The sequence below is a fragment of the Procambarus clarkii genome, chromosome 31 (genome assembly GCF_040958095.1).
Source record: "Procambarus clarkii isolate CNS0578487 chromosome 31, FALCON_Pclarkii_2.0, whole genome shotgun sequence".
Lineage (NCBI taxonomy): Eukaryota > Metazoa > Arthropoda > Malacostraca > Decapoda > Cambaridae > Procambarus > Procambarus clarkii.
The window spans coordinates 35,385,239-35,529,417 of NC_091180.1; the positions used below are offsets into that span (position 1 = coordinate 35,385,239).

The following is a 144,179-nucleotide window of genomic DNA, read 5'->3' on the forward strand; positions in this document are numbered from 1 at the left end:
GGTGTTATACTCAAATTCTGTCAGTTGAAATGTAACCAATCACAGGCAAGTAGGCCTCTGACGTCATGCCAGACAGAGGAGCATCAAGCCATGCTCCCAGCAGCCTCAGTTCTCCACACAGACTCAGAGTAGAAGGACCTCGGCTAGGCAGATATATACCTTGGTGTCTCGGTCAATAAATATATACAGAAGCGACTACTGTGTCTACCTTCTACCCGAACAAGGCAAACGAATAGACGTTTCGGTCCGTCCTGGACCATTCTCATGGTCCAGGACGGACCGAAACGTCGTCGTCCCTTCAACTTCTAGTATGTGGTCTGGTCAACATACTTCAGCCACGTTATTGTGACTCATCGCCTGCATATAAATACATGTTGCTGAATACATTTATGAACTGAAATATATTGCTTTCAACATTCCCCCACTGAAGGACTGCAAAATTTTGGTAATTATTATTATTTATCAAGTAAAATATTAAAAAATTATTGTCTTACTATAATATTGCACAAAACATAGCAATAATATAATTTTATTTCGTAAAAATTCAGTTAATTAACAAGAATGAGCTTTTGAATGAAGATAAGCCTCATTTTTAATACTAATTTTTGTTTAGTTGTTAACGTGAATGTAAACTATGGCAGATGTACAACAACCTGCTCCTACACGCTCGAGGGTGGCTGTCCACAACCAGGTTCTACACCTTGCCTGCCCAGCCTCTCTCTCACGTACTCTTGTGGCAGAAGACGGTGAGTACTGCGTACCTCTTGCATCCTGTCCTCTCGCATAGTACATCGCATTTCGACGTATAAATCCCCTAAGACCAAAAACTGATATGCTACAATTCATAGCGGCTCGCAAAATCGATGCGATGATCAGTTTTCTATTTGCGGGTCATTAGTTAGGTTTGGTTCGGGCAATTTAATACATCATTTTAGTGATGTTGTGAAGCCGGCAGCCATACGCCGTCAAAACCAAAATGTATTAGTTTTGGAATCAACCGCCTTCTAACTTCAATTATTCAAATCGTCTGCTGTACTTTTTGCAAAAGAGAAATTTTTAATATTTTCTGCCACATTTGTTTCGTTAGCTTGAATCTATGACCTCTTGTACTTGCGTGCGCGCATTTCGAAATAATAGACTAACAGTCGCTGGTGTTCTTACACTGTTTCTCTACCTCTAGAACGTGCCCTCCAGTATTGCCGTCTACTGCCGGGAAGCGGAATTCGAACAACTGATAGAGGCGCTGAGGGAGACGCCTCTATTGAACTGGCAACGACACCTGATGATCTACCATGTTCCCCACTACCTGGTTGAGCCGCTGAAGATGCTGGCCCAAGAGCTGGGGAGCTCCCTCGTCTATTAGGATCCAAATTACACATTTACTTACCGCCCTAACATGGATAATGAACTCCTCAGGTTGGTACTTACCTTACCATACAGTGAACTTTAAAGTGGCAATATCAACCGTGCAGGTATATATATATACACCAAGAAGTGTCCTCCATTTCTCGGTATACACACTGACAGTTTACTTTAGTTCTTGACTTTGTTCAGGGCTAAAGTATACTTGCTGGTTGGTCAGTAATCTAGTGTCAAGGCTTTAATAACCCTCGTGCAGTTGATAGGCCTTAAGTCTTAAGCCCTTCACCAAACTAAACTTCGCATAGAGTGGAAGCTCATGTAGAAACTCAGGAAAGTGTTTACCGGTTCAGTTGAGGGAGCTGTTCTAGGACTACGCAGGCTTCATTCTGTTAGATGTTAGAAACGTCTTGGTGTGTGTGGCAGGGATGGCAAAGACAGTTATTAACATATGTAAGGTGGGAGAGGAAAATAGCTTTAATAAAACGGAATATAAATAATATAAATAATTAAAAAAAATAGACAACATTTAACTGCAATGTCAACAATTCAACAGAATGAAGATACTGAATAAGTTGTAATTAATGAGAATGAAATTTCAAAAGCTGACAAAAATGAAGAAATAATTAAACAATGTTAAGCATAACATTATTATGAGAACACATTACACGCATTAACAACAATTATTAAGTCTGCCATGATATCAGTTGAATGCATGCATGATCATACAGTACACTTGGGTCCGCAGTGACATATCTAGGGTAGGGCATGTACGCAGGCCTCCATTGAGCACTTTCTATTTGTCACAAATACTATCCTCAAATAATGACATAAATGTTCTTCACATGCATATCTGTCTTTGAATGTATTATTATATATAGTTAAAGGATATATTTCCTACCGTTGACTATATTGCATACTTATGTACGTATTAAAATCCGATATTCATGTTCATAAATATTGTGAGGTTCGAGGTCAGAACTGAAGTTAAACGTATGATTAACCTGGACTGCTGGTACTTGCACTACCAGTCAAACACTTCACTATGCTGCGTCAAAGGGGCCCCAATTAAACACCAAAGCATATATTAACAGGCCGTCCAAAGACAGGAAGTAAGACCCGGCCTCCAGGAAAATAGTCCAAAAATTGTACCTGCAAGGGATGATGTCCTCTTGTGCCTGGGACACAGGTTATTTAAAATGGATGTTATCTTGAGGTTATCTTGAGATGATTTCGGGGCTTTAGTGTCCCCGCGGCCCGGTCCTCGACCAGACCTCCACCCCCAGGAAGCAGCCCGTGACAGCTGACTAACACCCAGGTACCTATTTTACTGCTAGGTAACAGGGGCATAGGGTGAAAGAAACTTTGGCCATTGTTTCTCGCCGGCGCCTGGGATCGAACCCAGGACCACAGGATCACAAATCCAGTGTGCTGTCCGCTCGGCCGACCGGCTCCCTACCGCAACGCAATGTAATTACTTTCACTTAATATAATCGTAATCTCACACAGAAAATGGCAGTGCCTGTTAACATTTACTCTACATTCCAAAAACTCATTTGGAAAGAGAACCTAGCCCTCAAAGACTAGCAAAGGCTCGCCCAAAAGACTTAAGGTGAAGCACAGTTCAAGAACATTTCCCTCCCTGTCGCATATAATCCTGTCCAGGAACGGTTAAAGCACAACACACCTATTAGTGTCCCTGGAGTTGAAACACTAATCCTATCCAAGATACTGTGCTCAATGTTACAACTTGGAAGGTATTACAATCAATGGAAAGGTAGAGTTAATGACCAGTACGAATGAGGAAGGACTTAACCTGAATGATAAAATGCTGGCACTCCAAGCAATAATCGTCCATATTATGAGTGACCTGTGAGGATTATAATAGGGGTGTTTGTTTAGTATTAGGAAAAATCAAAATCACACTATTTTACCCAAAAATTTGTGGAATAGGCTCCCACAGTAACACTATGTGGGCATTAGCCTAATTTTGTGTGTTGCTAGGCCCGGCCCCAGGAAGAAACTCCCAAATACGTATCTAAAGGTAGATTACGATCTCACCAAGCCCACAGGAAAGAAAGATAGCTTGGTAACAATCTATTTATTAAAAAAAAACTCTTACACTCATAACAAATGATCTAGCCTTCTGATTAGATCAGAAGATCTAATACTTTAAGATCTAATACTCTCGTTGGATAGAAGCAAGGATTTACACCAACAAAATACTAGGCAGGAATTAACACTGGTGGAACAGTTAATATTACACACTGAACACCGGTACATATCAGTACCATATCCTCTTCCAGGTCACTTTACTTGCTACAAAACTGAGTGAGCTGTAAGTTGCATTTATAACCTATTCAATAAAAATATATAAACACGGTGGCAGATGAACTTAAAGGAATGAACGTAACTGAGAGTAAATGACAAACTGGACAAGTGCTGTACAAAAATGTAAGAACTTTTGCACCTGTATATATATACTTAAAAAAAATAAAATAAAAAAAGACTATTCACAGACTACACACCAAATTTTTTTTTTTTTTTTTATTTTTATAAAAGAAATATACAAAGTATAGCACAAGATACAAGACATGAACAGAAGAACAAGAACATAACAAAACATAAGTAGAAACACAGGCATAAAGGAACATTGCAGTACAAGACCCTAGAAACTCCAGGGACATAAGACCGAATACAAAATTAAACATAATAATGGACATACAACAAACGGACGCATACGGTCATGGAAAGACACAACAACCATACACAATACACCAGACACGCATACATATACAAAATTAGATGTTTATAAAAGAAATACACATTACACAAACCAGACAATAGAAAACAAATCATACATACATACATACAGGACAAACATAGCAAAGTGCGAAAACACGGATGCAAACGAAACATACACAACAAAAACCAAGAAAGAAAACACACAAAATAAGGCACAATAAGAAAACCCCGAAACGGGCACTGGATGGTTACACACCCACACACACCAACAAACAGAATGGTACAAATAAATATCACGACATAAATAACAAAACACACACACCAAGCGCATAGCACAAAACAGACAAGAAAACAAGCCATGCAGTAGGCAAGAACAATACCCACACCACTGTTATGATCTCAGCCTGCAGGAGAAACGAGTCTCCCTCCTTGAGAGTTATTCGTCAAGCCTGACCTGATTAGAAGGTCTAGCAAGTATTGAGGTGATAACGCATATGTAAAATAGTTGGTTGGATATGTGTAACAGTTTAAGATTATGGGCAGTAAGTAAGGAAATAGATAAATGACTGGCTAGGAGATGTGGACATTTTGCTGGAGGCGTGAGGCTCGCTTCCGGAGGACCTTGACCTCACTTGAGTGCCAGACATCGCAGGGGGAAGCCGCGCTCCGTTTGAGCTCCCGCCAGAAGGGAACTTCTAGTGATATATCTCGAAGAGAAGAGAAGTGTGCGGACGTACCAGCTGTGGAATCGAGCTGGGAACGTTGTGGTCTCAAGTCCTGGTCGACGAGCAGATATTAAATCGCCCAGAAGCATTATTGTGGGCTGTGTGGAGCGCCCTGACCAGACGCCGTCAGAGGGAAAGCGCCCTCGACCAATTAATCTGTGGTAAGCACGATAAACGCCAGTTCATAGTGATTGCTTGTAGTTGGTCGTGTGCCCAGCGACAGTAGCGATGTTTATTTATAAGTTAGACATATTTTAATAAGGCAGAAAGCCTGAAATAAGAGAGTGGAGAGGGAGGAACACGGAGCGACGTCCGTCCCCTCTGAGCGCTGGCGGACGACTGAGGGAGCCTGGCTCCGGATGTAGGAAGACCCTCCCAGCGAGTGAGGACCGCCGCCAGGCGAGGTGGAGTATGGACCCGCCCAAAACGGGGGAGTCCACTCTCACTGTATGTAGAGGACAGATAGAGGTTTGAGGCAAGCATATTGTGTGGTTATTTTTGTTTATGTGTTAAAGGGGAACATTTTATTGGAACGTCGATGGGTTGCAGGTTTGTTCTTTTGGGGAAGAAGTTGCTGAGAACTTCGAAGCCAGCAGATGATGTAGCTGATGAGACTCCAAGGTAGTGGAGCAGAGGACCTCGAGCTGTGAGGAGAAGCAGCAGTGAAGAGGAGTGTCACGTGCTTCTGTAGAGGTGGTGTAGCAGCCAAGAGAGCTGTGGAAGAACCTAGCAGAAGGGTGAAGCACCGTAGTTACTCAAGGAAACTTCATGATAGCAGCCTGGAGGAGCTGCAGAGGATCCTGGTAGTGAAGCCCGGAAGAACCTAAGGATATTAGGGTTGTGAACTTCCAGAGGTGGAAGGGGAAGTTCTGGTGGATTACTTATAGGGAGTTGATAGTGTTTGGTTGTCAGTAGCGTGCAAGACGCAGTGAGAGGTGAGTGACTGTTGGCATTCTTATGTCAAGGAGTTTTTATACTGAAGTTTAGAGTTGCAGTCGTAGGCTTGATTACCTACAGATGTATGTGCATGAGGACTGACAGTGATCGATTAATCATTGTTGTGTATCAATGAACATTTATACTGATATATGTTATTGCATTCAAATGCTGGTTTTCTATATATATATTATCTTGCTGATAGTGCAACAGTGTATGTAGGCTTGACCAACTTGAGGAGGTTAATAGTATCAGGTGGTGAACCAGGAGATAGGATACCACTTGATAAGCTGATAATAGAGTTCTGATGGTATTGGAGTGCAACCTGATTGTGATATTATAGAGTATAGGATTCATTATTATTATGTGTGTATGTATCGTGTATGTGCTTTGTTCAGTAAATGTGTCACAATTTGCTGGTGTTTGCCCTTGTCCTAGTGAGGCTTCCCAGGAAGTAGTGAAGAAGGAGAGAGAAAGAGAAAGAACCAAGAACCACTGCTGTGGACAGGGTAAGAGGTAATTCTAGTAAGTCATAGGGGATTGAGGAGATCATATCTCATAAGGAGAGAGTGGGGAGTCACAGCGGCTCGAGTGGGTGTGTGCACGTGACAACGAGGCTAAGTGTTGGAGCCGCATCCCCTAAACGTGTGACGTTGAGCCCCTCTCCAAGAGCCAGAAGCGCCAAGGGTGATCTCCTAGTATAAGCACTCTGCCGAGTTGTGGGTTGGGTTGTCCATAGAGAAGGATCGACGACGACAACACCAACCAACCCACAGTCTATAATAAATTGGGGGCCTGTCCGGGAGAGGGAACTGACACACCCACACCCTGTCCAAGAGTGGATTTGTACACCCCTGCTGAGATAAACTGTGTGACCGCAGGTGTATACTCTCTCTCTTGGGAAGACTCACAGGACAAAGATGGATAAGGTGCAAGCATTTGTGGAGTCAGGCAAGCCTGAGGACTTGGAAGGTTGCGCGAGGGATCAATTGAAACAGATAGCAGAAAAATGTGGCATCAGGTTGAAAGCATCTAAAGTAGCTGGGATGAAGGATGAGATCCTTAGACAGTTGAGAGCCAGAAGTGAAGCGGCAGAGCAAGGAGCCCAGAAAGAAGCTGAAAGTGGAAAGGAGGATGATGGGCAGGATGAAGTGAGATCCCAGGGATCGAGTAGGAGCAGCAAGAGTAGCCGCAGTAGTAGGAGTAGCCGAAATAGGAGCTTGGAGAGATTCCAGTTAGAGCTCCAGATCCAACAACAGCGTGAGGAGAGACAGTTCCAGCTGGAAAAGATGAAATTAGAACTCCAGATGAAAAATGAAGCCGAGAAGGAAAAAGAGAAAACCAGGCTGGAAGTAGAAAAAGAGAAAACCAGACTGGAAGTAGAAAAAGAGAAAACCAGAGTAAGAGAACTGGAGTTGGAACAGGAGAAAGAAAAAGAGAAAGCAAGACTAGAGGTCGAAAAAGAAAAAGCCCAGGTCGAAAAAGAAAAAGCCCAGGTCGAAAAAGAAAAAGAGAGAACAAAACAAATGCAGATAGAAGCGAATAGAACCTTGGCTGAGCAGAGGATTGAACATGGGTTGCCAGAGAGCACCACCCAGGTATCACACTCACAAGATGTTAGGGTTAGGGAGAAGGACATTCCCTTGTTTGTGCCCGAAGAGGCAGAGAGCTTCTTCGAGCATTTTGAAAAAGTAGCCAGCATCAAGGAGTGGCCACAGGAGGAATGGGCCCAGCTGGTCCAGTTAAGATTGACCGGTGCAGCCAGGGAGGCATACACCCAATTGTCACTGGAAGAGTGCCAGGATTATGGTACAGTAAAGAGCAGCATATTGCGCTCGTTTCAGTTAACCCCAGAAGCTTATAGGAAGCGCTTCAGAGAAATGATCAAAGTTGGAGCGTGTACGTTTGCTGAGACAGCAAGAGATCTGGAAAGACGATTCCAGAAGTGGATTGAGGCTGCTGGAGTTGGATCTTACGCTGACCTGAAGCAACTGATGGTCATGGAGAAGTTCTTGGAGATGATGCATCCCGAAACAAAGTTCAAGATCCAAGAAGCAGGGATAAAGGAGGTGAAAGATGCCGCAGATAGGGCGGATATGATTACTGAAGCATACAAGAGCTTAAGGGAGAACAGAGTGAGAAGCGAGGCGAGACGCAGCAATTGCAGATCCAATGGAGTCTGGGGAGGAAGAAATTACGAGAGGCCCAGAAGAGTCTGGGGTGAGAAAAATTTTGATAAATGGGCAGATAAAAGTAAGTACCCTAAAACTCAGAAGAGTAGGTCGCGCACTTCGTCTGAAAGTGAAGATGGAGGAGCTAAACAAGAAACTAATCGTTATCCTGGAAATCAAGAGTCCAGTAGAACCCCACAGAGTGCAAGTAGTGTACCTGGCCCGAGGAATTCTCATGTGAGTGGGCAGAGTCAGAGCTACTCTGGTACATATAGAAAAGACTTTACCCAGATGAGATGTTACAATTGTAACGGGTTGGGTCACGTGATGCGAGATTGTCGGCAGGGCAAGAGAGTTGTGACCCTGGCCATGTGTGACCCCCGAGGTAAATATACTAATGTGTTCGAAGACAAACCACAGAGAGCGAACTTAGTGAACGAGAGGTATAGGCCGTTCATGAGCAAAGGTTGGATCAGTGTAGGAGGCCAACCTGAGGTAGAAGTTGGTATCTTAAGAGATACCGGAGCTAATCAGAGCTTGATTGTGAGAAGCCTGATTGGGAATGATCGACGATTAGCTGGCAGGAGTAAGATGAGGGTATATGGGTTGTTGTCTGAAAGTGACATGCCCGTTTGTACTGTCCAGCTAAGGTCGGAATATGTGTCGGCAGAGGTGATGTTGGGAGTGTGCCCCGACATACCTATTCCAGGAGTCCAAGTGATCCTGGGAAATGACTTGTGCGGGACAAAGGTGTTGACAAAAGTCATGGCGGAGACTGTGCCAGAGGAGTGCCCAGAAGGCCACTGCACGGGTGGGACACCTGAGAGTGTGAACCTGACTGACATCCGAGGAGATGAGTCAGGAGACCGCCAAGCCATTGAGTACCCTGTTTCGGTAGTGAGGAAGGCAGAGGTGGCCGACAAGGAAGACGCTGGAGAAGATGATACAGTGTCGATTCAACCGGTGGAAGAGATCGATGTAGATATAGCAAAGCTATTTGATGAAGGTCCAGCCCAGGAAAATGAAGTCTCGGTGAGGTCAAAAGTGAAGATGGCCCAGCCGAGGAAGACTCATGTGAAGAGAGCGGACCTGAGTAGAGCCCAGACTGCTGAAATTAAGAGTCGGAAGGTGAATGCAACTGTGCTGAGTAGGAATGAGGAAGGATGTGGACAGACTGAGGACGGGAGTAGAGCGTCGAGTGGTCCACGAGCACAGAGGCATATGGATAGTAGAGTTAAGTTGTGGGAGATGTCGAGAGTTGACATGTTCCACAGGAAACGTGAAGGAGAGATAGTGAAGAAGAGTAACAGCCGAGAAAATGAAAGGAGAAGAGACAGTATGTGTGGAGAGATGCTTACAAGCACTCTAGGAAAGGTAAAGCGACACGTACGGTCGAGTGCTGTTGAGTGTAGTACAGTGCTCGAAGAAACTTTTAGGGAACGAAGAAGAGTTGAAGGAGAAGAAAGGGAATTGTATAGAGGTGAGAGATGTGGGAAGAGGATGATGATGCAAGCATGGATGAATAGTAGAAAGCCGAGGACTCGATGGAAGTCGAACAGGATGAGGTCTCGGATAAATGAGGAGACAAAAGGGAGGATCGTCGGTGAAGACGAGGGAGTGAAGTATGATGACAGGAGACGAAAGTATAATGGCAGTAGATGGAAGAGTGAAGACGACAGAGGAGGTACAGACAGTGGATGTCTGACTCTGGACGAGAAGAGAAGAAGACGAGGAAACGGAGGGTGGAGACAATAAGTAGAGTGGAACGATGGAGTGCAGGCGTCCAAGGAGGACAGCCTAGCCAACAGGTGCCAGAGAAGTCAGATCGTTTATGAGAAGATCATGTTTCTGGCGAGTTGTGAGCCAGATGTTGCAAGGAGCAGCGAACTAATTGTAGACTCCTAAGGGAGTACGTAAGCAGATCAACCGTTCGAACCAATTGGTTGAAGAACGAGACAGTGTGGTGGCGGATGTATTATCCCGAGCTTTGCCACTGGAATAACTCTCAAAAATAAGGGGAGGGGAGTGTTATGATCTCAGCCTGCAGGAGAAACGAGTCTCCCTCCTTGAGAGTTATTCGTCAAGCCTGACCTGATTAGAAGGTCTAGCAAGTATTGAGGTGATAACGCATATGTAAAATAGTTGGTTGGATATGTGTAACAGTTTAAGATTATGGGCAGTAAGTAAGGAAATAGATAAATGACTGGCTAGGAGATGTGGACATTTTGCTGGAGGCGTGAGGCTCGCTTCCGGAGGACCTTGACCTCACTTGAGTGCCAGACATCGCAGGGGGAAGCCGCGCTCCGTTTGAGCTCCCGCCAGAAGGGAACTTCTAGTGATATATCTCGAAGAGAAGAGAAGTGTGCGGACGTACCAGCTGTGGAATCGAGCTGGGAACGTTGTGGTCTCAAGTCCTGGTCGACGAGCAGATATTAAATCGCCCAGAAGCATTATTGTGGGCTGTGTGGAGCGCCCTGACCAGACGCCGTCAGAGGGAAAGCGCCCTCGACCAATTAATCTGTGGTAAGCACGATAAACGCCAGTTCATAGTGATTGCTTGTAGTTGGTCGTGTGCCCAGCGACAGTAGCGATGTTTATTTATAAGTTAGACATATTTTAATAAGGCAGAAAGCCTGAAATAAGAGAGTGGAGAGGGAGGAACACGGAGCGACGTCCGTCCCCTCTGAGCGCTGGCGGACGACTGAGGGAGCCTGGCTCCGGATGTAGGAAGACCCTCCCAGCGAGTGAGGACCGCCGCCAGGCGAGGTGGAGTATGGACCCGCCCAAAACGGGGGAGTCCACTCTCACTGTATGTAGAGGACAGATAGAGGTTTGAGGCAAGCATATTGTGTGGTTATTTTTGTTTATGTGTTAAAGGGGAACATTTTATTGGAACGTCGATGGGTTGCAGGTTTGTTCTTTTGGGGAAGAAGTTGCTGAGAACTTCGAAGCCAGCAGATGATGTAGCTGATGAGACTCCAAGGTAGTGGAGCAGAGGACCTCGAGCTGTGAGGAGAAGCAGCAGTGAAGAGGAGTGTCACGTGCTTCTGTAGAGGTGGTGTAGCAGCCAAGAGAGCTGTGGAAGAACCTAGCAGAAGGGTGAAGCACCGTAGTTACTCAAGGAAACTTCATGATAGCAGCCTGGAGGAGCTGCAGAGGATCCTGGTAGTGAAGCCCGGAAGAACCTAAGGATATTAGGGTTGTGAACTTCCAGAGGTGGAAGGGGAAGTTCTGGTGGATTACTTATAGGGAGTTGATAGTGTTTGGTTGTCAGTAGCGTGCAAGACGCAGTGAGAGGTGAGTGACTGTTGGCATTCTTATGTCAAGGAGTTTTTATACTGAAGTTTAGAGTTGCAGTCGTAGGCTTGATTACCTACAGATGTATGTGCATGAGGACTGACAGTGATCGATTAATCATTGTTGTGTATCAATGAACATTTATACTGATATATGTTATTGCATTCAAATGCTGGTTTTCTATATATATATTATCTTGCTGATAGTGCAACAGTGTATGTAGGCTTGACCAACTTGAGGAGGTTAATAGTATCAGGTGGTGAACCAGGAGATAGGATACCACTTGATAAGCTGATAATAGAGTTCTGATGGTATTGGAGTGCAACCTGATTGTGATATTATAGAGTATAGGATTCATTATTATTATATGTGTGTATGTATCGTGTATGTGCTTTGTTCAGTAAATGTGTCACAATTTGCTGGTGTTTGCCCTTGTCCTAGTGAGGCTTCCCAGGAAGTAGTGAAGAAGGAGAGAGAAAGAGAAAGAACCAAGAACCACTGCTGTGGACAGGGTAAGAGGTAATTCTAGTAAGTCATAGGGGATTGAGATCATATCTCATAAGGAGAGAGTGGGGAGTCACAGCGGCTCGAGTGGGTGTGTGCACGTGACAACGAGGCTAAGTGTTGGAGCCGCATCCCCTAAACGTGTGACGCTGAGCCCCTCTCCAAGAGCCAGAAGCGCCAAGGGTGATCTCCTAGTATAAGCACTCTGCCGAGTTGTGGGTTGGGTTGTCCATAGAGAAGGATCGACGACGACAACACCAACCAACCCACAGTCTATAATACCACCCACACGCACAGACAAGGTCACCCACCTGTGCACGCAGGCACCGGGGAAGCATCACGCACAATACAGACAGAAACCAAACACACCAATAAACCAATCACTCATACTTCTCCGGGTACTCCCGAGCAGGAAACCGTAAACAATAAGCATCCCAAACAAGTTGGAGACCGTCAGAAATCGGACACCCAGGAGTCGCAGTAGGCCGAGGCATCGAATTCGGCACACCCGAGACAAAACACTGCGCACTTGGAACCCAGATGGTAGAAGGGCACCAGGGAACAGGATGCACTGAGTCAGTACACTGAAAAGTCACAGTTGCCGTAGATCCGTCGAGCACCTCTCCGGTCGAGAGGACAAAAGGGACAGGTTTCCCCCGAGGACGCTGGGCACACGGGCGCACACTGGGAAGCACATCTGGCCGCACACTGGCCCGCCCACTAGGGCGTGCACACCGTTGGGTGTCAGGAACCGCACCGAGACCCGCGGAGGGTGTCTCCGCAAGGGCCCTAGAGCCCCCACCAACTGGAACAGGAGCAGAGGCTTCCCGCTTCACATCCTTCGTCAACACCACCACAAGGTCGCTCTTACCAGGGGCAACAGCCCACTGACGGGAGCCACCAGCAGGAGGCACAGCATCCAACTCAGAAGGCAACACAGCGTCGGCCACATCATCCTCCATGTCATCCCGCTCCTCTGCCCACGACCGGCGAGGTGACGCACCCCGAGCCGAGCGACGGCGCTTAAACAGAGGCTGCTGATCGTCGGAGCTGTCACCCCCAACAAGCGGTGTCCCAGAAGAACCATCGACAGGAACGGAGACCGGAGTCGGAGAAGGAAGAGACACAACAGGCGGAGGGGAAGACGTCAGCACACGTGAGGTATCCAGGGATGGCGACGGAACCTGCTGAATAGAAGAGGTACTCGTTAACGAGGAAACTCCCAGAGTCGACGAGGCAGAAGACGTGGGCGGAGACACACATACCACTGCACCATCAGCCCCGGGAAGCACACTGCCTCCAGCAGGAGACTCGGGCACCACCCCTACAGCATCCCCCAAGGTCACCGGATGCGGATGCACTTCCACAGGCATCGAACGATGAAGGTCCGAAACAGGCGCCCCTAGGTCCCCCGAGCTCACCGGCGGGGCAGACACATCCGGTCCAGACGTATCGACATCCGGAACCGCCGCAGGATCCACACCAGGCACGAGCACAGAGCGAGAATCCGCCGGGGAGTCCACACGCACAGATAAGCGAGGAAAATCATCCTCTAGGAAAACTGAAGGGGCATCTGTATGAGGAGCGTCACAACCGGCCGCGACGTGGCCCTCAGCACCACACCGGAAACACGTCCGGGTCTGCCCCTGATAGAAGGTCCTCAGAGACAGCCCACGATATGAGACCCTGGATGGTATAGGGCTAGTGAGCCGCATGACAAGCGTGCGTGAACCCAGCCGGACCCCCTTCAGTCGGCCCGCACTCAAAGTGTTGAACCGGTGCTTCACCACCGACCCAAACCGCGTAAACAAGGCCATGAGGGCCGCCACGGGGAAGGTCACCGGCACGCCGTGAATACTCACAAACGTCAAGGGACCCCAGGGATCCGAGACCTCTACAGACACAGCCGAATCCGGAAGAGGAAGCGTGCGGCCATTCCAGCGGGCCACAAACTCCCGGTATACAGTTGACGTGGCGAACGACACCGCAACACGGGCGGGCGACAACTTCTCTAGGCCCAGGAGCTCGGGGACGTCAACACGGAGGACGTCGAGGAGGGCAACTTCTACAACGGGCCAACCCACATCAGCAGAAAAATCCAGCCGCACTGTGTCTATTCTTCTGATATGGCTAGTACCAGCCCCGTCCATACTGGCAGGTGGGGCCCCGACCAGCGGGAGCTCCACACCCCCCCACAGCAACCGCCACTCAGCAACGGCAAACGACCACTGACAGCCAGAGCTCGACGTCTGCACCCTCTGGTGGCGCAGCCAGGAATCCACACTCACCAAATTGAATCTGCTTGCCCCATTCAGCTGCAAACTTCAAAAAGTCATACCATAACTTTCTACATTTTCTTATGTGTTCTGCCCAAATATTTAACAAAATCATCTATAAATTCACTTCCCTACTAGCTGCCCACTAGTTAGTCAACCACTAGGTCCAAATTATAAATACACCGAGTAGTTTTCATATCACTACTTGATCGTACCGCCGGCAGCACTGCAAACCAGTAGCATACTCAACGGCCAACCCTTGTGTTTCTTTCTATAAAATCTTGTTTCCCTTAAATAGACCACCTTAGTCGTAACAGTCCACCATCACCAGTCGGACACAATTGAAATTAAACCCACGATGGGAATGTGTCCACGTGTCATACCAACCGTCTCCTAACAAATATCTTATTTCCACTAACACTTTACTAAGTACATATTAACTTTTTATTTTTTTATTTTTACATGCAAGCATGCGTATAAATACAATAAACCGAGAACAAAACAAACAGAACACAAATCACAAGTTACAAAATCACAAAAGTACATAATTACAAAGACATGAAATACCGGCCTGAAGGGTCGACAACAAAAACCCAACAAAACGCACAAACATAATGCAAGACAGTACAAAAATAACAACAGGAAAATACATAGTACCCAAACCCTCACCCAACAACCCAACCATCGAAACACAACACAAAACAAGCCTACCGGCCCCGTAAACCACACACGGAGAGGCACCAATACATAATGACAAATAAGAAGAAAGGAAACAAAAACATAACACATAAAAAGAAATTAACATAGGAAATACATGATAATGGGAACAAAAACAGGCATGATCACACAAGTAGCCCAAAGGGCACGCAACCACTCCAAAAACAAGCGCACACTGGAACTCACAGGAACCGGAAATACGGAGCACGCAGGAACCGGGAAAAAAACCTGGCCCACCCACACACACACATGCAACCTCACCCCACATCCACACACACAAATGGACACAACCCCACACCACATACCAAATAAATCCCTTGAAAGGAGAACAAACCTCAATGGGAAGTGAATATTTCTCAGGGAACTCATACAGAGGATATTTCTGCTTATAGGCCTCCCATATCAAAGACTCCATGTCGGTAGGGTACCGATTCCCCCCTGCTTCAGGGAGGAAGGGGGCTGCATAAACTCAGGAATCACTAAATCAGGCAGAAACGCAGCTCCTAGAGCTGGTCGACAGAAGTCGCATAACGAGGTAGGGGTATGGTAAACCCCCTCCTCCGTGGAAGCAGAAGATACCGAAGAAGCCTACGTAGGCCGCCGAGACGGCCCTGCCGCCAGATGCACAGGAGAAGGAGGCATAGGCTGCCGAGACGGTAACACCACTCCCGACACCGCAGGAGATGCAGAAGAGACAGCCGGAGACGGGAGAGGCGTCAAACCGGCAGTCGATGAAACAGGGGGCACGGAACCCCCAGAGTGAGCAACCTTTTTCAACACCATCACCAGATCACCATGCTCACCACGAACCTCATCAGGGGGAGCTACCCCCCACGCAGAACCAGAACCATCCGATGTTGGCGACGCACCCGAAGCAAGATTAACAGGCACCACACCAGAAGGGAAGACCAAGACACTGTCACTGGCAGCTGCAGCACATGGACCTCCGCAACCACCGAAGAATGCCATGCAACCCGAACCACCCTGCCATCGTCAGAAGATTCACAGTCGTCGAACTCACCCATATCAGCCCAGGCAGAAGAATGCCGGGAACGCTTGGGGACCGGCCGCACATCATCAAAGCCGGATGTCGACCCAGAGACCCGGGCAAACTGACGCTCTCCGCAGGACGGCAGCATCCTCAACCACACGGGAAACCAGGTCGAACACAGTGGGAGGCCATACAACCACCGCAGCACCCAGTACAGCCAGGACACACGGCGAGGGCGCAGGGACAGGCACAACAGCTGAAGAAAATGAAGACATGGGAGCTGTGCAGAGGGCAGCCCGAAGAACTATGGGAGCATCAGGGATATCAACTGGGGCAGGACGAGCACCCGATGGTGACTCAACCTCCGGAGGAGAGGCAACAGCAACAGGAGGTGCAACAGGCGACACAGGGGGCACTTCAGCAGCCAAAGAGTCGTCCACTTCCACCGAAATCTCCTCCATAGGGAGCGGCGGGAAGTCCTCCTCACGGTAGAGGTTGACGGGCGTGACGGCAGGCACAGAGTACCCAGAAGCCTGATGTTCCAAGAGGCCACAACGGTAACACGTACGAAGCTGGCGGGCGTAATACACCCTGACATAACCCAGTAGCTTCACTGAGGACGGAATGTCCACCCACAGCCTCATTCCCACGGTGCGAATGTTTGGCTGCACACCCTTAAGCGTCCCAAGAAGAGCAGGTGCAACCGCACACTGACAACAGCTTCAAACTGGCCGAAATAATGCCGCAGCAGCTCCTCCGGGAATTCCAAGGACGCCCCATGCACGCTAACATACGTGATGGTACCACTCCAATCTGAGACAGTCACAGTGCCTGCATCTTCCGGCAGGGGCAAGGTTCGCCCCTCGTAACGACGCAAAAACGCCCGGCACACCTCCGTCGTAAACTTGACAACTACCCTGTGGTCAGTCACCAGTTCAATGCCATAAACGTCTACCATAGGGACTGCAGCATTTCACACAGCACGAGCCCCACCATAGGATAGCCAGATCAATCAGAAAACTCGAGGCCCACAGACTGGGCACGCACAACAGGAGGGAGGGGAGGCCCCCTTGGCGCCGACACACCAAACAGCACCCTTGCTCTCGCAACTTCAGTCAAGTACAAATTAACTGATATAACCTACTAGCTGCTTACAACTTAATTACTAATGTGCATAAAACTCTCCAAACCAGTCAGTGGTTTATATTTTACAATTTAGTCATGTTCAGGCAGTTTTGCACGCTGTACTGACTTTTGATTTCATAATTTGTTCCTTACAATTTCTTCTCATTCAAGTTCAAGCTTTATCAAAATATTTATAAAAACTAACCCTGGCCATTAAAATAAACAGGAAAAATTTAAGCAGGGAATTTATAGAATTAACTTAAACTGCTTTTATTGGCAATTTGCTACTGAATCTAGACAGCAAAATACCATTCAACATTTAATCGTACTTAAATATTTATATATAATTTAAAATTTTGAAATAGAGTAAATAGATGAACAATAAATATGAATCTATATGCCTAAATTATGAGAAACTACATAAGAATACGTAATGAATTCACAATGTGATATACCAGAAAATCTTTGGAGCAAGTAATTGGGACCGACCCACCTTCCTACTCTAAGATTTTCTCTTATGTCAAAATCTCAGACATTTAGGAGGAAATTATACTGATTTAAGCCAGTAGTGGATTACGTAAGCTTGGTAAGTGACCGGGCTTCTGTGCCTTAGGCAGATGGACACTCAGCGGATTTACTTTTATTGTGAGAGTATAACTCAGGAAACAAATGTGCTGCTGCCTTTGGCTGTTTACTTAAAAAATAACATTGCTCTGTACCCAGCATATCATTCTTTGCTCTTGCTTCCAGGAACAAGCCAGGTTTCCGTGTCCTGTAAACTTGTCAAAACTGGGCTCCAACACCTACTGGAGAGGAGCCTCTTTAACAAGGAGCAACCGCTGGAGTCCACTTGGAGACTATCGCAGCATCTGCCATCTGTTGGAGTGTTCCTCGACTCGAGCGTGAATAAGGACTCGCCGCTGGACCTCCAGCACCTGCACTTTTCCGGAAATGAGGAAACACCTGTCTCCTGGATGTCACCCACCATGTATGGAAGCATCGGCATGTTGGGGACGGACGACAGCTACAGAAAGCTGGGGCTCGGTAGACTGGTAATCAAGATCATGGGGAGGCTATATGCTAGCCAGGGCTTCATTCCTAACGCCCACGTCAGCCACGACAACCCATCTTCTATAGCAACGTTCAGCAAGATACCAGGCTGGGAAAACACTCACTCTGTCGCCTGGATGGCCTTCGAGCAGACAAATGGAATCATTGAAATATCACAGGACAAAGATCCTCAATTACTATAGCAAAATATATTTTATAAGTTCTAAAGGGGAACTCTTATAAATTAATAATGACAAATACAATAATAATCATAACAACAAGAATTATTGTCATTATAGTAATAATTAATAAACACAATTCCAATGTAACAAATATTCTTCATTAGCATTGTTGCGAAAAGATTCAGCAAAAAAAAAAAAAAGATTATTTAATTCTGTGACAAATTATGTTGAAATTCTGTTTCCAATTTGTTTCTCACAAACTGCTTGCCGCAGTATCCAAAATTTGCTTACTGTAGGGAATGCATGCATATGACTGTAAAGCTGCCGTCCAGTTGGGTGGGTTTGCAGCAAGACTAGTAACTGTGTGACTCACCATAGATGTAAAGTGGCTTGTATAGTGACCGTTGTGAGCCTCTTGTTGAATCACTTGTGATACAAAAGATTATTGATGTGTGTATTTGTGTAGGTGATTGAATATGTATGTGTATGTATATATGTATATATATATATATGTACATGTATGTATGAGAATATGTACACGTATATATATATCATTAATAATTTTGTAACTAGCGTCAAAAGATTGTTATTTGCTTAGCTAAACGAACTAGAGGGTTCAATTCCTGAACCGATTATGTGCCTCTGTAACCCATTACACCACCGCCCACGGGATGGGTATGGGGTGCATTATAAAGAAAGAAATTGAATTGAAAATTCTTCCCGGGGTTTACTCTGATCCCATCTCCTCGGCCAATAAGAACATCAGAGTTATGGAGCGTTAAGTAATGGACGCCCTCTCATTACATATATGTCTGTGTATGCATGTATATGTATATGTTTATGTAATATTAACGGCTGTCACTATCTTCACATGGTTGTCACTTACTTAGCTAAATGAACTATGGGATTTAGTTCTTGAGTCCCATTATGTGCCTCTGTAGCCCTTTGCACCACTGCCCACCCCATGTGTATGGGATGCTTAATAAATGAATGAATGAATGAATATCTCAGCTGGACATACAGGTGACTATCCTCTAATGATGCCGTTGAGTTCACTGTTCCTAGAGTGCCTCCCACTGTACTTTGACCAGCCTGCCCTCCAAAACAACCCGTTCTCGCACTTTCTTACAGTCAATATTGACTTATTAAATACGTGCATATGTGACATACTAAACATACAAGTTTACTCTGAAAAGCTTCATAGAAAACACCAACCATACCTAACCTTCTTAGTATGTTAAGATAAGGATCTTATTGCTTCGTAATTACAATTATTACTTAACCTATACCTATAATAGGTTAAGTAATAATTGTAATTACGAAGCAATAAGATGCTTATCTTAACATACTAAGAAGGTTAGGTAAGGTTGGTGTTTTCTATGAAGCTTATCAAGGTAAACTAGTATGTTTAGTATGTCACATATGCACATATAAAATAAGTCAATATTGACTATACGAAAGTGCGAGAATGGGTTGTCCAAAAATGGGGCGGTAAATGTAACGGCATAAGTAAGGGCAATTACGTACCATTCATAGCAGTCAGGCATTGGACTTATTTTCACTTAGTATTAAATCGTATTGTCAAATATATTGTGAATATTTGAGTTTACCTGAAAAGCTGAATAGAAAACCACGACCTAACTTAACATTCTTAGTGTTTGATGATAAGCATTTTATTGCTTTTTAATTACAATTAGTACTTAACCAATAGCTTATTGATATTACAGTTTTATAGTACTAATAAAACAAAACTAAAATATTTCAATAAATTGTAAAGTAACTCAGAATATTTTCAAATTTTGTATAAAATCTGTATTGTTTTATAAAACTGAAAAAGAAGTTCTAAATATTTAAAACTATGAGTCAAATTACAAACCAACCACAACATTAGCTGCAAGGATTGCCCACGGTGGTTGGGCCATCGATTTCTCATCTCGCTTCGTCTCCAGTTCCTCGCTCAAGATTTCTGTACCCTACCCCATCCTTCTCTGCTACCAGAAATGGTGTTTACAGCTTTGGTAAACAGAACAAACAGCTTTGTTGTTTGCTTTGAAAAGGCGATCATCCTGCAATCTCCATTCGTTGTCCTCATAGACAAGAAGTCATCAAAAACATGAAGAAAACCACATCTTCTGCCGGAGCCAGTACCTTTGAAGCAACCAACCAATCAGCGACCACCGCAACATAAAAGACAGCCTTACTACAAGTTTCAAGCAGAGAATGCGTATAGAGTTAACACGAAGGACGCCTCTTGACGAATTTCTCTAGCTAAAATGTTTTGTTTATAATAAAATCGATCCTCCGTGTTGTGTAGTAGATAAAAATTGAGTTATATCCAGTTTACGTAACGCTACGAGTGGTCGAGAGCACTCTTAGCACGACGAAGCAAACTTACGAAGATTTTTCTTCTTAAATGCCTACCTGAATACCAACGTAGCCGCTACGAAGATGCTAAAAAGAAAAACATTCGTAACTACGTACGTAACTGCTTCGTGAATCTGGCCCCCTGTGTACAAGCACGACACAGCTGATCTGACGACCAAAAAAATAAGTCAAGCGAGCATCCATCTGGTACAATAATAGCTCCGCCCGCGATACAATAGATATGACACATTTACTACACATACTTCGCGTCATTATATAATGGAATGTGAAAAAATCGCAGAATTTAGAGATAACACGATCAATGGGATCCAAGAAATGTGTAAGTACCTCATTCATAAGGATAAACACTTCTCTCATGTAGTGCTAGTTCATTCATTAAGCGCGCATACCATTCCTGTGGGTGGTAGTGGAAAAGGTTGCAGAGCCACATATAATTGCCTACGAAACTGACCATCTTAATTCATTGGAAGCTTTCATAAACACATCTCACGGTCGTCCCGGGAAGCTCAGTGTACCAGGCGTGTGGCAGGGTGAAGGACCCTGGCTGGCTGCCGCCTCTACAACATTTTCTTCTTGCTATAGTCGCAACAAGATAGAGCAGCGCTGTGGATGAAAGAAGCTATTTACAGTTTCAAAGTGTACAAGTGTTTGAGAATCAGCAACTAACATATTCAACATAAAGGTAAATTCAGAATTCATCGTACATAACAGGTTCCTGCGCTAAACCTAATTATATAAGTATTCATCCAAAATAAATACCAGTTCATACATTACAAATTGTAATCATGAAGGTACTACACAGTTGTGAAAAGTACCAGACATATCCCAGAAGTCCTCAAACTGTGCTACAGCACCAATTAAAATATAATAGTGTGTTTGGGGTAGCGAGGGGTAGGAGAGACGAGTCATCACGGCCTTGAACCAGCGCCTCGCCGGCCACTTGCCAATCAGTGATTTCAGAATAATCGATTCAGAATACAACACGGTTTATTTACTCTCAGTAGACCAGCTTAGTGAGTGAAGTAATAGATAGGGCAAATTAATAACCATTAAAAACTGGCAAACACCTAATAATCAGTGACCAAGCTTAAACAGAAGACTAACGGAGAGCCATTAGTAACCCACCAAGTTGGATAGTCATGACTTTTTATTATTATTTTCTACCACAGACGTGGCCACACATGTACAATGCTAATCAGCATATATACATTTTCTTTTGTCCTCCATGGATAGGGTCAGAGATCTGTTAAACATATAGTTCAGGGATTTATTGAACAATCAACCACAGGAGGTGATTGTAGTGCTTTTAAATCTAACCTACAGAAAAATTTCTGTATATCAAATTTCCCCACATCTGTCGGCTTCAGGCTGTTTTTAATAAACTGTTTTTAAAAACAGCCCCCCTCCCCGCTCAGCTCGTTGTCGCCGTGTGGGGGCTTAGTGGGCGGCTGCCGGAGTGTGATGCTCCTTGGGACAGTCCTCTGTCCTTTTCTAGCCTTGTGCTCCTGCTGCCGTCCTCTCCAATTCTGCTGGGCATCTTTTCCTTTTCCTTCTGTTTCGTTTTTCTCCCCCCTCTTCTCCTATCTGCTTGCCGTTTCCTACCGACCTTTTGCTCGTTCTGGTTCTTCCCTTGGACTTCTTCTATTTTGACGCCCGGGTGCTTGAGGAGGCATACTCATGCACCCGTAGAACTGCAGTACCCGACGTCGAGAGCGAGGGGAACCTTTTATTGTCAATCCCCACTTCGTCACTGAACCCGATCTCGATGGACTGTCGGTTTCTTAAGGTGGCGTTTGTGGGGCGTATACTCGCGACGCACCCCTAGGAGGCCCCGACAAGATCGGCGATAGCTTCTTGTTGGGTGTCCTGCCTCTAATTGTGGCTCCATGGTGGGTGTGGGGGCACATTCGTGAGTGAATTCTTTCTTTCGTCAAGATGATTACCCCTGCTTCGGCTTCTTCTGGTTTACCTTCTCAGGCTCGTGGGGTGGGCGACCAAGCCCCCGAGTCGGTCCGTATTGGAAGACCGGGCTCTGTAGCCTCCGCTGCATTGGGCCCCGACCTTGCTCCTCCTTTGGCCTCTCTGACTCCTTCCTCTGGCTCCCCTCCCTCCTCTGTGGTTGGGTCGAGCCCCAAGCCCCCAGTGGTGACTACCTCGTCCCCTGGCGCGGCTCCTTCTCTAGTTGTAACTACTGCGCCTTTTGACCCCTCTCTCTCTGGGGGTTCCCACCGCCGTCCTCGTCACGGCCGCCCTCGCTCGATTCCTTCCAGTTCTGCTACCTATCAAGCCTTGTTTGGTCCCGCTTCGTGGGCCAAATATTTTGATCTCCTCCCTCTTGATTCTGCGCCTCCTGACGATTTCTCTCTCCATCGACATCTCATTGATTCCGTGGATGCCTCCATTACTTTCAACCCCACTCGTCTCGGTACACGTGTCGTTGCTGCTCCTTCTCAGGATGCTGCTTCCCGCTTGGCTGCCTTATCCTGCCTTGGCGAGACCCCCGTTCGGGTCTCGAAGAACGTTCAGTTGAATGCCAGTGTTGGCACTATTTTGCTCCCGCCCCATGTTGCGACCGGTGTTCGGGACCTGCGCGACTGCCACGACGATATTCGACATATCCTCGCTGCCCAGGGCCACTCTATTCTCCAGGTGGACACGTTTACTCGTCCCCCTCGTGGTAGTCGCCGTCAACCCCTCCGGGTTGTGAAGATTACCTTTGATGGTAGGACCCTTCCACCCTCTGTCATTCTTGCTGGTGCCAGGTGCTCTGTCCAGGAGTACATTCCTTCTCCTCGGCTCTGCAACAAGTGCTGGAGGTTTGGGCATGGTGCCCTCCGCTGCTCCGGGACTGTCTCTCTCTGTCCTTTGTGTGGTGGCGAAGGTCACTCTAAGTCGGAGTGCGCTTCTCCCCAGGCTCGTTGCCTCAACTGCGGTGAGGCCCATCCTACCTTCTCCCGTGCGTGTGTCCATTACAAGCTTGAGGCAGCCGTCCTCAACTTGAAGCACCGGGAGCGTTTATCTTTTCCTGAGGCGAGGCGCCAGGTTCGCTGGCTCCCGCCTTATGCTAATATCTCTTATGCTCGCGTGTTGCGCTCTTCCTCTCCTCATCCTTCCCGCCTTCCTCAGACTCACAACCGTTTCCGGGCCTTGGACCCTGATGCGCCCACTGCCCCCTCCTCTGTCCCTTTGGGTTCTCTCCCGAAGGATCCTCCTCCTGGTCCTCTGTCTGGGGTTCCCCTTCCTTCTACCCGGTCTGTCGTGTCTTCTGTGTCTTCTTCCTCGTCCCCCTCCGATCCTCCTTCCCATCCTCTTCCTCCATCTATCGGCTCTCCCCGCCGCCTGTCGGTGCGGGCGGATGTCCATCGCTCTCCTAACGGCCGTCGTGTGTGCTCTCGTTCGGCTTCTCCTGTTGAGACACTGGAATCCGTTGCCCGGTACGTAGTTGCTGGGACACCGGTCTCTTTAAGTCAGGAGCGTAAGCCTGGCTCCTCTCCTTCCTCTTCCCCGGCGGGTAAGAAGGCTTCGCTTTCTTCCTCAGCTCCTCCTTCTGGCTCTGTTGCTCCTTCCCCTCCCGTTTCAGTGCTTGCGCCCCCTGTTCCTGCTATGGAGGTTTCTTTGGCCCCTGCTTCCCTTTCGGTTGCTGCTCTTGCTGGGGTGCGCTCCTCTCTTTCTACTCCCCCTCTTCCTGCTGCTGTCCTTGACTGCTCCTCTCCGTTGTCTCCTCCTCCTCCTCCTCCTCCTCCTCCGGACCCTGCCCGCCCACCTCTGATCTGTTCTCCCGTTTCCTTCCCTCCGTCTTTGCTCAGTTTACCCATGCCCCCTAACCCTGACTTTGCTGACCCTGATCCCGACCCTGATATTCTTTAACGTGCTCTGTTGGTCTTTCGCCTTTGTTTCTTCCTTGTTCTCTGTTTTTGTCCTTTCTCTTCTCGTCGTTGTCCATTCTTCAATGGAACGTTCGAGGTTATTACGCCAATTTCCTCGAACTCCAACTTCTGGTTTCGCGGTTTTCGCCCCTTTGTGTCTGTCTCCAGGAGCCAATGCTTGGTGCTCGTCCTGGTCGTTTTCGTGGCTATTCCTTTCTCTCCCCCCCCCCCAGCCATTGCTGGGGCTTCTAATTCTTCTGCTCTCTTGATTCGGGCTGATGTTCCCTTTGTTCCTTTACTTTTTCCTTCGCCTCTCCATTGTTCTGCTGCTCGTATCTTTGTGGGGAAATGGTACACAGTTTGTTCCATTTATCTCCCCCCGAGTGTCCCGCTCTCTCTTCCTGATTTGAAACACCTCCTAGACTCCTTGCCGGAGCCTGTGCTCCTGCTGGGTGACTTCAATTGTCGTCATTCTCTTTGGGGTGACGTTCTGACGAATACCCGGGGTCGCCTCCTTGAGCCGTTTCTCCTCTCTTCTTCCCTGTCTCTTCTGAATTCTGGTGAGCCCACTCATTTGGACTCTCGAACTCGCACCCTTTCTTGTCTTGATCTTTCTCTCTGCTCTTCTTCTCTTTACTTAGATTTCACGTGGCAGGTTCTTGATGACCTCCATGGAAGTGATCATTTCCCCATCCTTGTTTCCTTTTTCTCTTTTCGCCCTTCCCTCTCTTTCCCTAGGTGGCAGTTTGCTAAGGCGGACTGGACCCTATTTTCCCTCAGTGCTACTCTCTCTGACCTCTCCCTTCTGCCCCTCTCTCGCGCTCTCCTCCTTTTTCATGACACTGTCTTCGACGCTGCCCTCCGCTCTATTCCTCGCTCTTCCTCTCGGGGTCCACGGAAGTGCGTTCCCTGGTGGAATGCGGACTGTGCTCGGGCTGTCCGCTGTAAGCGTGCAGCCTGGAAGAAGCACCGCCGTAGGCAGACGACTGATTCTTTTCTTTTCTCTCGGAAAGCGAGTGCGGTGGCCCGTAGGGCCATCCGTACGGCTAAACGTGAATGTTGGGCATCTTATGTCTCGACAATTACGTCCGAAACCCCTCTGGCCCAGATCTGGAAGCGTATCCGCAAGATAGCGGGTAAGTTCGTTCCCGATGTTTCACCGGTCCTTCACCTCCATGATACTCTTGTGGCGGACCCGTTGCAGGTCGCTTCCGAACTGGGTTCCCACTTTTCTTCTGTTAGCTCTGGTCTTCATCTTCCCTAATCTTTCCTTCTTCGTAAACCTGTCCTTGAGTCTCGTCCTTTAGATTTCTGCACTCATCTTCAGCTTCCCTATAATGATCCCTTCTCTCTCTCTGAACTTCGTTCTGCCCTGGCCCTCTGCGGTTCTACGGCGGCGGGCTCCGATGGTATTCATTATGAGATGCTTCGCCATCTCCCTCCGAGCACGTCTCAGTATTTACTGAGTCTGTATAATCGGATCTGGGAGTCGTCGTCAGTCCCTGAGGACTGGCTCGATGCCGTTGTCCTCCCTGTTCGCAAACCGGGGTCTCTGGGTACTTCCCCTAAGGACTTTCGCCCTATTGCTCTCACAAGTTGTGTCTGCAAACTCTTTGAACGTATGGTTAACGTTCGTCTGATGTGGTTCCTGGAACACCATCACCTCCTCTCCCCTTCTCAATTTGGTTTCCGCAAGTGCCGCAGCACGACAGATGTCCTGGTGAACTTGGAGGTCTATATTCGTACTGCTTTTGCTGCGAAGACCTCCGTTGTTGCCGTCCTTTTTGACCTAGAAAAGGCTTACGACACCACTTGGCGTTATCATATCCTATCTCAACTTCATTCTTTTGGCCTTCGTGGTCATCTCCCTCTCTTTCTCCGCAGCTTCCTCTCTCGTCGTTCCTTTCGGGTGCGCCTTGGTACCGCTCTGTCTCCCTCTTTTCAGCAATACGAAGGTGTGCCCCAGGGTAGTGTTCTGAGCACTACTCTTTTTCTGGTTGCCCTCAATGGTCTTCTTTCCTCTCTTCCTTCTGGTGTCTTCTCCGCTCTCTATGTCGATGATCTTACCCTTTGTTGTCAGGGTGATGATTCGCCTCTCCTTCAACGCCGGCTTCAACTTGCAATTGATGCCGTGTCGTCTTGGGCCACAGGTCATGGCTTCAAGTTCTCTACTTCTAAGACTTGTGCCATGACTTTTACGCGGAAACGGGTTGTTCTTCGTCCCTCTTTGTCACTTTATGGTCATCCCCTTGAATACAAAGATTCCGCGAAGCTTTTGGGGTTATTCCTAGACACTCGTTTGTCTTGGTCTCCCCATATCTCTTACCTCCGTGTTGAGTGCTCTAAGACCCTTACCCTCCTTCGGGTCTTGTCCCATACTTCTTGGGGGGCAGATAGGCGCACTCTCCTTGCTTTACATTCCTCTCTCGTCCTGTCTAAGCTCGATTATGGTTGCCCTGCTTACTCGTCTGCTTCTCCTTCTACTCTTCGCCGTCTTGATGCTTTGCACCATACTGGGTTGCGCCTCAGTTCTGGTGCCTTTCGTTCGACTCCCGTCCTTAGCCTGTATGTTGACACTGGCTTCCTGTCTCTCCAGGACCGCCGTGATCGCTACTGTCTTCGCTATCTTGCGCGGTCCTTGCAACATCCTTCCTCTCGCCTCTGTCGTGCTTTAACTTTTACCCCTCCTGCGGTTCCTGTTCCTCTTCACCACCTCCCTCTTTCTGTCCGGTTATCTCGCCTACAGGATTCTCTTTCCGTTCGTATTTCTGATGTTTCTCCTCGTGTTGTTCCTTCTTTGCCCCCGTGGAGGGTCCCTCTTCCGCGGTTTTGTACATCCTTGACTCGTATCACTAAAGCTTTTACCCCTCCTACGGTTCTAAAACGCCTTTTCCTCGAGCACTTTTCTTCTCACTCCCGCTCCGTTTCTGTCTTCACCGATGGGTCTAAGTCAGCGGACGGTGTTGGCTACTCTGTTGTTTTTCCTGATCGCACTTATATGTGTCGCTTGCCTCCGGAGACTAGCATCTTTACAGCGGAACTTTATGCTATTCTCTATGCTCTTCGTCTCCTGCTTTCTCGTTGTCAGTCTTCCTTTGTGGTTGTTGTTGACTCTCGTAGTGCCCTCATGGCTCTCGGGTGCTTTAATCCAGTTCATCCAGTAGTTGTCGAGATCCAGCATTGGCTGTTTCTCGTTCACAGTAAATTTAAGTCGGTTGAGTTTTGTTGGGTTCCCAGCCATATTGGCGTGTCTTTAAATGAGCGTGCGGATGCTGCCGCTAAGGAAGCTGTCCGCTCTTGTCCCATCTCTCGTAAAGGCATTCCGTATTCCGACTTTTACCCGGTTATCCATTCCTCAGTCCTTACCCGTTGGCAGGCTTCTTGGTTGTCTGTTACTGGTAACAAGCTACGTACTCTTAAATGTTGTGTTTCCTCGTGGCCGTCCTCCTTCCACCGTAACCGGCGGTGGGAAACAGCTCTGGCGAGGTTGCGTATTGGCCATACTCGCTTAATCCATGGTCACTTGATGGAGCGCCGCCCTGCTCCTTATTGTCCTAGTTGCATTGTCCCTCTTACGGTCGTGCATGTCCTTCTTGAATGTCCTGACTTCCAGGACGAGCGTGTGTCTTGCTTTCCGACCGCCCCTCGCGGTCACCTGTCCCTCGATAGAATTCTTGGTGACTCGGATACTTTTGATATCGTTCGCCTTATGCGTTTTTGTTCTCGTATTGGCATCCTTGGTGATATTTAGCGCCCTCTGATTATTTTGCGTATTTGATGGTGCTACATAGCCTTCCCGGTTTGGTGCCTTCTTTTGATAATTACTTACTTTTAAAAACAGCCTGAAGTCGACGGAGAACCCTTTACAGCAGTCAAACGTAGTACACATGTACACTTTCCCCCACAAAGGATGTAACCTTCAATCTAAGTACATAAGTATGACGTTGACCAAGCTGACGAGGCGTTTGACCTGTCGTCTTCAATCCGGTGTCCCCAAAAATCACATGAGACAAGCCCATGACATCACCCTAACAAGAGAAATGATAAATAAAAACACTTGTATAATAGACAAAATCCAAGATGTAAGAAGATTACAAATTCTTGAAGCAATCCAGACTTTAAGCACGAACTAACTTTATATTGCCAGTGATGGCTTCCTAGACTTTCAGAGAGTTCCTGGACTATATACATGTACCTAATCTAGAAAATCTATCATAACATATATCCAGAGTAGTGCGGACGAGTTCATGTACTAAGGGACTCACCATGCTTCCATCATGTAATAATCCCGCCCTGCTGTACCCCCTTACTCACTCAATACCCCAGCTTAACACTGCTTGCAGATCAGTGTGACCCTCACTGAACTACTAACTAATAGTGATTCTGAAATATTAAATGAGGGGGAAGCAACAAAGGAAGGGATCATTAATTTATGATCATTAATTTATAATTAATTCAATTTGAATAAGAACTGAATAAACTTAATAGCACACTGCCACCACCTTCCTGCTAAAATACCTGAATGTCTAGACTACTGATCTCCCAGAAAGGACAGAAATCAATAATCATGAACTTAAGGGCAATATTGGCAATATAATTGCTTGGGGAGTAATCATATAACTTTTACTTTACTTATTGAGAATATAGGGTTTCCAATACCGCACATGAATGCCACATATAAAAAGGAATAACACAGCATTTATAACCAAAAGAGGGAATTAACTAAATACCACTAGATCAAAATATTTACTTTATTGAAACAGGCACGTATTTTTAAAACAAATGAACATATATCCTACTCTAATAAAACATCCTAAAAGCAATGGTTTGAAATACCGATTATACATGAAATACTCAAGTGGCACAATACCTTACTGCAATCTGGGCAGAGATGTTGAATGGCTTGCCCACCAGTTCAGAAGACCTGCACCCCCCAGTGAAGCTCCAAGACACACTAACGATCATTTCTCAACAAGTATACCAGTGGAAAACAAGCTCCACCCCCTCTACGTTTTCCTAGGCACAATAAGCCCCACCTCTCAAAACTCGAGCCAATGAAATCAAAGTCTTTCAAAAGAAATCTACTCTAGGCCAGCCAAATGCTTTTGACTAGCTCCGCCCACTTAAGGTCTCCCTGAAAGTTATGTTTTTTTCCGGTAGAATTCTGAACCGTTCCCACGCTACACAGAAGGGAGCACCAGCAAAGCTGATGCAAACATCTAAGACCATCGTGTGTGGAGTGTACAATTAGAATAAGTTAAATTTAAGTATATAGTGTTAGTGTTTAAATTAATTAAGGTGGCACCAGCTATATAATTGGTAAATCAAATGCTATGCAGGTTGTGGATGGAGGATTTTGAGTATAAGAATTTTCTTTTGCTACATCAAAACATTTTGGTTCAACTTTTATCTTAAAAAGGTATTTGCTCGATAATGGATCCAGCAGTTTCTTTGAATTCTGTATCAAGATGTCATCACAGAATTTGTTTCCTTTTGTCCCTTAAGAATTCTTGTTATTTTTAATGTTGCCGAACATCTTCAGAAACATAAATAAGACTAGCCTATTATTTTATTTGTTAAAAATTATGTATAAATATCTTTTCAGTCACATGATCGTATTTCCTACACTGTATGCGTTTCTTTCAAGTGAACCAGTAGAGCGAGGAAGGGAGACTTATCATGGCTACGCGAATCTTCACTCAAGTGACCAGTAGGCGCCAACTTATGGAACTTGCTGACAGCCTCAAGGCGGACCTACCCTACTCGGCCACCGTGAGTTGACCCTCACTTGACTGTAGCTCCGGGAGAGAACTGTGGACTAGCTAAAACCTTAACATTGGCAAATGATATAGTCGTAGTGGCTTGCCGATCTCTCCTGATAATTTCCTACCCTTCTTGAAAATGATTTTCAAGAAGTATTTCAAGAAGCTCCTTAAACTATTTTAATGAATGGGTGACGATTATGGCTCAATTTAGATTCAAGAGAGAAATTGTAACATTTCATTATTCATTGAACGCGAGACGACCTCCTGTATTCAGTAACTGTGAATCGATTTGCCTTAATTTATAACAATATGTCAACTTTTCTCACTTGGTAATAGTGAGACGAAAACTTTCAGATATATTTTTGTTTTTAAAAAATATCCGATTTACATTTAGACTTCAAAGTTACAAATACATGTTGCTGAAAATATGTATGGACTGAAATACATTGCTTTGAACATTCTCCCACTGAAGGACTACAAAGTTTTGGTAATTATTATTATTTATCAAGTAAAATATTAAAACAGCAGTCTTACTATAATATTGCACAAGACCTTGCAATAATATTTCATTTCGTAAAAGTCAGTTCATTAACATGAATGAGCTTTTGAATGCAGATAATTCTCATTTTTAATCATAATTTTTGTTTAGTTGCTAACTTGAATGTAAACTATGACAGATGCACAACATCCTGCTCCTACACGCTCGAGAGTGGCTGTCCACGACCACATTCTATACCTTGGCTGCCCAACCACAGTCTCACGTACTCTTGTGGCAGAAGACGGTGAGTACTGCGTATCTCCTGCATCCTGTCCTCTCGCATAGTACATCACATTTCGACGTATAAATCCCCTAAGACCAAAAACTGATGTGCTTCAATTCATAGCGGCTCGCAAAATCGATGTAATGTTCAGTTTTCTATTCGCGGATCCCCGGTTTGGTTTGATTCAGGCAAATTTAGCACATCATTTCAGTGATGTTGTGAAGCCGGAAGCCATACGCCGCCAAAACCAAAATGTACTAACAATTTTGGAATCAACCGGGTTCTCACTTCAATTATTACAATCGTCTACCACTCTTTTTGGAAAAGAGAAATTTCTAATATTTTCTGCCACATTTGTTTCTTTAGCTTAATTCTATTATCTTTTTTACTTACGTGCGTACATTTTGATGTAATAGAGACTAACAGACGCTGGTGTTCTTACACTGTTTCTCTACCTCTAGAACGTGCCCTCCTGTATTGCCGTCTACTGCCGGGAAGCAGAATTCGAACAACTGATAGCGGCACTTAGGGAGACGCCTCTATTGGACTGGCAACGACGCCTGATGATCTACCATGTTCCCCACTACCTGGTTGAGCCGCTGAAGATGCTGGCCAAAGAGCTGGGGAGCTCCCTAGTCATTTGGGGTCCAAATTACACATTTACTTACCGCCCTAACTTGGATGCTGAACTCCCCAGGTTGGTACTTACCTTACCATATAGTGAACTTTATATTGGCAATATCTACCGTGCAGGAATATATACAACAAGATGTGTCCTCCACTTTCGGTATACACATAGAGTTTACTTTAGTTCTGGACTTTGTTCAGGGCTAAAGTATACTTGCTGGTTGGTCAGTAAGCTAATGTCAAGGCTTTAATAACCTTCGTGCAGTTGATAGGCCTTAAGTCTTTTAAGTCCTACACCAAACTAAACTTCGCATAGAGTGAAAGCTCATTTAGAAACTCAGGAAAGTGTTTACCAGTTCAGTTGAGGGAGCTGTTCTAGGACTACGCAGGCTTCATTCTGTTAAATGTTAGAAACGTCTTGGTGTGTGTGGCAAGGATGGCAAAGACAGTTAATAACATATGTAAGGTGGGAAAAGGAAAATAGTTTGAAGAAAATGAAATATAAATAATAGGAATAATTATATAAAATAGACAACATTTAACTGCAATTTCAACAATTCAACAGCATGAAGATACTGAATACGTTGTAATAAATGAGAATGAAATTTCAAAAACTGACAAAAATGAAAACAATAATTAAACAATGTTAAGCATAACATCAGTATAAGAACACATTACAAGCATTAACAACAATTGTTAAGTCTGCCATGATATCATTCGAAGGATCATACACTTGGGTCCGCAGTGGCATCTTTAGGGTAGGGCATATACCCGGTTCGTCACTGAGGACTTAATATTAGTCACAAATACTATCCTTGGATAGTGCCAAAATGTCCTTTACATGCATTATCTGTATAATAGTCTAATTTTGTGGATTGCTAGACCCGGCTCCAGGAAGACATTCCGAAGTACGTGTCTAAGGGTAGATAACGACTTCACCAAGCCCACAGGAAAGACAGATTGCTTGGTAACAATCTATTTATTAAAAAAAAATCCTACACTCATAACAAATTATTTAGTCTACTGACATTTACTTTAAATCCAATTCTCTCGTTGGATAGAAGCAAGGATTTACACCAACAAAATACAAGGCATTACAAAATACAATACATTAACACTGGTGGAAAAGTTAAAATTACACACAGAACACTGGTACACCACATAAATACCATATCCTCTTACAGGTTACTTTACTTGCTATAAAACTGTGAGTGAGCTGTAAGTTGCATTTATAATCTAAATAATAAAAATATATAAACTCGATGGCAGATACATAAAGGAACGGTCGTAACTGAGAGTAAATTATGCCGACAAACTGGACAAAACTTCACTCACAGATCCCCAAATTGAATTTGCCTGCCTCCTCCGGCTGCATACTGCAAAAAGCTCATACCATAACCATCTACATTCTCTTATGTGTTCTGCCCAAATATTTAACAAAATTATCTATAAATTTAATACCCTACTAGCTGCCCTCTTCTTAGTCAACCACTAAGTCCAACGTCTTAAATACACCCAGTAGTTTTCATATCACTACTTGATCGTACCGCCGGCAGCACTGCAAACCAGTAGACACTCAACGGCCAACCCTTGTGTTTCTTTCTATAAAATCTTGTTTCTGTGGGTGGTTATGACCACCCTGGTCCTAATGGTCTACCAACACCAGCCAGACACAATTAAAATTAAACCGCATGGTGGAAATGTGTCCACATGTCATACCAATCGTCTCTAGCAAATATCTTATTTACACTAACAGACTTTACTAAGTCCATATTAACTGATATAACCTACTGGCTGTTTACAACTTAATTACTTGTTTCCATAAAAACTCTCCAAGCCAGCTAGTAGCTTATGTTTAACAATTTAATCATGTTCAGGCAGTGTTGCACGATGTACTGACCAAAATCTTTTGATTTCATAATTTGTTCCTTACAATTTCTTCTCACTAGGCTGGTCTGGCCCTAGCTTCGGTACGGGGCGGACGTGTTGAATCGGCGCTCCAGCAGTTGGTGTTGTTTGCCCGTTTCGGCCGGTTGGGGGCGGGTGTGTCTCTGCTCTGTGGGACTAGAGTTCTCTGTGCGGGCTGGTTACCCGGAGATTGCCCTGGCTTGTGAAATGCTCTCTGTCCCTGTGTTTGCGATTTATGGGGTCGAGTTGGTAACGGCCCGTAGGGCGATTGTGAAGCTTGCAGAGGAGGTGGCGTATCGCGATTTTCTCCGGGGATACGAGGGGCGGACACTGCCCCTGCCGGATGGTGCGGGCACTGTCACCCTCTCGGATAGGAGTGGTGCACTTACTTACATCAGTGTGCATGGGGCTCCCTTGGAGTTTCCAGAGGCTCTGCTACGGCGGTATTTCGGCCGGTTTGGCGCAGTTGTTAGTGTGAGAGTGAACGTGGTGTCTTCTAGTCCTCTTAAGGGTGTGAGGTCTAACATTCGCACCCTGGGCATGAGACTTCGGGCGGATATTCCGTCCTCTGTGCGCCTTATGGGGTACAACGTTCGGGTGTTTTACGCCCGTCAGCCGCGGACGTGTTATCGTTGTGGTCTTTTGGGCCATCAGGCTGCTGACTGTTCTGCGCCTCCTGTTGCACCAGTGAATCTCTTCAGTGAGGAGGATTTTCCGCCCCTTCCTGTGGGGGATGATTCGGTGGGTATGGACGTCTCTTCGGCTGAGGAGGTGCCCTCTGTAGCAGCTGTTGCTCCACCTGTTGCGCCCCCTGTTGTTGCCGCATCTCCTCCGGAGGTTGGGTCCTCGCCTAGTGCTCCACCTGGTGTCCGTGAGCCTCTTCCGCCTGCCGTTTGCTCGGACCCCTCGTCTTCCAGTTCTTCCTCTGCTGTGTCTGTCCCGGTCCCTGCGCCCTCGCCGTCTGTTCCGGCTGTGCTGGGAGCTGAGGTGGTTCCGGCATTCCCTCCTGTGCCTGGCCTGGTGCCCCGTGTGGTTGAGGAGGTTGCCGTGCTGCGGCGTGCGTCGGTTCGCTCGGTTGGTGCTGCGCGGGTCGCTGAGTCTGCCTCCGGGTCTGATGATGTGCGGCCCGAGCCTAAGCGTTCCCGGCGTTCTTCTGCGTGGGCTGATGTTGGCGAATTCGACGAGTGTCGTCCTTCCGTTGACGGTGGAGTGGCTCCGGATGTGGTGCACACTACGGTGGTGGCGGAGGTACACTTGCCTGAGGATGCCGGCGCCGGCGTTTCGGCCTCACCTTCTGGTCCGGTGTCCGAGGGTCCTGCTTCAGGTGCGTTGCCTGCGTCGGATGGCTCCGGTTCTTCGTGGGCGGTGGTTCCCCCTGCTGTAGTTGGTGGTGAGCGGGGTGGCCTGGTAGTGATGTTGAGAAAGGATGCTCGCTCTGGATGTTCGGTGGCCCCTTCCTCGTTACCCGTTTCCTCGGCAGCGGTCTTGCCGCCTCTTCCGTTTCCTGCAGTCCCTTCCGTGTCTCCTGCGGTATCCGTGGAAGTGCTATCGTCTCAGCGTCCGGCACCTGCTCCGATGAAGAAGGCGTGGCAGGCTCGGCGACCCTCGTCCGCTTCTCCGGTGTCATCTGCTTCCTCGAAGGGCGTGATTAGCGCTCCCCAGCCTCGTTATGCGACTTGCGTCAGTGACCTTGGGCGTTGGCCGATGCCGCCAGATATAGATGTTCTCGAGTTTATGATACCCGCTCGAGAGCGGGGGATCAAAAACCGTACCGACCTTGAAGATCTAGTCTGGGAAGCTTACAAGGGGAAATATCCTCATGCTCTTTTCCCGGAGAAGTACATTTCTCACGAGGTTCCTCGCAAGTGATTTCTATGTATTTTGTGTTGCCTGGTTGTGGGGTGTGTATGTGAGTGGGTGGGGTGGGTATTGTTTCCCGGTTTGTATTGTGGGTTTTCTTGTATGGTTGTCGTGTGCGCTTGTTTGTCATATTGTGTGCCCTTCAGGCTGTTGGGGTGTGCTCTTTGTTATGTGTGCATTATGTGTTTGAGGTGTTAGACTTGTTTTGTAAGTTTCTCGCCTCTCTGTTTCCCTTATGTTTGTATTACGCTGTGTTTATATTTGTGTTATGTTTGTATATGCATTTTTGTTTTGTGGTCAGCCCTTCTGGCTGGTCTTCTCTTGATTTGTTCCTTTGTCATTTAACATATGTGTGCTTTGTACTTTTGTTCTATGTTATATTTGTTCTGTTTTTATTGTATATTATACGCATGCTTGCATGTAAAAATAAAAATAAAAAAAAAATTTCTTCTCACTCGAGCTCAAACTTTATCAAAACCTTTATAAAGACAAACTCTGGTCATTACAATAAACATTAATATGTTCTTATTAAAGTGCAAGTTCCATATTTCACTACATTTTCATGTAGTGTCGTAATTTGTCAATTAAAAGGTTAACCAACTTGACAGATATAAGCTGATTTTATAGTGAAATTATCTGAGAGATGGGTTTCAGATTTTTGTACAGGAGCGTAATTTAAGTGCTTGTCAAAGCAATTATTTTCCCTAGGTTCACTGTTACTTGTGTGTGTGCAGAAAGTTTAATGCTATTATATTCATTATAACATGGATAATTACAATATCCAGGTAAGTAACTGGTGGAATAAACTCTGAGATAATTTATATATACATAAGTGTAGGAACCAAAATCCTATTATTGGAAATGTTTCAATAGTTGTCAGATTTTGACTAGTAAAGAAAAACTTTATTTGAGAGAGAAAGTCTTGTCATAGTAAGAAGCGTATATTTTATTACAATGTATAGTGAATAAAACAAAACAGGAAAAGCTTAAGCAGGGAATTTATAGAATTTACTTAAAGGTATTTTCTTAGCAATTTACCATTGAACCTAGACGGCAAAATACTATTCTACCTTTAATCGTACTTAAATATTTATAAATAATAAAAAAAAAATTGAAATAGAGTAAATTGAGGAACAATTAATATGAAACTACATGCCGAAATTATAAAAAACTACATAAGAATACATAATGAATTCACAATGTGATATACCAGAAAATATTTGGAGCAAGATATTGGGACCGATCCACCGTCCTACTCTTAATATTTTTTCTTATGTCAAAATCTCAGATTTTTAGGAGGAAATTACACTGATTTAAGCCAGTAGTAGATTACGTAAGCTCGATAAGTAACCCGGCTTCTGTGCCTATGGAAGATGGACACTCAGCGGATTTACTTATAGTGTGAGAGTATAAATCAGGCAACAAATGTGCTTGCTGCCTTGGCTGTTTACTTAAAAACATTGCTCTGTACCCAGCATATCATTCTTCCCTTTTGCTCTCAGGAACAATCCAGGTTTCCGTGTCTGTAAACTTGTCAAAACTGGGCTCCAACACCTGCTGGAGAGGAGCAGCTTTAACAAGACCCAACCGCTGGAGTCCACGTGGAGCCTATCGCAGCATCTGCCATCTGTTGGAGTGTTCCTCGACTCGAGCGTGACTAAGGACTCTCCGCTGGACCTCCAGCACCTGCCCTACTCCGGAAATGAGGAAACACCTGTCTCCTGGATGTCGCCGACCATGTATGGAAGCATCGGCATGTTGGGGACGGACGACAGCTACAGGAAACTGGGGCTCGGTAGACTGGTAATCAAGGTCATGGGGAGGCTATATGCTAGCCAAGGCTTCATTCCTAACGCCCACGTCGCCTACGACAACCCATCTTCTATAGCAACGTTCAGCAAGATACCAGGCTGGGAAAACACTCACACTGTCGCCTGGATGGCCTTCGAGCAGACAAATGGAATCAGTGAAATATCACAGGACAAAGCTCTCCAATTACTATAGCAAAATATATTTTATAAGTTCTAAAGAAGAACTAAATTCTTATAAATTAATTATGACTAATTAATTATTATAATTATTATTGTATTTTTGTCATTATATTAATAACTAATAAACACAATTCCAATGTAACATATATTCCTCACTAGCATTGTTGCGTAAAGATTCAGCAAAAAAATTAGTATAGTCAGCTGAATAACTAAAAGGTTCTAGTATTCATTCATCCCAAAGGCGAATTATTATGGAAGATCAATTATACCCATACACTGCTGTAGTTGACTTCTGTATGCTTTAGGAACTGTACTGCAGTTTCAGGGAAAGCTAGTGGTGTGTAATAGGCAGTGGTATGAAAGATTGATAAAAAAGATGATGACACTCGTATCCCTGTTTTAAACTCCCACAAGTTGTTATGCAATACAACAATACAATATTAACCAGAGTAACACTGTACTTCTATAAATTAGTACAGTACCATAAGTAAATATGGTTTTCACTCCCAAGTAAATACAGTTACTTTGATGAGGGCACAAATGTATCACATAGAATATGTGAAGAGTAACATTAAAGTCTAATTCAGATACCTATACCTTCAGATTATACCTATACCTTCAGATTCCTATACAGTATTCACTTTCTTGCAATTGCCATGATATTTGGGTTTTAGTGCATAAGGTGCCCATCCTGCTTCCAACCAGCTTGGGACTGAATGCATTCATAAATGTTGATTTTACATCTTTTGTAACTTCTTGTCATATCCTTTTGACACCATAAAATATTAATTTATTTCCGATAATACGTCACAATGGGGATGCCCTAAATTCTCTAAACTGTAAGTACAATATTTGGTACAATTGCATATTACACATTAAAGGAATATTTAAAGTACATGAAATAATATTGTACATACAGGCATACATGATAATGGGGGGTATGTCACTACATGGATACAGGCTCAATAGGGCTGCGGAACTTTCATACAGGATAATTTAACACATAACGTAACATTTGCCTTCAGGCCAAAACCCACAAAAACTTTAAAACAACAGAAATGGAATGTTCTCAACTAATTAACATCACACTCACTGTTGCTAGCTCGAAATGAAAGCAGCTAACATATTAGAACCTAACCAAAAACTAGATGAAGCCCAGTAACTACACACATCCTGCTTTGTATCCATTGAAGGGTTAAAATCCTTTCCTAATGTGCCAGAATGACCTATTGAGCAGTTGCCTGATTAGAGTGATTGCCTGATCCTATCCTTATGATGGCTCTACTGGCCATCATAAGGATAGGAAGTCCATAGTTTAAGAGTAGGTCTTCCATTCTTTATAACTTGAGATGGTCCATAGTTTCATAGGTTACCCTATGGGTTAAATAACATTATGTTATGTCTGCTCTACACTGAAGCTAGATCAATGAGAAACTGTTACCGCTTGTGTGAGTCGCATTAAACCCATTAAAATTTAAGTACTGTAGCTTGAATTGAGATTTTAAAACTTGTTCATGATTTGTCACAATAAGATTAACCTTTATGTGTCTTGTTTGTAGAATTTTTAGTTCTATGATCTGCAGCCTTAACTAGTATGGGAGATGATTATGATCCTCTCAGATCCTCATCCTCTGGGATGATTTTCGTCACTGATAATGAAAGAACAACTGAACTTAGATGAATTAATATTCGAATAATTATAAATTATTAATTTAATTCTTATTAATTAAGAATTAATGCATTTCTTTAATATGCACTCTATACCCATCCCGTGGGCGGTGATGGAAAGGGTTACAGAGGCACATAATCAGGCAAAGTGAAGGTCACACCAGTTACTCCATCTATCATCATTATATTATGCAGGAAGAACCCCACGTCTATGGGTCATCCTATAAGGTTAGCAGACTTCTAGATGTTACCACTGCTAGGCTTAGGCTCACCAACAAGTACCTCTGGGAGTCTGCAACATCTGCTGATGTAGATTTGACTATGTAAACTGTCACACTATTAACTATAAACAGAACTATTCGCATACTTTGCGTCATTATATAATGGCATGTGAAAAAAATCGCGGAATTCAGAGATAACACGGTCAATGGAGTCCAAGAAATGTGTAAGTACCTCATTCATAAGAATAAACACTAATCTCATGTAGTGTTAGTGGAAATTTTGTTTTTGTTTTTTATTAATATATTAGGTACATCTTAATATATTAGGTACATCATCTAATGTATACATTAGGTACATATAGTCTAGGGTAGCTGCACATTTGTGCAGCTACCCTAGACTATATGAAGGGTAGTACAAGGTAGCAGAGCCACATATAATTGCCTACGGAACTGACCACCTTATTTCATTTGAAGCTCCCCTAAACACATCTAATGGAACCGCTACTGTGCCTGGTAAGTCTACTACGGCCCGCTCCTGTGCCAGGTAAGTTACGGGCTCACCATAGCCCGTGCTACTTGGAACTTGCTACTTGGCTGCCGCTCCTACAACATTTTCTTCTTGCTATAGTCGCAACAAGATAGATCAGCGCTGTGGATGAAAGAAGCTTTTTACAGTTTCAAGTGTACAAGTGTTTGAGAATAAGCAACTAACATATTCAACATAAAGGTAAATTCAGAATTCATCGTACATAACAGGTTCCTGTGCTAAACCTAATTATATAAGTATTCATCCAAACTAAGTGCCAGTTCATACATTAAAAATTGTAATCATGAAAGTACTACATAGTTTTGAAAATTACCAGACATATCCCAGAAGTCCCCAAACTGCGCTACAGTTCCAATTAAACTATAATAGTGTGTTTTAGGTAGGAGGCGACGAGGATAGGAGAGAAGAATCATCTCGGCCTTGAACCAGCGCCTCGTCGGCCACTTGCCAATCAGTGATTTCAGAAAAATCGATTCAGAATACAACACGGCTTATTTACTCTCAGTAGACCAGCTTAATGAGTGAAGAAATAGATAAGGCAAATTAATAACCATTCAAAACTGGCAAACACTTAATAATTAGTGACAAAGTTTAAACAGAAGACTAACGGAGAGCCGTTAGTAACTGACCAAGTTGGATACTCATGATTAACAGCACAATATTCGACGGTGTAGGAAAGGATAAATGAAATACAGCTGAACGATCACAAAGTGAAATTCATGTGGATTCCACCTCATGTTGGAATAGTACTCAACGAGGTAGCGGATGACTTGGAAAAACGTGCCTCATCAAAACCACAAGTTGACATTGAAATTGAAATAAGTTTATTAAGGTAAAATACACTCAAAGGGATGAGGTAGCTTAAGTTATTCTCACCCTGTTCAGTACAACGTGCTCATACATATATAGACTCTTCACAAACAGTAAACATATTACCGAACATTCTGAGTGATAAACATATACATTTCTTCCTTTACACGTGTAGTATGTTATCAGACGTACACACAAATACTTTTATGACTAGGTATATAGACAATTTGCAATAGACATTCAGACAATTCAACAAAAGGTTATAATCTTGGTGCAAAATTCTTATATTTCTCCAGAATATCATCAATCTTTCCGTTGTGACACATCCAGGCTATTTGTTCAGGAACAGTCCTTATCTCAGTGTTGCTATATACATTAATCAACAGGCAATCAAGAACATAATGGGTGAGGGTGTGATACCTTAACATACCTCATAGTTTACATTTGGTGTCATTATCATTTAGATAATGATAATGATCATTTAGTTTAGAACCGAGAATTATATGTACAAGCAGCATAAAACATCCACCAGACAGTGTGACATTGTAATTTCCAGAATTAGGCTGGGACATCGATATCCATAGCTGGTGGCTGCAGATAATGAATCCCTCCCCCCCCAATGGTGAACATTCCAACTGTAAACTATGTGAACAAGAGCTGGGACATACTCTCCAACACTATATCTGTGATTGCCCTGTTATAAGTGACTTCAGACCTAATGGTATAAGGTACTTTGAGTTCTGTAATTACTTCGTACACTAAGGAATACTGGAAGATATACTTATGCTGTACCCAGATTTTACTAGTGAGGCTAATAGATCAGCCTTACATGTTATGTTTTCACCTGATTCTTAGTCAGAGTTTTTTTGTATTTCAAGCTGGTATTTTCTCCCCTGATTCCATGTATCACTAACCATCCTGTGAGATGGGAATATTAGATGAACTTATAGCTAGTTTTTGATCTACACTGTGTAATCTTTCATATAGAATTGGGGTAGCTGCACATTGCTGTGTATTCCTAAGCCTGTTAAATAATAAAAAATCTTCAGAAACATAAATAGGAGCAACCAATAATTTAATTTTTAAATATGTATAAATATCTTTTCAGTCACATGATCGTATTTCCTACACTGTATGCGTTTCTTTCAAGTGAACCAGCAGAGTCATCATGGCTGCGCCAATCTTCGCTCAAGTGACCAGTAGGCGCCAACTTATGGAACCAACTTTGGCAGTCTCCGTGGTGTAGTGGTAAGACACTCGCCTGGCGTTCCGCGAGCGCTATGTCATGGGTTCGTATCCTGGCCGGGGAGGATTTACTGGGCGTAATTCCTTAACTGTAGCCTCTGTTTAACGCAACAGTAAAATGTGTACTTGGATGAAAAAACGATTCTTCGCGGCAGGGGATCGTATTCCAGGGACCATAGGATTAAGGACTTGCCCGAAACGCTACGCGTACTAGTGGCTGTACAAGAATGTAACAACTCTTGTATATATCTCAAAAAAAAACAAAAAAAAAAACTTGCTGACAGCCTTAAGGCGGACCTACCCTACTCGGCCACCGTGAGTTGATCCTCACCCGACTGTAGCTCCGGGAAAACTGTGGACTAGCTAAAATCTTAACACTTCCCGTAGTGACTTGCCGATTTCTCCTGAAATTTCTTTCACTTCTTGAAAATGATTTTCAAGGAGTATTTCAAGAAGCTCCTTAAACTATTTTAATGAGTGACGATTATGGCTCAATTTAGTTTCAAGAAAGTAATTGAAATATTTCATTATTCATTGAACGCGAGACGACCTCCTGTATTCAGTGACTGAGTCGATTTCCCTTAAATTATAACAATAAGTCAACTGTTCTTCCTTGGCAACAGTGAGAGGAAAACTGTTTCAGATATATTTTTGCTTTTCAAGATATATCTGATTTTGAGTTAGAGTTACAAATACTTGTAGTTGAATATATTTATGGACTGAAATATATTGCTTTAAACATTCCCCCGCTGAAGGACTACAAAGTTTTGGTAATTACTATTATTTATTAAGTAAAATATTAAAAAGGCTTTGTCCTACTATAATATTGCATAATACCTTGTTCTAATATAATTTCATTTCGTAAAAGTCAGTTAATTAACAAGAATGAGGTCTTGAATGCAGATAGTTCTCCTTTTCAATCATAATTTTTGTTTAGTTGTTAACTTGAATGTAAACTGTGGCAGATGCACAACATCCTGCTCCTCCACGCTCGAGGGTGGCTGTCCACGACCAGGTTCTATACCTTGGGTGCCCAACCACACTCTCACACTCTTGTGGCAGATGACGGTGAGTACTGCGTATCTCCTGCATCCTGTCCTCTCGCATAGTACATCGAATTTTGACGTATAAATCCCCTAAGATCAAAAACTGATGTGATACAAATCATAGCGTCTCGCAAAATCGACGTGATGTTCAGTTTTCTATTTGCGGGTCATCGGTTTGGTTTGGTTTGGGCAAATTTAGCACATCATTTCAGTGATGTTGTGAAGCCGGAAACCATGTGCCCCCAAAACCAAAATGTACTAACAGTTTTGGAATCAACCGCCTTCTTACTTCAATTATTCCAATCGTCTACCACTCTTTTTGCAAAAGAGAATTTTCTGATATTGTCTGCCATATTTGTTTCGTTAACTTGAATCTATGACCTCTTGTACTTGCGTGCGCGCATTTTGAATTAATAGAGACTTACAGATGCTGGTGTTCTTGCACTGTTTCTTTACCTTTAGAACGTGCCCTCCAGTATTGGCGTCTATTGCCGGGAAGCGGATTTCGAACAACTGATAGAGGCGCTTAGGGAGACGCCTCTATTGGACTGGCGACAACACCTGCTGATCGGTCATGTTCCCCACTTCCAGGTTGAGCCGCTGAAGATGCTGGCCAAAGAGCTGGGGAGCTCCCTCGTCATTTGGGATCCAAATTACACATTTACTTACCGCCCTAACATGGATACTGATCTCCTCAGGTTGGTACTTACCTTACCATACAGTGAACTTTAAAGTGGCAATATCAACCGTGCAGGGATATATATACACCAAGAAGTGTCCTCCATTTCTCGGTATACACACTGAGAGTTTACTTTAGTTCTGGACTTTGTTCAGGGCTAAAGTATACCTACTGGTTGGTCAGTAATATAGTGTCAATGCTTTAATAACCCTCGTGCAGTTGATAGGCCTTAAGTCTTAAGCCCTACACCAAACTAAACATTGAATAAAGTGGAAGCTCAGCAGAAAATCAGGAAAGTGTTTACCGGTTCAGTTGAGGGAGCTGTTCTAAGACTACGCAGGCTTCATGCCGTTAGATGTTAGAGACGTCTTGGTGTGTGTGTCAGGGATGGCAAAGACAGTTAATAACCTTTGTAAGGTGGAAAAGGAAAATCACATTAATAAAATGGAATATAAATAATATGAATAATTATACAAAATAGACAACATTTAACTGCAATTTCAACAATTCAATAGAATGACGATATTGAATACATTGTAATAAATGATAAATAAATGAGCTTTTGATATATCAAAAATGATATCAGTCGAATGATCATAAAGTACGTTTGGGTCCGCAGTCGCATATCTAGGGTAGGGCATGTACTCGGGTTCTGTTAGCACTTACTACTGAGTCAAATATATACTCAGATAGTGACAAAAGTGTATTTCACATGCATTATCTGTCTTTGAAAATATTATTAAATATAGTTAAAGGTTATATTTCATACCGTTAACTGTATTGAATACCTATGTACTTATTAAAATCCGATATTTATGTTCTTAAAGATTATTAAGTTCGAGGTCAGAACTGAAGTGAAAATATATGATTAACCTAGACTGCTGGTATTTGCACTACCAGTCAAGCCCTTCGCAATGCTGGATCAAAGAGGCCCAAATTAAACACTCATCTGTCTTTGCACGGCCTTGCAGGAGGACAAAAGGTAAGACCCGGCCTCCAGGAAAATACTCCCAAAATTATACCTGGAAGGGATGATGTCCTCTTGTGGCCTGGGACACAGGTTATTTAAAATGGATGTAATTACTTTCACTTATTATAAACGTAATAAGTGAACACAGAAAACACACATAAGTGAACACAGAAAACACACATAAGTGAACACAGAAAATGGCAGTGTCTGTTGACATTTACTCTACCTTCGAAGAACTCCTTTGAAAAGAGAACATGGCCTACAAAGACTAGCAAAGGCACGCCCAAAAGAGTTAAGTTGAACCACAGTCCAAGAACATTCCCCCCCCCCCCCGGTCGCATATAATCCTGTCCAGGAACGGTTATAGCACAACACACCTATTAGTGTCCCTGGAGTTCCTATACCAAATCGTCTCCAAGGTACTGTGCTCAATATCACAACTTGGAATGTATTAAAATCCATAGAAGGTAGAGTTAATGGCCAGTATGAATGAGGAAGGACTTAACATGAATAATAAAATGATGGCACTCCCAGTAATTTGTGGAATAGGCTCTCCCACAGTAACACTATGTTGACAATTGCCTAATTTTGTGGGTTGCTAGGCCCCCCAGGAAGGCATTCTCAAATACGTGTCTAAAGGTAGATAACGATCTCACCAAGCCCACAGGAAAGAAAGATTGCTTGGTAACAATCTCCCACACTCATTAAAAAAAACTCCCACTCATAACAAATGATCTTGTTTTCTGACATTTACTTTAAGATCCTATACTCTCGTTGGATAGAAGCATGGATTTAGACCAACAAAATACTAGGCAGGAATTAACACTGGTGGAACAGTTAATATTACACACAGAACTCTGGTACACCACATCAGTACCATATACTCTTCCAGGTCACTTTACTTGCTACAAAACTGTGAGTGAGCTGAAAGTTACATTTATAACCTACTTAATAAAAATATATAACCACGGTGGCAGATATATAAAGGAATGAACTTAACTGAGAGTAAATTATGCTGGCCAACTAGACAGGTGCTGTACAAGAATGTAAGAACTCTTGTACCTGTATATATAAATAAATAAAATAAAAAATAAAAACGACCACTCACAGACCACCATCACCAAACTGAATCTGCTTCCTTCCTTCGGCTGCATACTTGAAAAAACTCATATCATAACCATCTACATTCTCTTATGTGTTCTGCCCAAATATTTAACAAAATCATCTATAAATGCATTTCCCTACTAGCTGCCCACTACTTTGTCAACCACTAAGTCCAAATGCTTAAATACACCCAGTAATTTCCATATTACTACTTGATCGTACCGCCGACTGCACTGCAAACCAGAAACACACTCAACGGCCAACCCTTGTGTTTCTTTCTTTCTATAAATTCTTGTTTCCCTGAAATAGACCACCCTGGTCGTAACAGTTCATCATCACCAGTCGGACACAATTGAAATGAGCCCCACGATGGGAATGTGTTCACATGTCATACTCTCCAAACCAGCCAGTAGTTTATATTTTACAATTTAGTCATACTAAATGCGTGCACGCTGTACTGACCAAAACCTTTTGATTTCATAATTTTTTTTTATATTTTTATAAAAAAAACACAATATACAAAACAGACAATAGAAAACAACAAATCATACATACAAACAGGACAAATATAACAAAGTACGGAAACACGGATGCAAACTAAACATACCCAACAAAAACCAAGAAAGAAAACACATGATACAAGGCACAAAATGAGAAAACCCCGAAATGGGCACCGGTGTTTACACACCCACACACACACAAAACAAAACAAAAAAACAACGTTACAAATAAATAACACAATATATAAATGTCATAAAACAGTCACATCCACAAAAAACGTAAGTACAGAAATACAGAAAGAAAACACACAAAACAAGCCCATCCCAACAACCCAAACACAGGTGCAGATTAGTACATAACAACAGGCCTCCTAAACCACCGACACAGAGGCAATAGTACAAAGCTACAGGAAACAACAAAAAATAAATACAGAAATACAGTTAAATACATAAACAGGGAAATACAAACAGAGATAACAAACACAGATATGCCGCATACATAATTAAGCAATGTCACAAGGACAAGATAATAAACACACGCACACAAGCGACATACACAACCACACCGCCCGCCACCCCAACACAATACACAGGGCGAGCGCAACGACACGAAAGAAATAACACCAAATACCCACAACCACACACAACCACAACACAAATACACACACCAAAGGCAAAGCACAAAACATACAACAAAACAGGCCATGCAGGGGCAAGAACAACACCCACATGCACAGACAAGGACACCCACCTGTGCAAGCAGGCACCGGGGAAGCATCACGCACAACACAGACAGAAACCAAACACACCAATAAACCAATCACTCATACTTCTCTGGGTACTCCCGAGCTGGAAACCGTAAGCAATAAGTTTCCCAAACAAGTTGGTCACTTTCAGGAATCGGACACCCAGGAGTCGCAGTAGGCCGAGGCATCGAATTCGGCACTCCCGAGACAAAACACTGCGCTTGTGGAACCCAGATGGTAGATGGGCAAAAGGGAACAGGATGCACCAGGTCATCACACTCAAAAGTCGCAGTTGCCATAGATCTGTCGATCATCTCGCCGGTCAGGAGGACGAAAGGGATGGGTTTCCCCCTAGGAAGCTGGTCACAGGGCCGCACACTTGGAAGCACACCTGACTGCACGGCAGGCCGCATACCGGCCCGCCCACTAAGGCGTGTACTCCGTTCGGTGATGGGACCCGCACCGAGACCCGCGGAGGGTAGCTCCGCAGGGGCCCCAGTGCCCCCCACCAACCGGAACAGGAGCAGAGGCCCCCCGCTGCACATCCTTCGACAACACCACCACAAGGTCGCGATCACCAGGGGCAACTGCCCAGCGAGGGGAGCCACCAGCAGGAGGCACAGCGTCCAACCCAGAAGGCACCACAGGAGGCAACACAGCGTCGGCCACAGCATCATCATCCATCGCATCATGCTCCTCTGCCCACGACCGGCGAGGTGATGCACCCCGAGCCGAACGATGGCGCTTAAAAAGAGGCCGCTGATCGTCGGAACTGTCACCCCCCAGCAAGCGGTGTCCCAGAAGAACCATCGGCAGGCGGCCCCAAAGCCGGGGCAGCACGATCACGCAGAACAGGAGCCTCAACAATGCGGGGCAAAAAGCCACCACCAGGAACGGAGACCGGAGTCGGAGAAGGAAGAGACACAGCAGGCGGAAGGGTAGACTCCAGCACACGTGAGGTAACCAGGGAGGGCGACGGAAGCTGCAGAAGAGGGGAGGTACTCGGCAACGAGGAAGCTGCCAGAGGCGACAAGGTAGAGAACGTGGGTGGAGACAAACATACCACCGTCCCGCCAGCCCCGGGAAGCACACAGCCTCCAGCAGAAGATGCAGGCGCCACCCCTACAGCATCCCCCAAGGCCACCGGATGCGGATGCACCTCCGCAGTTATCGAACGACGAAGGTCCGAAACAGGCGCCCCCAGGTCCTCCGAGCTCACCGGCGGGGCAGACATATCAGGTCCATACGTAGCGACATCCGGAACTGCCGCAGGATCCACACCAGGCACCTGCACAGAGCGAGGATCCGCCGGGGAGTCCACACGCACAGATAAGCAAGGAAAATCATCCTCTAGGAAAACTGAAGGGGCTTCAGCATGAGAAGCGTCGCAACCGGCCACTACGTGGCCCTCCGCACCACACCGGAAACACGTGCGGGTTTGACCCTGATAGAAGGTCCTCAGAGACAGCCCACGATACGAGACCCTGGACGGTATAGGGCTCGTGAGCCGCATGACAAGCGTGTGTGAACCCAGCCGGACCCCCTTCAGCCGGCCCGCACTCAAGGTGTTGAACTGGTGCTTCACCACCAACCCAAACCGCATAAACAAGAACATGAGGGCCGTCTCGGGGAAGGTCACTGGCACGCCGTTAACACTCACAAACGTCAAGGGCCCCCAGGGATCCGAGATCTCCACAGACACAGCCGAAGCTGGAAGAGGAAGCGTGCGGTCATTCCAACGAGCCACAAACTCCCGGTAAACATGTGACGTGGCGAACGACACCATAACACGGGTGGGCGACAACTTCTCGAGGCCCAGGAGCTCGAGGACGTCAACACGGAGGACGTGCAGGAGGGCAACCTCTACAACGGGCCAGTGCACGTTAGCAGAAAAGTCCAGCCGCACTGTGTCGATCCTCCGAATGCGGCTAGTACCAGCCGCGTCCATACCGGCAGGCGGGGCCCCGACCAGCGGGCGCACGCTAATGACAATCAAGCACTCTACCAACTCCCTACATGCAGTCAATAAAAACTTCCTTCCCACATCTGAAAGTCTACTACTCTGACATCAGGTTCTTCCAGGTGTATTTACCAGGATCCTCTACAGTTCTTCCAGGTTGCTGCACCATGAAGTTTTCCTTGGACTCCAGTGGTACTATACCACTGATTACACAGAAACATGTGAAACTTCACTTCACTGCTCCTCTTCACACAATTTGAGGTCCAATTCCTCACTATGGGGCTTGCTCTTCGACAGGGTACCACATCCACTCCTACAGCCTTGAAGTTCCACTCATTAACTTCTTCTCTGGCCTCAAAGTACTCCCATCAACTCCTTTCTCAGACAAACCTGCAACCCATTGATACGCCAATAAAAATGTTCCTCTACAAACATATAACCGAAATCAACTACACACAATAAATGTTTCACCCGACATCTCCCTGCTTCCCGAACGCCATGAGGGGACTCCCTCGTTCAGAGGAATCCATGCTCCGCCTCACCCGTGCAGCCCACCAGGCAGCTACCGCCGCTGTGAGCCCACCGCGTGGGCTCACGCGTTCCTTCGCCCTCCAGGACGTTCCTCCATCTTTACTCTCTTATTTAAACTTTCTGCTTCAATAAAATTTGCCTAACATATTGTAACGTACGATTATGTTACGTTGTTGAGTAGATTAGATAAACAGTATTTAGTGGGTTTTCATGTTTATATATTTATTTAGTAGTCTTGTATACAGCAGTGTCGTAGACGATGAGACAGAACTTGAAGCAGAGCGGAGAGCTGAGTGATGCCGGAGTCGCGGAGCTCTATGTGGGAGAGCGTTGTAGCTCGATGCTGTCCTAGTCTGCTGTCTGTTCTGTGTCAAAGCTGTAGCGTCTTGGGGTCGATCAGAACTGCATACGCTGAGTATTACATTCTTGACTGTGGAAATTGAAATAAGTTTATTGAGGTAAAATACACACAAAGGGATGAGGTAGCTCAAGCTATTCTCACCCCGTTCAGTACATAGTGTTAATACATACATAAACACTCATCACAAACAATAAACATATTACCAAACATTCTGAGAAATAAACATATACATTTCCTACTGTGGAAATTGTACCGTCGTCTATTCCCATATCGCTTGCTTATATTCGGTGACTAAACCTCAGCTCCTCCACTAGAAGAGGTGGATGGAAGAACTGTTACCTGTAATCAGGGAAGAGATTATATCTTCTGCAATTAGTGCTAATTAGTTACCCCATTAAGATGAGATAATGGAGCGAGTAAAAGGTTTACTGGCTACAGGACTTCCCCCTGCCAGAGAATGAAAGAAAAGCAATAGAACAAAAAATACGAGGCTACTGTTCCCTGGGTCGCTGTGGAACATGTAGTATGGTACCAAAAGATGCAGGAAGTGTGTGGACAAGCTCGATGTAGCAGGAGAGAAGAATGTGCATGATTGTTGCGTTCTTGGGTCGCTGGTGGAGCATTTAGATCTAGGGCGGATGGGCTCGGGCACTAGGACCGTAGGAGGTAAAGTAGGCACGTAGTTAGGACAACGAGGGAATCACTGCTACAGCTGAATTGTCCTGGAGGCGACGAAGAGTCTGAAACGCAAGCTGTAAGTCCTGTACTGTGCAAAGTGCTTGAGTCGGCAGAGTATCAGAATGCAGTGCACGTGTAGATGAATCTGACGAAAGAGCAGCTTTTGTGGGAGTCCCTGTAGAACATGCAGTGCCCTGGCAGCGACGGATAGTCGGCAGAACAAGCTGTAGATCCCACATGATGTAGTTGCTGATGAATCTGTCAGCTGAATAAGTAACACTCGCGGTGCAGCAAGCTGTAATTGATGAAAATGCAGAGATGATCGTGGTGAAAATCATAGCTGTGGCGAGGGTGTTGGCAGTGTTCTATAACATGTGGCAGCGGTCCACAGCAGCAGCAGTAGCGGTTCAGTGAGAGTCCATGTTGTAGTCCGTCGTGGCTGGGTATCGTCGAAACTCTCTGGGGTCACCAATGTAACGTACGATTATGTTACGTTGTTGAGTAGATTAAATACACAGTGTTTAGTGAGTTTCATATTTATTTAGTAGTCTTGGATACAACAGTGTAGTAGACGATGAGACAGCTTGGAGCAGAGCGGAGAGCTGAGTGAGTCTGGAGTCGGTGAGCTCTATGTGGGAGAGCGTTGTAGCTCGATGCTGTCCTAGTCTGCTGTCTGTTCTGTGTCGAAGCTGTAACGTCTTGGGGTCGATCAGAACTGCATACGCTGAGTGCTACATTCTTGATTGTGGAAATTGTGCCGTCGTCTATTCTCATATCGCTTGTTTGTATTCGGTGACTACACCTCAGCTTCCTCCACTAGAAGAGGTGGATGGAAGAACTGTTACCTATAATCAGGGAAGAGATTATATCTTCTGCAATTAGTGCTAATTAGTTACACCATTAAGATGAGATAATGGAGCGAGTAAAAGGTTTACTCGCTAGAATATCAATAAACACTTGCTACGCCGCTGGGCACACGAATAACTACAGGCAATCACCGTTAACTGGTTAAAATGTGCTTACCATGAAATTGTTTCCTGCGAGGGCGCTCACACGGCTGCCCACGAAGAGGTTTCAGGATGGCTTCACAACTCTTCTTGCCATTCAGGACTTGAACCCACCCGTTCCCAGATTGATTCCACAACTGAAACATCTGCACACTTCCTTCCTCTAGAAGGTATATCAGCCAGGAGGTTCTTCTCTAACAGGAGCTCAACGGAGCGCGACCTCCCATCACGATTTTTGGTGCTCAAGTGAGGTCAACATCCTCAAAATTGAGCCTCACACCCCCAGCAAATTCTCCACATCTCATGACCAGTTATTTATTTATATTCTTATTCACTGCCCATACTCTTAAACTATCTATCAAATTCAATCGAGTGTTTACTATATAAATATCCAGGTCTATATCTCCTTAACCTCTTAGTTAAGTCAGGCCTGGCAGAATAACTTTAAAGGGTAGACTCATTTCTCCTGCAGCCTGTGATCATAACACTGTTTATGGACTGAAATATATTGCTTTGAACATTCCCCACTGAAGGACTACAAAATTTTGGTAATTATTATTATTTATCAAGTAAAATATTAAAAAGCATTGTCTTACAATAACATTGCACAAGATCTTGTAATAATATCATTTCATTTCGTAAAGGTTAGTTTATTAGCAAGAATGAGTTCTTGAATGCAAATAATTCTCCTTTTTAATCATAATTTTTATTTAGTTGTTAACGTGAATGTAAACTGCGGCAGATGTACAACAACCTGCTCCTACATGCTCGAGGGTGGCTGTCCACGACCAGGTTCTACACCTTGCCCACCCAACCACCCTCTCACACCCTCTTGTGGCAGAAGACGGTAAGTACTGCGTACCTCCTGCATCCTGTCCTCTCGCATAGTACATCGCATTTTGACGTATAAATCCTCTAAGACCAAAAACTGATGTGATACAAATCACAGCGGCTCGCAAAATCGATGTGATGTTCAGTTTTCTATTCGCGGATCCCCGGTTTGGTTAGGTTCGGGCAATTTAGCACATCATTTTTGTGACGTTGTGAAGCATGAAGCCATACGCCGCCAAAACCAAAATGTACTAACACTTTTGGAATCAACCGCCTTCACACTTCAATTATTACAATCGTCTACCGCTTTTTTTCAAAAGAGAAATTTCTAATATTTTTTGCCACATTTGTTTCTTTAGCTTGAATGTATGATCTTTTGTACTTACGTGCGCGCATTTTGAAGTAATAGACGCTGGTGTTCTTACACTGTTTCTCTACCTCTAGAACGTGCCCTCCAGTATTGCCGTCTACTGCCGGGAAGCAGAATTCGAACAACTGATAGCGGCGCTTAGGGAGACGCCTCAATTGGACTGGCAACGACGCCTGATGATCTTCCATGTTCCCCACTACCTGGTTGAGCCGCGGAAGTTGCTGGCCAAAGAGCTGGGGAGCTCCCCTGTTATTTGGGGTCCAAATTACACATTTACTTACCTTCCTAACTTGGATGCTGAACTCCTCAGGTTGGTACTTACCTTACCATACAGGAACTTTATATTGGCAATATCTACCGTGATGGGATACATACACCAAGAAGTGTCCTCCATTTTTCGGTATACACATAGTTTACTTTAGTTCTGGGCTTTGTTCAGGGCTAAAGTATACTTGCAGGTTGGTCAGTAAGCTAGTGTCAAGGCTACATTAAGGCCTATCAGCTGTACGAAGGTTAAGTCTTAAGCCCTACACCAAACTAAACATCGCATAGAGTGGAAGCTCATGTAGAAACTCAGGAAAGTGTTTACCGGTTCAGTTGAGGGAGCTGTTCTAGGACTACGCAGGCTTCATTCAGTTAGATGTTAGAAACGTCTTGGTGTGTGTGGCAGACAACATTTAACTGCAATTTCAACAACAGCATGAAGATACTGAATACGTTGTAATAAATGAGAATGAAATTTAAAAAGCTGGCAAAAATGAAAAGAAATAATTAAACAATGTTAAGCATAACATCAGTATAAGAACACATTACAAGCATTAACAACAATTGTTAAGTCTGCCATGATATCATTCGAAGGATCATACAGTACACTTGGGTCCGCAGTGGCATCTTTAGGGTAGGGCATATACCCGGTTCGTCACTGAGGACTTAATATTAGTCACAAGTACTATCCTTGGATAGTGCCAAAATGTTCTTTACATGCATTATCTGTATAATAGTCTAATTTTGCGGGTTGTTAGACCCGGATCCAGGAAGACATTCCCAAGTACGTGTCTAAGGGTAGATACCGACTTCACCAAGCCCACAGGAAAGAAAGATTGCTTGGAAAAAAAAATCCTACACATAACAAATGATTTAGCCTACTGACATTTACTTTAAATCCAATACTCTCGTTGGATAGAAGCAGGGATTTACATCAACAAAATACAAGGCATTACAAAATACAATACATTAACGCTGGTGGAAAAGTTAATATTGCACACAGAACACTGGTACACCACATAAATACCATATCCTCTCACAGGTTACTTGCTTCAAAACTGTGAGTGAGCTGTAAGTTGCATTTATAATCTAAATAAAAATATATAAACTCGATGGCAGATACATAAAGGAACCGACGTAACTGAGAGTAAATTATGCCGACAAACTGGACAAAACTTCACTCACAGATCCCCAAATTGAATTTGCCTGCCTCCTCCGGCTGCATACTGCAAAAAGCTCATACCATAACCATCTACATTCTCGTATGAGTTCTGCCCAAATATTTAACAAAATTATCTATAAATTCAATACCCTACTAGCTGCCCTCTACTTAGTCAACCACTAAGTCCAAAGTCTTAATTACACTCAGTAGTTTTCATATCACTACTTGATCGTACCGCCGGCAGCACTGCAAACCAGTAAACACTCAACGACCAACCGTTGTGTTTCTTTCTATAAAATCTTGTTTCTCTGGGAGGTTATGACCACCTTGGTCGTAGCAATCTACCAACACCAGCCAGACACAATTAAAATTAAACCCAACGGTAGGAATGTGCCCAAAGTGGAAATGTGTCCATATGTCATACCAATCGTTTCTACCAAATATCTTATTTACACTAACAGACTTTACTAAGTACATATTAACTGATATAACCTACTGGCTGCTTACAACTTAATTACTGATTTCCATAAAAACTCTCCAAGCCAGCCAGTAGCTTTGGTTTAACAATTTAGTAATGTTCAGGCAGTGTTGCACGATGTACTGACCAAAACCTTTTGATTTCATATTTTGTTCCTTACATTTTCTTCTCACTCGAGCTCAAACTTTATCAAAACCTTTATGAAGACAAACTCTGGTCATTACAATAAACATTAATATGTTTTTATTAAAAGTGCCATTTCCATATTTCACTACATTTTCATGTAGTCTCATAATTTGTCAGTTAAAAGATTAACCAACTTGACTTGATATTTTTTAGCTGATTTTATAGTGAAATTATCTGAGAGATGGGTTTCAGATGTTTGGACAGGAGCGTAATTTAATTGCTTGTCATAGCCGTTATTTTCCCTAGATTCACTGTTACTTGTGTGTGTGCAGAAAGTTTGATGCTATTATATTCATTATAACATGGATAATTACAATACCCAGGTACTGTAACTGGTGGGATAAACTCTTGAGATAATTTATATATACATAAGTGTAGGAACCAAAATCCTAAAATTGGAAATGTTTTAATAGTTGTCATATTTTGACTGTAGTAAATAAAAACTTTATTTGAGAGAAAAAAAGTCTCCAAGATATGTGTTGTCATAGTAAGAAGCGTATATTTTAGTACAATGTATAGTGAATAAAACAAAACAGGAAAAGCTTAAGCAGGAATTTATAGAATTTACTTAAACGGCTTTTCTCAGCAATTTGCCACTGAACCTAGACGGCAAAGTACTATTCTACATTTAATCGTACATAAATATATATAATTAATTAAAAAAATTGAAATAGAGTAAATTGAGGAACAATTAATATGAAACTGCATGCCGAAATTATAAGAAACTACATAAGAATACATAATGAATTCACAATGTGATATACCAGAAAATCTTTGGAGCAAGATATTGGGATCAATCCACCGTCCTACTCATAAAATTTTCTCTTTTGTCAAAATCTCAGATTTTTGTAGGAAATTACACTGATTTACATCAGTAATGGACGGCGTAAGCTAGATAAGCGACCCGGCTTCTGTGCCTATGGCAGATGGACACTCAGCGGATTTACTTATAGTGTGAGAGTATAACTCAGGCAACAAATGTGCTTGCTGCCTTGGCTGTTTACTTAGAAAATAACATTGCTCTGTACCCAACATATCATTCTTCCTTCTTGCTCTCAGGAACAAGCCAGGTTTCCGTGTTTGTAAACTTGCCAAAACTGGGCTCCAACACCTGCTGGAGAGGAGCCTCTTTAACAAGACCCAACCGCTGGAGTCCACGTGGAGCCTATCGCAGCATCTGCCATCTGTTGGAGTGTTCCTCGACTCGAGCGTGACTAAGGACTCTCCGCTCGACCCCCAGCACCTGCACTACTCCGGAAATGAGGAAATACCAGTCTCCTGGATGTCCCCGACCATGTATGGAAGCATCGGCATGTTGGGGACGGACGACAGCTACAGGAATCTGGGGCTCGGTAGACTGGTAATCAAGGTCATGGGGAGGCTATATGCTAGCCAGGGCTTCATTCCTAACGCCCACGTCAGCCACGACAACCCATCTTCTATAGCAACGTTTAGCAAGATACCAGGCTGGGAAAACACTCACACTGCCGTCTGGATGGCCTTCGAGCAGACAAATGGAATCAGTGAAATATCACAGGACAAAGATCCCCAATTACTATAGCAAAATATATTTTATAAGTTCTAAAGGATAACTCATAAAATTAATAATGATAAATAAAAAATTAATAATAATAACAATAATTATTGTCATTATATTAATAATTAATAAAAACAAGTCCAATGTAACAAATATTCCTCACTAGCATTGTAGCGAAAAGATTCAGCAAAAACCAAGACTCTGCGACAAAATTTAATTCTGCAACAAATTATGTGGAAATTCTGTTTCTCACTTGTTTCTCACAAACTGCTTGCCGTTCTTCCCTGGGTTTACTCTGATCCCATCTCCACGACCAATAAAAACCTCAGAGTTTTGGAGCGTTAGGTAATTACCACAGTCCTCTATGGGCTCACCATAGCCCGTGCTACTTGGAACTTTTTGTTCCAGGTTGCGAATCTTAACAACAACAACAAGTTAGGTAATGAGTTCCCTCATATTACATATATGCCTGTGTATGCATATAATTTAATATGTTTAAGTAATATTAAAGACTGTGTAACTAGCTTCACAATATTGTCATTTACGTAGCTAAATGAACTATTGGGTTTGATTCTTGGGCCCCTTATGTACCTCTGTAAACCTTTCTACCATCGCCCACGTGATGCGTATGGGGTGCTTAATAAATATATGAACGAATAATCTCTCTCAGCTGGACATACAGGTGACTATCCTCTTATGATGCCGTTACGTTCACTATTCCTCGAGTACGTCCCCCTGTACTTTGGCAGAGCAGGCCAAAGTACACACACACACACACACACACACACACACACACACACACACACACACACACACACACACACACACACACACACACACACACACACACACACACACACACACACACACACACACACACACACACACACACACACACACACATATATATATATATATATATATATATATATATATATATATATATATATATATATATATATATATATATATATATATATATATATATATTTCCTGAAATATAAAATAATCCATAATAATCTCTTTTAAATATAAATTAACAAATACTAATACAAAACTTATAACGTGGAAACGAAAAAAAACACTCTAAAGAGCAAACTGATATGGTCATGAATGTATAAATTGTGTATATATATCACTAGGGTTAAGTCTCCAATCTTGGTACATTGGCACTGAAAAAATCTAGAGCGATTGGGCAAGTCCATAGAAAAAGAAAACGAAACTATAAACATATCCAGAATTCTTTGAATATGCTCTAAAATTATATTGAAGAATGTCGGATAACTAATGGAAGCCTATTACAATACATATTATAATGTTAATCTCTCCATGGGCCTCCAGTCTGGTGCCTTCTTTTGATAATTACTTACTTTCCATGGGCTTTGAGAAAAATAAAATCAAAGTATATTTTGTGTTACATTTAAGGTGCTAAACCTGATATATTTTCTATTTTTGTTTTCAGGCTTATGTACTGAAAACAAATAACATTTTTGAGCTATAGGGTCACATAAGGCTAGACACCTGGAAAGTTGCATAATGGACAACTGTGTCCAGAAAAAAACTACCATAATTAACAGTTTCTGGTCTCGAGATACCAAAACCAAGTACTGTATCTCCAAATCAATTAAAAATGTCAACGACGCATGCCAACTACAGCATACTACTAATGTCTACAAATAAATACTGTACCAGACTTCAGTGCTTAGTGGTTCTCACGGTCATGTAATATCAGATATTACAGCTTGGTGGTTCCTGGGAAATAAGCCACTGAGCATTCTATGTTCAGTGACTCATGTTCCCATGATGATTTCCCACTGACGTTCAGAATATATATATCTTGCCGTCCGGAGACTGGACATATGAGACAACTCCTAACACCTCAGTTATGTAATAACCACCAGTAAGTGTATATCCATGAGTATAGCTTCCATTTTCGTGTAATATGCATCCTTATTCATAAATACAGTAATCACACTGCCTTAATACGTGGTAACTGCACAGTCAACTGTCATCACCGGAGTATATCTTTCCATAAGTTTTGCAATAAACTGAATATAACATTTTTAGTGTTTTGAGAACGTCAATAAAGTGTTTAAAAAGACCAAAACTTTTTCCCAAGTATTTTTTAAACTGTAATCCTCTTTATTCTATTTATTATATATATTATTATCCATTAAATTAGTAGGGTTAGCTGAATAACTAAAAGGTTCTAGTATTGGGCATTCATCCCAAAGCCTAATTATTGTTATGGAAGATCAATTATACCCATACACTGCTGTAGTTGACTTCTGTATGCATTATGGAACTGTACTGTAGTTTCAGGGAAAGCTAGTGGTGTGTAACAGACAATGTTATGAAAGATTGATAAAAAAGATGATGACACTCGTATCCCTGTTCACTACATGGATACTGGTTGAATGAGGCTGCGGTACTTCTATACAGGATAATTTAACAGCATAATGTAACTTTTGTCTTCACGCTAGCTCTTTGATACTGTATTCCTCTTCATATAGTCTAGGGTAGCTGCATAAAGGCAGATGTACCTAATGTATTAATAATAATAATAATAATAATAATAATAAAGGCCAAAACCCATAAAAACTTAAAAATAAGAGAAATGGAATGTTCTCATATAATTAACATCATGCTCACTGTCTACACACACATTCAACTTGGTATATAATGAATAATGAAGAGTTAAAATCCTTTTCTAATGTGCCAGAGTAACCTATTAAGCGGATGCCTAATTTTCTTGACCAGTCTACTGGCCATCATGGGGATATGAAATCCATAGTTTGTGAGTAGGTCTTTCATTCTTTATAACTTGAGATGGTCCATGGTTTCATAGGTTACCCTATGTGTGAAATAACATTATGTCTGCTCTACATTGAAGCTAGATAAATGTGAAACTGTTACCTCTTGTGAGAGTCGCATTAAACACTTTAAAGTTAAGTACTGTAGCTGGACTTGGGATCTTAAAACATGTTCATGATTTGTTTGTCTTGTTTGCGGAATTTTTAGTTCTATGACCTGCAGCCTTAACTAGTATGGGAGATGATTATGATTCTCCCAGATCCTCATCCTCTGGGATAATGATGATCATCACTTCTGGGATGATTTTCGTCACTGATAGTGAAAGAACAACTGAATTTAGAAGAATTAATATTCGACTAATTATAAATTATTAATTTATTTAATTCTTATTAATTAAGAACTATTAATTTTTTTTATTATGAACCCCCATACCTATCCCTTGTAAGGCACCACGGGCTCACCATAGCCCGTGTTACTTGAAACTTTTTGTTTCAGGTAGCGAATCTTTAACAACAACAACTATCCCGTGGGCGGTGGTGGAAAGGGTTACAGAGGCTAATGATCAGGCAAAGTGAAATTCACACCAGTTACTCCATCTATCATCATTATATTATGCAGGAAGAACCACACGTCTATGGGTCATCCAATAAGGTTAGCAGACTTCTAGATGTTACCACTGCTAGGCTTAGGCTCGCCAACAAGTACCTCTGGGAATTTGCAACATCTACTGATGTAGATTTGACTAAATGTAAACTCTGTCAGCAGAACTATTCACATACTTTGCGTCATTTTATAATGGCATGTGAAAAAATCGCGGAATTCGGAGATAACACGATCAATGGAGTCCAAGAAATGTGTAAGTACTTCATTCATAAGGATAAACACTAATCTCATTTAGTGTTTGTTCACTCACTTTGCGCGCATACTATTCCTGTGGATGGTAGTGGAAAAGTTTTTATATTAATATATTAGGTACATCTACATTTGGGCAGCTACCCGAGACTATATGAAGGGGAGTACAGTGTGTCAAAAAGTTAGCTACATTGTGTAACGGGGGTGGGGGGGAATGGCTTCTCTAGTTCATTATTCCTCCCCCCAGTTAACTAACGAGGCCGGGGAAACAGCTCTCTTTAGTCCGTTATCCCGGTCACAGTTAGCTAACTATTCTAGAGTTCCCCAACCAGAGCTCCTACTGCAACTTCTCCAGTTCAACACCTTGTAACCTAGGTATTTGACTATCTTGGTGCTACAACTACAAGGCATTGTAACTTGATCAGCTACTCCTAACTCTAGAGAGAAACTCTTGCACAATTCACCGCCACAAACGTATAAGAAAAACGAAAGGAAAGAGATGAATATTGAAGTAATTAGTGAGGGTTTGAGGTTAGAGAGGTGGGAGGAGCGAGGAGGGTCGTCAGATGAAAGGGAGAGTTTGGAGAGGGGTGGAGGGAGAGTAGATAGGTAGAAGTAGAAAAATAGATAGTAGAAGGGCTGCCTCCATCCATTCTGGTCAGTACATACAAGACAAGGAATGGAACTTGTCTGTACCAAAAGATGTTATTAGCATGTACCAACTCTAAACATGTACTCATTAAAATCATGTAACCAGTAACCGCAGAGGCTCTCTCATCTTAACTCAAAAAGCTCTAGGGAACAAAGTTAAAGACAATTTAAACAATAAATTCATCACTTATATTTCACATGATAAGTATCATAATTTAAGCAATTCAACTTAATGTGAGTCATTACCCAAGAATTCGAGAACCCTGCAACTGTCTACCCCTGATCCTCACACAACACTTGTAAACACGACTAAGTCACCTTCACATTCACTCACCGAGGACCGAGTCTAAGTTGAATAGAGAGGGCGGGGGAGGGTCTGCAGTTGTCAAGCAGCGTCACCCCCCGTCCGGCCGACAGCCTATCTCGGCGGCTGTCCTCTGCTCTGCTCTGCTAGCTGTTCTCCTATTGCTTATCTCTCTCGAATCTACATCTCCCTCAGTATATATTGGGAAACCTAGTACCTAACTTCGCCCACAAGTAGATAGCCATAGGCTTTCTACCAAGCCACACCTAAAACTGGCGGCTTGTTTGAAAGCTATCAGGCTACAATTATCAGATTAGCATATCCCAGAAGTCCCCAAACTGCCCTACAACACCAATTAAACTATAATAGTTTGCTTTGGATGGCGGGGGGGGGGGTCGGGGTGTTGGTAGGAGAGAAGAGTCATCACGGCCTTGAATCAGCGCCTCTCCAGCCACTTGCCAAATCAATGATTTCAGACAAATCGAGACAGAATACAACACGGTTTACTTACTCTCAGCAGACCAGCTTAACGAGTGAAGAAATAGATAAGATAAATTAATAACCATTCAAAACTTACAAACACTTAATAGTTAGTGACCAAGTTTAAACAGAAGACTAACGGAGAGCCGTTAGTAACTCACCAAGTTGGATACTCATGATTAACAGCACAATAATCGACGGTGTAAGAAAGGATAAATGAGAGACAGCTGAAAGGTCACAAAATGAAATTCATGTTGATGCCTGGTACGTACTCCTAGCTGGATACATATATAAATTTAAATAAACTTATTTTGTTCCATGTCATCATTACCTGTATATGTATATATATTATATTTTTATAAATTATGGTGTGGTGTGGCTGGGGACAGAGGAGCGGGTTGCTCTAGTCATGTCCAGTTCCTGTGAATTTTGTGATTATAATTTTGATCCTGTTCAGTTGTGTAGTTGCCAGCAGTTTCCTCTTTATTATTAAATATACATAATTGTGTTTATTATAAACTACATTAATTCTGTTTATGCATGTAAATTTATTCATTCTTATTTAAGTTATTTTAATGTTTGCCTTAGCACAGTATTGTTGCTCATTAAAGCTAATTATTTTTATATAAATCTACCATTCGTTATGTTTTGAGAGCGAGTGTGGGGCGTCCTGACGGCAGTTTAGTTCAGTAGCTGGAAGACGAGCGTCGGTTCAACTGGTCTGATAAGTGTCTGTTCTGTTTACTTATTTCTGTTTTTATTTGTAGTACAGTTATCTGGATATATATATATATATATATATATATATATATATATATATATATATATATATATATATATATATATATATATATATATATATATATATATATATATATATATATATATATTTTTTTTTTTTTTTCTGAATAAGTCATCTGATTTACTATTATACCTGAAGGAATAATTACCTAGATTATTGTACATTTTTATTTAATATAAATCCTTTTATATGCAGGTGTTATATTTTTCCCTGGTGATTTTGATTCTAATTATTTTGTATGTACGTAACTACGGGTTTACAATGGTTGCATGCGATTAGATACAGAGTCTTATGATCTCCCTAGACCGTTAATTTTTGTCTCTGGTAGTGCAACGAGCCGAAAGGACAGTTACGTTACAATGCCATCTCATGTTGGAATAGTGCTCAACGAGGTGACGGATGACTTGGCCAAACGTGCCACATCAAAACCACAAGTTTACATTGAAATTGAAAAAAATTTATTGAGGTAAAATACACAAAAAGGGATGAGGTAGCTTTAGTTATTCTCACCTCGTTCAATACAACGTGTTCATACATATATAGACACATCACAAACCGTAAACATATTACCGAACATTCTGAGTGATAAACATATACATTTCTTCCTTTACACGTGTAGTATGTTACCAGACGTACACACAGATACATTTATGACTAGATATATAGATAATTTGCAATAGACATTCAGACAACCAACAAAAGGTTACAATCTTGGTGCAAAATTCTTATATTTCCAGAATATCCTCATCCCCGACCGTCCAAGTGGTTGGGCATTATTCCTTCTTCTGTCCCATCCCAAGGTCTTATCCTGACCCCTTCCAAGTGCTATAATGTCGTAATGGCTTGGCGCTTTCCCTGATAATTAAAAAAATAATAAAGTAAACTCAGTGCATATAGTATCAGGAAATGGTCTATATCACGGAAACTTGTACATATAGCTAAAGATAAAGAAAACCACAATTATTTTTATTTATTTTTTTACTTTACCAAATACCATGTACATCTCAGCAGTTTCTGTTTTAAAGCAAAAGAGTCAATCTAAAATAACAAAGCATGGTTGTGATGACGAATAAAACGTATTGAAGAACAGTCTACGGTAAATTTCGACTCCAATAGATTCACAAGATTTTTTGTAATTTGTTCACAAGATTTTTTGTAATTTGTTTCATTTCGGATAGATGCCCAAAAAGCAATCATGTGTTTGGGTAAGATCATCAATCATACTGCTTGAAATTATCATATTAATAGGATAATTTTTCATGCGCCTGAGCCTTTTCTTTAGCTACCTTTGATATTATTCTGATATATGTTAAACACTATAATAACTCTTTCTGCATCCCTTGACAGTGTACCTATATTTCTATTTCAAATCATTTCAGCAAACGCTGCAAACGTTTTCACAGTACTTTCAGCAGCTATACGATGGGCAAATCAAATGTTCAGGTCGTGGATGGAGGACTTTGAGTATAAGAACTTTCATTTGCTACATCAAGACATTTTGGTTCAACTTTTATCTTAATAAGGTATTTCCTCCATAAAGGATCCAGCAGTTTCTTTGAATTCTGTATGAATATGTCATCACGGAATTTGTTTCCTTTTTGTCCCTTAAGAATTCTGGTTATTTTTAATGTTGCCGAAAATCTTCAGAAGCATAAATAGGAGCAACCTATGATTTTATTTGTTAAATATTATGTATAAATTTCTTATCACTCCCATGACTGTATTTCCTACACTGTATGCATTTCTTTCAAATGAGCCAGTAGAGTGAGGAAGGGAGAGTCATCATGGCTGCGAGAGTCTTCACTCAAATGACCAGTAGGCGCCAACTTATGGAACTTGCTGACAGCCTCATGGCGGACCTACCCTACTCGGCCACCGTGAGTTGACATGCCTCACCCGACTGTAGCTCCGGGAGAGAACTGTGGACTAGCTAAAACCTTAACACTTACAAGTGATATAGTCGTAGTGACTTGCCGATTTCTCTTGATAATTCCCTTCTCTTCTTGAAAATGATTTTCAAGAAACTCCGTTAACTATTTTAGTGAATGACGATTATGGTTCAATTTAGTTTCAAGAGAGCAATTGGACCATTTCATTATTCACTGATCGCGAGACAACGTCATGTATTCAGCAACTGAGTCGATTTGCCTTAATTTATAACAATGAGTCAACTTTTCTTCCTTGGGAACAGTGAGACGAAAACTGTTTCAGATATATTTTGTTTTTAAAAATATATCTGATTTAGACGTAAAGTTACAAATACATGTAGCTGATTTTATGGTGTTGTCTTTGTCAGTTGCCCGTCGTTTATGGACAAACCAACCCAAAATCTGTAGAGTGCTTATCTCTAGATCAGGAGATCACTCTGTACGCTTCCTACTCTCGGAGATGGGCTCAGCGCCACACCTTTAGGGGGGTGCGGCCCCAACACTGGCCTCGTTGTCACGTGTACACACCCAACTCGAGCCGCTGTGACTCCCCACTTTTTCCTTATTTTTGGTATGACCTCCTCAATCCCTCTTTCATTTGAATTATAACTCTGTACCACCCTGTCCACAGCTATGGCGCTTTCTCTCTCTCTCTCTCTTTTCTACTTCCTGGAAAGCCTCACTAGGACAAGAGCAAACACCTCTTCATTACAAACATTTAATAGCAACACAGAACATATATAAAGGACTCACATACAATATATAAGTATATAAACTTCAACACCTTATGATATTATAACCTGGTTGTAAACCAATACCCTCAAGACTCTATCAGCTGCTTATACCAAGTGGTAGCGCAACTCCTGGCTTGCCACTTATGCTACCAACCTCACCAAGCAGGTTAAACCTTGTAAAACAATTAGGGCACTATCAGCCCTAGGACATATTATATATATATATATATATATATATATATATATATATATATATATATATATATATATATATATATATATATATATATATATATGTGTGTGTGTGTATATCACGAAAATAAACACGTGATTAAGAATGTGACAATGTCAGACCACGGAGGAAAAATGAAACAGGAAATTTCCTTAAGTACTTTCGTATATTAAATACATCTTCAGAAGGTCATTTTACAGATCGAGTGATGGGTATAAATAGGCAGGAGAGAGTGGTGAAGTAAGGTGAGGTACAATACTTGTCCAAGTATTGTACCTCACCTTACTTCACCACTCTCTCTTGCCTATTTATACCCATCACTCGATCTGTAAAATGACCTTCTGAAGATGTATTTAATATACGAAAGTACTTAAGGAAATGTCCTGTTTCATTTTTCCTCCGTGGTCTGACATTGTCATATATATATATATATATATATATGTATATATATATAATATATATATATATATATATATATATATATATATATATATATATATATATATATATATATATATATAACCTAGAAGGGGTACCACCTCTGGTGCAAGTGTAGGGACCCATAGCCTCGGAGAAGAAAATAAGGAGTACTCAGAGAAGACCTTGTGGATCCTCACTGAACACTTTGATATTTTCTTCTCCTACCACCCCTATTCTTTTGTTAAGTGTGTATATTTATCTAACTTTATTTGAAAATGTCATTACACAAAAAAGTTACAATATTAATTACATGCAGGGTACAAGGCTGCTTGTCACAAGTTGAAAAGCTCCCCCAGCTCCTCAGATGGCGGGCAGGAACCGTGGATGCAGTGAGCATTTCCTCTCTGGATGGCCACACTAAGGCGCTGAAAAAGAAAACTGGCAGCTCTAGGGTCTCTAGTTGTTTCGATTAGCTTAGACCCCAACTCCTTCAAAAAGTTAGCAGCACTTTTACCCCAGGCACCAAGTGTCTCTGAGGCAATGGGGACAAAATTGTAGTGGTGCTCAAGGTCTCTGTATTTACGTGACTTGGCCGCTTCCCGGTGATTGGCAGCTCCTCCTGCTTGTGTAGCACTGAAGTCAACATAGGTATTGGCTAAAGTTGAAACGCAAGTGTAGTCTCACACCAACTGTCTACCATTCTTCCAGGGGTTCACCGTAATTCCGTCTGGGCGACCGACAGGCTCATCAGAGTTGCGGGACATTAGGTAACAGGGCTCTCTCTCTGCTGGACAACCGGCTGTGGTAAGGCTTCTCTTAATAATGTCATTAACCTCGCCGTGTCTTGCATGCCATCCTCCCGTCCTTTGGCAAAGAAGGCCATGCCGTCCATATCTGTCGGCCTCTGCCTCGCCGCAAATACACCTGTATTCGGTGTGGATTGGGGCAGCTAGGCGGAGAGCCACGGCAATTCGGAGGGCCTGCGGTGTGAGACGGGTGCCGGTTGCTGACATTGGGGTTGCTAATAGGAAATCACCTGCATGGGGAGCTGCTACAGCTCTAAGTCGGGCAGTGTCATGTGGTGTTGTCGCAGCTTCTAGCAAAGTTGACATATATATATATGTCTATCTATATGTCTATATCTATGTCTATATCTTCTATATATATATATATATATATATATATATATATATATATATATATATATATATATATATATATATATATATATATATATATATATATATATATATCTGCAGGTAATCCAGCCTATAGCTGTAACTCTATAAACCTCAGTATAAGTATTCCTTGGCACAAAAATGATAACCAATCACCCACCTTTCACTGTCTTGTAAATATCTAATGAAAATCTCACCGACCTAACAAATTCACAAAGACCTGAAAGTTGTAGCATTAAATATTATGATAGATATCGTGAGGAGACATTCACATATGGGACTAATAGAACAAGAACCCGGCAATGTGATGTTATAGTGGCCAGAATACGCCTGGGATATAGACGTATCTGGCAGCTTTCTCAAAACTCAAATGTCGAGTACACAATGTGTCAACTTTGTGAAAGAGAAAACATGCACTCTCTTGAACATTATATTGTAGAATGTCCCATACTGACTGACTTTCGCCCTCCTGGGCTAAGGTATGCTGAACTCTGTAATTACTATATGAGTACTGGAACACTTGATGATATATTGGACTTGTATCCAAGATTGACCATGTAATATATCAATTATACAATGTATATATATGATGTAACTGTATAACCTGAGCTTGTGAAAGCACCTTCATCACCTTCAGTGATTAAGTGCTTAATTGCATACTAGTTTCTTTATCAGCTATCTCACCCTGTCAGAGTAAATGAGACAAATGTATGTGAATGCATGTGTGTGTATATATGTATGTATATGTGTGTGTGTATGTATATGTATGGGTATAAAGTATATATGGAAGCTGATCAGAATTACATTTCACCTTTGTGAATGTACATTAATGACACTATGTAAAAGACACATCAAACACTTTATGTAGGGCATACGTAAATCTGTGTATCTATGTATTTACATATGTAGGTTAGCTTAGGTTTTTAAAACACCGAATCACCTTCTGTGGTTGAGTGTTCAATAAACCCTTGAACTATATGTTTAACACTTCTCTAACCCTGTCCATTGAGGACAGAAGAAAATGTATATATGCTGGTTAGCATTGTAAATGTGTGGCCACGTCTGTGGTAGTAAATAATAATAAATAAAAAAAACTGTCTTGTACGCTAATGACAATCAAGCACTCTACCAACTCCCTACATGTAGTCAATAAAAACTTCCTTCCCACATCTGAAAGTCTACTACTCTGACATCAGGTTCTTCCAGTTGTATTTACCAGGATCCTCTACAGTTCTTCCAGGTTGCTGCACCATGAAGTTTTCCTTGGACTCCAGTGGTACTATACCACTGATTACACAGAAACATGTGAAACTTCACTTCACTGCTCCTCTTCACACAGTTTGAGGTCCAATTCCTCACTATGGGGCTTGCTCTTCCACAGGGTACCACATCCACTCCTACAGCCTTGAAGTTCCAGTCATTAACTTCTTCTCTGGCCTCAAAGTACTCCCAACAACTTTCTCAGACAAACCTGCAACCCATTGATACGCCAATAAAAATGTTCCTCTACAAACATATAACCGAAATGAACTACACACAATAAATGTTTCACCCGACATCTCCCTGCTTCCCGAACGCCTTGAGGGGACTCCCTCGTTCAGAGGAATCCATGCTCCGCCTCACCCGTGCAGCCCACCAGGCAGCTACCGCCGCCGTGAGCCCACCGCGAGGGCTCACGCGTTCCTTCGCCCTCCAGGACGTTCCTCCATCTTTACTCTATTATTAAAATGAGAGTAACTTTCTGTTTCAATAAAACTTTCTGTTTCAATAAAATTTGCCTAACATATTGTAACGTACGATTATGTTACGTTGTTGAGTAGATTAGATAAACAGTATTTAGTGGGTTTTCATATTTATATATTTATTTAGTAGGTTTGGATACAGCAGTGTCGTAGACGATGAGACAGAACTTGAAGCAGAGCGGAGAGCTGAGTGATGCCGGAGTCGCGGAGCTCTATGTGGGAGAGCGTTGTAGCTCGATGCTGTCCTAGTCTGCTGTCTGTTCTGTGTCAAAGCTGTAGCGTCTTGGGGTCGATCAGAACTGCATACGCTGAGTATTACATTCTTGACTGTGTAAATTGAAATTGAAATAAGTTTATTGAGGTAAAATACACACAAAGGGATGAGGTAGCTCAAGCTATTCTCACCCCGTTCAGTACATCGTGTTAATACACACATAGACACTCATCACAAATAATAAACATATTACCAAACATTCTAAGATAAACATATACATTTCCTACTGTGGAAATTGTACCGTTGTCTATTCTGTTGTTGTTGTTATAGATTCAGCTACTCGGAACAAGTTCCAAGTAGCACGGGTTAAGGTGAGCCCGTAATTTACCTGGCACAGGAGCGGGGCAAATAGCACGGGCTATGGTGAGCCCGTAGTGGACTTACCTGGCACTGGAGCGGTGGGTGTCTATTCCCATATCGCTTGCTTATATTCGGTGACTACACCTCAGCTTCCTCCACTAGAAGAGGTGGATGGAAGAACTGTTACCTGTAATCAGAGAAGAGATTATATCTTCTGCAATTAGTGCTAATTAGTTACGCCACTAAGATGAGATAATGGAGCGAGTAAAAGGTTTACTGGCTACAGGACTTCCCCCTGCCAGAGAATGAAAGAAAAGCAATAGAACAAAAAATACGTGGCTACTGTTCCCTGGGTCGCTGTGGAAAATGTAGTCTGGTACCAAAAGATGCAGGAAGTGTGTGGACAGGCTCGGTGTAGCAGGAGAGAAGAATGTGCATGATTGTTGCGTTCTTGGGTCGCTGGTGGAGCATTTAGATCTGGGGCGGATGGGCTCGGGCACTAGGACCATAGGAGGTAATGTAGGCACGTAGTTACGACAACGAGGGAATCACTGCTAGAGCTGAATTGTCCTGGAGGCGACGAAGAGTCTGAAACGCAAGCTGTAAGTCCTGTACTGCGCAAAGTGCTTGAGTCGGCAGAGTCTCAGAATGCAGTGCACGTGTAGATGAATCTGACGAAAGAGCAGCTTTTGTGGGAGTCCCTGTAGAACAAGCAGTGCCCTGGCAGCGACGGATAGTCGGCAGAACAAGCTGTAGATCCCACATGATGTAGTTGCTGATGAAACTGTCAGCTGAATAAGTAACACTCGCGGTGCAGCAAGCTGTAATAAATGAAAATGCAGAAATGATCGCGGTGAAAATCATAGCTGTGGCGAGGGTGTTGGTAGCGTTCTATAACAGGTGGCAGCGGTCCACAGCAGCAGCAGTAGCGGTTCAGTGAGAGTCCATGTTGTAGTCCGTCGTGGCTGGGTATCGTCGAAACTCTCTGGGGTCACCAATTTAACGTACGATTATGTTACGTTGTTGAGTAAATTAAATACACAGTGTTTAGTGAGTTTTCATATTTATTTAGTAGTCTTGGATACAGCAGTGTAGTAGACGATGAGACAGCTTGGAGCAGAGCGGAGAGCTGAGTGAGGCTGGAGTCGCAGAGCTCTATGTGGGAGAGCGTTGTAGCTCGATGCTGTCCTAGTCTGCTGTCTGTTCTGTGTCGAAGCTGTAGCGTCTTGGGGTTGTGACGATAATCTCTTTCAAGAGAGATTGAGCCTGCTCTTCCCTACCTAAAGTTACGTCCAGTCTACAAGTATAAGATGCTACATTCAAGATACGTCACCAGTAGCACAAAACGTTTTGACCAGGAGGCAAAACGTACCCTAAACCCCCAACTCCACACACCCTCCACGCCGGCTCATCATCAACCAGCCAACTACCCATCCCATCCTGCCTGTTCCCGATTGGTGACTCGCCGACCGAACACCTGCACATTGCACCTCAGCGCCATCTACCTGAGTCGATGTCTGAGCCTGGACCAGCTATCAACTTCAGAATATTCTTTGTGCTCTTAGAGTTGACATCTCTCTCTGGCATACTAAGCTCTCTGGCTTTTGTATACTAAGGGAGGTCTCAGCCATAGCCAATATTCTCAGCACCATTTTACCATTTACTATTTTGTCTCACATTGTTTTTGCCTTTATCTTTGTTATTTAATTGCACTATTCATTTCCCCGAGATTTGTCTTTATTTTTATTTATGTTTAAAGTATATATTAAAGTTTCATTGTTCATACTTTGTGTTTTACGTGTTCCTCCCTCTCACTTACCACAGACAACAGGCAAGCAGTCTATCTTTTTTTGTAAGTGTGACCAGGCATTGACACCTACCATTGGAGGACTGCCGAACATCTATACTCCAACACTTTCCCGTCACAGGGTCGATCAGAACTGCATACGCTGAGTGCTACATTCTTGACTGTAGAAATTGTTCCGTCGTCTATTCTCATATCACTTGCTTATATTCGGTGACTACACCTCAGCTTCCTCCACTAGAAGAGGTGGATGGAAGATATCAATAAACACGTGCTACGCCGCTGGGCACACGAATAACTACAGGCAATCACCGTTAACTGGTTAAAATGTGCTTAACATGAGATTGTTTCCTGTGAGGGCGCTCACTCTCAGACGCTTCACCAGGGCGCTCACACGACTGCCCACGAAGATGTTTCAGGATGGCTTCACAACTCTTCCTGCCATTCAGGACTTGAACCCACCCGTTTCCAGATTGATTCCACAGCTGAAACGTCTGCACACTTCCTTCCTCTAGAAGGTATATCAGCCTGGGGGTTCTTCTCTAACAGGAGCTCAACGGAGCGCGACCTCCCCTCACGATTTCTGGTGCTCAAGTGAGGTCAACATCCTCAGAAGTGAGCCTCACACCCCCAGCAAATTCTCCACATCTCATGACCAGTTATTTATTTATATTCTTATTCACTGCCAATGCACTTAAACTATCTATCAAATTCAATCGAGTGTTTACTATATAAATATCCAGGTCTATATCTCCTTAACCTCTTAGTTAAGTCAGGCCTGGCAGAATAACTCTAAAGGGGAGACTCATTTCTCCTGCAGCCTGTGATCATAACACTGTTTATGGACTGAAATATATTGCTTTCAACATTCCCCACTGAAGGACTACAAAATTTTGGTAATTATTATTGTTTATTAAGTAAAATATTAAAAAGGCTTTGTCTTACAATAATATTGCACAAGATCTTGTAATAATATCATTTCATTTCGTAAAAGTTAGTTTATTAGCAAGAATGAGCTCTTGAATGCAAATAATTCAACTTTTTAATCATAATTTTTATTTAGTTGTTAACGTGAATGTAAACTGCGGCAGATGTACAACAACCTGCTCCTACATGCTCGAGGGTGGCTGTCCACGACCAGGTTCTACACCTTGCCCACCCAACCACCCTCTCACACCCTCTTGTGGCAGAATACGGTGAGTATTGCGTACCTCCTGCATCCTGTCCTCTCGCATAGTACATCGCATTTTGACGTATAAATCCCCCAAGACCAAAAACTGATGTGATGCAAATCACAGCGGCTCGCAAAATCGATGTGTTATTCAGTTTTCTATTCGCGGATCCCCGGTTTGGTTTGGTTCGGGCAATTTAGTACATCACTTTTGTGACGTTGTGAAGAATGAAACTATACGCCGCCAAAACCAAAATGTACTAACAGTTTTGGAATCAACCGCCTTCACACTTCATTTATTCCAATCGTTTACTACTCTTTTTGCAAAGAGAAATTTTAATATTTTCTGCCACATTTGTTTCCTTTGCTTGAATCTATGACCTCTTTTACTTGCGTGCGCGCATTTCAAAGTAATAAATTCACAGACGCTAGTGTTCTTACACCGTTTCTCTACCTCTAGAACGTGCCCTCCAGTATTGCCGTCTACTGCCAGGAAGCGGAATTCGAACAACTGATAGTGGCGCTGAGGGAGACGCCTCTATTGGACTGGCAACGACGTCTGAAGATCTATCATGATCCTCACTACCTGGTTGAGCCGCTGAAGATGCTGGCCCAAGAGCTGGGGAGCTCCCTCGTCTATTGGGAACCAACTTACACATTTACTTACCGCCCTAACATGGATACTGAACTCCTCAGGTTGGTACTTACCTTACCATACAGTGAACTTTAATGCGGCAATATCTACCGTGCAGGGATATATATACACCGAGAAGTGTTCTCGATTTCTCGGTATACGCACTGAGAGTTTACTTTAGTTCTTGACTTTGTTCAGGGATAAAGTATACTTGCTGGTTGGTCAGCAACCTAGTGTCAAGGCTTTATTAATAACCCTCGTGCAGTTGATAGGACTTAAATCTTAAGCCCTACACCAAACTAAACATAGCATAGAGTGGAAACTCAGGAAAGTATTTGCCAATTCATTTGAGGGAGCTGTTCTAGAACTACGCAGGCTTCATGGTGTTAGATGTTAGAGACGTCTTGTATGTAAGGCAGGGGATGGCATAGAGAATTATTAACATATGTAAGATGGGAAAGGAAAATAGCTTTAATTATATGGAATATAATATGAATAATTATACAAATGGACAATATTTAACGGCAATTTCAACAATTCAACAGAATGAATATACTGAATACGTTGTAATAAATGAGAATGAAATTAAAAAAGCTGACAAAAATTATGAAACAATTAAACAATGTTTAGCATAAGTATGAGAACACATTACAAGCATTTAACAACAATTATTAAGTCTGCCATGATAGCAGCCGAAGGATCATGTAGTACACTTGTGACGTATGTATGGTAGGGCATGTACCCGGGTCGTCACAGAGCAATGCTTTCACAAGCAATATCTGTGTTTGATTATATTATTATATATAGTTAAATGATATATTTCTTAACGTTGACTGTATTGCATATATATATGTACGTGTAAAAATCCGTGGAATATGGAACAAAAAAAAAAATGTTCTTAAATATTATGGAGTTTGAAGTCAGAACTGAAGTTAAATGTAAGATTAACCTGGACTGCTCACACTTGCACTACCAGTCAAACACTTCTCTATGCTGGGTCTAAGGGGCCCCAATTAAACACCAAAGCATATATTAACAGGCCGTCCAAGGCCAAGAGGTAAGACTCGGCCTCCAGGAAAATACTACAAAAATTATACCCACTATGGATGATGTCTTCTTGTGCCTGGGACACAAGTTATTTAAAATTGATATAATTACTTTCACTTATTATAAACGTAATCTTACCAGAAAATGACTATGCCTGTTAACATTTACTCTACCTTCCAAGAACTCTTTTGGAAAGAGAACCTGACCTCCAAACACTAGCAAAGGCTCGCCCAAAAGACTTAAGGTGAAGCACAGTTCAAGAACATTTCCCCCCCCCCCCATGCTGTCGCATATAATCCTGTCCAGGAACGGTTATAATATTCGTCCATATTATGAGTGACCAGTGAGGATTATAATATGGGTGTTTGTTTAGTATTAAGAGAAATCAAAATCACCCTATTTATATATATTAAATCAGTGATGGTACCCCTAAATAAATAAATAAATAAATAAATAAATAAATAAATAATAAATTAAAAAAGCCTTCACTTACAGACCACCATCAACAAATTGAATCTGCCTGCCTCCTTCGGCTGCATACTACAAAAAGCTCATACCATAATCATCTACATTCTCTTATGTGTTCTGCCCAAATATATAGTAAAATCATCTATAAATTCACTACCCTACTAGCTGCCCACTACTTAGTCAACCACTAAGCCACAACCACCAACCAAATTATTAAGTACACCTAGTAGTTTTCACATCACTACTTGATCGTACCGCCTGCTGCACTGCAAACCAGTAGCACACTCAACGGCCAACCCTTGTGTTTCTTTTTATAAAATCTTGTTTCCCCTGAAATAGACCACCCTGGTCGTAACAATCCACCATCACCAGTCGGACACAATTGAAATTAAACCCACGATGGGAATGTGTCCACGTGTCATACCAACCGTCTCTTAACAAATATCTTATTTTCACTATCACTTTACTTAATACAAATTATTTGTTTTTATTTATAATTTTACATGCAAGCATGCGTATCAAAACAATAAAACGAGAACAAAACAAACAGAACACAAAACACATATTACAGAATCACAAAAGTACAAAATGACAAATACACAAAATACCGGCCTGAAGGGCCGACAACAAAAACACAACAATAAACACAAACACACAGAAATAACAACGTACAAGACATGAGGGTAATGTTAGCCTGACACGCATGCGCATAAATACAATAAACCGAGAACATAACAAACAGAACACAAATCACAAATTAGAAAGTCACAAAAGTACAAAATTACAAAGACATAAGATACCGGACTGAAGGGCCAACAACAAAAACAACAAAAAGCACAAACAAAATGCAATACAGTACAAAAATAACAACAGAACAATACACAGTACCCAAACTCTCACCCAACCACCCAACCATCGAAACTACACAAAACAAGCCTACCGGCCCCTGAAATCACACACAGAGAGGTACCAGTACATAATGACAATAAGAAGAAAGGAAACATAAAAATATAACACATAAACAAAAGGAAATTAACATCGGCAATTCATGATAATAGGAACAAAAACAGGCATGGCCACACAAGCAGCCCGAAGGGCACGGAACCACTCCAAAATCAAGCAGACTCCGGAACTCACAGGAACATGAAATACGGAGCACACAGGAACCGGGAAAACAAACCCGGCCCACCCACACACACACGCAACCTCACCCCGCGTCCATGCACGCAAACGGACACAACCCCACAACACATAGCAAACAAAATAAATCACTTGACAGGAGAACAAACCTCAATGGTAGGTGAATATTTCTCAGGGAACCCAAACACAGGATATTTCTGCTTATAGGCCTCCCATATCAAATACTCCATGTCGGTAGGGGAACGATTCCCCTGCTTCAGGGGGGGGGCGCATAAACTCATGAATCACTAAATCAGGCAGAAACGGCCGCTCCTGGAGTTGGTAGACAGAAGTCGCATAACGAGGTAGGGGCTGGCGAACCACCTCCGCCATGGAAGCAGAAGATACCAAAGAAGCGCACGTAGGCCGCCGAGACGGCCTCGCCACCGGATGCACAGGAGAAGGCGAAGGCTGCCGAGACGGTAACACCACACCCGACACCGCAGGAGATGCAGAAGAAACAGCCGGAGACGGCAGAGTCGGTAAAACCGCCGCCGATGAAACAGGGACCGAGGCTGGGGTTACGGAACCCCCAGAGCAAGCAGCCTTTTTCAACACCATAACCAGGTCACCACGCTCACCATGAACCTCATCAGGGGGAACTACCCCACACGAAGAACCGGAACCATCCGACGAGGGCGACGCACCCGAAGCAAGGTCCACAGGCACCACACCTGAAGGGAAGTCCGAGACACTGTCACCGTCAGCGGGAGGCACAGGTACTTCTGCCACCACCGTAGAATGTGACGCAACCGGAACCACCCCGCCATCGCTGGAAGATCCAGAGTCGTCGGAATCTCCCACATTAACCCAGGCAGAAGAAGAATGCCGGGAACGCTTGGGCTCTGGCCCCACATCATCAGATCCGGAGGCCGACCCAGAGACGCGGCCATCACAAGCCAGGCGAACCGACGCTCTCCCCAGGACGGCAGCATCCTCAACCACATGGGGTACCAGGCCAAGCACAGTAGGAGGCCCTGCATCCACCCCAGTCAAAACACATGGCGAGGGCGCAGGGATATGCACAGCAGTTGGAGAAGGCGAAGACGACGTACAGAGATCCACCGGAAGACCCATGGGACCATCAAGGACACTAACGGGAAAAGGCCGATCATCCGAAGGCACCATAATCCCTGGAAGAAGGGCCACCACAGCAGGAGACACGTCGCGTGCCACAGGGGGGCCCCAGCAGCCAACGGGATGGCCACATCCCCACCCACCAAATCCTCCTCCACAGGGAGCAGTGGAAAATCCTCCCCATGGATGAGATTCACAGGGGCGATGACAGCCTCAGAACACCCCAGCAGCCTGATGCCCCAGCTGGCCACACCAAAAACATGTCCGCGGTTGATGGGAATAATACTCCCGAACATAATATCCGAGGAGCCGGACGGAATGTCTGCCCTCAGGCGCATCCCCAGGGTCCGAATGTTCGTTCATAAACTCTGGAACTTTCCCGAGAAAAGCTTGTGCAGCCTTGTGCAGGGAGCCGGTTGGCCGAGCAGGGAGCCGGTCGGCCGAGCGGACAGCACACTGGACTTGTGATCCTGTGGTCCTGGGTTCGATCCCAGGCGCCGGCGAGAAACAATGGGCAGAGTTTCTTTCACCCTATGCCCCTGTTACCTAGCAGTAAAATAGGTACCTGGGTGTTAGTCAGTTGTCACGGGCTGCTTCCTGGGGGTGGAGGCCTGGTCGAGGACCGGGCCGCGGGGACACTAAAAGCCCCGAAATCATCGCAAGATAACCTGGCAAGATAGCCTAAGACTGACAACAGCTCCAAACCTCCCTGAAGTAACGCCGCAGGAGGTCCTCCGGAAACTCCAAGGGCGCCCCATGAACACTCACGTACGTCAATGCACCACTCCGATTGGAAATCTCCACAGTGCTGGCACCACCTGGCAGGGGCAAGGATCGCCCCTCGAAGCGTTGGAGAAACGGACAGTACTCTGTGTCCTCCGCAAATTTGACAATTGTTCGATGAGCGGTAACCAGTTTAATACTGTAAATCACATCCACGGGGACACGGAGCATGTCACACATTACAAGTTCTACCTCAGGATACCCGGCACGGCCAGAAAATTTCAGGCCTACAGAGTGCACACGCATAACAGGGGGAAGAGGACACCCCATCACGGAGCGTCACCGACGAACACTCAAGCACCACTTGACGGCCAATACAAATTAAATGATATAATGTTCTGGTTGCTTACAACTTAATTACTAATGATTCGCCGCTCTGCTACCGGAGGGCGCTGACGTTCGGCCCGGGCTGTCAGTGTTGACCTGTACCTGCTGCGTGGTGGTCGTCTTGTTGACGGTGTGGTGCGGCCATTGGCCGGGGCCTGGCGGGTGTCATGGCGTCGACTAGTGGTGGCCGTGTTCGCCGGGTCGACACCGCCCGGCTTGATTTCTTGGCCCCCATTGACTGGCCCTTGGTGGAGGTTGCCCTTATGGACGTCATGCGTGTTGAGTACCAAGATCTCTACGGTGTTGAGAAACTTTCCCCTACCCGGGTGGCGGTGACGTTCTCCTCGGCGCAGGTGTATCAGCTGTTTGTGCGTCGATGGGGTACACGGACGCATGTACTTCCAGGTTCTGCTGTGTCGGTGGAGGTCTCCGATCCGTGGGGCCCCCTGACGTATGCGAGCGTTCATGGTGCGCCGGTGCAGTTTCCTGAGGAGGAGCTGTCCGCCGCGTTCCGTCGGTATGGTGAGGTGGTGGGGCAGCGTCATGCCTGTCTGCTTAGTGGGCGCCTGAAGGGGCTCCGTATGGGTGCCCGTACTTTGCGCATGCGGCTCTCTGGGGCTATTCCCTCTCGGGTGGCTGTGTGTGGGTTTTATGTGCGTGTGTTCTACCAGGGGCAGACTCGCTCCTGTTTCCGGTGTAGTGAGGTAGGCCATTTCGCTGAAGCTTGCCGTGCCCCTCGCCCGGAGGACTCATCGGTTTTCCATGCGGATGATTTTCCACTTCTGCCGGAGGCTGGGGCGCCCCCAGCGGGCCCGGGCTCTGTGGGTGTGCCTCTGGAGGCGTCGTCCCCAGCTGTCCCTACCTCTCCGTCTGCTGCTGGGTCCTCTGCTATGTCTGTTGACTCTGATGCTCTCGCGGCTCGTGCTTCGGGTGCGCCTATGCTGGTGGCGGCGGAGGTACATCGCGACCCGAGTGTCTCCTTGGAATCCGGCGTGTGTGGTGTAGTGCCGGAGGGCGACCCGTGTGCAGTGGCCAGTGTGCTTCCCGAGGCCAGGGGCGGTGTTGATACTGTGTCTCCTGACGGCCAGCCTAGCGGTGTTCCTGATGCTGGTGCCGTGGCGCAGCCGCCTGCTGTCGCTTGTGCTGTGCCTCCTGTGGTTGCATTGGGCTCTTCTGTTCCTCGACGAAAGCGCGCTCCGAGGGATCGGTCGCACAGCAGGGGCCCCCCTGGGAAGAGGATCGAGGCTTCGGGTGGTGTGCCTTTGGCTGGTGCTCCTCCCTCCGCTTCTCCAGTGGATCCTCCTCCCCCTTCGGAAGCGGGATCTGGGGATGAGCGGGGCATTGAGCGTGGTGTCGGGCTCGGGGCGGCGGAGGCAGTGGAAAAACTGTGGATGGTGTCCTCGACGCCTGGGGCGCCCTCTTCGCATGGTGTGTCTCCTGTGATTTTGAAGGCGGTTCCTGGCCGGTCGTCTTCCAGGGTGCGGCAGGGGGTTGAGCCTGGTGGTGTGGATGTGGCTCCCGCTGCGGGTGCGGTTGTGTCCCCTGGGGGATGCGTTGGGTTGGGGGTGTCTTGAGGTTCTCCCGATGGCGCCCTCTGTTGTCTGTGCGTCTTTGAATGTTCGTGGTTTGAATGATCTTGGGGTCCAGTTGGGCCTGTTGGATGTTCTGCAGGAGCAGCGTGTGGATGTGGCTCTGATCCAGGAGCATAATGTTCGTGAGGTGTCTGTGCTGCAGTGTTTAAGTGCGCATTTTCATGTTGTGCTCAACCCGCCGAGGACGTCCTTCAGGGGGACGCTTATGTTGTTTTCTAGGAGGGCTTCCTTCTCCGTGCTTCACACGGAGATGGATGAAGATGGGCGGGTTTTGTTTGTGAGGGTTGAGTTTTTGGGGGTCGTTCTTCCGTTCCTGACGGTGTACGCCCCCTCGGGGGTGGCTCGCCGTCGGGAACGGGAGGAGTTTTTTCGGGTAGGGCTTCTCCCTTTCCTGCGTCATGATACGCGGAGTATGGTTTTTGGTGGTGATTTTAACTGTGTGACGAGTGCGCGGGACTGTAGTAGCGCCCGCCCGCAGAATGTCTCGGGTGCGCTGCTGGAGGTGGTGCGTTCTTGCGGTTTCAAGGATGCTGCTGTGCTCTATGGGGGCGAGTTGTCCTTTACTTTTGCTGCGCATGGGGCGCATTCGCGGATTGATCGCGTGTATGTTACTGGCGGGGGGGTGTTCTGTGTTTGCTTTCCACACTGTCCCGGTTGCTTTCTCGGACCATAGTCTCGTGGTGGTCCGGGTTGGTGTGCCCAGTCAGGTACGGGTCGGCGCGGGGTGGTGGAAGCTGAATTGTGGGTTGTTGCGTTCTCCGAGGGTTTGTGGGCAGTTTCGGGTTTGGTGGGTCGGGGTTCTCGCCCGGCGGTGTGATTTTCCTTCTGTTTTAGATTGGTGGGAGTGGTGTAAGGAGCAATGTCGGTTGTTTTTTCGGGTGGCTGCCAAACGTGAGGCTGCTGGAAGGTTTGGGTTGCTGCGGTTGTTCCAGGCGAGGCTTTCGCGGTTGTATGTGCGGTACAATGCTAGGATTGACTGTTTTGGGGAGATTGCGGAGTGTAAGGAGCGTATTTGTGGTTTGCGGAATGAGTGGGCCGAGGGTGTTCGTGTGCGTGCTCGTGTGAGTGAACGTGTTGACGGGGAACGGCTCTCTCCTTATCTTTTAGGGAAGGTGAAGGCTGCGCGGGACGGTGTTCTTTTTACGGCTCTGCAACGGCCGGATGGGTCTGTTGTTTCGGACACCGGTGGTGTGTTGCATTATGTGCGGCAAGAGCTGGTTGCGCTCGATGGGGAGGTGGTAGGGGACGACACGATTGCGGAAGGTTTTTTGGGTGGTTGTGCTCCGGGGTTGTCTGCTGCTGATTGTGTTGGTTTGGAGGAAGATGTTTCGTTGGGGGAGCTTTTCGGTGTGGTGAGGTCGTTTCGTTCCGGGAAGGTGCCGGGCTCGGATGGTCTTCCTGTCGAGTTTTATGTTGCCTTTTGGGATGTGTTGGGTGATGTTCTTTTGGAGGTGGTCCGGACCTGCCTCCGGGGGTGCGTTCTGCCTGTATCTCAGTGCGTTGGGATTGTGCGGCTGCTCCCGAAGCCGGGCGATTTGCGGTTCTTCTCGAACTGGAGACCCATTACTTTGTTGAATGTGGACTATAAGATCCTGTCCAAGATTTCAGCTGGTCGGTGTCGCCGTGTGGTTGCGTCTGTGGTTTCCGTGGAACAGTTTTGTGGTGTTCCAGGTCGCTCGTTACTGCAGTGCAATGCGTTATTTCGGGATGTGCTTCTGTACGTGTCGGGCTCTCGCTTGTCTGCAGCGATGCTTTGCCTGGATTGGTCAAAGGCTTTTGACCGTGTTTCGTTAGCTTTTGTTTTTCGTGTGTTAGAGAGGCTTGGTTTTCCGCCTTTGTTTGTTCGTTGGGTGCGTATGTTGTACGCTCAGTGTTGCAGTCGGGTTTGCATCAATGGGTTCTTGAGTGCTCCTTTCCCTGTCCGCCGTTCGGTGAGGCAGGGTTGTCCGCTTTCCATGCTCCTTTATGTGCTCTTTCAGGAGCCTTTTTTTCGGGCGGTCAAGGCTTGTGCGTTGATCCGTCCCCCCCGGCTGCCTTCTGATCTTCGGTTACCCATCTGCGGTTATGCGGATGATACCATCCTGTTCGTGGCCTCTGCTGGTTCTGTTCGGGCTGTCCAGGTCGTGGTTGAGAGGTTTGAGTTGGCCACTGGGGCCCAGGTCAATCGTGCCAAATCTGGTCTTATGGGTATCGGTGGGTGGTCCTCTCGCCTTGTGTGGGAGGGGTCTTGGTTTCCGGTGGTCTCCTCTCTGCGTGTTCTGGGGATCACCTGGTTCGCTTCTTACTAGAGATCTTTGGAATTTAATTGGGGTGCGGTTTCTCGTAGTCTTGGTGTTGCGGTTGGGTTGTTGGCTGCGCGCCCGTTAACAATTTATCAGCGGGCGTTGCTTGTTACTTGTAAAGTTCTGTCACGTGTCTAGTTCGTGGCTCGGTGTTTCCCCCTAGATCGCCGGCTGGCTCTGGGGTTGGAACGTCAGGTTTATAGGTACGTGTGGTGTGGTCGTTACCACCCGGTTCGTCGCTCGACGTTGGTGTTAGCGGTGCGGGAAGGTGGGGTTGGTATTCCTGATGTGTTTACCAGGGCTCGGGCGCTGTTTTGGGTCTCGTTGCGTCAGGGTTTAGCATTGGGTGGGGGGCTCAATGCTTTGTGTATTTTTTATTGTTCGGTCCGGTTTAGTTTTTTGGTGGATTGCGGTGTTTGTCGGGAGGTGGCCTTTTGTACCCCTCCTGTTTACTCCTGGGCGGTAGACATTCTTCGGGCTGTCTGTCGCTGTCCGGGTTATATGTCTCTCTCAGTGAAGGCGATTTATGGGGTTCTATTTTGTCGTGTTCAGCCGCGGGTGGAGTCTTTATTCCCGTGTTGGGATTGGGGGGAGGTGTGGGCGGCGTTAGGGGCGCGGTTTTTGGCACCGCAGCAGCGGGAGTTGTTGTTTCGCATGTTGCATTTGTCGTTGGCGACAAATGACCGGTTGTGCATGCTGGGTTTGCGTGCCTCTGACGCATGTGTCCACTGTGGTTTGCCTGAAACTCAGTTACATGTTTTCTATTTTTGTGAGAGGCTGAGTGGTTTGCTTGATTGGTTTCGTGCTGTGTTGGCCGTGGTTTGTGGGCCGGGATGTCGGGGTGGTTTTTTGATGTTTTTGTTTTTGTCTTTTCTGCGGGGCTCTCGACGGGTGCGTAATACGCTCTGTCTTCTTGTCGCTGACTATGTGTATTGTGTGTGGGTTGGCCGGAGGGAGGGTTATGGGGTTGATAGGGTTTTGGGGTTTTTGAGAGGGCGCTTACGGTTCACCTGGTGGTGGCTGCAGCGTGCTTTTCCGGATGATTTTTGTGGTTGGTTTACTGGTGCGTATGTTCGTGGGGCTGCTTTTGAGTGATTGGTCGTGGGTTGGGCTCGTGGATGTTGGCTGTGGGTTGGTTGGGTGGGTCTTGTTCCGGTTTGTTTTCGGTCCCCGGTCCTCCGATGGGCCTCCTCGGCGGGGGTTGGGCGGGGTGTGTGTGGTTGTTTTGTTTCTGTTGTGGTTGCTCCTGTGGGTGTGTGTTTCGTTTGGGTGTGCTTGTGTGTGGGTGTGGTTTTTTATGTTTTCCCTGGCTCCTGCGTGGGCCTTTTTGTTTGCCTTGTATGGGTTTTATGTTTTGTGCATTTTTGTTCTTTATGGTATGTATGCTTATTTGCTCCTATGTCTTTGGAGCGTGCCTCTTCTGTCTTTTGTGATTTTCTGTGTGGGGGTTGGGGTGCCCGGGTTATGTTTTGTCCTACACCCCCCCCCCCTTTTCATGTACTACTGTTCCTGTGTTATGAGTGTTTTTTTGCCATTACTGATTGTTATTTCTCTTTTTATGTGCCATGTACTTTGCCTTGTGCTATTTATGTATTATTTATCTGTTCTTTCTTGATTTGTGTTTTGTGTTCTGCCTTTGTATTATGTCTTTTTAATTATGCATGAGGAAACGGAGTAAGAAAAAAGAAATGTGCTCAGTTATTTCTGTTTGACTTTCCATGTTCTGTATTTCCATGTTTTTTGTTTACTGTAGTTTTGTAATTTTGCCTCTTAGGGGTTTCGGAGGCCTGTTGTTCTGTACTTTTATGCACCTGTGTTTGGGTTGTTGGGCTGGGCTTGTATGTGCGTTCTCCTTTTGTATTTCTGTACTTAAGGTTGTGTGGATGTGCCTATGTTTTATGTTATTTCTATTGTGTGCTATTTATGTCATGTTCTGTTTTTTTGTGGTACATACTGTCCCCGTTGCTGGGTTCTCTTTTTTTTTTTTTTTTTTTTTTTTTTTTTTTTTTTTTTTTTGTGTGTGTGTGTGCCTTGTGTCATGTGTTTTCTTTCTTGGTTTTTGTTGGGTATGTTTAGTGTATCCGTGGTTTACTTCCTTTGTTATATTGTCCTGTGTATGTTCATAACTTGTTTGTTCGGCGGGTGTCTGTTTTGTACATTGTGTATTCTTTTATATAAAAAAAAAAAAAAAAAAAAAACTTAATTACTAATTTGCATAAAAACTCCAAACCAGCCAGTGGTTTACATTTTACAATTTAGTTATGTTCAGGCAGTGTTGCACGCTGTACTGACAAAACCTTTTGATTTCATAATTTGTTCCTTACAATTTCTTATCACTCAAGCTTTATCAAAACATTTATAAAGACTAACCCTGGTCATTACCATAAACAGGATAAGAAATTTATAGAATTTACTTAAACTGCTTTTATTAGCAATTTGACATTGAACCTAGACAGCAAAATAAAATTTTACATTTAATTGTACTTAAATATTTATATTTATTTTAAATTTAAATTAATTTTAAATCTTAATTTAAAAATTTGAAATAGAGTAAATTAAGGAACAGTAAATATGAATCTGCATGCCAAAATTATGAGAAACTGCATAAGAATACATAATGAATTCACAATAACAATACCAGAAAATCTTTGGAGCAAGATATTGGGATCGACCCACCGTCCTACTCTTAAGATTTTCTCTTATGTCACATTCTCAGATTTTTAGGAGGAAATTACACCTGATTTAAGCCAGTAGTGGATTACGTAAGCTCGACAAGTGACCCGGCTTCTGGGCCTATGGCAGATGGACCCTCAGCGGATTTACGTTTATTGTGAGAGTATAACTCAGGCAACAAATGTGCTTGCTGCCTTTGGCTGTTTACTTAAAAAATAACATTGCTCTGTATCCAGCATATTGAGACTTCGTGGGGGGGGGGGGCGAGTGTGTGGGCCATCGCGCCTCTTTAACTCTTGTGAAAGCCTATACCTCCCGCCAACTAGTTTAAGGAGCAGGTTGCCTATGACGGGTGGTGGTCACTCACCTGGCGGCGGCGGCGTCTACCTTTGCTACCGCCACACCTCCACACACCCATCACACCAGATGAGGCGACAGAGGCTGGTTTGGGGATCTCTGTGTGGGGGGGTAAAAAGGGGGCATAACCTAACTAGGAAATAGCCTGTACCCAGCATATCATTCTTCACTCTTGCTTTCAGGAAGAAGCCTGGATTCCGTGTCTGTAAACTTGTCAAAACTGGGCTCCAACACCTGCTGGAGAGGAGCCTCTTTAACAAGACCCAACCGCTGGAGTCCACGTGGAGACTATCGCAGCATCTGCCATCTGTTGGAGTGTTCCTCGACTCGAGCGTGACTAAGGACACCTCTCGACCCCCAGCACCTGCCCTACTCCGAAAATGAGGAAACACCTGTCTCCTGGATGTCACCGACCATGTATGGAAGCATCGGCATGTTGGGGACGGACGACAGCTACAGGAATCTGGGGCTCGGTAGACTGGTAATCAAGGTCATGGGGAGGCTATATGCTTGCCAGGGCTTCATTCCTAATGCCCACGTCAACTACGACAACCCGTCTTCTATAGCAACGTTCAGCAAGATACCAGGCTGGGAAAACACTCACACTGCCGTCTGGATGGCCTTCGAGCAGACAAATGGAATCAGTGAAATATCACAGGACAAAGATCCCCAATTACTATAACAAAATATATTTTATAAGTTCTAAAGGATAACTCATAAAATTAATAATGACAAAAAAAAATAATCATAATAACAATAATTATTGTCATTATATTAATAATTAATAACACAAGACCATTGTAACAAATATTCCTCACTAGCATTGTAGTGAAAAGATTCTGCAAAAAAACAAGATTGTTTAATTCTGCGACAAATTATGTGGAAATTCTGTTTCTCACAAACTGCTTGCCGTTCTTCCCTGGGTTTACTCTGATCTCATCTCGGCGACCAATAAGAACATCCGAGTTATGGAGCGTTAGTTAATGAGTTCCCTCGTATTACATATATGTCTGTGTATGCATATATTTGAATATGTTTAGGTTATATTAACGACTGTGTAACTAGCTTCACAAGATTGTCACTTACGTAACTAAATGAACTATTGGGTTTGATTCTTGGGCCCTTTATGTACCTCTGTAAACCTTTCTACCATCGCTCACGTGATGCTGAACGAATAATCTCTCTCAGCTATATATATATATGTATATATATATATATATATATATATATATATATATATATATATATATATATATATATATATATATATATATATGCGAACAAGCCTGAATGGTCCCCAGGACTATATGCGAATGAATATATCATATATATATATATATATATATATATATATATATATATATATATATATATATATATATATATATAAAGTATATAAACTTTTAAATAAAAACAAACAAATACTAATACAAAATTGATAATGTGAAAACAAAAAACACTCTAAAAAGCAAACTGAAATGCTCATGAATGATTAAACTGTGTATATATCACTATGGTTAAATCTCCAATCTTGGTACATTGGCACTGAAAAAATCTAGAGCGACTGTGCAAGTCCATAGAAAAAAGAAAAAGAAACTACAAACATATTGAGAACTTTTTGAATATGCTCTAAAATTATATTGAAGAATGTCGGGTATCTAATGGAAGCCTATTACAATACATATTATAATGTTAATCTCTCCATGGGCCTCCAGCCTGGTGCCTTCTTTTGATAATTACTTACTTTTTATGGGCCTTGAGAAAAATAAAATCAAAGTATATTTTGTGTTACATTTAAGGTGCTAAATCTGATATATTTTCAATTTTTGTTTTCAGGCTTATATACTGAAAACAAATAACATTTTTGAGCTATAGGGTCACATAAGGCTAGACACCTGGAAAGTTGCGTAATGGGCAACTGTGTCCAGAAAAAACTACCATACTTAACAGTTTCTGGTCTCGAGATACCAAAACCAAGTCCTGTATCTCCAAATCAATTGAAAATGCCACCGACGCATGCCAACTACAGCATGCTACTAATGTCTACAAATAAATACTGTACCAGACTTCAGTGCTTAGTGGTTCTCACGGTCATGTAATATCAAATGTTACAGATTGGTGGTTCCTGGGAAATAAGCCACTGAGCATTCTATGTTCAGTGACTGATGTTCCCATGATGATTTCCCACTGACGTTCAGAATATATATATCATGCCGTCCAGAGACTGGACATATGAGACAACTCCTAACGCCTCAGTTTTGTAATAACCACCAGTAAGTGTATATCCATGAGTATAGCTTCCATTTCCGTGTAATATGCATCCTTATTCATAAATACAGTAATCACACTGCCTTAATATATGGTAACTGCACAGTCAACTGTCATCACCATAGTATATTTTGCCATAAGTTTTGCAATAAACTGAATATAACCTTTTTAGTGTTTAGAGAACGTCAATAAAGTGTTTAAAAAGACCAAAAATTTTACCCAAGTATTTTTTAAACTATAATCCTCTTTATTCTATTTATTATATATATTATTATCCATTAAATTAGTAGGGTCAGCTGAATAACTAAAAGGTTCTAGTATTGGGCATTCATCCCAAAGCCTAATTATTGTTATGGAAGATCAATTATACCCATACACTGCTGTAGTTGACTTCTGTATGCGTTATAGAACTGTACTGTAGTTTCAGGGAAAACTAGTGGTGTGTAACAGACAATGGTATGAAAGATTGATAAAAAAGATCAAGACACTCGTATCCCTGTTCACTACATGGATACGGGTTCAATGAGGTTGCGGTACTTCAATACAGGATAATTTAACAGAATAATGTAACTTTTGTCGTCAGGCTAGCTTTTTGATACTGTATTCCCCTTCATATAGTCTAGGGAAGCTGCATAAAGGCAGATGTACCTAATGTATTAATAATAATAATAATAATAATAATAAAGGCCAAAACCCATAAAAACTTAAAAATAAGAGAAGTGGAATGTTCACAAATAATTAACATCATGCTCACTGTCTACACACACATTCAACTTGGTATATAATGAATAATGAAGAGTTAAAATCCTTTTCTAATGTGCCAGAGTAACCTATTAAGCGGATGCCTAATTTTCTTGACCAGTCTACTGGTCATCATGGGGATATGAAATCCATAGTTTGTGAGTAGGTCTTTTATTCTTTATAACTTGAGATGGTCCATGGTTTCATAGGTTACCCTATGTGTGAAATAACATTATGTCTGCTCTATATTGAAGCTAGATAAATGTGAAACTGTTACCTCTTGTGAGAGTCGCATTACACAGTTACACAGTTTACACAGTTACACATTACACAGTTTTAAAGTTAAGTACTGTAGCTGGACTTGGGATCTTAAAACTTGTTCATGATTTGTCACAATAAGATTAACCTTTATGTGTCTTGTTTGTGGAATTTTTAGTTCTATGACCTGCAGCCTTAACTAGTATGGGAGATGATTATGATTCTCCCAGATCCTCATCCTCTGTGATGATGATGATCATCACTTCTGGGATGATTTTCGTCACTGATAGTGAAAGAACAACTGAACTTAGAAGAATTAATATTCGACTAATTATACATTATTAATTTATGTAATTCTTATTAATTAAGAACTATTATTTTTTTTTATTATGCACCCCCATACCTATCCCTTGTAAGGCACCACGGGCTCACCATAGCCCGTGTTACTTGAAACTTTTTGTTTCAGGTAGCGAATCTTTAACAACAACAACTATCCCGTGGGCGGTGGTGGAAAGGGTTACAGAGGCACATGATCAGGCAAGGGGAAATTCACACCAGTTACTCCATCTATCATCATTATATTATGCAGGAAGAACCACACGTCTACGGGTCATCCAATAAGGCTAGCAGAGTTCTAGATGTTACCATTGTTAGGCTTAGGCTCGCCAACAAGGACCTCTGGGAGTTTGCAACATCTACTGATGTAGATTTGACTAAATGTAAACTCTGTCAGCAGAACTATTCGCATCCTTTGCGTCATTTCATAATGACAAGTGAAAAAATTGCGGAATTCAGAGATAACACGATCAATGGAGTCCAAGAAATGTGTAAGTACCTCTTTCATAAGAATAAACACTATTCTCATGTAGTGTTAGTTCATTCACTATGCGCGCATACCATTCCTGTGGGTGGGAGTGGAAAAGTTTTTTTTATTAATATATTGGTACATCTGCATTTGGGCAGCTACCCGAGACTATAAGAAGGGGAGTACAGTGTGTCAAAAAGCTAGCTACATTGTACTAAAAAATCCCCATCACACAAGATGGTTAGTCATACAGAGGCGTGTGATAAGTAAGTGGAAGAGCTTGCAGAGCCTCATATAATTGCCTACGAAACTGACCACCTTAATTCATTGGAAGCTTTCCTAAACACATCTCATGGTCGTCCCGGGAAGCTCAGTGTACTAGGTGTGTTGCAGAGTGAAGGACACTGGCTGGCTGGCTGTCGCCCCTACAACATTTTCTTCTTGCTATAGTCGCAACAAGATATAGCAGCGCTGTGGATGAAAGAAGCTTTTTACAGTTTCAAAGTGTGAGAATCAGCAGCAAACATATTCAACATAAAGGTAAATTCAGAATTCATCGTACATAACAGGCTCCTGTCCTAAACCTAATTATATAAGTATTCATCCAAAATAAGTCAAGTTCATATATTAAAAATTGTAATCATGAAAGTACTACATAGTTTTGAAAGTACCAGACATATCCCAGAAGTCCCCAAACTGCCCTACAGCACCAATTAAACTATAATAGTTTGTTTTGGATAGCGGGGTGTTGGGGAGGGGGGTGTTGGTAGGAGAGAAGAGTCATCACCGCCTTGAATCAGCGCCTCTCCAGCCATTTGCCAGTCAGTGATTTCAGACAAATCGATTCAGAATACAACACGGTTTACTTACTCTCAGCAGACCGGCTTAACAGAAGACTAACGGAGAGCCATTAGTAACTCTCCAAGTTGGATAATCATGATTAACAGCACAATAATCGACGGTGTAAGAAAGGATAAATGAGTTACAGCTGAAAGGTCACAAAGTGAAATTCATGTGGATTCCACCTTATGTTGGAATAGTACTCAACGAGGTGGCGGATGACTTGGCCACATCAAAACAACAAGTTTACATTGAAATTGAAATTTAAATAAGTTTATTGAGGTAAGATACACAAAAAGGGATTAGGCAGCTCAAATTATTCTCACCTCGTTCAATACAACGTGTTCATACATATATAGACACACCACAAACTGTAAACATATTGCCGAACATTCTGAGTAATAAACATATACATTTCTTCCTTTACACGTGTAGTATGTTACCAGACGTACACACAAATATTTTTATGACTAGATATATAGACAATTTGCAATAGACATTCAGACATTTAACAAAAGGTTACAATCTTGGTGCAAAATTCTTATATCTCTCCAGAATATCATCAATCTTTCCGTTGTGACACATTTAGTTCTGGACTATGTCCAGAACTATAGTAAACTCAGTCCAGCCACTTTGACTGGACGGTAGAGCGACGGTCTCGCTTCATGCAGGTCAGAGTTCAATCCCCAAACGTCCAAGTGGTTGGGCATTATTCCTTCTCCCGTCCCATCCCAAGGTCTTATCCTGACCCCTTCCAAGTGCTATAATGTCGTAATGGCTGAGCGCTTTCCCTGATAATTAAAAAAATAAAGTAAACTCAGTGCATATAGTATCAGGAAATGGTCTATATCACGGAAAATTGTACATATTGCTAAAAAACAAAGAAAACCACATTTTTTTTTTTACTTTACCAAAGACCATGTACATCTCAGCAATTTTATGTTTTAAAGCAAAAGAGTCAATTTAAAATAACAAAGCATGGTTGTGATGACGAAAAAACGTATTGAAGAACAGTCTACGGTAGATTTCGACTCCAATAGATTCACAAGATTTTTTGTAAGTTGTTTCATTTCGGATAGATGCCCAAAAAGCAATCATGTGTTTGGGTAAGGTTATCATACTGCTTGAAATTATCATATTAATAGGATAATTTTTCATGCGCCTGAGCCTTTTCTTTAGCTACCTTCGATATTGTTCTGATATATGTTAAACACTATATTAACTCTTTCTGCATCCCTTGACAGTGTATCGATATTTGTATTTCAAATCATTTCAGAAAACGCTGCAAACGTTTTCACAGTACTTTCAGCAGCTATACGATGGGCAAATCAAATGTGCAGGTCGTGGATGGAGGACTTTGAGTATAAGAACTTTCATTTGCTACATAAAGACAATTTGGTTCAACTTGTAATATAAAAAGGGATTTCCTCGATAAAGGATCCAGCAGTTTCTTTGAATTCTGTATGAATATTTCATCACAGAATTTGTTTCCTTTTTGTCCTTTAAGAATTCTGTTCATTTTTAATGTTGCCGAAAATCTTCAGAAGCATAAATAGGAGCAACCTATTATTTTATTTGTTACATATAATGTATAAATTTCATATCAGTCCCATGATTGTATTTCCTACACTGTATGCATTTCTTTCAAGTGAGCCAGTTGAGTGAGGAAGGGAGAGTCATCATGGCTGCGAGAGTCTTCACTCAAATGACCAGTAGGCGCCAACTTATGGAACTTGCTGACAGCCTCATGGCGGACCTACCCTACTCGGCCACCGTGAGTTGACATCCCTCACCCGACTGTAGCTCCGGGAGAGAACTGTGGACTAGCTAAAACCTTAACACTTACAAGTGATATAGTCGTAGTGGCTTGCCGATTTCTTCTGATAATTCCCTTCTCTTCTTGAAAATGATTTTCAGGAAGCTCCTTTAACTATTTTAATGAATGACGATTATGCCTCAATTTAGTTTCAAGAGAGCAATTGGACTATTTCATTATTCATTGATCGCGAGACAACTTCATATATTCAGTAACTGAGTCGATTTACCTTAATTTATAACAATGAGTCAACTTTTCTTCCTTGGCAACAGTGAGACGAAAACTGTTTCAGATATATTTTGGTTTTTAAAAAAATATCTGATTTAGTCTTAGAGTGACAAATACATGTAGCTGATTTTACGGTATTGTCTATGTCGGTTGCCCGTCCTTTACGGACAAACCAACCCAAAATCTGTAGAGTGCTTATTTCTAGATCAGGAGATTGCTCTGTATGCTTCCTACTCTCGGAGATGGGCTCAGCGTCACACCCATAGGGGATGCGACCCCAACACTGGCCTCGTTGTCACGTGTACACACCCAACTCGAGCCGCTGTGATTCCCCACTTTCTCCTTATTTTTGGTATGACCTCCTCAATCCCCCTTTCATTTGAATTATAACTGTGTACCACCCTGTCCATAGCTATGGCGCTTTCTCTCTCTCTTTATCTCTTTTCTACTTCCTGGGAAGCCTCACTAGGACAGGGGCAAACACTTGTTCATTACAAACATTTAATAGCAACACAGAACATATATAAAGCACTTACATACAATATATAATTATATAAACTTCAACACCTTATGATATTATAACCTGGTTGCAAACCAGTACCCTCAGGACTCTATCAGCTGCTTATACCAAGTGGTAGCCCAACTCCTGGCTTACCACTTATGCTGCCAACCTCACCAAGCGGGTTAAACCTTGTAAAAGAATTAAGACACTATCAGCCCGATGACATTATATTATATATATATATATATATATATATATATATATATATATATATATATATATATATATATATATATATATATATATATATATATATATATATATATATATATATATATGCAAGTAATCCAGCCTATAGCTGTAACTCCATAAACCTCAGTATAAGTATTCCTTGGCACAAAAATGATAACCAATCACCCACCTTTCACTGTGTCTTGTATGCTAATGACAATCAAGCACTCTACCAACTCCCTACATGTAGTCAATAAAAACTTCCTTCCCACATCTGGAAGTCCACTACCCTGACATCATCAGGTTCTTCCAGGTGTATCTACCAGGATCCTCTACAGTTCTTCCAGGTTGCAGCACCATGAAGTTTTCCTTGGACTCCAGTGGTACTCCACCATGTGAAGTATTACACAGAAACATGTGAAACTTCACTTCACTGCTCCTCTTCCCACAGTTTGAGGTCCAATTCCTCACTACGGAGCATGCTCTTCCATAGAGTACCACATCCTCCTACAGTTTTGAAGTTCCACTCATTAACTTCTTATCTGGCCTCAAAGTGCTCCCATCAACTCCTTTCTCAGACAAACCTGCAACCCATTGATACGCCAATAAAAATGTTCCTCTACAAACATATAACCGAAATGAACTACACACAATAAATTTGTCACCCGACATCTCCCTGCTTCCCAAACGCCGTGAGGGGACTCCCTCGTTCAGACGAATCCATGCTCCACCTCACCCGGGCAGCCCACGAGGCAGCTTTCGTCCGTGTGAGCCCACCGCCCTCAGTCAATTAGCCACAGGCCTGCGAAGATGGTGGACGCGTCCCTTTGCCCTCCAGGACGTTCCTCCATCTTTTCTCTCTTATTTAAACTTTCAGCTTCAATAAAATTTGCCTAACATATTGTAACGTACGATTATGTTACGTTGTTGAGTAGATTAGATACAGTGTTTAGTGGGTTTTCATATTTATTTAGTAGTCTTGGATACAGCAGTGTCGTAGACGATGAGACAGAGCTTGGAGCAGAGCGCAGAGCTGATTGAGGCTGGAGACGCTATGTGGGAGAGCATTGTAGCTCGATTCTGTTCTAGTCTGCTGTCTGTTCTGTGTCGAAGCTGTAGCGTTTTGGGGTCGATCAGAAAAGCATACGCTGGGTGCTACATTCTTGACTGTGGAAATTGTGCCGTCGTCTATTCTCATATCGCTTGCTTATATTTGGTGACTACACCTCAGCTTCCTCCACTAGGAGAGGTGGATGGAAGAACTATTACCTGTAATTAGGGAAGAGATTATATCTTCTGCAATTAGTGCTAATTAGTTACACCATTAAGATGAGATAATGGAGCGAGTAAAAGGTTTACTCGCTACAATATCAATAAACACGTGCTACGGCCGCTGGGCACACGACTAACTACAGGCAATCACCGTAAACTGGTTAAAATGTGCTTACTACGAAATTGTTTCCTGCGCGGGCGTTCACTCGCATATGCTTGACCAGGGCCCCACACGGCTGCCCACGAAAAGGTTTCAGGATGGCTTCAGAACTCTTCCTGCCGTCCAGGACTTGAGTCCACCCGTTTCCAGATTGATTCCACAGCTGAAACGTCTGCACACTTCCTTCCTCTAGAAGGTATATCAGCCAGGGGGTTCTTCTCTAACAGGAGCTCAACGGAGCGCGACCTCCCCTCACGATTTCTGGTGCTCAAGTGAGGTCAACATCCTCAGAAGTGAGCCTCACACCCCCAGCAAATTCTCCACGTCTCATGACCAGTCATTTATTTATATTCTTATTCACTGCCCATACTCTTAAACTATCTATCAAATTCAATCGAGTGTTTACTATATAAATATCCAGGTCTATATCTCCTTAACCTCTTAGTTAAGTCAGGCCTGGCAGAATAACTCTAAAGGGGAGACTCATTTCTCCTGCAGCCTGTGATCATAACACTGTTTATGGACTGAAATATATTGCTTTGAACATTCCCCACTGAAGGACTACAAAATTTTGGTAATTATTATTATTTATCAAATAAAACATTAAAAAGGCTTTGTCTTACAATAAAATTGCACAAGACCTTGTAATAATATCATTTCATTTCGTAAATGTCAATTCATTAACAAGAATGAGGTCTTGAATGCAGATAATTCTCCGTTTTAATCATAATTTTTGTTTAGTTGTTAACGTGAATATAAACTGTGGCAGATGCACAACATCCTGCTCCTACACGCTCGAGGGTGGCTGTCCACGACCAGGTTCTACACCTTGCCTGCCCAACCGCTTTCTCACATACTCTTGTGGCAGAAGACGGTGAGTACTGCGTACCTCCTGCATCCTGTCCTCTCGAATAGTACATCTCATTTCGACGTATAAATCCCCCAAGACCAAAAACTGATGTGCTACAAATCATAGCGGCTCGCAAAATCGATGTGATGTTCAGTTTTCTATTCGCGGATCCTCGAATAGGTTTAGTTCGGGCAATTTAGTACATCATTTTTGTGATGTTGAGAAGCCAGAAGCCATACGCCGCCAAAACCAAAATGTACTAACACTTTTGTAATCAACCGCCTTCACACTTCAGTTATTCCAATCCTTTACTACTCTTTTTGCAAAGAGAAATTTCTAATATTTTCTGCTACATATGTTTACTTTAGCTTGAATCTATGATCTTTTGTACTTGCGTGCGCGCATTTTGAAGTAATAGAGACTAACAGACGCTGGTGTTCTTACACTGTTTCTCTACCTCTAGAATGTGCCCTCCATTATTGCCGTCTACTGCCGGGAAGCGGAATTCGAACAACTGATAGCGGCACTTAGGGAGACGCCTCTATTGGACTGGCGACGACACCTGGGGATCTATCATGTTCCCCACTACCTGGTTGAGCCGCTGAAGATGCTGGCCCAAGAGCTGGGAAACTCCCTCGTTTATTGGGAACCAAATTACACTTTTACTTACCGCCCTAACATGGATACTGAACTCCTCAGGTTGGTACTTACCTTACCATACAGTGAACTTTAATGTGGCAATATCTACCGTGCAGGCATATATACAACAAGAAGTGTCCTCCATTTCTCGGTATACACACACTGCGTTTATTTTAGTTCTGGACTTTGTTCAGGGCTGAAGCATACTTGCTAGTTGGTCAGTTAGCTAGTGTCAAACCTTTAATAACCTTTGTGCAGTTGATAGGCCTTAAGGCTTAAGCCCTTCACCAAACTAAACATCGCATAGAGTGGAAACTCAGGAAAGTGTTTGCCAATTCATTTGAGGGAGCTGTTCTGAAACTACGCAGGCTTCATGCTGTTAGATATTAGAGACGTCTTGTATGTAAGGCAGGGGATGGCATAGAGAATTATTAACATATGTAAAATGGGAAAGGAAATAGCTTTAATTATATGGAATATGAATAATTATAAAAACAGACAATATGTAACGGCAATTTCAAATATTCAACAGAATGAATATACTGAATACGTTGTAATAAATGAGAATGAAATTAAAAGTTGACAAAAATGATGAAACAATTAAACAATGTTTAGCATAACATAAGTATGAGAACACATTACAAGCATTTAACAACAATTATTAAGTCTGCCATGATAGCAGTCGAAGGATCATGTAGTACACTTCTGGCGTATGTATGGTAGGGCATGTACCCTGGTCGTCACAGAGCAATACTTTCACGAGCAATATCTGTGTTTGATTATATTATTATATATAGTTAAATGATATATTTCTTACCGTTGACTGTATTGCATATATATATGTACGTGTAAAAATCCGTGGAACATGGAAAAAAAAAAATGTAGTTAAATATTATGGAGTTTGAAGTCAGAACTGAAGTTAAATATAAGATTAACCTGGACTGCTGGTACTTGCACTACCAGTCAAACACTTCTCTATGCTGCGTCAAAGGGGCCCCAATTAAACACCAAAGCATATATTAACAGGCCGTCCAAAGACAGGAGGTAAGACCCGGCCTCCAGGGAAATAGTCCAAAAATTGTGCCCACAATGGATGATGTCCTCTTGTGCCTGGGACACAAGTTATTTAAAATTGACATAATTACTTTCACTTAAAATAAACGTAATCTTACCCAGAAAATGGCAGTGCCTGTTGACATTTACTCTACCTTCCAAGAACTCTTTTGGAAAGAGAACCTGGCCTACAAAGACTAGCAAAGGCTAGCCCAAAAAACTTAAGGTGAAGCATAGTTCAAGAACATTCCCCCCCCCCCCCCCCCCCCCGCTGTCGCATATAATCCTGTCCAGGAACGGTTAAAGCACAACACACCTATTAGTGTCCCTGGAGTTGAAACACTAATCCTCTCCAAGGTACTGTGCTCAATGTTACAACTTGGAAGGTATTACAATCAATGGAAAGGTAGAGTTAATGACCAGTACAAATGAGGAAGGACTTAACCTGAATGATAAAATGCTGGCACTCCCAGCAATAATCGTCCATATTATGAGTGAAGGAAAAATCAAAATCACACTATTTTACTCAATAATTTGTGGACTAGGTTCCCACAGTAACACTATGTTGGCAATAGCCTAATTTTGCGGGTTGCTAGACCAGGCCCCAGGAAGAAACTCCCAAATGTGTGTCTAAAGGTAGATAACGATCTCGCCAAGCCCACAGGAAAGAAAGAAAGTATCAATCTAATTATTATAAAAAAAACTCTCACACTCATAACAAATGATTTAGCCTTCTGACAATTACTTTAAGATCCAATACTCTCGTTGGATAGAAGCAAGGATTTACACCAACAAAATACTAGGCAGGAATTAACACTGGTGGAACAGTTAATATTACACACAGAACTCTGGTACACCACATCAGTACCATATTCTCTTCCAGGTCACTTTACTTGCTACAAAACTGTGAGTGAGCTGTAAGTTGCATTTATAACCTACTTAATAAAAATAAACATGGTGACAGAGATATATATATATAAAGGAATGAACTTATCCGAGAGTAAATTATGCTGACAAACTGGACAAGTGCTTTACAAGAATGTAAGAACTCTTGTGTGTGTGTGTGTGTGTGTGTGTATATATATATATATATATATATATATATATATATATATATATATATATATATATATATATATATATATATATATATATATATATATATATATATATATATATATATATGTCGTACCTAGTAGCCAGAACGTCCTTCTCAGCCTACTATGCAAGGCCCAATTTGCCTAATAAGCCAAGTTTTCATGAATTAATTGTTTTTCGGCAACCTAACCTACCTAACCTAACCTAACCTAACTTTTTCGGCTACCTAACCTAACCTAACCTATAAAGATAGGTTAGGTTAGGTTAGGTAGGGTTGGTTAGGTTCGGTCATATATCTACATTAATTTTAACTCCAATAAAAAAAAATTGACCTCATACATAATGAAATGGGTAGCTTTATCATTTCATAAGAAAAAAATTAAAGAAAATATATTAATTCAGGAAAACTTGGCTTATTAGGCAAATCGGGCCTTGCATAGAAGGCCGAAAAGTGCGTTCTGGCTACTAGGTACGACATATATATATATATATATATATATATATATATATATATATATATATATATATATATATATATATATGCAACAATGTTCACAAAAACACTGATCCAAGTATGCAGAATATCCACATGTGAAAAATAGGAAATACTTAACGCGTTTTCGACTAATTCGCCTTCATTAGAGCAAAGTAGATCTTCATTCTACTTTGCTCTGATGAAGGCGAATTATCCGAAAACGCGTTAAGCATTTTCTATTTTTCACATGTGGATATTCTGAATATATATATATATATATATATATATATATATATATATATATATATATATATATATATATATATATATATATATATATTGCAAACAAGCCTGAATGGTCCCCAGGACTATATACAACCGAAAACTCACACCCCAGAAGTGACTCGAACCCATACTGCCAGGAGCAACGCAACTGGTATGTACATGGACGCCTTAATCTGCTTGACCATCACGACCGGACAAAAGGAAGTGATAGCCGAAGCTATTTGAACCACTTCCCCGCCGGCACTCGGATGGTAATCTTGGGCATAGCATTTTATCAAATCACCTCATTGTTTGGGGCACACGTGAGGAACACAAATGCAGAGTTTTCAGTTGTATATAGTCCTGGGGACCATTCAGGCTTGTTTGCATTTGTGTTCCTCACGTGTGCCCCAAAGAATGAGGTGATTTGATAAAATGCTATGCCCAAGATTACCATCCAAGTGCCGGCGGGGAAGTGGTTCAAATAGCTTCGGCTATCACTTCCTTTTGTCCGGTCGTGATGGTCAAGCGGATTAAGGCGTCCCTGTACATACCAGTTGCGTTGCTCCTGGCAGTATGGGTTCGAGTCACTTCTGGGGTGTGAGTTTTCAGTTATATATATATATTGTGACGATAATCTCTTTCAAGAGAGATTGAGCCTGCTCTTCCCTACATCATTACGTCGTTCAAGTACAAGATACTATATAGAAGATACGTCCACCAGTATCGCCAAACGTTTTGCCCAGCAAGCAAATCGTACCATGCACACCCTGACACCGGCTACAGCCGCCGTAACCAGCAAACTGCTCATCCTCCGCCTGCCTGTTGCTGATTGGCTGGTAGACTAGAAGTAAAAATGAATTTTGGAGAATTGATTTTTCAATTACCATCAACAGTGAAAAGAAACATAAGAAAGATCGAGAAAATTCGTGTTAGAATTATTAATCCTACTTTTTCGGTAAGAAAAACAATTTGTTTTTATTTTTATACAAAATAAAATAAATTAAAAAAGACTTCACTCACAGACCTCCATGAACAAATTGAATCTGCCTGCCTCCTTCGGCTGCATACTACAAAAAGCTCATACCATAATCATCTACATTCTCTTATGTGTTCTACCCAAATATATAGTAAAATCATCAATAAATTCACTACCCTACTAGCTGCCCACTACTTAGTCAACCACTAAGCCACAACCACCAACCAAATTATTAAGTACACCTAGTAGTTTTCACATCACTACTTGATCGTACCGCCTGCTGCACTGCAAACCAGTAGCACACTCAACGGCCAACCCTTGTGTTTTTTTCCTATAAAATCTTGTTTCCCTGAAATAGACCACCTTGGTCGTAACAGTTCACCATCACCAGTCGGACACAATTGAAATTAAACCCACGATGGGAATGTGTCCACGTGTCATACCAACCGTCTCTTAACAAATATCTTATTTTCACTATCATTTTACTTAATAAAATTATTTTTTTTATTTATAATTTTACATGCAAGCATGCGTAAAATACAATAAAACGAGAACAAAACAAACGGAACACAAAACACAAATTACAGAATCACAAAAGTACAAAATGACAAATACACAAAATACTGGCCTGAAGGGCCGACAACAAAAACACAACAATAAACACAAACACACAGAAATAACAACGTACAAGACATGAGGGTAATGTTAGCCTGACACGCATGCGCATAAATACAATAAACCGAGAACATAACAAACAGAACACAAATGACAAATTACAAAATCACAAAAGCACAAAAGTACAAAATTACAAAGACATAAGATACCGGACTGAAGGGCCGACAACAAAAAGCACAAACAAAATGAAATACAGTACAAAAATGACAACAGAACAATACACAGTACCCAAACCCGCACCCAACCACCCAACCATCGAAACTACACAAAACAAGCCTACCGGCCCCGGAAATCACACACAGAGAGGTACCAGTACATAATGACAATAAGATGAAGGAAAACATAAAAATATAACATACAAACAAAAGGAAATTAACATCGACAATTCATGATAATGGGAACAAAAACAGGCATGGCCACACAAGCAGCCCGAAGGGCAAGGAACCACTCTAAAAACAAGCGTACTCCGGAACTCACAGGAACATGAAATACGGAGCACGCAGGAACCGGGAAAACAAACCCGACCCACCCACACACACACGCAACCTCACCCCGCGTCCATGCACGCAAACGGACACAACCCACAACACATAGCAAACAAAATAAATCACTTGACAGGAGAACAAACCTCAATGGGAGATGAATATTTCTTAGGGAACTCAAACACAGGATATTTCTGCTTATAGGCCTCCCATATCAAATACTCCATGTCGGTAGGGGAACGATTCCCCTGCTTCAGGGGGGGGGGCGCATAAACTCATGAATCACTAAATCAGGCGGAAACGGCTGCTCCCGGAGTTGGTCGACAGAAGTCGCATAACGAGGTAGGAGCTGGCGAACCACCTCCGCCGTGGAAGCAGAAGATACCGAAGAAGCGTACGTAGGCCGCCGAGACGGCCTCGCTGCCGGATGTACAAGAGAAGGCGAAGGCTGCCCGGACGGTAACACCACACCCGACACCGCAGGAGATGTGGTGTCGCATCTCCTGCGGTGTGAGAAACAGCCGGAGACGGTAGAGTCGGTAAAACCGCCGCCAATGAAAGAGGGACCGAAGCTGGGGTTACGGAACCCCCAGAGCAAGCAGCCTTTTTCAACACCATAACCGGGTCACCACGCTCACCATGAACCTTATCAGGGGAAACTACCCCACACGAAGAACCAGAACCATCCGACGAGGGCGACGCCCCCGAAGCAAAGTCCACAGGCACCACACCTGAAGGAAAGTCCGAGACACTGTCACCGTCAGCGGGAGGCACATGTACTTCTGCCACCACCGTAGAATGTGACGCAACCGGAACCACCCCGCCATCGCCGGAAGATCCAGAGCCGTCGAAATCTCCCACATCAGCCCAGGCAGAAGAAGAACGCCAGGAACGCTTGGGCTCTGGCCCCATATCAGCAGATCCGGAGGCCGACCCAGAGACGCGGCCATCACAAGCCGGGCGAACCGACGCTCTCCCCAGGACGGCAGCATCCTCAACCACATGGGGTACCAGGCCAAGCACAGTAGGAGGCCCTGCATCCACCCCAGTCAAAACACATGGCGAGGGCGCAGGGACATGCACAGCAGTTGGAGAAGGCGAAGACGACGTACAGAGATCCACCGGAAGACCCATGGGACCATCAAGGACACTAACGGGAACAGGCCGATCATCCGAAGGCACCATAATCCCTGGAAGAAGGGCCACCACAGCAGGAGACACGTCGCGTGCCACAGGGGGGGGGGCAGCAGCCAACGGGATGGCCACATCCCCACCCACCAAATCCTCCTCAACAGGGAGCAGTGAAAAATCCTCCTCATGGAAGAGATTCACAGGGGCGATGGCAGCCTCAGAACACCCCAGCAGCCTTATGCCCCAGCAGGCCACACCAAAAACATGTCCGCGGTTGTTGGGAATAATACTCCTGAACATAATATCCGAGGAGCCGGACGGAATGTCTGCCCTCAGGCGCATCCCCAGGGTCCGAATGTTCGTTCGCAAACCCTGGAACTTCCCCGAGAAAAGCTTGTGCAGCCTCAGACTGACGACAGCTCCAAACCTTCCAGAAGTAACACCGCAGGAGGTCCTCGGGAAACTCCAAGGGCGTCCCATGAACACTCACGTACGTCAATGCACCACTCCGATTGGAAATCTCCACAGTGCCGGCACCAACTGGCAGGGGCAAGGATCGCCCCTCGAAGCGCTGGAGAAACGGACAGTACTCTGCGTCCTCCGCAAATTTGACAATCACTCGATGAGTGGTAACCAGTTCAATATCGTAAATCACATCCACGGGGACACGGAGCATGTCACACATTACAAGTTCTACCTCAGGATACCCGGCACGGCCAGAAAATTCCAGGCCTACAGAGTGCACACGCATAACAGGGGGAAGAGGACACCCCATCACGGAGCGTCACCGACGAACACTCAAGCACCACTTGATGGCCAATACAAATTAAATGATATAATGTACTGGTTGCTTACAACTTAATTACTAATTTGCATAAAAACTCCAAACCAGCCAGTGGTTTATATTTTACAATTTAGTTATGTTCAGGCAGTGTTGCACGCTATACTGACAAAACCTTTTGATTTCATAATTTGTTCCTTCCAATTTCTTATCACTCAAGCTTTATCAAAACATTTATAAAGACTAACCCTGGTCATTACAATAAACAGGATAATCTTAAGCAGGAAATGTATAGAATTTACTTAAACTGCTTTTATTAGCAATTTGACATTGAACCTAGATGGCAAAGTAAAATTTTACATTTAATCGTACTTAAATATTTATATTTAATTTAAATTTAAATTAATTTTTAAATATTAATTTAAAAATTTGAAATCGAATAAATTAAGAAACAGTAAATATGAATCTGCATGCCAAAATTATGAGAAACTACATAAGAATAGATAATGTATTCACAATAACAATACCAGAAAATCTTTGGAGCAGGATATTGGGATCGACCCACCGTCCTACTCTTAAGATTTTCTCTTATGTCACATTCTCAGATTTTTAGGAGGAAATTACACTGATTTAAGCCAATAGTGAATTACGTAAGCTCGATAAGTGACCCGGCTTCTGGGCCTATGGCAGATGGACCCTCAGCGGATTTACGTTTATTGTGAGAGTATAACTCAGGCAACAAATGTGCTTGCTGCCTTTGGCTGTTTACTTAAAAAATAACATTCCTCTGTACCCAGCATATTGAGACTTCGTGGGGGGGGGGGGGCTATCGCGCCTCTTTAACTCTTGTGAAAGCCTATACCTCCCGCCAACTAGTTTAAGGAGCAGGTTGCCTATGACGGGTGGTGGTCACTCACCTGGCGGCGGCGGCGGCGTCTCCGTTTGCTACCGCCACACCTCCACACACCCATCACACCAGATGTGGCGACAGAGGCTGGTTTGGGGATGCTGCCGCGAGTATCTCTGTGTGGGGGGGGGGGGGTAAGAAGGGGGCATAACCTGACTAGGAAATAGCCTGTACCCAGCATATCATTCTTCACTCTTGCTTTCAGGACCAAGCCTGGTTTCCGTGTCTGTAAACTTGTCAAAACTGGGCTCCAACACCTGCTGGAGAGGAGCCTCTTTAACAAGACCCAACCGCTGGAGTCCACGTGGAGACTATCGCAACATCTGCCATCTGTTGGAGTGTTCCTCGACTCGAGCGTGACTAAGGACTCGCCTCTCGACCTCCAGCACCTACCCTAATCCGGAAATGAGGAAACTCCTGTCTCCTGGATGTCGCCGACCATGTATGGAACCATCGGCATGTTGGGGACGGACGACAGCTACAGGAATCTGGGGCTCGGTAGACTGGTAATCAAGGTCATGGGGAGGCTATATGCTAGCCAGGGCTTCATTCCTAACGCCCACGTCAGCCACGACAACCCATCTTCTATAGCAACGATCAGCAAGATACCAGGCTGGGAAAACACTCACACTGTCGCCTGGATGGCCTTCGAGCAGACAAATGAGACCAGTGAAATATCACAGGACATTTATCCCCAAATTTTTTAGCAATATATATTTTATAAGTTTTTAAGGTAACTAAATTCTTATATATTAATAATGACAAATACAATAAACATAATAATAATAATAATTATTGCCATTATATTAATAATTATAAACACAATTCCAATGTAACAAATATTCCTCACTAGCATTGTTGCGAAAAGATTCAGCAATAAACCAAGATTATTGAATTCTGCGACAAATTATGTGGAAATTGTGTTTCTCACAAACTGCTTGCCGTTCTTCCCGGGGTTTCCTCTGATCCCATCTCCTCGACCAATAAGAACATTCTAGTTATGGAGCGTTATGTAATGGACTCCCTCTCATTACTTATATCTGTGTATGCATATATATGTATATGTTTATGTAATATTAACTACTCTGTAATTAACTTCACGAGATTGTCACTTTGCTAAATGAACAATGGGGTTTAGTTCTTGAGCCCATTATGTGCCTCTGTAACTCTTTCCACCACCGCCCACGCCATGCGTATGGGGTGCTTAATAAATAAATGAATGAATGAATCTCTCAGCTGGACATACAGGTGACTATCCTCTTATGATGCCGTTGAGTTCACTATTCCTAGAGTGCCTACCCCTGTACTTTGGCAGAGCAGGCCATGCTGGCCGCACCTGTCATCCACCACTTCGCTGCAAACACACACACATTATATATATATATATATATATATATATATATATATATATATATATATATATATATATATATATATATATATATATATATATATATATATATATATGTCGTACCTAGTAGCCAGAACGCACTTCTCAGCCTACTATGCAAGAACCGATTTGCCTAATAAGCCAAGTTTTCATGAATTAATATATTTTCTCTATTTTTTTTCTTATCAAATGATAAAGCTACCCATTTCATTATGTATGAGGTCATTTTTTTTATTGGAGTTAAAATTAACGTTGATATATGACCGAACCTAACCAACCCTACCTAACCTAACCTATCGAATCTTTATAGGCTAAGTTAGGTTAGGTAGCAGAAAAAGTTAGGGTAGGTTAGGTTAGGTAGGTTAGGTAGTCGAAAAACAATTAATTCATGAAAACTTGGCTTATTAGGCAAATCGGGCCTTGCATAGTAGGCCGAGAAGTGCGTTCTGGCTACTAGATACGACATATATACATATATATATATATATATATATATATATATATATATATATATATATATATATATATATATATATATATATATATATATATTGTGTATATATATCACTAGGGTTAAGTGTCCAGTCTTAGTACATTGGCACTGAAAAAATCTAGAGCGATTGTGCAAGTCCATAAAAAAAGAAAAAAGAAACTACAAACATATTGAGAACTCTTTGAATATTCTCTAAAATTATATTGAAGCATGTCGGGTATCTAATGGAAGCCTATTACAATACATATTATAATGTTAATTTTTTGAATGGCCTCCAGCCTGGTGGCTTCTTTGGATAATTACTTACTTTCCATAGGACTTGAGAAAAATAAAATCAAAGTATATTTTGTATTACATTTAAGGTGTTAAATTTGATATATTTTCCATTTTTGTTTTCAGGCTTATATACTAAAACAAATTACATCTTTAAGCTAAAGGGTTACATAAGGCTGGACACCTGCAAAGTTGCATAATGGGCAAGTGTGTCCAAAGAAAGCTACCATAATTAGCAGTTTCTGGTCTCGAGATACCAAAACCAAGTCCTGTATCTCCAAATCAATTGAAAATGTCAACGACGCATGCCGACTACAGCACGCTACTAATGTCTACAAATAAATACTGTATCAGACTTCAGTGGTTAGTGGTTCTCTCGGTTCTGTTATATCAGATATTACAGCTTGGTGGTTCCTGGGAAATAAGCCAGTGAACATTCTATGTTCTGTGGATGTTCCCATGATGATTTCCCACTGATGTTCAGAATACTGAATATCAGTGGGAAATAAGCCACTGATACCTGTTGCTGAAATTTTCAGATGCTATTCTCCTGACCCCCCCCCCCCCCTCCTGTTACTGCTCGTTCACACAGCTTGTATAATTAGGGAACAGTGATAAGCATAGTCTAGGGTAAGTCACTGTTTCTAAATTATATATACCAGAGTGCCCCATGAGTCAGTACAAAAAAAAAAAACAACACAATACTAGGATATAGAAACATGCACATAAAAATATATATATAATATTAGATAAGGCAAGTTCTATCTATTACAAAGAATATTCATTAATATATCACAATATAATCAGATGGCAAATCAACACAATGAAATATATAAAATCTCACCAGATAAGTAATCTACTACAACGAAACAAAATAAGATACACAAACTTATCAGGACCCGAGGTACTCCGACCAAGAGTCTCCTCTGTACTGAGTTGCGTCCTCACGCTCCTACCCCAAACAAATAGGAAATGTATATGTTTATCTCTCAGAATGTTTGGTAATATGTTTATTGTTTGTGATGTGTGTCTATGTATGAATTAACACGATGTACTGAACGGGGTGAGAATAGCTTGAGCTACCTCATCCCTTTGTGTGTATTTTACCTCAATAAACTTATTTCAATTTCAATTTCAACCCCAAACACACCCTTCCTCTCTCTCCATCCAGGATAGGATGACAAATCAGTACTTATTCAAAAAACTAATAAACGATAAAAGTAATCGTTCTCACACAAACATAGGATGAATTGAAATATAAAATGTCATATGCAAATGACATTAATAACAATGTAATAAATTCATATAAGGTAAATACTGAGATGTTAATTAATTAAGATGTAGCATCTAGCAACTCCACAAATGCACACGTCCAGTTTCCTGGTCCCGTAAGTAACCTGGAATGGACAGGTATTACACAGGGCAACATGCAAGCCCGCACTTTACTCCAACTATGCTGCTATGTACTATGACAATTATAAAAAAACATACACATGTACATATGAAGAAATAAACTACAATAAATTATTTATTATTAAATATTGTGAATATTCATTACTACGGATATGTAACACCCCAAAGGGTCAAACATCTAGGAACCAGGTTTGTTATTCTAGAAATTTTGCCTAATACATCAGTATGGAAATGAAGAAGGTAAAAAATAGACTATACATGATTATATAGCATGATCTATATAATATGTACGGGCAGAGTTCTCTTACAAATTGGCGATGTATCTTGCAGTCCGGAGACTGGACATATGAGACAAAACTCCAAACGCCGCAATTTTTTAATAATCCCCAATAGATGTATGTCCGTGAGTATAGCTTCCATTTTAGTGTAATATGCATCCTTATTCATAAATACAGTAATCACACTGCATCAATATATGGTGACTGCACAGTCTGCACAGTCAACTGTCATCAACAGAGGATATCTTGCCATAAGTTTTGCAACAAACTGAATATAACGTTTTTAGTCTTTTGAGAATGTCAATAAAGTGTCTAAAGACCAAAAATTTTACCCAAGTATTGTTTAAACTATAATCATCTTTATTCTACTTATTGTATCTATTATTATCCAATTAATTAGTATAGTCAGCTGAATAACTAAAAGGTTCTAGTATTCATTCATCCCAATGCCGAATTATTATGGAATATCAATTATACCCATACACTGCTGTAGTTGACTCTGTATGCGTTATGAAACTGTACTGCAGTTTCAGGGAAAGCTAGTGGTGTGTAACAGACAGTGGTATGAAAGATTGATAAAAAAGATGATGCCACTCGTATCCCTGTTTTAAACTCCCACAAGTTGTTATACAATACAACAATACAATATTAGCCAAAGTAATACTGTACTTCTATAAATTAGTACAGTACCATAAGTAAATATGGTTTTCACTTCCAAGTAAATACAGTTACTTTGATGAGAGCACAAATGTATCACATAGAGTATGTGAAGAGTAACATTAAAGTCTAATTCAGATATCTATGCCTTCAGATTATACCTATACCTTCAGATTCCTATACAGTATTCACTTTCTTTCAATTGCCATGGTATTTGGGTTTTAGTGCATAAGGTGCCCATCCTGCTTCCAACCAGCTTGGGACTGAATGCATTCATAAATGTTGATTTTACATCTTTTGTAACTTCTTGTCATATGCTTTTGGCACCATAAAATATTAATTTATTTCCGATAATACGTCACTATGGGGATGCCCTAAATTCTTTAAACTGTAAGCACGATATTTGGTACAATTACATATTACATATTAAAGGAATATTTAAAGTACATGAAATAATATTGTACATACAGGCAAACATGATAATGGGGGGTATGTCACTACATGGATACAGGCTCAATAGGGCTGCGGTACTTTCATACAGGATAATTTAACACCATAATGTAACATTTTCCTTCAGGCCAAAACCCACAAAAACTTAAAAACAACAGAAATGGAATGTTCTCAACTAATTATCCCAAAGCCTAATTATTGTTATGGAAGATCAATTATACCCATACACTGTTGTAGTTGACTTCTGTATGGATTATGGAACTGTATTGTAGTTTCAGGGAAAGCTAGTGGTGTGTAACAGACAATGGTATGAAAGATTGATAAAAAAGATGATGACACTCGTATCCCTGTTCACTACATGCATACGGGTTCAATGAGGCTGCGGTACTTCTATACAGGATAATTTAACAGCATAATGTAACTTTTGTCTTCAGGCTAGCTTTTTGATACTGTATTCCCCTTCATATAGTCTAGGGTAGCTGCGTAAAGGCAGATGTACCTAATGTATTAATAATAATAATAATAATAATAATAATAATAATAAAAGCCAAAACCCATAAAAACTTAAAAATAGAAGTGGAATGTTCTCAAATAATTAACATCATGCTCACTGTCTACACACAGATTCAACTTCTAACAGTCTCCGTGGTGTAGTGGTATGACACTCGCCTGGCGTTCCGCGAGCGCTCTGTCATGGGTTCGTATCCTGGCCGGGGAGGATTTACTGGGCGCAATTCCTTAACTGTAGCCTCTGTTTAACGCAACAGTAAAATGTGTACTTGGATGAAAAAACGATTCTTCGCGGCGGAGATCGTATTCCAGGGACCTGCCCGAAACGCTACGTGTACTAGTGGCTGTACAGGAATGTAACAACTCTTGTATATATCTAAAAAAAAAAACTTGGTATATAATGAATAATGCAGAGTTAAAATCCTTTTCTAATGTGCCAGAGTAACCTATTAAGCGGATGCCTAATTTTCTTGACCAGTCTACTGGCCATCATGGGGATAGGAAGTCCATAGTTTAAGAGTAGGTCTTCCATTCTTTATAACTTGAGATGGTCCATAGTTTCATAGGTTACCCTATGGGTTAAATAACATAATATGTTATGTCTGCTCTACACTGAAGCTAGATCAATGAGAAACTGTTATCGCTTGTGTGAGTCGCATTAAACCCATTAAAGTTTAAGTACTGTAGCTTGAATTGAGATTTTAAAACTTGTTCATGATTTGTCACAATAAGATTAACCTTTATGTGTCTTGTTTGTAAAATTTTTAGTTCTATGACCTGCAGCCTTAACTAGTATGGGAGATGATTATGATCCTCTCAGATCCTTATCCTCTGGGATGATGATGATCATCACGTTTGGGATGATTTTCGTCACTGATAGTGAAAGAACAACTGAATTTAGAAGAATTAATATTCGACTAATTATAAATTATTAATTTATTTAATTCTTATTAATTAAGAACTATTAAATTTTTTTATTATGCACCCCCATACCTATCACTTGTAAGGCACCACGGGCTCACCATAGCCCGCGTTACTTGAAACTTGTTGTTTCAGTTAGCGAATCTTTAACAACAACAACTATCCCGTGGGCGGTGGTGGAAAGGGTTACAGAGGCACATAATCAGGCAAGGGGAAATTCACACCAGTGACTCGATCTATCATCATTATATTATGCAAGAAGAACCACACGTCTACGGGTCATCCAATAAGGCTAGCAGAGTTCTAGATGTTACCATTGCTAGGCTTAGGCTCTCCAACGAGTACCTCTGGGAGTTTGCAACACCTACTGATGTAGATTTGACTAAATTTAAACTCTGTCAGCAGAACTATTCGCATCCTTTGCGTCATTTCATAATGACAAGTGAAAAAATTGCGGAATTCAGAGATAACACGATCAATGGAGTCCAAGAAATGTGTAAGTACCTCATTCATAAGAATAAACACTATTCTCATGTAGTGTTAGTTCATTCACTATGCGCGCATACCATTCCTGTGGGTGGGAGTGGAAAAGTTTTTTTTTCTTAATATATTAGGTACATCTGCATTTGGGCAGCTACCCGAGACTATAAGAAGGGGAGTACAGTGTGTCAAAAAGCTAGCTACATTGTACTAAAAAAATCCCCATCACACAAGATGATTAGTCATACAGAGGCGTGTGATAAGTTAGTGGAAAAGCTTGCAGAGCCACATATAATTGCCTACAAAACTGACCACCTTAGTTCATTGGAAGCTTTCCTAAACACATCTCATGGTCGTCCCGGGAGCTCAGTGTACCAGGCGTGTGGCAGAGTGAAGGACCCTGGCTGGCTGCCGCTCCTACAACATTTTCTTCTTGCTATAGTCGCAACAAGATATAGCAGCGCTGTGGATGAAAGAAGCTTTTTACAGTTTCAAAGTGTGAGAATCAACAGCAAACATATTCAACATAAAGGTAAATTCAGAATTCATCGTACATAACAGGCTCCTGTGCTGAACCTAATTATATAAGTATTCATCCAAAATAAGTCAAGTTCATATATTAAAAATTGTAATCATGAAAGTACTACATAGTTTTGAAAAGTACCAGACATATCCCAGAAGTCCCCAAACTGCGCTACAGCACCAATTAAACTATAATACTTTGTTTTGGATAGCGGGGTGTTGGGGAGGGGGGTGTTGGTAGGAGAAAAGAGTCATCACCGCCTTGAATCAGCGCCTCTCCAGCCATTTGCCAGACAGTGATTTCAGACAAATCGATTCAGAATACAACACGGTTTACTTACTCTCAGCAGACCAGCTTAACAGAAGACTAACGGAGAGCCATTAGTAACTCTCCAAGTTAGTTAATCATGATTAACAGCACAATAATCGACGGTGTAAGAAAGGATAAATGAGATATAGCTGACAGGTCACAAAGTGAAATTCATGTGGATTCCACCTCATGTTGGAATAGTACTCAACGAGGTGGCGGATGACTTGGCCAATCGTGCCACATCAAAGCCACAAGTTTACATTGAAATTGAAATAAGTTTATTGAGGTAAAATACACAAAAAGGGATGAGGTAGCTCAAATTATTCTCACCTCGTTCAATACAACGTGTTCATGCATATATAGACTTCACAAACCGTAAACATATTACCGAACATTCTGAGTAATAAACATTTCTTCCTTTACACGTGTAGTATGTTATCAGACGTACACACAAATACTTTTATGACTAAATATATAGACAATTTGCAATAGACATTCAGACAATTAACAAAAGGTTACAATCTTGGTGCAAAATTCTTATATCTCTCCAGAATATCATCAATCTTTCCGTTGTGACACATTTAGTTCTGGACTATGTCCATCTCAGCAATTTCTGTTTTAAATCAAAAGAGTCAATTTAAAATAACAAAGCATGGTTATGATGACGAAAAAACGTATTGAAGAACAGTCTATGGTAGATTTCGACTCCAATAGATTCAAAAGATTTTTTGCAAGTTTTTTCATTTCGGATAGATGCCCAAAAAGCAATCATGTGTTTGGGTAAGGTTGTCATACTGCTTGAAATTATCATATTAATTGGATAATTTTTCATGTGCCTGAGCCTTTTCTTTAGCTACCTTTGATATTGTTCTGATATATGTTAAACACAATATTAACTCTTTCTGCATGCCTTGACCGTGTACCTATATTTCTATTTCAAATCATTTCAGCAAACGCTGCAAACGTTTTCACAGTACTTTCAGCAGCTATACGATGGGCAAATCAAATGTGCAGGTCGTGGGTGGAGGACTTTGAGTATAAAAACTTTCATTTGCTACATCAAGACAATTTGGTTCAACTTTTAACATAAAAAGGGATTTCCTCGATAAAGGATCCAGCAGTTTCTATGAATTCTGTATGAATATTTCAACATAGAATTAGTTTCCTTTTTGTCCTTTAAGAATTCTGTGTATTTTTAATGTTGCCGAAAATCTTCAGAAGCATAAATAGGAGCAACCTATTGTTTTATTTGTTAAATATTATGTATAAATTTCATATCAGTCCCATGATTGTATTTCCTACACTGTATGCATTTCTTTCAAGTGAACCAGTAGAGTGAGGGAGGGAGAGTCATCATGGCTGCGCGAGTCTTCACTCAAATGACCAGTCGGCGCCAACTTATGGAACTTGCTGACATGCTCATGGCGGACCTACCCTACTCGGCCACCGTGAGTTGACATGCCTCACCCGACTGTAGCTCCGGGAGAGAACTGTGGACTAGCTAAAACCTTAGCACTTACAAGTGATATAGTCGTAGTGGCTTGCCGATTTCTCTTGATAATTCCCTTCTCTTCTTGAAAATGATTTTCAAGAACCTCCGTTGACTATTTTAATGAATGACGATTATGGTTCAATTTAATTTCAAGAGAACAATTGGACCATTTCATTATTCATTGATCGTGAGACAACTTCATGTATTCAGTAACTGAGTCGATTTGCCTTAATTTATAACAATGAGTCAACTTTTCTTCCTTGGCAACAGTGAGACGAAAACTGCTTCAGGTATATTTTGGTTTTTAAAAATATATCTGATTTAGACTTAGAATTACAAATACATGTAGCTGATTTTATGGTGTTGTCTTTGTCAGTTGCCCGTCGTTTATGGACAAACCAACCCAAAATCTGTAGAGTGCTTATCTCTAGATCAGGAGATCACTCTGTATGCTTCCTACTCTCGGAGATGGGCTCAACGTCACACCTTTAGGGGGTGCGGCCTCAACACTGGCTTCGTTGTCACGTGTACACACCCAACTCGAGCCGCTGTGACTCCCCACAGCGGCTCAGCAGTTATTCTGCCGAGCCTGGCAGAATAATTTTAAAGGGGAGACTCGTTTCTCCTGCAGCCTGAGATCATAACACTGAATATATTTATGGACTGAAATATATTGCTTTCAACATTCCCCCACAGAAGGACTACAAAATTTTGGTAATTATTATTATTGATCAAGTAAAATATTAAAAAGGCTTTGTCCTACTATAATATTGCACAAGACCTTGTAATAATATCATTTAATTTCGTAAAAGTCAGTTTATTAACAAGAATGAGTTCTTGAATGCAGATAATTCTCCTTTTAATCATAATTTTTGTTTAGTTGTTAACCAAAGAATAAACTGCGGCAGATGTACAACAACCTGCTCCTACACGCTCGAGGGTGGCTGTCCACGACCAGGTTCTACACCTTGCCTGCCCAACCGCTCTCTCACGTACTCTTGTGGCAGAAGACGGTAAGTTCTGCGTACCTCCTGCATCCTGTCCTCTCGCATAGTACATAGCATTTTGACGTATAAATCCCCCGAGACCAAAAACTGATGTGCTACAAAATCAATGTGATGTTCAGTTTTCTATTCGCGGGTCCTCGATTAGATTTGGTTCGAGTAATTTAGTACATAATTTTTGTGATGTTGAGAAGCCAGAAGCCATACGCCGCCAAAACCAAAATGTACTAACAATTTTGGAATCAACCGCCTTCACACTTCAGTTATTCCAATCCTTTACTACTCTTTTTGCAAAGAGAAATTTCTAATATTTTCTGCCACATTTGTTTCCTTAGCTTGAATCTATGACCTCTTGTACTTGAGTGCGCGCATTTCGAAGTAATAGAGACTCACAAATGCTGGTGTTCTTACACTGTTTCTCTACCTCTAGAACGTGCCCTCCAGTATTGGCGTCTACTGCCGGGAAGCGGAATTCGAACAACTGATAGAGGCACTTAGGGAGACGCCTCTATTGGACTGGCGACGACACCTGCTGATCTACCATGTTCCCCACTACCTGGTTGAGCCGCTGAAGATGCTGGCCCAAGAGCTGGGAAACTCCCTCGTTTATTGGGAACCAAATAACACATTTACTTACCGCCCTAACATGGATACTGAACTCCTCAGGTTGGTACTTACCTTACCATACAGTGAACTTTAATGTGGCAATATCAACCGTGCAGGGATATATATACACCAAGAAGTGTCCTCCATTTCTCGGTATACACACACTGCGTTTATTTTAGTTATGGATTTTGTTCAGGGCTAAAGCATACTTGCTAGTTGGTCAGTAAGCTAGAGTCAAGGCTTTAATAACCCTCGTACAGTTGATAGGCCTTAAGGCTTAAGCCCTTCACCAAACTAAACATCGCATAGAGTGGAAACTCAGGAAAGTGTTTGCCAATTCATTTGAGGGAGCAGTTCTATAACTACGCAGGCTTCATGGTGTTAGATGTTAGAGACGTTTTGTATGTAAGGCAGGGGATGGCTTAGACAATTATTAACATATGTAAGATGGGAAAGAAAAATAGCTGTAATTATATGGAATATAATATGAATAATTATAAAATTAGACAATCTTTAACGGCAATTTCAACAGAATGAATATACTGAATACGTTGTAATAAATGCGAATGATATTAAAAAGCTAACAAAAATGATGAAACAATTAAACAATGTTTAGCATAACATAAGTATGAGAACACATTACAAGCATTTAACAACAATTATTAAGTCTGCCATGATAGCAGTCGAAGGATCATGTAGTACACTTCTGGCGTATGTATGGTAGGGCATGTACCCGGGTCGTCACAAAGCAATGCTTTCACTAGCAATATCTGTGTTTGATTATATTATTATATATAGTTAAATGATATATTTCTTACCGTTGACTGTATTGCATATATATATGTACGTGTAAAAATCCATGTTCACGTTCAAAAACATAAACATGGATTTTAACACGTGGAACATGGAAAAAAAACATGTTCTTAAATATTATGGAGTTCGAAGTCAGAACTGAAGTTAAATGTATGATTAACCTGGACTGATAGTACTTGCACTACCAGTCAAACACTTCTCTATGCTGCGTCAAAGGGGCCCCAATTAAACACCAAAACATATATTAACAGGCCGTCCAAAGACAGGCGGTAAGACTCGGCCTCCAGGAAAATAGTCCAAAAATTGTACCCACAATGGATGATATTCTCTTGTGCCTGGGACACAAGTTATTTAAAATTGGCATAATTACTTTCACTTAATATAAACGTAATCTTACTCAGAAAATGGCAGTGTCTGTTGACATTTACTCTACCTTCCAAGAACTCTTTTGGAAAGAGAACCTGGCCTACAAAGACTAGCAAAGGCTCGCCCAAAAGACTTAAGGTGAAGCACAGTTCAAGAACATTCCCCCCCCCCCTCCCCTGTCGCATATAATGCTGTCCAGGAACGATTAAGGCACAACACACACCTATTAGTGTCCCTGGAGTTGAAACACTAATCCTCTCCAAGGTACTGTGCTCAATGTTACAACTTGGAAGGTATTACAATCAATGGAAAGGTAGAGTTAATGACCAGTACAAATGAGGAAGGACTTAACCTGAATGATAAAATGCTGGCACTCCCAGCAATAATCGTCCATATTATGAGTGACCTGTGAGGATTATAATAGGGGTGTTTGTTTAGTATTAGGAAAAATCAAAATCACACTATTTTACTCAATTTGTGGACTAGGTTCTCACAGTAACACTATGTTGGCAATAGCCTAATTTTGCGGGTTGCTAGGCCCGGCCCCAGGAAGAAACTCCCAAATGTGTGTCTAAAGGTAGATAACGATCTCACGAAGCCCACAGGAAAGAAAGTATCAATCTAATTATTATAAAAAAAACTCTTACACTCATAACAAATGATCTAGCCTTCTGACAATTACTTTAAGATCCAATACTCTCGTTGGATAGAAGCAAGGATTTACACCAACAAAATACTAGGCAGGAATTAACACTGGTGGAACAGTTAATATTACACACAGAACTCTGGTACACCACATCAGTACCATATTCTCTTCCAGGTCACTTTACTTGCTACAAAACTGTGAGTGAGCTGTAAGTTGCATTTATAACCTACTTAATAAAAATACATAAACACGGTGACAGATATATATATATAAAGGAATGAACTTATCTGAGAGTAAATAATGCTGACAAACTGGACAAGTGTTGTACAAGAATGTAAGATATATATATATATATATATATATATATATATATATATATATATATATATATATATATATATATATATATATATATATATATATATATATATATATATATATATATATATATATATATATATATATATATATCGGCTGCATACTACAAAAAGCTCATACCATAATCATCTACATTCTCTTATGCGTTCTGCCCAAATATATAGTAAAATCATCTATAAATTCACTTCCCTACTAGCTGCCCACTACTTAGTCAACCACTAAGTCACAACCACCAACCAAATTATTAAGTACACCTAGTAGTTTTCATATCACTACTTGATTGATCGTACCGCCTGCTGCACTGCAAACCAGTAGCACACTCAACGGCCAACCCTTGTGTTTCTTTTTATAAAATCTTGTTTCCCTGAAATAGACCACCTTGGTCGTAACAGTCCACCATCACCAGTCGGACACAATTGAAATTAAACCCACGATGGGAATGTGTCCACGTGTCATACCAACCGTCTCCTAACAAAAATCTTATTTTCACTATCACTTTATAAATAAAAAAAATTAATTTGTATTATTTTACATGTAAGCATGCGTATAAATACAATAAAACGAGAACAAAACAAACAGAACACAAAACACAAATTACAGAAACACAAAAGCACAAAATGACAAATACACAAAATACCGGCCTGAAGGGTCGACAACAAAAACACATCAATAAACACAAACACAATGCAATACAGTACAGAAATAACAACAGAACAATACACAGTACCCAAACCCGCACCCAACCACCCAACCATCGAAACTACACAAAACAAGCCTACCGGCCCCGGAAATCACACACGAAGAGGTACCAGTACATAATGACAATAAGTAGAAAGTACATAATGACACACACCTATTAGTGTCCCTGGAGTTGAAACACTAATCCTCTCCAAGGTACTGTGCTCAATGTTACAACTTGGAAGGTATTACAATCAATGGAAAGGTAGAGTTAATGACCAGTACAAATGAGGAAGGACTTAACCTGAATGATAAAATGCTGGCACTCCCAGCAATAATCGTCCATATTATGAGTGACCTGTGAGGATTATAATAGGGGTGTTTGTTTAGTATTAGGAAAAATCAAAATCACACTATTTTACTCAATTTGTGGACTAGGTTCTCACAGTAACACTATGTTGGCAATAGCCTAATTTTGCGGGTTGCTAGGCCCGGCCCCAGGAAGAAACTCCCAAATGTGTGTCTAAAGGTAGATAACGATCTCACGAAGCCCACAGGAAAGAAAGTATCAATCTAATTATTATAAAAAAAACTCTTACACTCATAACAAATGATCTAGCCTTCTGACAATTACTTTAAGATCCAATACTCTCGTTGGATAGAAGCAAGGATTTACACCAACAAAATACTAGGCAGGAATTAACACTGGTGGAACAGTTAATATTACACACAGAACTCTGGTACACCACATCAGTACCATATTCTCTTCCAGGTCACTTTACTTGCTACAAAACTGTGAGTGAGCTGTAAGTTGCATTTATAACCTACTTAATAAAAATACATAAACACGGTGACAGATATATATATATATAAAGGAATGAACTTATCTGAGAGTAAATAATGCTGACAAACTGGACAAGTGTTGTACAAGAATGTAAGATATATATATATATATATATATATATATATATATATATATATATATATATATATATATATATATATATATATATATATATATATATATATATATATATATATATATAAATCGGCTGCATACTACAAAAAGCTCATACCATAATCATCTACATTCTCTTATGCGTTCTGCCCAAATATATAGTAAAATCATCTATAAATTCACTTCCCTACTAGCTGCCCACTACTTAGTCAACCACTAAGTCACAACCACCAACCAAATTATTAAGTACACCTAGTAGTTTTCATATCACTACTTGATTGATCGTACCGCCTGCTGCACTGCAAACCAGTAGCACACTCAACGGCCAACCCTTGTGTTTCTTTTTATAAAATCTTGTTTCCCTGAAATAGACCACCTTGGTCGTAACAGTCCACCATCACCAGTCGGACACAATTGAAATTAAACCCACGATGGGAATGTGTCCACGTGTCATACCAACCGTCTCCTAACAAAAATCTTATTTTCACTATCACTTTATAAATAAAAAAAATTAATTTGTATTATTTTACATGTAAGCATGCGTATAAATACAATAAAACGAGAACAAAACAAACAGAACACAAAACACAAATTACAGAAACACAAAAGCACAAAATGACAAATACACAAAATACCGGCCTGAAGGGTCGACAACAAAAACACATCAATAAACACAAACACAATGCAATACAGTACAGAAATAACAACAGAACAATACACAGTACCCAAACCCGCACCCAACCACCCAACCATCGAAACTACACAAAACAAGCCTACCGGCCCCGGAAATCACACACGAAGAGGTACCAGTACATAATGACAATAAGTAGAAAGTACATAATGACACACACCTATTAGTGTCCCTGGAGTTGAAACACTAATCCTCTCCAAGGTACTGTGCTCAATGTTACAACTTGGAAGGTATTACAATCAATGGAAAGGTAGAGTTAATGACCAGTACAAATGAGGAAGGACTTAACCTGAATGATAAAATGCTGGCACTCCCAGCAATAATCGTCCATATTATGAGTGACCTGTGAGGATTATAATAGGGGTGTTTGTTTAGTATTAGGAAAAATCAAAATCACACTATTTTACTCAATTTGTGGACTAGGTTCTCACAGTAACACTATGTTGGCAATAGCCTAATTTTGCGGGTTGCTAGGCCCGGCCCCAGGAAGAAACTCCCAAATGTGTGTCTAAAGGTAGATAACGATCTCACGAAGCCCACAGGAAAGAAAGTATCAATCTAATTATTATAAAAAAAACTCTTACACTCATAACAAATGATCTAGCCTTCTGACAATTACTTTAAGATCCAATACTCTCGTTGGATAGAAGCAAGGATTTACACCAACAAAATACTAGGCAGGAATTAACACTGGTGGAACAGTTAATATTACACACAGAACTCTGGTACACCACATCAGTACCATATTCTCTTCCAGGTCACTCTACTTGCTACAAAACTGTGAGTGAGCTGAAAGTTCCATTTATAACCTACTTAATAAAAATACATAAACACGGTGACAGAGATATATATATAAAGGAATGAACTTATCTGAGAGTAAATAATGCTGACAAACTGGACAAGTGCTGTACAAGAATGTAAGATATATATATATATATATATATATATATATATATATATATATATATATATATATATATATATATATATATATATATATATATATATATATATATATATATATATATCGGCTGCATACTACAAAAAGCTCATACCATAATCATCTACATTCTCTTATGCGTTCTGCCCAAATATATAGTAAAATCATCTATAAATTCACTTCCCTACTAGCTGCTGTTACCTATCGTACGTTACGGCTCGTGATCCTACAGCAGCCAAATTTTAATAAGTCTAGGGATACGACACAACTGCTGTTCTCAATAGCGAATCACCAGTATAACCCCTTAATAGGTAATGAGCACATAATTAACAATCTTCGTTTAGGACTGAAGAATAGATACACAATATGATAGCTATATATTCAAAACAGTATAATATAAAAACACAGATGGTAAAGTTAACTTATAGAATATGATTGTATAGTCATGGCACAATATATATAATAGTAATTATGGCAACAAATGAATAATAACAGACTTATCTCCCACTTGTTACTCCTCCTAGTTCCCCGAAGCTACTGAACTCTCGCTCTGTCGCCACCCACATTCACACCTCCCGTCTGCCTCATCCCAGGATGAGGGATGGAAACTAAGGACTTTTTAATATTATAAACTAATTGAACAACCACTTGTTCTCAAAACACATAAGAATGTAATTTACATATAATAGTTGCTTACAAAATATATAAGTATAATGACACCTGTTTAATTACAGTATATGAAACATTTTCTAACTAAAATAAAGTGACATCTGGAACTCTCAAACTGAACAGGTCCAGCTTTCCCGTATCAATCAGGTATTAGACTTGTGCAACGGCAACCGCTCTCCTGTCCACTGACGCTGCCAAACCACACGACAATTTACCCAAAACACAATGTGTGTACATATACATGCAATGATAAAATAAAATATTTATTTTAAATTTATATACGTATTCTGCTAGGAGTACGTAACAGCTGCCCACTACTTAGTCAACCACTAAGTCACAACCACCAACCAAATTATTAAGTACACCTAGTAGTTTTCATATCACTACTTGATCGTACCGCCTGCTGCACTGCAAACCAGTAGCACACTCAACGGCCAACCCTTGTGTTTCTTTTTATAAAATCTTGTTTCCCTGAAATAGACCACCCTGGTCGTAACAATCCACCATCACCAGTCGGACACAATTGAAATTAAACCCACGATGGGAATGTGTCCACGTGTCATACCAACCGTCTCCTAACAAATATCTTATTTTCACTATCACTTTATAAATAAAAAAAATTAATTTGTATTATTTTACATGTAAGCATGCGTATAAATACAATAAAACGAGAACAAAACAAACAGAACACAAAACACAAATTACAGAAACACAAAAGCACAAAATGACAAATACACAAAATACCGGCCTGAAGGGTCGACAACAAAAACACATCAATAAACACAAACACAATGCAATACAGTACAGAAATAACAACAGAACAATACACAGTACCCAAACCCGCACCCAACCACCCAACCATCGAAACTACACAAAACAAGCCTACCGGCCCCGGAAATCACACACGAAGAGGTACCAGTACATAATGACAATAAGTAGAAAGGAAACATAAAAATATAACATATAAACAAAAGGAAATTAACATCGGCAATTCATGATACTGGGAACAAAAACAGACATGGCCACTCAAGCAGCTCGAAGGGCACGGAACCACTCCAAAAACAAGCGGACTCCGGAACTCACAGGAACATGAAATATGGAGCATGCAGGAACCGGGAAAACAAACCCGGCCCACCCACACACACTCGCAACCTCACCCCGCGTCCATGCACGCAAACGGACACAACCCCACACATAGCAAACAAAATAAATCACTTGAAAGGAGAACAAACCTCAATGGGAGGTGAATTTTCTCAGGGAACTTAAACACAGGATATTTCTGCTTATAGGCCTCCCATATCAAATACTCCATGTCGGTAGGGGAACGATTCCCCTGCTTCAGATGGGGGGGCGCATAAACTCATGAATCACTAAATCAGGCGGAAACGGCCGCTCCCGGAGTTGGTCGACAGAAGTTGCATAACGAGGTAGGGGCTGGTAAACCACCTCCGCCGTGGAAGCAGAAGATACCAAAGAAGCGCACGTAGGCCGCCGAGACGGCCTCGCCGCCGGATGCACAGGAGAAGGCGAAGGCTGCCGAGACGGTAACACCACACCCGACACCGCAGGAGATGCAGAAGAAACAGCCGGAGACGGCAGAGTCGGTAAAACCGCCGCCGATGAAACAGAGATCGAGGCTGGGGTTACGGAACTCCCAGAGCAAGCAGCCTTTTTCAACACCATAACCGGGTCACCACGCTCACCATGAACTTCATCAGGGGGAACTACCCCACACGAAGAATCGGAACCATCCGACGAGGGCGACGCCCCCGAAGCAAGGTCCACAGGCACCACACCTGAAGGGAAGTCCGAGACACTGTCACCGTCAGCGGGAGGCACAGGTACTTCTGCCACCACCGAAGAATGTGACGCAACCGGAACCACCCCGCCATCGCCGGAAGATCCAGAGTCGTCGAAATCTCCCACATCAACCCAGGCAGAAGAAGAACGCCGGGAACGCTTGGGCTCTGGGCCCGCATCATCAGATCTGGAGGCCGACCCAGAGACGCGGCCATCACAAGTCGGGAGAACCGACGCTCTCCCCAGGACGGTAGCATCCTCAATCACATGGGGTACCAGGCCAGGCACAGTAGGAGGTCCTGCATCCACCCCAGCACCCAGCACAGCCGAAACACATGGCGAGGGCGCAGGGACATGCGCAGCAGTTGGAGAAGATGAAGACGACATACAGAGATCCACCGGAAGACCCATGGGCCCATCAGGGACACTAACGGGAACAGGCTGATCATCCGAAGGCACCATAACCCCTGGAAGAAAGGGTTACACCACAGCAGGAGACACGTCGCGTGCCACAGGGGGGGGGGGCAGCAGCCAATGGGATGGCCACATCCCCACCCACCAAATCCTCCTCCACAGGGAGCAGTGGAAAATACTCCTCATGGAAGAGATTCACAGGGGCGATGACAGCCTCAGAACACCCCAGCAGCCTTATGCCCCAGCTGGCCACACCAAAAACATGTCCGCGGTTGTTGGGAACAATACTCCTGAACATAATATCCGAGGAGCCGGACGGAATGTCTGCCCTCAGGCGCATCCCCAGGGTCCGAATGTTCGTTCGCAAACCCTGGAACTTCCCCGAGAAAAGCTTGTGCAGCCTCAGACTCACGACAGCTCCAAACCTCCCCGAAGTAACACCGTAGGAGGTCCTCGGGAAACTCCAAGGGCGCCCCATGAAAACTCACGTACGTCAATCCACCACTCCGATTGGAAATCTCCACATTGTCGGCACCACCCGGCAGGGGCAAGGATTGCCCCTCAAAGCGCTGGAGAAATGGACAGTACTCTGTGTCCTCCACAAATTTGACAATCACTCGATGAGTGGTAACCAGTTCAATACCGTAAATCACATCCACGGGGACACGGAGAATGTCACACATTACAAGTTCTACCTCAGGATACCCGGCACGGCCAGAAAATTCCAGGCCTACAGGACAGGACAATCACAGGACAAAGCTCCCCAATTTTTTTAGCAAAATTTATTTTATAAGTTTTTAAGGTAACCAAATTCTTATAAATTAATAATGTCAAATACAATAATCATAATAATAATTATAATTATTGCCATTATATTAATAATTATAAACACAATTCCAATGTAACAAATATTCCTCACTAGCATTGTTGCGAAAAGATTCAGCAATAAACCAAGATTATTGAATTCTGCGACAAATTATGTGGAAATTCTGTAACTCACAAACTGCTTGCCGTTCTTCCATGGGTTTACTCTGATCACATCACTTCGACCAATTACAACATCTGAGTTATGGAGCGTTATGTAATGGACTCCCTCTCATTACTTATATCTGTGTATGCATATATATGTATATGTTTATGTAATATTAACTACTGTGTAATTAACTTTACAAGATTGTCACTTTGCTAAATGAACTATGGGGTATAGTTCTTGAGCCCATTATGTGCCTCTGTAACTCTTTCCACCACCGCCCACGCCATGCGTATGGGGTGCTTAATAAATAAATGAATGAATGAATCTCTCAGCTGGACACACAGGTAACTCTCTTCTTATGATGTCGTTAAGTTCACTATTCCTCGAGTGCCTTCCCCTGTACTTTGGCAGAGCAGGCCATGCTGGCCGCACCTGTCAACCACCACTTCGCTGCAAATACACACACACACACACACTTTAGTCACACTTATCCAGACCACTGGATAAGTGTGGGAAGCATGATCAGTAAACTAATGTCTATTTAACTGGCTTGCCACTGATGCAAATTGCTCACCTTAAAGGCTGTTGTGGTCCAATTCTTGAACCAATTGTGCTATAACATATTACTATTATAATATTATATATATATATATATATATATATATATATATATATATATATATATATATATATATATATATATATATATATATATATATATATATATATATATATATATATATATATATATATATATATGACAATGTCAGACCACGGAGGAAAAAAGAAACAGGAAATTTCCTTAAGTACTTTCGTATATTAAATACATCTTCAGAAGGTGACCTTCTGAAGATGTATTTAATATACGAAAGTACTTAAGGAAATTTCCTGTTTCTTTTTTCCTCCGTGGTCTGACATTGTCACATTCTTAATCACGTGTTTATTTTCGTGATATACACACACATATATATATATATATATATATATATATATATATATATATATATATATATATATATATATATATATATATATATATATATATATATATATATATATATATATATATATATATATATATATATATATATATATATATATATATATATATATATATATATATATATATATATATATATATTTTATTAAATATGACCGAAAAAGTAAGATTAATAATTCTAACACGAATTTTCTCAATCTTTCGTACATTATGCTTCACTGTTGGAGGTAAATCAAAAATCACTTCTCCAAAATTCATTTTTATTTCTAGTCTGACGCGACACGGGCGCGTTTCGTAAAACTTATTACATTTTCAAAGACTTCACAAATACACAACTGATTAGAACTTACATTTCCCTGATTTTATATCTACTTTTGAGTGAGGTGGGAAGGGTGATGTGGCATTACATTTGAGTGAGGTGGGAAGGATGATGTGGCATTAGAGGATATTAATAGGGTATTAAAAGTATCAACACAAGACAGAACACGAAACAATGGATATTGAATAGAAGTGTTTGTAGAAAGCCTATTGGTCCATATTTCTTGATGCTTCTATATTGGAGCGGAGTCTTGAGGTGGGTAGAATATAGTTGTGCAATAATTGGCTGTTGATTGCTGGTGTTGACTTCTTGATGTGTAGTGCCTCGCAAACGTCAAGCCGCCTGCTATCGCTGTATCTATCGATGATTTCTGTGTTGTTTACTAGGATTTCTCTGGCGATGGTTTGGTTATGGGAAGAGATTTCTCTTCCCATAACCAAACCATCGCCAGAGAAATCCTAGTAAACAACACAGAAATCATCGATAGATACAGCGATAGCAGGCGGCTTGACGTTTGCGAGGCACTACACATCAAGAAGTCAACACCAGCAATCAACAGCCAATTATTGCACAACTATATTCTACCCACCTCAAGACTCCGCTCCAATATAGAAGCATCAAGAAATATGGACCAATAGGCTTTCTACAAACACTTCTATTCAATATCCATTGTTTCGTGTTCTGTCTTGTGTTGATACTTTTAATACCCTATTAATATCCTCTAATGCCACATCATCCTTCCCACCTCACTCAAATGTAATGCCACATCACCCTTCCCACCTCACTCAAAAGTAGATATAAAATCAGGGAAATGTAAGTTCTAATCAGTTGTGTATTTGTGAAGTCTTTGAAAATGTAATAAGTTTTACGAAACGCGCCCGTGTCGCGTCAGACTAGAAATAAAAATGAATTTTGGAGAAGTGATTTTTGATTTACCTCCAACAGTGAAGCATAATGTACGAAAGATTGAGAAAATTCGTGTTAGAATTATTAATCTTACTTTTTCGGTCATATTTAATAAAATATGTCTACAGGAAAGACTGCTACCAAAATATACTAATATATATATATATATATATATATATATATATATATATATATATATATATATATATATATATATATATATATATATATATATATATAAATATATATATGTATATCTTCCCAAAGTTATACATATATCATCATGAGATATATATACCTATATCTCATGGTGATCTCTCTCTGTCATGGTGACTTCTCTCAAATGGTGAGATCTCACTGCCATGGTTACTTCCTTTCCTTTACTTTATACATTTATATCCCCCTCCCCAAACACTCTTGTCAATCACTTGGGCTGGACAGTAGAGCGACAGTCGCGCTTCATGCAGATCAGCGTTCAATCCCCGACTGTCCACAAGTGGTTGGGCATCATCCCTTCCCCCTCGTCCCATTCCAAAGGACGAGGGGGATCATATTCCATTCCAAGTGTTATATATAATCGATCCTGAGATTGTATAACACTGAGATCGATTGGCTCGTTTCTGATCCAAACATATTGGCTCAGGAACCTGTACATCAGTTGATTGACAGTTGAGAGGCGGGACCAAAGAGCCAGAGCTCAACCCCCGCAAGCACAACTCGGTAAGAACGCTCTTCATGTTTTCATCAGGTTCAGATATCTTTTTTATTTTCTGTTTTATGCATTTTAAGGCGAGGGCTTCAGTTTGGTGGCTGATATGCCAGCCGCCAAGCGATTTACGTTGGAAAGTGGTGAGGGGTAAGGAAGGTGGTGAAGGGTAGGGAAAGTCCTGAAGGGTAGGGGAAGTCCTGAAGGGTAGGGTAAGTCCTGAAGGGTAGTGACAGAACGGTGGTGACAGAAAAGGAGAGCAGAGAAGAATAGTGAAAGGAATGTAGATTTAAGGAATATAGAGTGAAGGAAAAATTAGTCTGTCCTAGGTCTCTCTTCTGGCCTTAGGTCCTCTTTATCCTTTTTGGCAAGTCTGAGGGCCATTATCTCTCTCTAGTGTCTTCGACGAGAGCAGTAAGCCGGCGGCTTGTCAAACGACTTCCCCCATTTATCCCGATTGACGTGAGATACCTGTGTACCACTTGTGTACCTTAGTTCTTGATGAATTTAGAAATCACATTGCATCACACATCTCTCCTACTGAACCCTCTCATCGTCTTGAAGCCCCCTACTGAAACCAGTCCAAGTTTTGCAGCGAATGGTGGAGAACCCAACATTATCTAAATAATGTTGGGTTCACCAAAATGCATTGGGGTGATAGGTTGGTCCTGGCCTGTACAATAGGGGTCCTTGAGACGTCTTGTAGATTCTGTGAAATTTCAAGATGAATAACTTATGTCGTGGTTCAGCGGTAAAATGCGAGGACTGGGAGTACCCAGGTCGAGGGATCGAATCCTAGCATTGCTGTAATTGATATCGTCACAAAAATAATTTTTTCAAACTTTATACGAATAAGTAACATTTTCAAGATAAAGTTGTGAAAACGGGTGTCGTCTGAAAAGAGACTAAAAATGATTACATTTTGGAAATGCTATGGAAATATTTTAACAAGAAAACAAGTAAAATGATTACTTTAAAAAACTTTTGCGATGTTATTTAATGTCGATCATCAGTTGGGTATTAACCCAGTTGGGATCCGTTGTTAACGCCTTTTTCACGAATGTTGGTATAGCGAAATTGCTTGTTTATCGTTTTCTAACAATTAGACCAATCGAGAGGAAGGGGTGACTCACGCGCCTTTCATATACTGCAAGTTGGGTCGTATGCTTTACACAGATCCTGCTGTGAGAACAGTCATGTGTTCACCTGGCTATGCTCATATTGGTTGGGCTCTGCTCCTGGGCTCCCCTTTTCTACCTATGGTGTACAGTGGTGTACAAGTTCTTGAACACTTTAGACTGTCATATCTAAATATGGGAGTGTGTAAGTAGTCTCACCTGCGTCAACTTATTTGTGTCCCGACCCTTATTAATTAGTTTCTTAGTGCCAGCCCTATGCTGCAACTTGTCCTGCAATAAATAACGTCACTTTCCGCTCGTAGGCGTTACATAAGGCCAAAAATTGTCGTACTAGAAAATGGAAGCGGCTGGCGAAAGTGAGGTACTATCCCGTTTTCTGTTGTTGGTCCTCTGGTAGGTTAGGAGAGACCACTTTAAATTGACGTTGGGAAGACCTTATAGGAGAACGGGGCGGCCTCTTGAGTTCGTCCTTAGCTATCAGGTAATACTAAGTTCATTACCGACAATAGACCTATTCCCTTAACACCGGGGTAATCACGTTGCTATTCTCACCTGTGCACAAAGGAGCTTAATTCCCACACACACATACACACACACACACACACACACACACACACACACACACACACACACACACACACACACACACACACACACACACACAGGGGTGGAGTAGGAAGGGGTGGGACAGGAAGCCGGGATGAAGGGAGTATTCCAGCAAATGTGGGAGGAATTCAGTGAAGAACTGAGGTCAATGAGGGAGACAGTTGCCAACCTGCAAGTTGAACTAAGGGCAGCAAAGGAGGAGATAAGAAGCCTGAAGGAGACTTCTCCACAATACCAGACACAAACCGTGCCTCAGGGAGACAGGAATGCTACTGTGGAGGGGACCTCCACACCTCAGCTCTCATTTGCTGAAATACTTAAAACGAGCCCTGAAGCTAGGTCTGCCGTTAAGGAAGTTGCCATGGAAGTGGCTTCCTCTCAGGAAGCGGCTAGATGTACCAGCCGGCTGATAGAGAGAAATAGAGCAGTAGTAGTAGCAGGCATTAAGGAGCAAACAGGGACCAGACCAAAGGAGCGGAGAGACAAGGACAAAAACATGATTAAAGAGATCCTTAAAGAGGTAAGGATGGAGGGAGCTGAGCGAAATGTTGAAAAGGTTTTCAGGCTTGGAAAGTACAACAAGGACAGAGACCGAATGATAAAGGTGGTTTTCATGAGCGAAATCGCGAAAGAGGAATTATTAGAAAGGAAGTGCTGTCTAGCAAGTGGAGAGAAGTTCAAAAGAGTATTCTTGCAGAGGGATATGACAAAGGAAGAGAGAATGCAAGCAGCAGACGCGAGGAAGGAGCGCAGGGAGAGAGAAAGGAATCAGGGAGCCACACCCCAGATCCCTACAATCCCAGAGGGAAACGGGGAACCCTCCTCAAACAGTGCATTAGCCACAGGGAGTGCGGCACCACCCACTCATTCCACCCAACAGACACCCTACCTGCCCCAACCCCTGTCAGCCCCCCACTAAGTACCCACCTAAGGCACCCCTCTCCTCCCACTCACCCCCCTCCTCCCACTCCCCCCTCCCCCCAGGACCTCCCTTCTCCCCCATCCCCCAAGCCCTCCCTTCTCCCACATGCCCTTCCGCCCCTCCCACCCACAAGCCCTCCATTTTCCCCCACCCCCCTAAGCTCCCCACTCTCCCCCACCCCACCTAAGCCTTCCCCTCTCCACCACTCCCCAAAACCCTCCCCTCTTCTTCAACCACCTCAGCCTTTCCTTTCCCCCCACGCCCCCCAAGCCCTCCCCACTTTATTGCCCCCCCAAACCCCCCTTTCTCCCCCATCCCCCCACCCCCCTCAACCCTCCCCCTCTCACCCACCCCCCCAACCCTCCCCCCCTCACCCACTCCCCCTACCCTCCCCCTCCCCCCCCCCCTCACCCACTCCCCCTACCCTCCCCCTCCCCCCTACCCCCCCAAGCCCTTCCTCCTCCACCAGTTTCCCCATACCAGATCCTCCCAGCTCCCGCTCACCCCAGACCCCACAGGTCCTCCCCAGAGGAGAAGCAGAAGAGAGTTAGTTTCAGGGCAATGTACTCGAACATAGATGGGATCACAAGCAAGGCAAGTGAACTAAGGGAAAGAGCACAAGAAGTGAACCCAGATGTAATTGGACTCACTGAAACAAAACTCTCTGGAATCATAACGAATGCCGTGTTTCCCCAGGAGTACACAATAATAAGGAAAGAGAGGGAAGGTAGGGGAGGAGGAGGAGTGGCCCTACTCATGAGAAAGGAATGGAGTTTTAAGGAGATGGCTATCCCGGGCTGTGAGGGTTTCAGAGACTACATAGCAGGCACCATGACAATGGGAGGACCAAGGATAGTAGTAGCAGTAATATATAATCCTCCACCAAATGACAAAAGACCCAGTCAAGAGTACGAAAGCAACAACATGGCAGTTAACACTATAATTGAGAGGGCAGCCTCTTCTGCCTGTAGAAATAGATCCCACCTGCTCATCATGGGGGACTTCAATCACGGCAGGATTGATTGGGAGAACAAGGAACCGCATGGAGGCGAGGATACGTGGAGAGCCAAACTACTGGAGGTGGCGACTAGAAACTTCTTAACCCAGCATGTCAGTGAACCCACAAGGATGAGAGGAAACGACGAACCAGCGAGACTCGATCTGGTTTTCACCCTGAACGACTCTGACATAAGAGAAATCAGTTTTGAGGACCCAGTAGGAATGAGCGACCACAGTGTATTGGTGTTTGAGTACCTGGTTGAAGAAGGGTTATTGAACTCGAGAAGGGATACCGAAACCAAAAGGTTAGCATACCGAAAGGGAAACTATGAGGAGATAAGAAAATGCCTAGCAGATATAGCATGGGAAACAGAGCTCAGGGAAAAGACGGCCCAAGATATGATGGAATACATCACGCAAAAATGCAAGGATGCAGCAAACAAGTTTGTCCCAGTCCAAAAGGAAAACAGTGAAATGAAGATGAGAAACCCATGGATTAATCAGAGATGTAGGCTAGCTAAGCAGCAAAGTAAAAGGGCATGGAGAAACTATAGGAATAACAGGACACTGGAGAGCAGAGAAAGGTACCAGAATGCCAGGAATGAATATGTTAGGATGAGAAGAGAGGCAGAAAGACAATACGAAAATGACATCGCAAGCAAGGCAAAGACTCAGCCTAAATTGCTGCATAGCCACATCAGGAGAAAAACAACAGTAAAGGAACAGGTTATGAAATTAAGGTTAGGGGCAGAAGGATTCACTACAAACGACAAGGAAGTGTGTGAGGAACTGAATAAGAAATTCCAGGAGGTCTTCACCTTGGAGCAAGGAGAAATCCCAGAGATAAGAGAGGGAATAGCTAACCAGGAACCACTGGAAGAGTTTGAGATTACCAGCGGGGAAGTAAGGAAGTGTTTACTAGAATTGGATGTGACAAAGGCTATAGGTCCAGATGGAATCTTCCCTTGGATACTAAAGGAAGGAGCAGAAGAACTGTGCCTCCCGCTCTCCATGGTGTATAACAAATCACTGGCAACAGGGGAACTGCCAGAAATTTGGAAAGCAGCTAACGTAGTCCCGATATACAAGAAAGGGGATAGACAGGAGGCACTGAATTACAGACCAGTGTCCCTAACCTGCATACCATGCAAGTTGATGGAGAAGATTGTGCGAAGAAAGCTAGTGGAACATCTGGAGCGAAAGAACTTTGTAACACAGCATCAACATGGATTCAGGGATGGCAGGTCCTGCCTCACAGGGTTACTTGAATTCTACGACCAGGCAACAAAAATAAGGCAAGAAAGAGAAGGGTGGGCAGACTGCATATTTTTGGATTGTCAGAAAGCCTTTGACACAGTGCCACACAAGAGGCTAGTGAAAAAACTGGAGATGCAGGCTGGAGTGAAAGGGAAGGTACTCCGTTGGATACAGGAATACCTAAGTAACAGGAGACAACGAGTCAGTGTGAGGGGTGAGGTCTCAGATTGGCGAGACGTTACGAGTGGAGTACCGCAGGGGTCAGTCCTTGGACCTATACTGTTTCTGATATATGTAAATGATCTTCCAGAGGGTATAGAATCGTTTCTCTCAATGTTTGCCGATGATGCAAAAATTATGAGGAGGATTGAAACTGAGGACGATAGTAGGAGGCTACAAGATGACCTAGACAGACTGAGTGAATGGTCCAACAAATGGCTGTTGAAGTTCAACCCGAGTAAATGCAAAGTAATGAAACTAGGTGGTGGAAATAGGAGGCCAAACACAGGATACAGAATAGGAGATGAAGTACTTAATGAAACGAACAGAGAGAAAGATCTAGGAGTTGATATCACACCAAACCTGTCTCCTGAAGCCCACATAAAAAGAATAACGTCTGCGGCATATGCGAGGCTGGCTAACATCAGAACAGCGTTCAGGAACCTGTGTAAGGAATCATTCAGAATCTTGTACACCACATATGTAAGACCAATCCTGGAGTATGCGGCCCCAGCATGGAGCCCGTACTTTGTCAAGCACAAGACGAAGCTGGAAAAAGTCCAAAGGTATGCCACTAGACTAGTCCCAGAACTAAGAGGCATGAGTTACGAGGAAAGGCTGCGGGAAATGCACCTTACGACACTGGAAGACAGAAGAGTAAGGGGAGACATGATCACAACCTACAAAATCCTCAGAGGAATCGACAGGGTAAACAAGGATAAACTATTCAACACTGGTGGGACGCGAACAAGGGGACACAGGTGGAAACTGAGTACTCACATAAGCCACAGAGACGTTAGAAGGAACTTTTTCAGTGTCAGAGTAGTTAACGGATGGAATGCATTAGGCAGTGATGTGGTGGAGGCTGACTCCATACACAGTTTTAAATGTAGATATGATAGAGCCCAGTAGGCTCAGGAATCTGTACACCAGTTGATTGACAGTTGAGAGGCGGGACCAAAGAGCCAAAGCTCAACCCCCGCAAGCACAAATAGGTGAGTACAAATAGGTGAGTACACACACACACACACACACACACACACACACACACACACACACAGATACACACACATACACACACATACACACACACACTCACCGCTTCGGACCGGGAAAATTGGTTTTAGATCAGGGATATCCTACACATCCAACCTCCCTGATCTTTAACGATAGTTACAGAAATCATACAGGAAAGACCGGCCACTGTATTTGAAAGATTTAAATAGACATTTCGAGGAATCTAGCCAGAGGAAGAAAAAGGTACGGACACAATTAGAGAAACGCCGATGTTACAATAAGAATGTTTATATTCGCATTCGCTGTGGGCTAGGACGTTGCCCAGCCTGGTAACAGGAGTCAGCAGTCATCCGTTCCAACGCGCTTGTGTAAAAAACAAATATGTCAAAACATTCTCTACGGCTATGGTGAGATGCATGTCACCTCGCTTCATCTCACGTCCAACTCACCTCTCTTGAGTTTACTGAAGCACACATTTCCCCCTTGATGTTATTACCGCTCAGAACTCCAGAATATTAACTGTCACAAAAGGGCAATATACTCGTGGTCCAGTTCGTCTGGAAAGTTTGTGTGGTTTGTACAATGCTGTTTGATGTTGGTGATGAGTATTTGGCAGCCCTGGAATGATGAGTTGACGGCCAAAACACACAGTCACACTTTTCTTGCAGGATTTCTTTCAAGGATAAATCTTGCAGAATTTAGCAGGGGTTGGGACACAGGTGGAAACTGAGTGCCGAAATGAGCCACAGAGATATTAGAAAGAACTTTTTTAGGGTCAGAGTGGTTGACAAATGGAATGCATTAGGAAGTGATGTGGTGGAGGCTGACACCATACACAGTTTCAAGTGTAGATATGATAGAGCCCAGTAGGCTCAGGAACCTGTACACCTGTTGATTGACAGTTGAAAGGCGAGACCAAAGAGCCAGAGCTAAGCCCCGCAAGCACAATTAGGTGAGTACACACCTGCAGCACCAAAATTTGGTTTGTCTGCTAACAGTTAGAGGCAGTTGTGGGGACCCGTGAGAAACTTTATCCACGATGAGGTGTTGAACACAGTTTTCAGAACATCCGGTGTTGTAATGTGTTGAATATTCCTCACTGCAATCTCCAGAAATTTACATAAAAGGTTTGTTGTAGAGTAGAAAGTTTAACAACGCAGACGTTTTATATACTAATATATATGACTCATGCTCAATTATATCGTTCTATGTTATACAAATGACTTATATAAGAGCAGCAAATATTTTGGAACAAATAATACTTTATCTATTCTCATTATTGTCTTTGTTTTGACAGCATAAAATGACAACAATCGCATTCAGTTTTTTATTGCCAAACTCCGCTACTTCAAGGAATCGTGTCCCAAAGACTTATCACGAATCAAAGTTACTCTTGCACAGATCAGTGTAAAAATTGTATTCACTATCATTTCAACTGTTTACTGGTATATCACAGTATATTTAACGTACATCGTTCACCATTAATTATTGATTTAATTAACAAAGTACCATGATTTCACAGCTCATTGTAGCTTCACAAGTAACGTTCACGACCTCACATAACTAATCAAACGTTAGACTCCCCACTCGTCACTAATTACCTGAGCCTGAAGCACCAAGGCTTGATGAAACGACCACAGTTCCTTCTCCAGGTGCCTCCCAATTAACCGCAACACACTGCCAATTATAAACGGCTTCCCTTGATTTCCTGCAGAATGGTGCCATTTTCACGGGCCTCCCTCCCTTCTTCCCCCCTTACGCTGACAATTATAAATGTCCTCTCACACTCAGCTTGGTATCGTGGGAGCTCGTGGCCGACCGTCGATTGTAATCACAGTTAATCTGACTGTCTCCTGATTGACGAACGAACTGGGAGTTGAAACTCCAGTGACGTTATCACTGTTCGCTTGGTGATTTGTCATTAATTTTATTTTTCCAGGGGATCGGTATAGGGATGTTTGAGCTCAACATCATCCCAGGGGATTAGGGATGTCTCAGCTCTCCCAGCTCAACATCATTTCATGAAACGAATTGCTAAAAGTCGTCAGTTATGGTCCGTAAATCCCTTGTCAAAATGCTAGTTTAAATTGTTGTCTTTTAGTTAATATAAATGAACTTTACTTAGCGTAAGTTCTAATTTGATTTTGAAGTAGAGAGGAGTCAGAAGGCGGGAGATCGCATCACCAAAACACAACTTGGAAATACGGCCTGTTTACAGTGTACAGCTTCAAACGAACCTTTGTTTTCTATTGGCTTGTCCAAACCGTCTCCGATACAGTCGTTTGTGTGGTTCGTATAGGCAGTGTCTGTCTCCTTATGACCTCCCTGGAAGGTCACATGACCTCAGTGGAAGGTCACATGACCTTTCTAGTAGGTCACCCTCGTATTATACTCCTCTAGAACTGTCCTTCATGGAATCAACACCAACATATTTTCCTTTAAAAACTTTTCTTCACAACTTTATTTATGTTACCGCTAGTGAGTGTTTAGTTTTAAAAGAGGATCATAGAGCATTTTATGCGGTTTATCTAGTTTACTTATTGTTAGTTTCGAGAGTTCTAATTCTTTCCAAGCTCAGATTGGGAGCGGGCTTATCAGCTGATAACCTGCTCCATCAAGCTGTTGCTTGAAGCGGCCTGTAAGCCCACGTATTAACTGCAACTCAGCTGGTCTTTCTCTTTTTACAGAAATTTATCAAATCTTTGTCTTAAGAATCATCTATCTTTGCTCAAGCAATATTTGTATTCATGGTGGAAAGGGGATTAAAAACCCCTCGGAATCTGATGTTCATACAAATGTTCTCTGATCCTGATTAAATCTCCCTGATCTTCAATTGGGCTGTTCAATACTTTCTACCTTAATTATTTCTCAATCCAGTAAGCTGCTATTTTGTGCACATATTTGGAACCTGATCTTCGAGTTTATTCCAAGTATGCGTTATACAATACTTTTCCCGACTTTTTTTCCAGAGAGTATATTTTGGGTGCTTTGAAACAGTCTCTGTTATTTAGGTGTTTCACGCTGTCTACGCATGCATCACATGTTCTATGCGTTCATTTATTTCTGACATATCTGCTTTGAAAGGGGAGGTGAATATCGAGCAGTAATCAAGGAAGATTTACACAACCAGCCAAACACACACCGAAACTAAGACGTTGCTACAACGTTCGAACAAGTCTTAACACCTCCTAACCAGTTATAACAACCAATATAACAAGTTGTAACAACGTTCTAATTCGTCATAAACATGTTAAGCCAAGATGTAACAACTTTATTTACAAGTTGTAACAAGCGGAAAATAGAGACAGTTACAGTTTATGTTTCCATGGAAGGTACTTGAAAAGGAGTACTGATGTAGATTTTCTGGAATTCGAAGGTTCTCATAATCTACCAAATCGTTTTCTCGACTGATGCCCAACCACTTTAATTAGTCTGTTTAAATATTTTTTCTCCTTGTCTGTTCTTTCCTTGGTCCTCATTTTATGTGCTATCACTTCATAGTCACATACATTAAATATTCCAGCATTCTTCCAGCCAGAGTCAGAAGATATGTATAATATATATATATTGTGTTGTAGAATGATTACTGAATTAAATATGTACTGAGTATATTGCAAGCAGCTTCACATACAAGGTATTCATTCTTTTTGTTATACATACAAGCAACACCTCCGCATCATATTATTTTTACCCCAGTAGTAAAAATTCGATGTTGCTAGCAACACTGACCCCTTGTCGAGCCCATTAAACACAGCTCAGAATCGGCTCAGTGATTTAAATTGTCCACCTCAGGGAATCCAGTTTAGGAGAACTCCTCCGTCTTATCGGACCTAACAAATCGAGGGATTTGGCTTCTGAATGGTTACCTCTACCATGGGTCATTCGTTTTTTCGTTAAATTTTTCGTTTTTTTTCAGGTAAAGCTTCGTTTTATTGGTCAATTATTACAGGTTTGGACATATATTCTTTCATCCTCACAAAATCTTACACACACACTTTCCACACTGAATTCGCAAAAACGTTTTGAATGTACGACAAAATATTGAGGAATGAAATCCTGTCGAACTCACAAACCTGGACGCTCTCAGGAGGTGAATTCGATCCCATTCCGTTGCTTTAATATTATCTGAAACTATTTGCTTTCAAAAACGTGTGAAAAAGGATGAATTGCCTTTTCAGCATCCCGAGTTGCAATTGGATTATCCTTCAGCGGGGATTAAGTCTCTAAATACGACAGACTTTCAGAGCGTTGTTTTTCCAATGATCAACATATTGCAATGCGACCTTGAGTAAAGATAATTGGGGTTGAGACGATTGTGAAACACTAACAACATCAATCATAAAACCACTGCTAAGAGAACAGACGTATTTAATAAAAACTGACTCGGTAAAACATTTCTCTCCCTCCAGGAGAATCGAACCCGGGATCCCTGATTGCGGGTCTAGAACGAAGCCAACTGTACAACGAAACCCTTATTTTGATTCAGCTACCTGAACACATGAATGAGAGCAGTCATGAATTTATTCATGAATGTAAATGTATTTTTCCTAATCACTTATGCATTAAGCAATGCAACTCTGAGGGCAGGAATAAAAAATTGGCTTAACAAAGACAAAGGGAGTTTTCAGCAGGATTTGCAAATAGTAATGATGTGCAGGTTACCGGTTTAAAACTCGTAGAGGCCATTTGAATATATATGATCAAAAAGACATTTGTGCTGCAACGTAAACGAGTTGAATGTAAGCGAAAACAATGAACGAGATCGCGTGCTAGCAAGAGCAATGTGTGAGAGTGCTTGCTAGCAGGAACAATGAGGGAGAATTCTTGCTAGCAAGAGCAATGAGGGAGAATGTTTGCTACTAGCATAAGCAATGACATAGAGTGCTTGCTACTAGCAGGAAAAATGAGAAAGAGTGCTTGCTACTAGCAGGAAAAATGAGAAAGAGTGCTTGATACTAGCAGGAACAATGAGAGAGAGTGCTTGCTACTAGCAGGAACAATGAGATAATGTGCTTGCTAGCAAGAATGTTGAGAAGGTGATGATAATCTTCACATAATGTTTAGACAGGCCTTGAATATGATTAAATGTAATATTGTCATCAGTGGAGAGAGACAAGTCAGCCTCATTCATAAATTTTTATATACATGCTGGATGATGGACGATGATGTCATGTTCACAGAAAATGGTACCATCCGTTTTCTATGTGTGGCGGCTCAGACGCCAGGGAAGGTAAACAAGAGTGTACAGGACGCTACCAGCTTGGAAGCTTCTAGTCATGTATCAGTTTAAGTATTAAAGTCAATAACCAAGTAATGGCTTTATATCAACCTTACAACCAAGATTTCCTCAGTAACACACAGCACCACATTTGCGACGAGGATGAACTGTGAACGCAGGTATTTGTTCAGCTTAAAACACAAGGGAGAAGCATGCTGTCTCACGCCCGGAGGAGGAGGGAAGTCGTGCTGTCTGTAAGCACCATACCTGATGCTGCGTGCTAACCAATACTGTGTGCTAAACGATGCTGTGTGCTAACCAATGCTGTGTGCTACCCAAGCTGTGCTGACTGAAGCTGTGTACTGAGCATTCTGCGATCCATGTGTGCCGACGCTGTGTACGGAACGACGCTTTGATGCTGTATACAAAACTCGATGTTGTGTATACGAAACGTGCTCTGTGCTACAATTCTTCACGCTGTGAACTGACTGCTGTGACAACTGCTGTGCCAACTGCTAACTACTGCTGTACTGCTGTGAGTAGGAACAATACATGTACACAAGGGCTAGGTAAGAAGTCAGTTGCTGCTGTATTGTGCTCTGCTGTGAACTTTTGCACTAAAATGCTTGTGTGATTTGCAAAATTAAAGTAATTACAGTGAATTCTTAACTAACATATACAGTGCAGTAGGTGTTTAATATTCTGAGGAACATTTAAGTGATAAGTTTACATTTATTCAGTAAAAAATGGCAAATATACCTCAGTTTCCTGCATTTGATCCTGACTGTGACCAGACAAACCTGTCACAGAGGTGGGTCAAATGGCTTAAAAGGTTTGAAAATTTGCTGATAGTTTCAGACATCAAAAGTGCTGAAAGAAAGCGTGCCTTTCTACTTCATTATGAAGGTGATCGAGTTTGTGACATTTTTGATACACTGAAAGGCACTGGTGGTGCCAAAGATTATGACACTGCCAAAGCCAAACTAACAGCATTTCAAACCAAGGCAAAATACTGCAATGAAAATTATGCATTTCAGGAGAGCAAAGCAACTCTCTAATGAAACCGTTGATCAATACCACACACGTCTGCAGGTTTTAGCAGCCCATTGTGAGTTGCTGATGTTGACAAAGAAATCAAACAGCAAATAATTGAAGCATGCACATCTCCACGTCTCCGTCGAAGAGCTCTAGAACTTGTTGATGATGAAAGTTCTCTTACCAAGATACTGGATTTGCTCGTCGAATGGAAGATGCTGCACGTGATGCTCGTGTCATGGAGTGCAGTGCCAACAACGGTGCTGCCACTGTTACTAACAGTAATGAGGTTCGTAAGGTTCAGGGAGGCCACCGTGATCAAAGAAGATATCATGGCAAACCTAACAGCAAATTGAGCCGAGAACCACATCACAAATGGGGTCAAGGAACAAGACTCAAGCAGTCACAACGACCCACATCAGAGGGTGTCAACAATAAATGTTACAATTGTGGAGGAGACTACCCACACCAAGATAATGTTTGTCCTGATCAAGGTAAGAAGTGCTATGAGTGTGGAAAACTAGGTCATTTTGGTGCTATGTGTCGTTCCGCACTAAAGAAACCACAGTCAGTGAACAAAATATTGTACGAGGATCAGGTGATAGGGATCGAGGTGGTAAACACAATATTGCACCTCATATCCAGAATGTTAATAATGTACAAGACAACATTTCATTACAATCAGTCTCAGATGACAGTGAATGTGATTATACTTATGGAATACAAGCAATCACAGAATGGAATGATCTTCCAAGCAACCCAGAGACTATAGTATACATTGCTGGTATTTGTCTCAAAGTTCTCATTGACACTGGATCAAACATTGACACCATTGCTGAATGCCACTATGAAAAATTTAAAAAACAGTTCCCAAAGCTTGAAAACTACAATGGTAAAGCCACTGCCTATGCTTAAAAGGTAGGCTTGCCAGTGATTGGAACTTTCACTGCAGAGATTAAGTCAAAGAATGCAATGCTCACTACGACATTCCATGTTGTTAGGAATGCAAAGGAGTCTCTACTCAGTTACACGACTTCAACCAAATTGGGGCTACTTCAGCTTTCTAATACTGTAGCAGTGGAATCTGCAAACAATGTTGATGCTATTGTTGCTAAATTTTCTGATCGATTTAAATCCATAGGTTGTTATACTGATAGCAAAGTACATCTGCATATCAACCCAGATGTAATTCCAGTTGCCCAACCACATCGCCAACAACCATTCCATACTCGCAAGAAAGTCGATGCCGAACTGGATAGGCTGATGGAACTAGATATCATTGAACTAGTAACAGGCCCAACACCATGGGTAAGCCCAATTGTCACTCCACCAAAGCCGAAGAATCCAGATGAGATACGCATTTGTGTAGACATGCGTGTTCCCAACAAGGCAATAATGCGTGAACGCCATCCTACACCCACTGTAGATGATATGATCTACCGCTTGAATGGTGCAACTGTATTCAGCAAGTTAGATTTAAACAAGGGCTATCATCAGCTTGAACTTGATGAGGAGAGTCGCTTCATCACAACGTTTACGACATATCGAGGTCTGTATAGGTACAAGCGCCTGAGTTTTGGTATTAACAGTGCTGCCGAGGTATTCCAGCACATCATCAGCCAGGTATTGCAAGATATACCTAATGCTGACAACATGTCTGATGACATCATTGTTTATGGCCGTGCCCAAGCTGAACACGACAAAGCTCTTCGTGCAACATTGCAACGCCTACGAGACAAAAATCTGACGCTAAGCCGAGCAAAGTGTGAGTTCAATCAACATAAAATGGAGTTCTTTGGACATGTACTTAGTGACAAAGGTCTGTCTCCAGGTCCTAAGACAGTTGCAGATATCAAGAATGTTGCACCTCCTTCAACGTCCACTGAAGTACATAGTTTTCTGGGAATGACAAACTACTGTTCTCGCTTCATTTCAGATTTTGCTACCATTACGAAGCCTCTACGTTAGCTCCTGAAGAAAAATGCATCATGGTACTGGAGCGATATCGAGCATGTTTACCTTCCCTGGCTGCTCAGACGCCAGGGAAGGTAAACAAGAGTGTACAGGACGCTACCAGCTTGCAAGCTACTACCCTGGAAACAAACCGAAACTGTCTCTATTTTCCGCTTGTTACAACTTGTAATAAAGTTGTTACATCTTGGCTTAACGTGTTTATGACGTATTAGAACGTTGTGACAACTTGGTATATTGGTTGTTATAACTGGTTAGGTGTTAAAACTTGTTCGAACGTTGTACCAACGTCGTTGTTTCGGTGTGTGTTTGGCGGGTAGTCATGTATCAGTTTAAGTATTAAAGTCAGTAACCAAGCAATGGCTTTATATCAACCCTACAACCAGGATTTCCTCAGTAACACACAACACCACAGATGACAGCCCCAAGACGTGACCTGAGTCTCCTGCTAACTTAATTCCCAACACTACCACTCAATCCCCTGCTGCCTCTGCTTGCCTCTGCCGGCCACCACTACATGCTGCCATCGCCTGCCACCACCGCCTGCTGCCTCTATCTACTGGAGGGCCGGCTGTACCCCCTACAGACACAAAGAGGCTAAACGGCCCAGGAATTCTTTCAGTTCAGAACTGACCACTTTGGGTATTATGCTATGCAGAAACCAACTAGGTCCAGTGACACCCAGCCAATCAGGACACTCACACAGTAGGGGGAGAGTACATTAGCTGATTGCTTTCCGAGGGATGACATCTTGGAAATGTAGAGACGACCGTGGGAACATACATAAGTGTCTCAAAGCACCTGAGTGTGTCTCAAGGTCCCAGAGTGTTTTGTCTGGGTTTCATCAAGAGGGGCACTACACTCATCTTGAGAACGAGATGTTGACGCATATGTTGTGCTCTGTTGCTGTTCACAGTAGTATATCAGAGTGAGGTATGCGGTTATTTTTTTCTCCAAGTGTTAGGGGCAATGGATGACGTGAGGTACTTTAGTATTTGGAGTGAAGGTGAATGGAGCTTCACTACAATATCTGTATGGAGAATAACACGTTAAATATTTGTGCCTTACATTACTATACTATTCAATTACACTTACATTGAATTATATATTTAATTATATATAATGTACTATACCTACATCAAATTATATATTTAAGTGTTGAGTTTGACAGTGGGCTCGCCTGGATGAGTGAAAGTTCGTGCACACAACGTTAATATTCGACCATATGATCTTAGGGTTTTCTGGTAGATTTTGGGAACGCTTCGGAGATTCACGTTGCTATTTTATTACTGGTCATAACACCTTTTGTTGCACCATAAAAACAACAAGTTGCATTGCTTTGGACAAAGCAGAACTAACATCTACACTGTTTTAATTGATATTTTAATCATTGGAGTGATAATGTTAATCCTGCAACATTTATTAACTAATAAATTGCCATTGGAAGTTATGCTTATGACTAGTCAAATGAGACTCTCATATCTGGGTTTGGAAGTAAACATACATTAGCTGATGTGTTATTGTCGCCTGCAGTCAATAGATATCTCTGGCGGCCCACTGCACACGGGAGAAACATTCCCTTGTTTCCTCAGTAATAATGCAACATCGAAGGGGGACACCACGCACGTCTCTCGTCCTACTTTACGGGTCAGTAATGAGGAATACTGATCTTTAGTGATGACGATAATGCTTCCCTGTGTGATGTTTTGGAAATAGTGTCAACAAAGCAGAGAGGGAGAAGAAGGGTGGTCGAGTGGCGTTCATGGTGACGGAGATATGAGAAGTGGTGAGGTATTACCTATCTTGTGGCCGTTCTGAGTTCGATGCTTATCTCTGGAGGCATGTGACGCCATGTTGACCATTGTTCTCATGCTGAAAATGCAAAAGGAAAATCTTTATATTCTTCTCATAGTGTATAAAATTTGGTAATTTTTGGGTGCTTGTTTTCTTTTCGTTATTGAAGACTTTGTTTTTCTTCTTTGAGGTTCACTAAATTCGAGTATTGATTGAAAGAGGAAATTGACTCTAGCTTTGAAATTACACTTTAAAAAACTTATTTAAAGCTGAATAGCCTTTCCTCAAATAGCATAGTCTTCCAATAACTGAATTAGGTTGTCTCATTTACGACTCACTAATTAGACGCAATAGAATGGTCATCTAGTTATAAAATGGTGCAGTTTACCTTATGACTTACATTGAGTTTACAACAATAAAATAAATTTTGTGCCTTTGAAGCGTGGAAATTTATCCAGTCTCTTGAAATCGATTGATATAACTTGTTACAGATTATTCGTCCATTCGTACTGTGGCGATTTCCCAGCTCATAAAAGATCAATTATTCCCCCAAATGACCTAAAGACCTGGCGACAGTTCCCCCCGCCACCTAGACGGTCAACCGGACCATTAACCAATAGTAGGGCTGGAGGTCACGTCACGTGGGCTGGGTCGTTATTAAGTACAGTTGTAGAACGGCCGTTCGGGGCGGAGGAAGAGGAGGTGCCTAATCCGGATTTAGATTCAGGGAGAGTGTAACTGGACCAGGAGTTTGTGCATCGCCTGGAATACCGTGATGGGATCTAGGGCTTGGAGACAGCGGCGACGAGAGACAAATAGCGGTACCACCTTCAGAGAAGGTGTGGAGAGCAGGCGGGTGAAGAATCGACCGAGACTACAATGAAACAACAAGGTAGGAACTATACGTACTTAAACAAAATAGCTCGGTGGATAGAGCTTAGGCCTGACACATGGAGTCCACGGTTCGAGTCTCCTATAGAGCTCAGGTGAATGGAATATACGTGCTTGACTAGTTGCCAAGGGTCCTGTGAGCCCGTGCAATCGGTGGGAAGACCTTGCAGTATTTCAGCGTTGCACAGATCGTACAGGAAAGTATCAGGCAGTGTGGCATTGAATCCATCGTGCCGGATTATCAAGACGGCGAGGGATGGGGTCCAGGCTGCAATGTTCACAGTATCGCATTTATAAAGTAAGTCTGACAGCCACATATTTGGTGAAGGTGTTGCTATTGTAAATATTTAATATTTTTGACTACTCTTTCTATCTTATCTCGTGGAGGAGCGTCTCCAGGCTCAGCACCGAAGGCTAATGAAAGAATACAAACAATAAGAACCCAATTAGTCTTTAAGAACGTCATATCAGGAGGGCTTAGAGCCTAGTCTTACCACTGTGAGGCGTAGCAGCTGTACCCAATAGGAGGTACAATCGACACACTGGTTTTGAAAGTGTATTTGTACTAAATAGGTCAGCCAGCATACGGGAAACGATTCAAGACACAATATTATAATTCATTGTGTCGGGGGGCAGGAAGCCAGAGTGTTTTCATACATGTTAGGCTTATATTGAGGTCCCCCCACCCCCTAAGGTTGAATTACTGACCCACCCTGCCCAGGATGCAACCCCACAACAAGCTGACTAACTCCTGGGTACCTGCTTACTGCTAGGTGAACAGGGGGGAATTAGTTGATGGGAAATGCGCCTAACTATTTCTGCCCCGCCGGGGATTCGAACCCGGAGTTCTCGATTGTGAGTCGAAAATGAACTCGACTGTACTTCCGGGTCCTTATTAATACCCTTTTCTGTGGCAGTGATGCTTATATAATAATTAATTTTAACGGGAACAGAAAGCCTGGTGTATATAATACTTCTGGCTTGTATCGAGGTCCCCCCCCGCCCCCTCCTCCAAGTTGAATTACAAATTTTCTCCAGGATGCAACCCCACAGCAGTTGGCCAAGTCCCCCTCCCCTCCCCCCCCGTCCATTCGCATATCCTTATTCTGACCCCATTCCATAGTGCTACATAGTCCTAATAGCTTGGCGCTTTCCCCCCCCCCCCTCATAATTCCTCTCGCCCCCCCTCTCCCGGGTACCTATTTACTGATAGCTGAACGGAGGTATTACGTAAAATGTTCCAAAACCATTTCTGTTCGAAATCGAATCCGGTATCCTGGATTGAGGAATGACCAGGGACCTTTCGGGAACCTTCAGGGACATCTAGGGATTCCCAGGAGAACCTAGGGATCC

General features: G+C 42.5%; 4 protein-coding genes and 1 long non-coding RNA gene across 6 annotated transcripts; 4 read left to right on the top strand and 1 right to left on the bottom strand.

Annotated features, from left to right (window-relative positions):
• Positions 1-20,968: 20,968 nt before the first annotated feature.
• On the top strand, positions 20,969-37,838 carry LOC138370357 (uncharacterized). Of its 2 annotated transcripts, none has more exons than XM_069334707.1 (5): positions 20,969-21,145; positions 29,977-30,101; positions 30,772-30,876; positions 31,317-31,552; positions 36,753-37,838. In XM_069334707.1, exons 2-5 carry the CDS (start codon positions 30,009-30,011, stop codon positions 37,252-37,254), a joined length of 936 nt encoding a protein of 311 aa, XP_069190808.1. In that variant the 5' UTR covers positions 20,969-21,145; positions 29,977-30,008; the 3' UTR covers positions 37,255-37,838. The 2 variants fall into 2 exon arrangements, with proteins under 2 accessions (XP_069190808.1, XP_069190810.1); XM_069334709.1 differs by having other exon boundaries at positions 29,985-30,101.
• A 4,190-nt stretch (positions 37,839-42,028) lies between these two features.
• Positions 42,029-56,589, top strand: LOC138370359 (uncharacterized). Its single transcript, XM_069334713.1, has 4 exons — positions 42,029-42,047; positions 52,057-52,161; positions 52,590-52,825; positions 55,665-56,589. Exons 2-4 carry the CDS (start codon positions 52,057-52,059, stop codon positions 56,164-56,166), a joined length of 843 nt encoding a protein of 280 aa, XP_069190814.1. The 5' UTR covers positions 42,029-42,047; the 3' UTR covers positions 56,167-56,589.
• LOC138370112 (uncharacterized) lies at positions 47,553-83,751 on the bottom strand. Its single transcript, XM_069334099.1, has 2 exons — positions 83,588-83,751; positions 47,553-48,759 (listed from the first exon to the last, which is right to left on the bottom strand). Exon 2 carries the CDS (start codon positions 48,723-48,725, stop codon positions 47,553-47,555), a length of 1,173 nt encoding a protein of 390 aa, XP_069190200.1. The 5' UTR covers positions 48,726-48,759; positions 83,588-83,751.
• LOC138370275 (uncharacterized) lies at positions 61,950-73,757 on the top strand. The gene is made up of 6 exons (XM_069334288.1): positions 61,950-61,973; positions 63,425-63,568; positions 63,806-63,922; positions 71,749-71,853; positions 72,289-72,524; positions 73,691-73,757. The coding sequence occupies exons 3-6, from the start codon at positions 63,830-63,832 to the stop codon at positions 73,755-73,757; spliced, it is 501 nt and encodes a 166-aa protein (XP_069190389.1). The 5' UTR covers positions 61,950-61,973; positions 63,425-63,568; positions 63,806-63,829.
• Positions 83,752-88,682: 4,931 nt separating the features above from the next.
• LOC138370157 (uncharacterized) lies at positions 88,683-103,252 on the top strand. The gene is made up of 3 exons (XR_011230058.1): positions 88,683-88,859; positions 90,809-90,933; positions 102,908-103,252. It is a non-coding gene; the product is annotated as an uncharacterized lncRNA (long non-coding RNA).
• The last annotated feature ends 40,927 nt before the right edge of the window (positions 103,253-144,179 follow it).

Excerpts from the sequence above, each read along its gene's own strand:
- LOC138370275 (XM_069334288.1), top strand. The coding sequence starts at position 63,830 with ATGGCTGCGAGAGTCTTCACTCAAATGACCAGTAGGCGCCAACTTATG. Across the intron at positions 63,923-71,748 it reads ACCTACCCTACTCGGCCACC|ATGTACAACAACCTGCTCCT; the intron begins GTGAGTTGACAT and ends AAACTGCGGCAG. Across the intron at positions 71,854-72,288 it reads CCCTCTTGTGGCAGAATACG|AACGTGCCCTCCAGTATTGC; the intron begins GTGAGTATTGCG and ends CTCTACCTCTAG.
- LOC138370112 (XM_069334099.1), bottom strand. The coding sequence starts at position 48,725 with ATGGACGCGGCTGGTACTAGCCGCATTCGGAGGATCGACACAGTGCGG.
- LOC138370359 (XM_069334713.1), top strand. The coding sequence starts at position 52,057 with ATGTACAACAACCTGCTCCTACATGCTCGAGGGTGGCTGTCCACGACC. Across the intron at positions 52,162-52,589 it reads CCCTCTTGTGGCAGAAGACG|AACGTGCCCTCCAGTATTGC; the intron begins GTAAGTACTGCG and ends CTCTACCTCTAG. Across the intron at positions 52,826-55,664 it reads TTGGATGCTGAACTCCTCAG|GAACAAGCCAGGTTTCCGTG; the intron begins GTTGGTACTTAC and ends TCTTGCTCTCAG.
- LOC138370357 (XM_069334707.1), top strand. The coding sequence starts at position 30,009 with ATGGCTACGCGAATCTTCACTCAAGTGACCAGTAGGCGCCAACTTATG. Across the intron at positions 30,102-30,771 it reads ACCTACCCTACTCGGCCACC|ATGCACAACATCCTGCTCCT; the intron begins GTGAGTTGACCC and ends AAACTATGACAG. Across the intron at positions 30,877-31,316 it reads TACTCTTGTGGCAGAAGACG|AACGTGCCCTCCTGTATTGC; the intron begins GTGAGTACTGCG and ends CTCTACCTCTAG.